The sequence below is a fragment of the Cetorhinus maximus genome, chromosome 28, assembly GCF_964194155.1.
Source record: "Cetorhinus maximus chromosome 28, sCetMax3.hap1.1, whole genome shotgun sequence".
In the NCBI taxonomy this organism is placed as follows: domain Eukaryota; kingdom Metazoa; phylum Chordata; class Chondrichthyes; order Lamniformes; family Cetorhinidae; genus Cetorhinus; species Cetorhinus maximus.
The window spans coordinates 25974020-26118198 of NC_135906.1; the positions used below are offsets into that span (position 1 = coordinate 25974020).

A 144179-nucleotide genomic window follows, 5' to 3' on the forward strand; every position below is an offset into this window, starting at 1 on the left:
TTCAGGCTGCTGATCACAGAGCTCTCTCTGTGTGTACCTTTTGGAAGAAGAAACGTGAGCACGTCTCATCCTGCTCCACGGAGCGGACTCTGGACCGGAAGATGATCTTGGAGGCCTCCGAGGCAAAGAATGAGGTTTGCTGGCTCTTCACCTCTTGGAGTTCCTCCTTGACATCGACCCCCATCGACTGTAGCTGCAGCAGATTCTGCATGTTTTTCTGGAGTCGGGACATTTCCCTCTGTTCCTTTCTAGCTTTCTGGGTGACTTTGAGGATGAAAAACCTCTTGATGGTTTCCTTGATCGCTTCCCACCAGTGTGTCAGGGACTCAAAGAGGGGTTTCACGGTTCTCCAACCTTTGTGATCCCTCTTGTGCTCCTCAATGTTCTCTGGGGTCAGCAGTTGGATCTGACGGCTAGGGCAGTTTAAAGTCACATCCAAAAGATGTTGCCTCCGAAAGTGCAGCACTCCCTCGGCACTGCACTGGAAAGTCAGCCTGAGTTTTATGCCAAGTCTCTGGAGTGGGACAGCCACATGGGCGAGGTGGAGGAAGGTAACCATTTAGTACTCTGCCCCATCAGGAGTCTGCAGGAGAAAGCTGGGTGGGGGTGGGAGGAGGAGTGGTTTGAACAAAGGGACTCTAACATGGACGCAATGGGCTGTGAATTTCCTACATTAAAACAGTGACTACACTTTAAAAGTATTTAAAGCATTGGCTGTAAAATGTTTTGTGATGCCCTAAAGTCTTAAAGGCTGCTATATAAATGCAAACCTCTCTTGCACTTGCATTTCGGTTGCCTCTCAACATCAAAGATAGATTAGCTTGAAATACCCTTTTGGACAAAAAAAAAATTCCACAAGGAGGCCGATTTTCAAGCTCTCTGGTACACCCAACCCTCTGTGGATCTCCACCTTGACGTGGTGGAGAGGCTTGTACACTCCCAACGATCCCCTGAGTGATGCCGTTGGGAACTCCTTGCAGCATGGTCGGTGGGGGGGGGAGGGGTGGGAGGTGCCAGACAAGATGCAACCCAAAAAAGTTCTCAATGACAGAACAGGCGAAGGAAAACTGTACGCCTCACCAGCTGCCAGGGCAGAAGAGAGTGGCACCGGCAAGATGTGGTTTGACACTGAAATCTGACCACCATCTCATCAAGATTGTGTGGACAATGATCGGGTCCCCCCCCCGCCCCACAACCAAGGTCCCCATGTTGAACAAAGTTGAACAAAGCCACACGCAGGCTTCTACCAGGATCCATATGCCAAGTCCTGTGGCGATGGAGAATTGGCGACAGGGCTGTGATCCTGGGAGTCCCTAGGCCAGAATCTGCACACAGGCAACAAATGCATGAAGCCCGTCGGACACCTGTGTTGGGACAGAGCTATCTTTGGGTAGCAGCATTGCCTATACCTATGGGATGCCAGCGGAGTTGTATCATTGGTGGCCCGATGCTTTTGGAATATTGGAGAGATTGTAGAGGATCAGGGCCTCGTCTCATATCCTCTGGACCTGTTAACAATAGGCCATGAGGCTCAATCCTTCTATAGCACCCAAACCACTGCATCAAGCCTTTTCCCCCTCACTGTCCTTATAAACAAAAGTCTTTTTCTTGACATCAGGCAAGAAATACAAAGCTCACGTGCCTAGAATACTAGTACCACCAGATCCAAAGGAGCAACTGAGAATCTTGGCCCTCCTCCTGTGAAAAACAGGAGACCAGATATTAATAGATTTAGCCTCTGGTTAATTTTTTAAAAAAAAAATTCGTTCTTGGGATGTGGCAAGGCCGGCATTTGTTGCCCATCCCTAATGACCCTTGAACTGAGCAGCTTGCTAGGCCGTTTCAGAGGGGCAGTTAAGAGCCAACCACATGGCTGGAGTCCACATGCAGGCCAGACCAGGTAAGGATGGCAGATTTTCCTGCCCTAAAGCATGTTGGTGAACCAGATGGGTTTTTATGGCTGTCCAGAATTTTCGAGATGGTTATTTCTTTCCGGATTTATTCATCAGTTGAAATTTAAAACTCCCCCCAGCTGCCGTGGTGGGATTTGAACTCATGTTTCTGCAGCATGAGTCCAGGCCTCTGGATTGCTGGCCCAGTAACATTACCACTTTGTTCCTGTTCCCAAGAGGATGCTTAATTCTTTTCCAAACGATTCCCCTCCCGCCTGCCCCTCGCCCGTTGACACTCCGTCCACACAGACCAGCGTGTCATCGCGGGAGTCCAGCGAGGCTTATTTTTTTGGGTAGGCTCAATGCAGTGGGTGTGGTCCAGTTTAGGCAAGTCCGGAAGATTTAGGGTTGGGTGCCCCAAACCCCCTCAACGCTCCAACAGCGTCAATCCAACAATGATACAACTGTGCTGGCATTCCATAAGTATAATGGAGATCCTTCCGCTGGCTCTGGTGCTTGTCCGTGTCTGGTTTAATGTGTTCAAGTTCTTTTTCTGCACATTTTGTGGCACTGCAGAGTGCTATTTGTTTCCTCACCCGGATATAATCTTAGTGGCTTTTTGTGCAAACCTACGTACTGTATAATCCTTTAATTTCACTGTAATTTTAATTCAGTTGACTTTGCGGTTTTGAAACATGTATGTAATTAAACTCTCAGCTAACTTTTAAAATGTGTTTAATAGGGTAATTGTATCCCTTAACGACAAAATGAAACACCAGTGAAAATGTTAAAGCTGTGGAGCCCCGCAATTTGGTTTAATTCTAAAGTACTTCTCAAAATAAATTGAACTTGAGAAGTATCTGTCTCCAGCTCCCTTCAATTAGTAAGCCATGGCTTTCTACAGTCTCTTCAGGAACCATCAAGGCATAGCTAGGATTACTGGCTTCTGCCCACTTGACTGACGCATAAGTTTCCTAGTCAGGCCTCTATCCCGATGGCTCACTTGGTCAGCACTGTTTGATGTGAGGCTGAACCACGTTGCTCATGAGGACCCCAAGGTTTCATCCCCAGGGCACTGGGGTTAACCTGGCCTCAGTTAGGAGCAGGAGAGGGGGCTAAACCAATTTATCTGGGAAACCTGGGATGACTGAAGGAGAAAGGATTATCCGGGGCTGGGGCTATCCAATGGTATCCACCAGAATGTGTTCAAGCGTGAGTGTCAGATGAAGATGTAACGTCTTCCACCGTTACTGTTCCTATGCGCTCCTGGCCAGTCTCCCCCATTGCATCCTCTGTAAACTTGAGGCCATCCAAAACTCTGCTGCCCATGTCTTAAAGAAGCCCCATTTCCTTCTCACCCACTGTGTTCACTGAGTCATACTGGCTCCCAGTCAAGCAACGTCTTGATTTTAAAACTCTCATCCTTGTTTTCAAATCCCTCCATGGCCTCGTCCTTGCGTCCCCCCCCGCCAATTCCTGTAATCTCTTCCAGCCCCTACAACCTTCCAGAGTAACGAAAGCAAAATGCTGGAGACCTGGAATAAAAACCCAAAGTGCTGGAAAAGCTCAGCAAGTCTGGCAGCATCTGTGCAGATAGAGTCAATAGTTAACGTTTCGAGTCCAACGTGACTCTTTTGAAACTGAAAAGAGATAGGAAACCTCCCGAGATATCTGTGCTCCCCTATTTCTGGCCTTTTGAGCATCCTCAACTTTAATCGCTCCGCAATTAGTGGCCATGTCTTCAGCTGCCAAGATCCTAAGCTCTGGAATTTCCACCCTCCACCCAAATCTCTCTGACTCCCTTCTTTTCTCTCTTCCAGTAAGACACTCTATAAAGCCTACCCCTTTGAATGGTCATCTGCCCTAACATCACCTTATGTGGCTCGCTGTCAAATTTTGTTTGATAACACTCCTGTGAAGGGCCTTGGGCTGTTTTATTATTTTAACGGCGCTTTGTAAATAAACTTCATTGTTGTTGTCGAAAATGCCGCTGTACTCACTGTCTCGGTCCGTGTGTGACCAGTGATTGTTTGGAGCAAATCATTGCAGCACTCCCACGACACATTAGTGTCAGGAGCTGAAGACGACAATTCGACCAGTGACAATCTCACCTTTACAACAACAACAGCTTTACTTTGTGTGGTGCCTTCAACACAGTGAGACATTCCCATGGCGCTCCAAAGGAGCATCATTGAACAAGGTTTGTCACTGAGCCACATCAGCACAAGGTGAACAAAAGCTTGGTCAAAGAGGTCATTTTTACGAGTGGCTTAAAGGAGAGCGAGAGAGAGAGTTAGGAGGTAAGATTTAGGAAGGGAATTCCAGAGCTCAGGGCCCAGGCAGCTGGATACACGGTTTCAGCCATAGCACACCAAGGGGCTAGAGGCTGAATAAAACCCCTCAGGCTGTCTGTTTGATGGGTCATGAATCTTGTAAAAATTAAATGGTAATTTTAAATTTAGTGAGTAACAGACAATATTGGAGGAAACTGATTTGTTTCGCACCTTCTGTAATTTGAGCCCCGCAATTTGGTTTAATTCTAAAGTACTTCTCAAAATAAATTGAACTTGAGAAGTATCTGTCTCCAGCTCCCTTCAATTAGTAAGCCATGGCTTTCTACAGTCTCTTCAGGAACTATCAAGGCATAGCTAGGATTACTGGCTTCTGCCCACTTGACTGACACGTAAGTTTCCTAGTCAGGCCTCTGTCCCAAAGGCTCACTTGGTCAGCACTGTTTGATGTGAAGCTGAAGCACGTTGCTCATGAGGACCCCAAGGTTTCAACCCCAGGGCACTGGGGTTAACCTGATCTCAGTTAGGAGCAGGGGTTGGGTTGGGGGGGTGGGGGGTGGGGTGGGGTTGGGTGGTAGGAGGGTGGGGTTGGGGTGGGGTGGGGTTGGGTGGTGAGAGTGAGGTGGGGTTGGGTGGTGGGAGTGGGGTGGGGTTGGGTGGTGGGGGGTGGGGTGGGGTTGGGTGGTGGGAGTGGGGTGGGGTTGGGTGGTGGGGGGAGTAGGGTGGGGGTTGGGTGGTGGGAGTGGGGTGGGGTTGGGTGGTGGGGGGTGGGGTTGTGTGGTGGGGGGTGGGGTGGGGTTGGGTGGTGGGGTGGGGTTGGGTGGTGGGAGTGGGGTGGGGTTGGGTGGTGGGGGGTGGGGTGGGGCTGGGTGGTGGGGGGTGGGGTGGGGTTGGGTGGTGGGGTGGGGTTGGGTGGTGGGGTGGGGTTGGGTGGGGTGGGGTTGGGGGGTGGAGTGGGGTTGGGTGGTGGGAGTGGGGTGGGGTTGGGGGGTGGGGGGTGGGGTGGGGTTGGGTGGTGGGAGTGGGGTGGGGTTGGGTGGTGGGGAGGAGGTAGGGTGGGGGTTGGTTTGAGGGGTGGGGGTGGGATGGGGCAGTGGGGTGGGGGTTGTGACGGTGGGATGGGGGGTGCATTGGGGGGTGGGGTGGGGGTGTGGGCTGCTGATAGGGTAGGAATGAGGTGAGGCTGTGGTTTAAATATTGAAGCCTGTATTTCTGATGATGAAAATTCATCCAAGGCTTCAGGACCAACGTTCTCTCTAATTATATTTTGTAATGCGTGGCCGATTCGTTTAAGTGTGTGGGCCTGTTAAATATTTTTGCATGGCCGTGCATGTGCTGTCACTTAAAGGGACTGATTTGTGTGCAGCCTGTTCAGAGACTTTAGGTATGAGGCTCTCCTGAGCAGCTCAGAGGGAGCATGGGTCAGTCCTCAATATCTCCATGAATCACAGAGATATCAGTGAACATGGACATCTATTCTAAAATAAAAACGGAAAATGCTGGAAAAACTCAGCAGGTCTGGCAGCATCTGTGGAGAGAGAAGCAGAGTTAACATTTTGAGTCCAATGTGAAGAGTCCAATATGTTGGAGGAGGGAGGAATGTTGGCCAGGACACTGCAAAAATGCTTTGCATCTCATCCAAATAATGCTGTGTCCTTCAACACCCACCTCAACTTAGGTCCTGTGGAATTTTATCGAGCAATTCCAGCTTGAGATTCGCACTGCAATGTCAACTTGGGATAATGCATTTGAGCCTTAGAGTGGGACTGGGAATCCGGAACTGTGTGACCCCCAAGACAGCAAGACAAGAGCGCGTGTATGCATGTCAGCTGTAGCTCTGTTGGTAGCGCTCTCGCCTTTGAATCAGAAGTTCATGGGTTCAAATCCCACTCTGAGGGCTCAAGTGTATAATGTAGGATCTCACTCCAGTGCAACACCATTGGAAGTTCTACCTTTCCGATGTTGAGTTGAGGTCATATCTGCTGTCTCAGGTGGATATAAAAGATCCCACGCCACCATTTTTGAAGACCATGAGAGTTCTCCCGGTCAGCATTTATCCCTCAATCAACATCGCTGAAACAACTTACCTGGCCATTATCACATTGCTGTTTGTGGGAGCTTGCTGTGCACAAATCGGCTGCTGCATTTCCTACATTATAATAGTGACTGCACTTCAGACGATTTTCATTGGGTGTAAAGCACTTGGGGATGTCCTGTGGTTGTGAAGGTGCAATATAAACTCAAATCTTTCTTTATCCTTTTTGTGAATGTATTTGGGTTTTTCCATGTCCATTGTTACAGAGTTCTGTTGTCGCAGAGCCTCCTTTCCCTCACAGACAGTAGTTCTTGAACAGCCCAAGTTCTGAGTGCCTTGAAAGTCACATGACACACAGCAAGGCCACATAGTACACCTTTCAACCTGCCACCTCTTTCCAGGCCTATTTCTTTTGTACTTCCCCCAGCTGGCAGAGGCAAGACCCCTCCCACTCCAGGTGCAATTTTCTTTGAAGGGGAGGCTTCTAAAGGAGCCATACTCTTCCCATTGGATCATCAGCCTCCAGCTAACATACCAGCCCGCAATCACCCTGCTACCATCTACGACCTATAATCTCCCAATACACTGCACACAGGATTGTTATTTTATGGGGTCACCCATTTAAGACAGAGGGTCGTGCGTCTTTGGAAATCTCTTCCTCAAAAGGTGGCGGAAGCAGGGTATTTGAATATCTTTAAAGCAGAGCTAGATAGATTCTTGATTAACAAGGGGGTGAAAGGTTATCGGGGGGGTAGGCAGGAATGTGGGGTTGGGGTTACAATCAGAGCAGCCATGATCTTATTGAATGGCGGAGCAGGCTCGAGGGGCCGAGTGGCCTAATCCTGCTCCTAATTCGTATGTATGTATGTATGTAGGAAGCCAAGACAAAGCATAGAATTCCAGTGAAACAGGATTAAAGGAGGGGGAAAATAGGATGTGCAGACGTCGTTTGGTCTCCATTTTTAAAGTCATATGTTGTCTTTTATTTTAATACCTCAATTATAAATCCATATACCCACATTTACAATGGAAATGGTTATGTAAACTTTTCACACTGTGATTACACTCGCCAGGCAGTGATGGACTTGCTGTGTCTCCAGTGACAGGAAGGGTGCAATAAATGTGCAAGCAGTTTACATGAATATTTCCCATGTAAATGTGGGTCTAGGAACCAGTCAGAAGATTGACAGTAAGCGCATGCAAACGTAAGTTTTTTTTTTGTGTACAGCAAGTAAAATGCAAATGTGGGAACCCTGAACCTTGCCTGTTGGAGCCTCATTTATTTTCTCTACGAAACAAATTGGCGCCTCTGAATTTTCATTTTTTTTCATGCACGTTTTGTTCCTCGTGCCAACTATTTGCTGAGAGATTTGAGCTGGAAGTAATTGGCCTGTGGTCTTCTAAATTAGCATCAACTGTGCTTTAAAAACCAATTAGATATTTTCATCAAATTTCCAAACCGAGTTTGCAGCCAAGCTTTCAAGAAATGAGAAAGAAGCTTGGGGTTGGGAGTGGTGGGGGTAGGTGGGTGGGTGGTGGAGGGGGGGAGAAGTATCAAGCAGAGGTTAACCTGTCTGGCAATGGGGTCTTTGTACTCACGCCAGGTCTTTGAGCCAATTTAGACTCTCTCTCTCTCTCTACAGCCTCCACACCCAACCCCTCACCCACCCCCCCCAACCATTACCCATTCTAATCTAATTATCTTTTATTAAGGATTTGAAGGCCTTTGATTTTAAATGGGCTTTTTCCTGTCACTTGTGCTTGCTTGGAAAGATTAAAGCCTCACTCGGTTTCTCGTGTCAAAGATCACTGCTGTGGTCAGGGACTGGTGGAGGCACAAGGCAAAGGTAATGAATGGAGAGAACAATGAGGGACGTGCAGGATCAAAGGTAGAATCCTGTGACGTGTGATGGGATTGGATTAAGACTTGGGAATTACCAGCCTGAAAAGCGGAGGGGGTGGGGTGGGGTGGGGAGGGTGGATTTCTACCCCCCCCACCCCCCCGCTGAGGTACAGGAGTCGGAATGAGTAAAATATTTTTAAGTTTTGTACCTGTCATTGAACTAACAGACAAACATATCAGCTCAGGAGAGGGGAGTGAGGCTTGCTTGAAATCTTGTACCAACCAGCGATCTTATACACTGCCGCATTTTGCTGATGTGTTCTGGTAACCCCCTGCCACCCACTCTGGTCGCTGCAGGTGGGGTCATGGGCCTGTCTCGCTGGGTGACAAGATTCACCAATGAGAGGCAGCTCCCCATTGGTATCATGTTCCTTTTAACTCGTATCCAGATCTGTGGTGACCCAGGGCCCCTGCTGGACCGCACTTTAACATTAGCAACAACATCCAGAGCTAAAGGCTAAAGGAGTGAACCTGACACACAATCTGGAATGGAGTCTTATTAGGTGGTTGGCGTTTCCTTCAAGCGCGCACCTTCTGGCACCTTCTGACAACCGACTATAAGCCTCGGACACACAGGTTTTCCTTTGGATATCAGCCTACGAGGTCGAGAATGCTCGGCAGGTCTGCACCTCCTAAAACCACCCTCCCACAACATCGGTCATTCATGTGCACATGTACATAGGAGCAGGAGTAGGCCATTTGGCCCCTCAAGCTTGCTATGCCATTTAACTATATCATGCCTGATCTTCTACCTCGATGCCATCCTCTCATACTATCCCCGCAACCCTTAATGTCATTGGTATCTAGAAATCTATCGAGCTCTGCTTTGAGCACGCTCAATGACTGAGCCTCCACAGCCCCCTGGGGTACAGAATTCCAAAGATTCACCACCCTCTGAGTGAAGAAATCCCTCCTCACCTCAGCCCTAAGTGCCCTACCTCTTATTCTAAGACTATGCCCTCTGGTTCCGGACCACAACCCTCCCTCCCCTCCCGGCAAACGGGAAACATCCTTCCTGCATCCTCCTTGTCGAGCCATGGAAGAGTTTGGTACACATCAAAGAGGCCACCTCTCATTCTTCTAAACTCCAGGGAATACGGTCCCAGTCTCCTCAAAATCCTGCCATCCCAGGGATTGCACTCCCTCTATGACCAGTACACCCTTCCTTAGGTAAAGTGACCAAAACTGCACACAATACTCCAGGTACGACACAAACACAACTATAATTAGAGTTTTCTGGCACCACTTTTTTCTGATACCTACATGTGTAAGACTGTTCTGTCTGTATAAAGCCGGGTATTCAGTGAAACCTCTCGCTTTTAGCTGGTTGTCGGTCATTCTTTGATACAGCAGATGACAACAACAACTTGCATTTATATAGCACCTTTAACATAGTAAAAGGTCCAAAGGCGCTTTACCAGACAAATTGACACCACGTATATAGAGATGACCAAACATTTGGTCAAAGGGGTATGTTTTAAGGAGCAACTTTGATAGGTGGAGAGTTTTAGGGAGAGAATTCCAGAGATTAGGGTCGAGAGAGCTGAAGGCACAACTGCCAATGGTGGGGCAATCAAAAAAAAAAAGTCAGGGACGTTCATGAGGTCAGAATTGGAGGAACTGAGGTATCTGCATCCCTTCAGTGAATAGAAGCAGCAATAGGCCCTTGAGCCTTCTCTGCTATTCAATACGATAATGGCTGACGATCTACCTCAGACCCACCTTCCTGCAGTACCCCCACATCCCTTGATTCCCTTAGAATCCAAAAACTTTAATCTCTGTCTTGAGTGTACTCAATAACTGAGTATTCAAAGCCCTTTGCGTTCCAAGGAGTCACAACCCTCTCAGTGATGAAAGTTCTCCTCACGTCAGACCTGAATGGCCGACTCCTTATTCTGAGTGTAACCCCTTAATTTTAGACTCTGCAGCCAGGGGAAACATCCTCCCAGTGTCTACTCGGTTAGGCCCCTTGAGAATTTTATATGTCTTGATAAGATTACCTCTCACTCTTTGAAACTCTAGGTAATATCCCTCCAAAGCCAACTGCTCGTCGTAGGTCAATCCCCTGATCCCAGGACCCAGCCTAGTAAACCTTCATTACACTCCCTTTAAGGCAAGTGTGTCGTTCCTTAGTGAGATCAAAACTGTACACACTACTCCAGGTGTAGTCTCACCAAGGCCTGATACAATTTCAAATAAGACTCCTTCACTCATATTCCAACCCCTGTTTAATAAAGGCTAATTTACATTAGCTTTCCGAAACGTTTGTACCTGGTGCGCAATTCGCGTACAAGGACACTCAAGACCCTCTGAATCCCAGCGTTCCCAAATCTCTCACTATTTGAAAAATATCCTGCTTTTCTGTTTTTCCACAAGAGCGGATCACTTCACACTCCTCCACATTATCTTCCATCTGCCACTTACTTAACTTGCCTGTATCCCTTTACCGTCTCTTGATGTCCTTTCATAGATTACATTCACACTTGTCTTCATGAACAAACTTGGCTACATTACTCTTGGTCCACTCACTGGGATTACTACCCCTCTCCTTTCCCTCATTTTTCTTCGTTCTCTTTTATCACTCATTTCAGTGATGGACGTCCAACTCTCTAACCTCTCCATCAGTGATACTAGAAGAATGAGCATGCTGCTGACCTGCTTTTTACTCACACGTACTTTATTCCCCCTCGTTCGCCTAGCTGTTCTTGTCAGTTCTGTAGGACAGTCCTTGCTTGGTTCCACTCTCACCATTACAGGAATGGCCAGAGCGTCTGAAACATTAACTTCTCTTTTCACCTCTACACTGTCATCCCCAAAGCCCCCCGATGACTTATTGTTGACTCCCTTCCTGTCCTTGGTCGGGGACGTAGTGTAGTAGTAATGTTGCTGGTCCTCCAATCTAGAGAATGATCTAATGCTCTGGGGACGTGGCTTGAAGCCCCACAATGACTGTTTGTGGAATTTAAATTACATTGATTATTAAATCTGGAAACAGTGACCATGAAGCTATCATTTTTTTGTTGTAAAAACTCGTCTGGTTCATGAACGTCCTTGAGGGAAGGAACTGGCCTGGCCTACTTGTGACTCCACACTCCACCGCAATGTGGTTGACTCTTAAATGCCCCCTTGAGATGGGCAACAAATGCTGGCCTTGCCAGCAATGCCACATCCCATAAAAGAAGGAGAAAAAATCTTGGTCTATAGGACCATCCACAGACATGGCACCAGATGTAAGTCAGGGACACCCAGCTTTATCTCTCCACCGCCTCGCTCCATCGTGTGTGTGTGTGTGTGTGTGTGTGTGAGTGTGTGTGAGCGTGTGAGTGTGTGAGCGCAGGCATGTGTGAGAGAGTGTGTGTGTGTGTGAGCATGTGAGCGTGTGAGTGTGTGAGCGCAGGCATGTGTGAGAGCATGTGTGTGTGCGTGTGTGTGAGCGTGGGTGTGTGTGAGAGCGCAGGCGTGTGTGCGTGTGTGTGTGTGTGTGAGCGCGGGCGTGTGTGTGTGTATGTGTGTGAGCGCGGGCGTGTGTGTGTGTATGTGTGTGAGCGCGGGCGTGTGTGAGAGCGCAGGCGTGTGTGTGTGTGTGTGTGTGTGTGTATGTGTGTGAGCGCGGGCGTGTGTGTGTGTGTGTGTGTGTGAGCGCGGGCGTGTGTGTGTGTATGTGTGTGAGCGCGGGCGTGTGTGAGAGCGCAGGCGTGTGTGTGTGTGTGTGTGTGTGTGTGTATGTGTGTGAGCGCGGGCGTGTGTGTGTGTGTATGTGTGTGAGCGCGGGCGTGTGTGTGTGTGTATGTGTGTGAGCGCAGGCATGTGTGTGTGTGTGTGTGTGTGAGCGCGGGCGTGTGTGTGTGTATGTGTGTGAGCGCGGGCGTGTGTGAGAGTGCAGGCGTGTGTGTGTGTGTGTGTGTGTGTGAGCGCGGGCGTGTGTGAGAGCGCGGGCGTGTGTGTGTGTGTGTGTGAGCGCAGGCGTGTGTGAGAGCGCGGGCGTGTGTGTGTGTGTGTGAGAGCGCGGGCGTGTGTGTGTGTGTGTGTGTGTGTGTGTGAGCGCGGGCGTGTGTGAGAGCGCGGGCGTTTGTGTGTGTGTGTGTGTGTGTGAGCGCAGGCGTGTGTGAGAGCGCGGGCGTGTGTGTGTGTGTGTGTGAGCGTGGGTGTGTGTGAGAGCGCGGGCGTGTGTGTGTATATGTGTGTCACGCTGCTTGTCTGAAAATGGGGGAGGTGGTGACATAGTGGTATTGTCACTGGGCTGGTATTCCAGAGACCCAGGGTAATGCTCTGGGTTCCAATCCCCCCATGGCAGATGGTGAAATTTTAATTCAATGAAAATCTGGAATTAAATGTCTGATGCTGACCATGAAACCATTGTCGATTATTGTAAAAACTGACCCAGTAATGTCCTTTAGGGAAGGAAATCTCCCTTCCTTGCCTGGTCTGGCCCGACTCCAGACCCAGAGCAACGTGGTTAACTCTTAACTACCCCCTGAACAAGGGCAGTTAGGGATGGGCAGTAAATGGTGGCCTAGCCATGAACAAATAAAAAAAACAAAACAATTTCTTACACCTGCTATACATTGCAAAGACTGAAACCATTATATCAACCATCAACTCTAAAACTGCCAACTCAACCCCACTTCCTGGACATTGCCTTAAGTCAAACACAACTTTTGCTATCAGGATAGATTGATAGGGTTTGCCAACTGTGACTGAAGCCGTTCCAGGAGATTTTTTGTTCGAAAATGATAATGGCATTTATTGACCTGTCAGTTCAGCGGGTGCACAACAATGGAATTTCAGAGCTGCAGCACCTATATAGCTCCCTATAGCTGCACTGCTCCGCCTATTATCAGCCTGCCTGGACCTGTGTAAGGAGGCTACATTTACTTTATTGCCTTATAAACATTGACAAGTACTGCATGTTGTATACTGTGGGTGCTCGACTACCCTGGCACTCAGTGAGTAGGTGTATCTGTATCTAGGCTTTCTAAAGCTTTTCGGAAGGCTTGTGGGCCATTTTGGTCAATGTGATTTTTCGAGCCCAGTAGAAGAGCAGGCTGCAGTGCTCCCTCTTACCCCGAGCCCCTGGACTCTCAGCTCGTGTGTCAAAAGCTTTCTAAGCTGCCCACTGGCATGGCAGTAATTTTCAGACAGCTGCCAATCCCTACTTAATGGTTTGCTCCTTTTACCACCTCCTCAGTTCTCCCAGCCTCTCTCTCTCTCTCTCTCTCTCTCCGCTCTCCAGGTTGGTGCTCAGGCAGCGGCAGCGGGAAAACAGGCGGCGCAGCGGACGCCCGTGAGCCTGGAGCGTTTGCGCAGCCGCGCCAGTTTGCAACCTGCCTCGCCGTGTTGCGCCAGCGCGGCAATTATCACCGTTCGGCGTTCACGAGTGGACAGTGGTCAGGGACTGGCTGCCGGCAGCCGGCTCGGACCTTCTCCACGAATTGCAGAATCACAGAAACCTCGTTTCAAAATCCCCACCCCACCCCGGATTGCTTTTAATAACGGCCGGGAGGCTGATGGCAGATCGAGTGGACTCCTGGCTGTTCCAGGAGGGGTCGGCAACTCTTATAATAAAGGAAAAATACTGCGGATGCTGGAAATCTGAAACAAAAACAGAAAATGCTGGAAAAACTCAGCAGGCCTAAGAGCATCCACGGAGAGAGAAAAACAGAGTTAAGGTTTCCAGTCCGCGTGGCTCTGAAGAAGAGTCATACGGACTCGAAACGTTAACTCTGTTTTTCTCTCTCCACAGTTGCTGTCAGGCCTGCTGAGTTCTTCCAGCATTTTCTGTTTTTTGTTGGCAACTCTATAGTTTGGTGAAGCGGGGGCTGTTCTCCTTGGAGAATAGAAAACCGAGAGGTGATTCGACAGAGGCGTTCGAAATCGCGAGGGCTCTTGGCAGAGTTAGACAGGGAGAAACTGTTCCCGCTGGCGGAAGGATGGAGAACCGGAGGGCACCAGTTTAAGGTGACTGGAGAAAGAGGTGACGTGAGGAAAAACCTCGAGTGGCAAAGGTCTGGAATGAACTGCCCGAGAGCGTGGTTGTGGTGGAGGTAGATTCAACCGAGCTTTTCTCAAAAGAGTCGGACTATCCTCTGAAGAGAAAAAGGATTGCAGGGACACGGGAAAAGGTGGTCTCGTGGGATGAGCTCTTACAGAGAGCCGACACAGAAACGATGGGCTGAATGGCCTTCTTCTGTGCTGCAACCATTCTATGATTTCCAAGATTCCTTTTTCCCCCTGTCTTGCCGCTGAAGCACCTTTTTCTACATTAAAGGCACTATATCAGTGCAAGTTGTTGTTGCTTTTACTTGTTAGGTCAGACCAACAATGACGATCCTCATTTTAAGGAACCTGATTACAAATATCAAGCAAATTCCTTTCTCATTGTGTCCAATTTGCGGACCGCTTTAGACTTGAGTCCCTTTGTGAGAAGGGGGCAAAATAAATTAAATCACCGCACATCTTATAGGAAAGGAACTGTGGCCGCAGGTTCAACGTGCCTAAATATTACTTATGTTGTCTGTCGCCTGCGAGTCCAACACCATTTCTGAGGAAGGGTCACCCACCTGAAACATTAACTCTGTTTCTCTCTCCACAGAGTGCTAAGGGGAGACGGTGGGGTAGTGCTGCTGTCACTGGAGCAGTCATCCACACGTTCGGGCTAACCTTCTGGGTTCAAGTCCCACCATGGCAGCTGGTGGAATTTAAATTCAATTAAGAGATCTGGAATATAAAGCTAGTCTAGTAAGGGTGACCATGCCAACTCTCGTTGATTGTTATTAAAAACCTGTCTGGCTCACTAATGCTGCTTAGGAAAGGAAATCTGCCGTCCTTACCTGGTCTGGCCTACATGTGACTCCAGAGCCACAGCAATATGGGTGACTCTTAATGGCCCTAGCAAGTCACTCAGTTCAAGGGCAATTAGGGATGGGCATCAAACATTGGCCTGAACAGCGATGTCCCATGAAAGAATAAATTTTAAAAAAGATTCTGCCACACATCATGAGTATTTTCTGTTTATATTTCCAATTTCCAGAGTTCTTAGTATTTTGCTTTAACCACGTGCATTGTTACATAACTTCCAACATTACAACAGCGACTACGTGTCAAAAGTACTTCATTGGCTGTAAAGCGATTTGGGACATTCAGTGGTTGTGAAAGGTGCTATCCAAATGCAAGTCTGTTTTCTTTATGATGCACTGGCTGAAAGAACGATGGAAGCAAATTCAATGGTCACCTTCGAAAGGGAAATGAATAAATACTTGAAAAGGAAAGATTTGCAGGACTACAGGGAAAGAGGAGGAGGAGCAGTGGGTTACTCTTTCAGAAAGCCAGCACAGCCTCGATGGGCCAAATTTTTTTTATTCATTCCTGGAATATGGGCGTCGCTGGCTATGCCAGAATTTATTGCCCATCCCTAGTTGCCCTCGAGAAGGTGGTGGTGAGCTGCCTTCTTGAACCGCTGCAGTCCATGTGGTGTAGGTACAGCCACAGTGCTGTTAGGGAGGGAGTTCCAGGATTTTGACCCAGTGACAGTGAAGGAACGGCGATATATTTCCAAGTCAGGATGGTGAGAACTTGGAGGGGAACTTCCAGGTGGTGGTGTTCCCATGTGACTCTTGCCCTTGTCCTTCTAGATGGTAGTGGTCCTGGATTTGGAAGGTGCTGTCTAAGGAGCCTCGGTTCCTGCAGCGCATCTTGTAGATGGTACAGACTGCTGCCACTGTGCGTCGTGGTGGAGGGAGTGAATGTTTATGGATGGGATGCCAATCAAGCGGGCTGCTTTGTCCTGGATGGTATCAAGCTTCTTGAGTGTTGTTGGAGCCACCCTCATCACAGCAAGTGGAGAGTATTCCATCCCACTCCTGACCTGTGCCTGGTGGACAGGCTTTGGGGAGTCAGGAGGTGAGTTACTTGCTACAGGATTCCTAGCCTCTGACCTGCTCTTGTAGCCACAGTATTTATATGGCTGGTCCAGTTCAGTTTCTGGTCAATGGTAACTCCCAGGATGTTGATAGTGGGGAATTCAGTGATGGTAATGCCATTGAATATCAAATGGCCGCCTCCTGTGCTGTATCGTTCTATAAATTCTCAAATATTTTCTATAAGTGGGGGACGGGGATATCACAAGTTCAAATTTACCTGGTGTCCATGGCGACTGTGCCAAGCGATTATGTTGTCTGACTTTTAGTTATGACATGATAAAGAAGCTTAATCTGGTGATCAGTCTCCTTAACTACCCTTAAAATGTCCTGACTGGCTAACCTGTAAAACTATATATTTTTTTTAATGTATAATGTATGTAAAAGGGCCCAAAGTACTGCAGTAACCCAGCCTATCAACTTGCAGTTCCCTGGCATGCAGTGATGGGCTGTTATGTGTTGCTATGGGGTCTGCAGCATATTACAGCTAAATATGGCTGTGCTCAAATTTTGAATGGAGTTTTCATTTGGAAACTTGGATTTTTTTTGAAGTGGTTTTCAGAGATGCGATAAAAGCATACTACATTGAAAGCCCATGTAAGGAGAGAGGTCTGTGCATGGTTAATAGTGCCAAATATTGAACTAGATCCAAAGATTAAAGGCCGTTGCTAGCATAGCAAGATGGGAGATTGTAAGCCATACATAAATGGCTGCCAAATGTTTTAATTTGGCATTGTTCAGTGATTGCCATATGTGCATTAACCCAATGTTTTGTGATTAGATTTGCAATATAATCACTTGGGTTAAGCTTATCAGTGGAAAGTCTGCTCATATAAAGATAATATGGATTCGCTGAAATTTGGGACTCTCGACGGTATGTTTCATAAACATGCTCGTTGACTTTTTTTTTCACTTTGAGAAAAGGTGGGGTGGAGGCAGATTTCAATAAAGAAGAAAAGACTGTATGGTAAGCAGTGGAAACTAGTGTTAGAGGTTTTGAGTTGTGAGGCAGGTTTGGGAAACTTGATCTTTTCAGGCCTGAAAAAGAGAAGTCTGCGATCTGCTTGTGTGGGTACGGTAAATGACAGGGAACAGGTTAATCCAGAAATATACTTTAAATTGCAAGGAGTTGGAGGAGGAGAAAGAGATTCAAACTCGTAAAAGGCAAATTAAAGACTGATATTAGGAGCAGTGAACATGTGGAATATGGACTGGCTACAGTGGAGGCTGTCAGGAACCTGGAATCATTTCAGAAATAATTGGGTTTTCCACAATGGAGGGGGATTATAGAACCTTTTTCTGGTTGGACGAACCCAAATGGGCCTTATCTGTAACTAGCTGGTGATCTGGGCAATGGAGAAGATGGTGGTGTGACGGTAGTATCACTGAGCTAGTAATCCAGAGCCCCAGGTTAATGCTCTGGGGAAGCAAGTTCAAATCCCACTGCAGCTGGTGGGATTTATTTTCAATTAATTAAAAAAAATTTGAGTGGAAAAGTCTCAGTCATGGACGACCACGAAACTACCATTGATGGTCGTAAAGACCTGTCTGGTTCACTAATGTCCTTTAAGGAAGGGAATCTGGCCTACGTGTGACTCCAGACCCACAGCAAGGCGCTTGACTCCTAACTGTCCTCAAGGGCAATTAGGGATGGGCAGCAAACACTGCTCTTGCCAGTGGCACGGGCACCCACCTCCCATGAGCAAATAAAGTAGCACCCACGCAAACTGAAATACTTTCTGCGGAAGATGGTGGCGCTTTTAGGGGGCAGGCGAATGAAGGGCTGATTTTGGTACCATCGCTGCGGCCATGGGAGCCTGACTTTGAAGTTAGGGCTTTGTCAGAATGAGGCCCAGGCGGGAAGCAGCCCTTCAGGGGCCTCAGTTAGGGTGCTAAACCTCGCTTGCCACCCATGGAATTGTGGGCAGGCAAAGGGAAGGCCACCTGGGGTATTTAACAGGCCAACCACCGCTGCCCCGCAAACCCTATCTACAAACCCGCTGGCGGGGGGACCGTAATATCCTGCCCCATGACTCTTTGACTGTTACGAGGAAGAGCCTGGTGTCTCCCTGATGTCCTGACCAACCTTGAATGCCCAAACAATATCACTAAAACAGGTTATTTGACTAGGTACCTCATTTCTATTTGGGAGCTTGCTGTGCACAAATTGGCTACTGCATGTGGTGCATTACAACAGTGACTGTACTTCAAAAATGCTTCACAGGTCGCTAAACCCTTTAGGACACCCCAAGGTTGTGAAAGCTGCTATATAAATGCAACTCTCTTTCCTCTATCGCCTGACTAGTTGAATACATTTCATGGCATTTCTTTATAGAGACTGTGAAGAAGATTTGCAATTTGATCCTACTTGGACTGAGCTGTTAGCTGTTCGGTCTATTGTCTATTTATCATAAGCCACTTTACACTGTACAAATCATTTACTTAAATTGTCTTTTTATTCTAGATATGCCTGAATACACTCATGGCACAGGAATATAGGAACATGAGTCGGCCATTTAGATTGTGAAGCCTGTTCTGTTGTGTTATTAGATTATAGTTGATTTCCTCACCTTTGCTCCATATCCCCTCCCTATATCTGTGATCCCCTCCAGCCCCACAACCCTCCAAGGTATCTACGCTCATTTAATTACGGCTTCTTGAGCATCTCTAATTTTAGTCACTCCTCCATTGGTGGTGGTGCATTCAGCCGAGGCCCTAAGCTCCAAAATTTCCTCCCTAAACCTCTCAGCCTCTTTACCTCTCTCTCTCTCTCTTCATCTTTTAAGGTGCTCCTTAGAACCAACCTCTTTGAGAAGCTTTTGGCCATCGGCCCGAATATCACCTTATGTCAAATCTTGACTTATGATCGATGCTCCTGTGAGGTGCCTTGGGACATTTTACCATGCTGCTATAGGGATACAAGTTGATGTTGTATCCCTTGATATGCCAAACAAAACTCTATCAATCTTAGTCTTGAAAATTTCAATTGACCCAGCATCCACACCTATAGTGGGGGAGAGTTCCAAATTTCCATACCCTTTGTGTAAAGAAGCTCTCCCTGATTTCACTCATAAATGCCTCACCTCTGATTTTAAGATTATGCCCCATTGTTCTAGGATTCCCTTGTCAGATCAGAAGCGGTTTCTCCGTATCTATCCCATCTAATCCTTTCGAGTTTCTCAATTGGATCATCCCTTAACCTTCTTTTTTTCCCTTTGTTCTTTCATGGGATGTGGGTGCCACTGGCAAGGCCATCATTTGTTGCCCATCCCTAATTGCCCTGGAACTGAGTGGCTTGCTAGTCCACTTTAGAGGGCAGTTAAGAGTCAACAACATTGCTGTGGGCCTGGAGTCACATGTAGGCCAGACCGGGTAAGATGGCAGATTTCCTTCCCTAAAGGGGCATTGGTGAACCAGATGGGGTTTTGCAACAATTGATGATCATTGTCATGGTCACCATCACTGAGACTAGCCTTATAATTCCATATTTATTAATTGACTTTAAATTCCACCAGCTGCTGTGGTGGGATTTGAACCCATGTATCCAGAGCATTAGCCTGGATCTCTGGAGTAGTGGGCCCACAACATTACCACTACACCCTCTACACGTCTCCCTCTAAACTCAAGGGAACACCAGCCAAGATTAGGCATCTTGTCTTCATAATTTAACTGTTTTAAGCCCTGATGAATCAGCACTCCAAGGCCTGAGAGGTGGTGTCCAGAATGAAACGTACTACTCCAGATGGGATCTGACCAAGGTTCTGTGCAACAGAGGCATTACTTCCTTTCCTTTGTAATCCAGCCCCCTTGAGGTGAAGGCCAACATTCCATTAGCCTTTTTGATTAACGCAGCTACAGTCAATATAGTGGTATGGGTTTTTAGATGTATGGATTGTTAAAGATGTGGGTATTTCCTTGCCATCTGTTGTCAATTGCAGACTGTAGAATGCCTATTTTTGATCTGATGTGCAGTCATTCCTTGGACTCTGTACATACTGGGAAAATATTCCATGTTGTGCAGATCCTAAGGACTCCCTTGTACTTGGTTTCGTTATCTTCTCATGTATATTTGTGCATTTTTGATCCTTATGCTTGTGAAGTGCCTTGGAATACTTTTTTCTATGTTAAAGGGGCTGCACGTATGAAAGTTGTTGTTGGCACGAAGTGGAGTATAATTATGGTGAATGGCAAAATGTCCTCTGGTGGTCCGTTGTACCTCTCTTGTGTGCTTGTAAAGTGAGGTAAGAGTTTTTTTTAAAGTTTTGAAAACGTCTATAATGCTGAAACATTTAAAATGGAATGTCCTGCAGGGAGTAAAACTCTGCCCATGCAAGGGAACGCTCGTGTGCGATTGCCAGATAACTTACTTGCTGCCATCTGTAAATCGCTCCTGTTCCCGTCCAAACAAAGCTTTTATAACCACAGGCTTGAATTCTTGTAGCAAATCCGGGCGGACTGGAATTTAGATGACGACCTGCAAACCTTTGGTCTTCCCATCCGCTTCTGCTGGCAAGGCTCCCATCTTTCCACAAACTTCACCTCATCCAAAACTCTACTGCCCGTATTTAACTCGCACCACATCCTGGTCAGCCATCACCCAGTCTACTCCCCCTGGGCTACATTGGCTCCTGGTCCAGCAATGCCTCAATTTTAAAATTCTCGCGCGTTCAACTCCCTCCCCGGCCACGCCTTGTCTCTGCAACCTCCTCTTCCCCTCCAATAGCTCCGGTATCCCAGGCTTTCATCACCCCAACTTAGACTCTCTAGGCCCTAAACTCTGGAATTTCCTCCATAAACCTCTCCGCCTCTCGATCTCTCTCTCTCTCATTTAAGACACTCCTTAAAAAATGATCTCTTTGACCAAACTTTCGGTCACCTGTCTAACATCTCCTAGTGTGGCTCAGTGCCAAAGTTTGGCTGATAACACACCTGCGAAACACCTTGGGAGTCAGCATGCTGTTTGACCATGTGGGGAAGTGCAGTTAAGCTCAGCTGAAACAGAAGCAGGAAATTTTAACTTTTTTCAGTGTTTTTTCCTGTTTCCCCTCGACAGCAGTTTGCATTTGCCTGATAACTGTAACTTAAAGTAAAAGTCGCAAATGGGCAAGGAGGAAATGGATGCCACGCCAAGAAAGGATTGATTTGCAAGGATAGCTAAAAATGGGGTCAAAGTGGCAAGCACTGGGGAGTTACTATCGGTGAGAGAGGCAGAGGGGTTTAGGAGGAGAGTTCCAAACAGTAAGAGAAAAGTGGCAGTAAGGCAAGACAGGAAGATGGAAGAGGGTACACCAATAACTTACTGGAGCACCTCAGATCAGGAATATCTCGAGCTGCATAAGATATTGGAGGACAATGAGCAGGGAGAGGCACCGAAAACCAGGGGAGGTTACCAAGAGCAGTACTGAAGAGAGAGAGAGAGATTTTTGAGAAGGCATCTGGATAGTTTAGAAACAGTGTAGGAAGAGAGTTCCAAAGTGCAGAGGGGTGGGGATTAACCCAGTGGTGGAACAGGAAAGAAGGGAGGGAGGCACTGTCGTTAGTCTAGAAGGTTTGCGATGGAGAGCTAAGGGTTGCAGTGAGAGAGTGGGGATAGGCTATGGGGAAGTCAGGGGAGGGGTATTAGAAAGGAGAGTGAGGATTTTAAAGTTAAAGTCGCTGTGACGAGGAGCCAATGGAAAATAGTGTTTGATTTCAAAAATACAAATGGCAGAAATCTCCAAAGGAGAGAGATGCTGTAAAGTGGAGTTTGAGAGGGCAGCACTGAGTTTTGTTTATTCTTTCACGGGATGTGCGCATCACTGGCAAGGCCAGCATTTGTTGCCCATCCCTAATTGCCCTTGAAGTGGCTTGCTCGGCCGTTTCAGAGGGCAGCTAAGAGTCAACCACATTGCTGTGGGTCTGGAGTCACATGGAGGCAAGGTAAGGATGGCAGATTTCTTTCCCTAAAGGGGCATTAAGCGAACCAGACAATCAATGATAGTTTCACGGTCACCATTTACTGAGACTAGCTTTATATTCCAGATGTTCCAGCTGCCATGGTGGGACTTGAACCAGTTCCCAGAACATTAGCCTGGGCCCCTGGATTATTAGTCTAGTGACATTATCACTACCCCACAGCACCTACCCCTAAAAGTGAATTGAGGAAATTGAGCCTTGAGATGACAAAGGCGGGAGTGAGAGTTTCAAGGTGGAACTGGGTGGACACCCGACAGAAGTGGAAGGAGGCATGAAAACTAAGGCCTATAAATCTCAAAGTCCAGTAATAAATTAAGGAGAAACTTCTTTACCCAGAGAATGGTGAGATTGTGGGACCCGTTACCACAAGGAGTAGTTACTAACGGCGAGAGAGGCAGAGGGGCTTAGGGAGGGAGTACACCACAGGGACTGCAGCGGTTCAAGAAGGCAGCTCACCGCCGCCTTCTCAAGGGCAATTGGGGATGGGCAACAAATGCTGGCTTAGGGCGAGATTGAGGGGCGGCGGGAGCATGCTCATGTGGACCCATAAACACTGAATGTTGAGCTGAATGGCCTGCTTCTGTGCTGCCCCTTCTGTGATGGCAGACCAGACCTGGAGCTAGGAGCTCGACTCAGGATTGAATGGGATATCAAGAGTTGTCTGGGTGAGAAGACTGGAAGCTGGGATGGAATTGGCAACCGAAGATCAAAGTGAGGTCTCGGCTACAATGCCCTCACAGAGGTTCCACACTGTGATTTGTTTCAATTACCCTGTCAGATCTTTTAGCTTTGCCAGGAGGTGGAAAACGGAGGGTTAATCCTTACATAAAAAGAGAAACGCAAGCGTCTGATGTGATACAACAGTGTGTAATATTGTCTAATTGTTTCTATTGAAGCAAATTCAAACTTGTAGTTTGGGACAAAATGCCTTGAGGATGAAAATTAGCTTATTTTTATGTTTGTGGTCCCATTTTACTCCTTTGTACAATCAATAAATCGTTACATCTGTTTGGCATTCTGTCAATAAAGAACACATGTGGCAGATGGGAGCTCAGTCGAGACCTTACCAGAAAATATTTTAAAAATGCTGTCAAATAACAGACAAAAAAGCAAACATCAAACGTTTACATCGCATCAGTTAGAACATAATGCTGTGAGTCAGTGGGTTAGTGTTTCCCCCCCTGAGCTAGGGAGGGGAAATTCCCAATGCCAAATACCAGTGATCCAGGCTGGAAAATTCATGAATGTGGGCAGCTGAACGCGGACGGGAATGGGTTTGACCTGCCCAACGACCTACAGCCGGTCGATGCTGAGGCTAACGAATGGACAGCGGTCAAGTTGGGAGAAGGGAGCAAAAGGCGCCAGTCGGAACCTGCTGAGATGAGATGGACAGCAAATTGACAATTAAACACTTGGGGGGAAGAAAAAAGACGAGACTGTGCAAGTTGTTTCAGTAAAATGTGCAGGTACGATATATTGTGCAAGGGAGGCAATGGACTTGTGACCGCTTGGCAAATGGCACCGATGAGAAAGCAAAATTGTGGACTGTTTCTCGTTAGGAATTTCTTATCTTAGGATTCCCTGGGTGGTTTTGATCACCTTTAACAGGTGACATGAGTGTCAGCCGCAGCTTAGTGGTTATTGCACTCTCACCTCTTGAGTCGGAGGGCTGTGGGCTAAAGTCCTACCCCAGAGACTTGAGCGCAAAATCTAAGCTGACGCTCCCAGCACTAACACCAGCCCTGTATTTCGGTTGAGATGTTAAATTGTGCATGCGTGTCCATCATGTTTGCCAAAGAATGGGGAGATAAGTAGTTGATGCAGGTGAGGGGAGGGGTCCGGAGAGGGAAGGCGGTTGAGGGGGAGCGGGTAGACGATGGGGTGGGGAAGATGTAGACGATTTAACGTGGGAGATTCCAGTTCCCAATCTGATCTGGGCTGATCATAAAAGTATGGGAACAGAGACTAAGATATTCCCCCCCACCACCGCCGCCCCCCAGAGAGAATTGAATAATTGCAGAGGGAAGCCAGGCTTGCATGGGCAATGTCTGGAGACTGGCCACACGCTCGGGACAATGTCAGCAGCTAATGAACAGGCTTTTCCCCCTTGACCATAATTATCAGGCCAAGAGCAACCACTGTTTCTCACCCCTTGCAACAAATCCAGCTTACAGCAGCTTTAGATTTGAAAGCCTGAAGGCGAGGGAAATGGCAGAAACTGAAAGGGATATTGAGCAGTGAATCGAAGTGTTTTATTTCCTATTTCTGACTCCAGATCCTTGGAGCTTCGCCCAAATATTTAAATGTTCTGTTTTTTGTAATTCTCTCACGTTATTTTCTTGTTTATTTCCTTTTTGTCTGTGCCGGTCCTGCTCTCCTTCACTTGCCTCGTTTTTCCAACACAAGTCATTATGACACCCAATAAAAGCAAATACTTGAAGCATGGGCCCCCAGGCCTCATCTGGTTTAATTCTCATTTTCTCTGGCTCGTTCATGGCTAGTCAGGGTCAAGACTTGTATATTGCATTTATCCATATGGATATTCACTATGATTCAAATTACCTCCCTGAAAGAGGGATAACAAGTCTAGTCCAGAAACACAAATGCAATTTGTGTCTCTTCAAAGGTAGCTTCCTGATTTCAGTTCACACCTTATTCCGGGAGGTATGAGGGATGTCCTTATGTGTATTGTACCATTCTCACCAGCTCTGCTCTTGAACTCTCTCTTAGTGCCTGCTTATTCACACTTCACTCTTTGTTTCCTCTGTGCATTCAAATTCTGGCCATAGTTCCTGTGCTGGCCTGAGTAACCAGGGCCTAGTGTGCTTCAAAAGGCACGACTACACTCCACAAGTGCAGGTGCACAATGTCCTCTTCCCTCCCAATCTTTGCCACCTCCCCCAGTCCTACAACTCCCTCAGGTCTCTGTGTTCCTCCAACTCTGGCCTCTTTTGCATTCCCCCAATCCATTTATTCCATTACTGGTGGCTGTGCCTTCAGCTGCCTGGGCCCTAAGCTCCCAAGCTGTCAAACTGAGATGAGGAGAAGTTATTTCAGGTTGTTCAGTGTCGAACTCTGATAACATTCCTGTGTGGCACCTTGAGACGTTTTACTGCATTAAAGGACTCTATAAGTGCAAGTTAGCTACATTCCATAATGTATAAAACAAAAGGCTTAGGTTATAGGATCTAATAGACGCTGGAAGTATTGGTCTGTTAATCTGCTGACATGATAAGAGAAGCCAGTTGCAATTGTGTAAATGAGAGGAGCTACTCCATGGATTTTTTTTCCTCTGAGTCTCTGAGGTAAAATTGGACTCTCATACAGCTACAGGGACAAGCTCCTGGCTCCAAGTGTAAGAGCAGACCAGCATCTCATGTTGGCCATTGCCAGGAAACAGCTATGAGCTGCAGGAAAGATCCTTTCCCCAGGTTTACTCCTATTCAATGGCCCAAAAGTGTCAATTTGCTTCCTCCAACTGTATCATCATTTGTCAGAGTATGTGGATCCTCATGGGCTGAATTTAAAATGACAGCATCGCACTGACTTCTTAACCATTTATTACAGCCAAAGTTGATGTTGTCTTCAGACCTGAGTACCGGTGTTTGGAAATGGAAATATGAACAGAGTCCCTCCCAAACAGGCCAAATTCATCTGATGGCTTAACTTCTCTTTTCTGTTAAAGAGGATAAAAGCCAGGGGTGTGATGGAATACTCTCCACTTGCCTGGATGAGTAGTGCTCCAACAACATTCAAGAAGCTCGATACCATCCAGGACAAAGCAGACCGCTTGATTGCCACCCCCATTCACCACCTTCAACACTCACTCCTTCCATCGCCGACGCACAGTGTCAGCAGTGTGTGTACTATCTACAAGATGCACTGCAGCAATTCACCAAGGCTCCTTTGACAGCACCTTCCAAACTCGAGTCCTCCACCACCTAGAAGGACCCAGGGCATCAGACGCATGGGAACACCACAACATGCACATTCCCCTGCAAGTCACACACCATCCTGACTTGGAAATATATCGCTGTTCCTTCGCTGTTGCTGGGTCAAAATCCTGGCACGCCCTTCCTAACAGCACTGTGGGTGCTGTTCCTGCACCACATGGACTGCAGCGGTTCAAGAAGGTAGTTCACCATCACCTTCTCGAGGACAATTAGGGGTGGGCAATAAATGCCAGCCTAGCTAGTAATGCCCACATCCCATGACGAATAAATTTTTAAAAATACTGGCATAATGAATAAGGAAGCATCGACAGATGTTGCTTATATGGGCTTTCCAAAAAGCATTTATAACGTTCCACACAAGATGTTATTAGCAAACCTGAGAGTGCACGGAATTGGGGGTGACCTAGTGATATAGGTTTATAATTGCTGGGGAGGGGTGCAAGAGGCAAAACATAAGGATACGGGTTTTGTACTCTGGGTTGATGGATGTGCTATTACCCAGATATGTAGTGGGGCCTCAGCTTTACATATACTAATGTCTTAAGTGAGGCAATAGAGAATTGTATCTCCAAGTTTGCAGTTGATACTAAGAGGCACAGAAGGTTGTGTGGATGACAGGGACTTTAGTCTGAAGTGGATGGGAAGATTGAGTTCAGGGAGGAGTCATCTACTTCGGATCAGAGTGGAAAACTTGTAATATTTTATTAATGACAACAGATTAGGTGGATTTAGGTGACTGCACATAAATCACTAAAAGCTAGTGTACAGGTACAAACAAAGTCAAGAAAAATCTAGTAAAAAGAATACAAAGATGAGGAAATGATGTATCAATATGCAGAGGATTGTTTGCCCCTAGGGTTGCCAACCATGATTAAGTGTATTCCTGGAGGTTTCGCCACATGATTTGCCCCCACACTCCAGCCATTCGTCGGCCAACACATCCATCCTTGTGACACACTGTCTTCCGAAGCCAAATGGAAAGCAAAAAGACTCATTACCCAATTCGTTAATGCTTGACTGTCAGCCAAACAGCCTTTCCCCCGCCCCCCCGTTTTCAATATTTTAATGAGAAATGTTCAAAGAAAACCATTAAAGAAAACAATCTCTTTTATTGTCCCAATGATTTTTCTCCAGGGTTTCACACAGCAGTGCCCTGGAGATTGATCTTCAATTCCTGGAGACTCCAGGCCAATCCTGGAGGGTTGGCAACCTTAGGGTCCCAGAGGAGCATTGCATTCATTTTTGGTAGCAAGGATATAATAGCTTTGGCAAGGAGAACAGTGCAGATTCGACAGGAATAATACCAGCGCTTAAAAGGGTTAAATTATGAGGAGAAGTTGCATAAATTTGGCTTATAATCCCTTGAATTGAGAAGATCGAAGAGCGATCTCAGTGAAGATTTTAAATGATTAAGGGATTCAGTAGGGCCGATACACAAACTATTTCTTGTGGTGGAAGAATACAGAACAAGGTGGGTGGGGGTGGTGGGGAGGCATCATCTTTAAGTCAGAGCTGGGCCATTTAAGAGTGAAATCAGGAAGCACTTTTTGACACATAGGGTAGTGGAGTCTAGAAGTTCCTCCTCCAAAAACTGTGGATGCTGGGCATCAGCCGAAGTCCAAGATTCGGGCTGCTAATTTTTATAAGGTGAAGTATATCAAAGGATGTGGAGGAAAGGTGGGAACGTGGAGTTGAGGGAAAGAACAGCTACAATCCAACAGATTGGCAGAACAGGCGTGAGGGGTTGAATGGCCTCTTCCTGGTCCTATGTTTTTATAGGTGGAAGTATAGACAAGGGCTGTAATTTTGGAATGTATGCGTAACCCAGCAAGCCAGCAGAGTTTTCGTTTCTGACGCCTTTTAAGTTAGTTTTAACGTTTGATGTGGATTGAGGTACTTATTAAAGAGGGATGTGACAACTGGGAACACTCCAGTTCACACCTCGAACAGTCAAACCCACCTGGGTCATGAAAGATTTGGGCATCGACCATGTTATCTTATGCTAAATTACATATGGTAGTAAGCTCGTTTTTATTAAATCAATCAGACTCTTTAAACCGAGTTTCCAGGATTTCAGACTGCACACATTTCCCAAATCACGTGTTAGGCACCCCAGTATCAGTTGCAAACAGTCTAGGCTCAGTTAAAATACAACCAGATACAGAATAATGATCCCTCCACTAAGCTCCAACCTCTGCAGAGCATCTCATGCATCACAAGTACATCATCCTTTTTTTTTGACTTTTCATACCAGCCAGGCTGTGACCTCCACTGTGTGAGATTGCCAGTTAGGAGATTTGTGCTATAGCCCAGAACCTGGATTTAGTATTTAAAAGCGCATGGTACCACAAATGCTCCTGTAACAACAGGAGCAAGTGGAATACCTCTGATGAAAATAAATCGACCAGTTAAATAAATTGAACTGCATCTAGTGTTGACACATGATTTGGGAAATGTGTGCAGTCTGAAATCCTGGAAACTCAGTTGGAGGAGCCTAATTGATTTAATAAAAGCAGGGTTTACCATATATAATTTAGCACAAGATAACATGGTAGATGCCCAATTCTTTCATGAGCCGTGATAAAAGCAAAATACTGCAGATGCTGGAAATTTTAAAAACAAAAAATGCTGGAAAAGCTCAGCAGGCCTAACAGCAGCTGTGGAGAGAAAGACAGAGTTAACGTTTCAAGTCTGTATGACTCTTCTTCAGAAGAGTCTCCTGAAGACTCTTGGTTCTTTCATGAACCAGGAGGGTTTGACTGTCTGAGTTGCAAACTGGAGTGTTCTTTTTCTGCTGCCAGTTTTTCCCAACCCCTTTAAGGTTTTAAAAACAAAAAACTACTGCGGATGCTGGAAATCCAAAACAAAAACAGAATTACCTGGAAAAACTCAGCAGGTCTGGCAGCATCGGTGGAGAAGAAAAGAGTCGACGTTTCGAGTCCTCACGACCCTTCAACAGAACTGAGTATAGTTAGGAGAGGGGTGAAATATAAGCTGGTTTAAGGTGGGGGGCGGGGGAGAGAAGTTGAGGGGGGGAGGGTGGGGGGGGCGGGGTGGGGGGTGGTAACCATAACCCTAACCCTACAACCACCTTAAACCAGCTTATATTTCACCCCTCTCCTAACTATACTCAGCTCTGTTGAAGGGTCGTGAGGACTTGAAACGTCGACTCTTTTCTTCTCCACCGATGCAGCCAGACCTGCTGAGTTTTTCCAGGTAATTCTGTTTTTCCCTTTAAGGTTTTGACTTCTTGGTTCCATGGGCACTGTGTCCTGCCTCTTATTTGTGAGCCTCGACAGCTCACTTTTTTTTTGCAAAAAAAATATACTTTATTCATAAAATATCTGAAAATATCATCAAAATGGCCATGATAAAAAGTGCAATCATATTCAGGTTTTCCACGTAGATCATGAGGTGCTTCAATACAATCAATGAACATTACAGACAGTGCAATTGTATTTAAATTATTGACATAGATCATGTTGCACTCGGTGGAGGTGCTTCAATACAATTGTGATACGTTCAATGTGAAACTTGACTGCTCATTTTGGTGACCAGAGGCCATGAGGCTAAGTCCACAGCTGAGCTCAGTCCTTTCCTCATGGGGATGACCACACCTCAGTGGGGTATCACTGTCTAGTCATGGTAATTGGAAACACGGTCTGGTTTAATTTTCCTTGCCTAGGGGTGGTGAGGCCAGTTGTACATCCCTACTTCCTCCTCAACTCCCATCCCCATCTCGACTGAATCTGGGACTTTTACACAGGATAACTTTTTCTGAATTTGTATGTTCAGTTTCCAAAAGATAACTTTTTTAACTTGGATATTGTACTTTTGCAGTTCTTGTCTGGCAATGATTTAAAAGACCCAAGACTAGACTGTCCCAGACATGAGCATGATTGACTCAGCCTGCAATAATAGACATTATTAATTCTCTTGCAGCTGGGTGGGCGGGGAAGGTCATCGAATGATTGACAACCCGGCGCGCCAATGGGCGGACCGGGCTGGTGATAGGCGTGAGGAGGAGGGGGGTGGGGCGGGGGGGAGCTGGTGATGGACAAGGCGGACGGCCAATCGGGAGCGGGCCTATGGGGGGGGCGGGAGCCCGGCGGGTGATGGACAGGTCGGCCGAGCAATGGGCAGCCGAGAGCCGGCCAATGGGGAGGCGGTGGGTTGGGGGGGGCGGGAGGGCCGCGCGGCGTATAAAAGGGGCGGGCAGGAGCCGGCGTGCGGTCAGTTGTGAGCGAGTCGTCGGCGATGGCGGATGGTGGAGCGGAGCCGCCGGCCAAGCGGCTGTGCCTGGGCGACTGCGGGGCGACGGCGAGAGCGGCCCAGACAAAGCCCGGCCACGGCAGGCTCCACAAGCCCGACACCCTGCTGGACATCAGCGCCAAGAAAGTGGCGGAGAAATGGCCCTTCGAGCAGGTGAGAGAGGCAGAGAAAGGGGGGGGGGGGTGAAATTAAAAATAAATTGCCTCAGTAAACAAGGGGTGGGGAGAGAGGGGCTGAAAACAATAGGCAATAAACCCTGAGCTGTCAGAACCAGTTCAGATCCGCCACCACAAACATTCCAGCCTCAACTTTCACATCAAAAATACTCATTTCACTCAATTTTCCACCTCACTCAATCCCCTTCCCCACACACACACATTTAATTTTTTTTAATTCCCCCAATTTAAAAAAAATCATCTCCCAATTGTCTTTCCCCATATATAATTTTACATTTGCTATTCAGATCAGTCCAGTTTTTAAATGTTTCATTTGTTTTCTTTTTTTAAAAAAAAATCAACTCTTATTGTTGTCCAGCTACTTTTTTTTTTAAAATTCCTTTTTTGTCTCTTTATTCTCACCCCCACCTCTCACCCTCAACACTGTCAACTGAGAGGGGTGGGGGGGGTGGGTTTCCTTTTCAGATTAATCATGAAAATGATAAGAGGAAGTTTTTTTTTTGGTGTGGGAAGGGTTTTATATATATATATATATATATATAGACCAAGAGGATGGAATATAAAATTTTCCTCGCCTTTTTTTAATTGAAAGTTGAGGCATTAACTTGTGGGAGAGGGGATGTGAGGGGTGGCTTAAAATTCAGTACGGTGGACTGGGGAGGGGAAGGAAAAATTAAGAAATTTGTGTTTAATTAGGTGGGGGTGGAATGATGTCTTGTGAGTTAAAGGGCTTGTTTAAAGTCTGTCTTGAAGTTCAGAGTGGTCTTTAAAAAAAAAAATTGAATAATTTCCGAAGTGAGTCTTTTTTTCCTTTTTTGTTTTGGTCTATTCCTCTTGCTGTGTTAGAATGACACCCACAATTGATTCCTGCAGTAGAAGTCGTCACGTTTCTGGGTGTAATTTGCAGTTAATTTTAGTGTCAGTAGTGAGAGACTTTGGTGTCCTGCTCCAGATTTGCGTTTTTTGTGGTCCAGCCGGTAACAGTAATAACTGGTTTTGTTAAGTTATTTGCCAGTAAGTTGGTACGGAAGAGTTCTGTGACCTGCTCTAATTGGCTTCGATATTTGTTTTGTAAAGTTGGCTTAATGTGCACAATGCTATTTCTAAACAATGAAGGGCATAACTTCAGTGAAAGGGAAGGGCTTTCTGCTGGCTGTCCTGAAACAGATAAAATATTCTAATGAATTGACACACAGAATTGATCCTGTGTTGCCAGTCTTTTTACAAGGTTGTTTACATGGAACGAGAATGTAGCCAGTTGAGGCTTCTTTGAGAACGTGGCCTTTTGTTTTTACATAGTTTCTGATGCTGAATGTGAGAATTGATTTCTGTAGCGTATGATCTGAAGTGTGTTTGTGTGTGCGCACGGAGTTTTTACGTTTTGGTTTGACGGTTTTTATTCTTTCATGGGATGTGGGCGTCTCTGGCAAGGCCAGCATTTGTTTGCCATCCCTCATTGCCCTTGAACTGAGCGGATTGCTTGGCCATTTCAAAGGGCAGCTAAGAGTCAACCACATTGTGGGCCTGGAGTCATATGGCCAGACCAAGCAAGGATGGCGGATTCTTCTCTGAACCAGATCGGTTTTTATGACAAGCGACAACCTCGTGGTCACCATTACTGAGACTAGCTGTTTTGAAAATATGCTCCGGATGGGATTTTATTAATCGAATTTAAATTCCACCAGCTGCTGTGGTGGGATTTGAACCTGCTACCCCCAGAGCATTAGCCTGGGCCTCTGGATTACTAGCCCAGTGACATTACCACTATGCCCACCATCTTCCCCCTTTGCTGTCTGACCCTCCAGATTTATCTATGGAAAGTTGTATTGCTGCCACAAGAACCATCCAGAAGATGTGTGTTAGTAAGGATGAGGGAACTTCAATGTCTTTTTTTTGTTTTGCATTTCCATCTGACTTTTTAAAAATATATCTACCACCTTTTTTTTTGTGACTGAGGGATAGCGACCCCAGTGAGGAAGTTATGTCTGAAACGTGGCCAAGATAGCCACAATTCAGACTTGTGCTTGTTGCTCCAGTCTCTTTACCAGCACCATTCGCAGAAGTTTGAGTCTATGCAGTTGCTTTCCTTTTTTTTTAGAAAAGAAAAAAGCACTACGGGAAGAGAGAAAGAAATTGAGGCTGTGTGAAATGGTTTTTAATTTGAGCATAATTCAGTCTTTCACCTTGGCCCAGAAATTGGGCAATATCAGTCTTCAAACGGCCTGTTTGCACGGTATAGGTCCTGGATGACCTCTGGATTTTTTTGTTGGGGTGTTGTCGCACACTTCATAAAAACTCTGATTAAATTCACAATTCTGCCCTGCCCAGTTGTACTTGTGAAATCTTTGATCAGTCCGACTGTGGACTATATTGTGTATACATTGCGATTTTTAACCTGGCCTTCTGATTGGAAAAGGTTCATGTGTAGAACTTCTTGGCTGAAGTTGACTTGCCTCATGGATTTGAGTTACTGGCTACTCTTGAACTGTACTAACAGTTTCTTGGTTGTTTTTGATCTCCGTTTTTAAATTTGTGAAATTTTCCAAATTGTCAATTCTATAAAGGGTTTGTATTGATTACGAAGTCTGGTTATGAGTGGGTGTGGAAATATATGTATATTTTTTAAAAGTACCATCAGACATTCCCCTCCCCTTTACCTCCTCCCTCCCCGGACATAGCAATCCTACAGTCGTTGGTCTGACGTAATTTTGTCTCAAGGCACTTGGAAGCTGTAGCAACTACCAGAACACCATAACAAAGCCTTTCCACTTCAAAGTAGAAATCTCCAAGCAAAACAGCGTGGTTTGTGGTTTCTTGCAGTGTCACTATCAATATGCCATTTGCAGAATAACAGATGTCAAATAGGGAGGTTAAAGTCTGTGACCATCAAAGGGTGCTTATAAAATCATAAATGATGCTTAAGCGCTCGTCATCTGAACGCGTCTACAGCCTTGAACTCCCTTTTACTGTATGTTATTTTGCATGCTCAGGTCTCTTGATCCTGGCTGACCTGCCTCAAGCTTAAAGCTTGAGGGCTTCCAAAACTCTACCCATGCCATAGCTCTCAAGTCCCATTTACCCATTACCCTCGTGCTTGCTGACCCACATTGTATCTCGGTTAAGCAAAGCCTAGATTTTAAAATGCTTCCAAATCTCTCCCTCCCTGAACTCTTTTACCTTCTTTCAGAATCTCCTTAAAGTTTAGCTCTTTGAAGCTTTTGGCCATCTGCCCTAATGTTCTCTTGTGACTCTCAAATTTTGTTTTATAATGCTTCTGCAAAGTGGGATGTTACTGTACATTAAAGGTGCTATATAAGTGCAAGATGTTGATGAAAGACTTGCCATTTGGGTTTTTAAACAAAGTGTAAAGGCTGTAAACTTTAAGACCAGTAGTAACGTAAACTGTTTTCCTTCAGGATCTTGGTGCAAGGGGTAGATGTGGGGGAAATAAATCTTCTTGCAACTGTAGAAGGTGACCTAACACAATTTAGATTTTATTCCCACTCAAAAGTGGGAGATTTTTGAGCTCCAGTGCTGGGACCTATCACTGGTAACAGTGATGGTGGGGAAGCAATTTGAGGCAACAAATTGAGAACCTTGTATGAGTGCATGGGTTTAACTGTGGTGTTTCTTGGTGCGTTGGCGCCACTCCACCACATAAGACTGTTGCTGATGTTGTACCAGTGCCCAGTGCTCTCGTATCAAATTCCTGAATCGAGGCCTTAATTTGTGCAGAATAAATGGGCTAACATTTCTCATTAAAGTGTTGGCGAGAGAAATTCCAATGAGTGCAGAAAGTGCTTGTAGGTTAACATCACTGATTTCCAGGTGCAAATGTTGGCACTGGAGTGATCTAGTTTTCCCAATGCCTAATTTGATTCTGGTGGAAATTCAGTTAGTTCACTGTCCTCTGCTTTTGGCAACTATTTTAGATAGCCAGTAACCTAGTCAGCTGGTGAAGTATTCACTTCATGTCGTTTTAAGGAAATCTGTGGTTGTTTATGTAGCATTGGAGGCTGCGTTCAAAGCTTGCACCTGAACTGCCAACAAATGAAGGGAAAAAGCTGTGGCACTTCAACTCATGGTTAGGGTGGAGTCCATGTTGGAATAAATTATACACGATCTGTGAAAAGAGTGGACTTGATGGGCTAACGGCGTTTTCTTGTGTGTTTTCCAAATAGCTTTGATTAGCCCTTCTCATGAGTTAGGGTGGTGGTTTTATATAAGCAAGCTACAGAAGTAGAGTTGAGGTGGAGGGGATTGGATTGGAAAGGGGAAAGTGTCTGATTTTTACAGACTCAAATTGCTGCCCATCTCTGTAATGGGGCCCCGGGGTCACTCTGCACTACCACTGGCAAAGCCTGTGCAAAATTAATAGTCGTCATCAATGGTTACCTATCCGTTCCTAAAGGAAACCCTTAAAGGGTTTGCTGTCCTGGATATGACAATTCTTTCCAACAGTTGATTGAAAGCTGGGAAAAAGGATATTGCCTAGTTTAGCTTTAGAGTCTAAATCATTCAACTGATTACTTCTGAAAACCAGGATACATTTTGTAATTACTTGGCTCCCATGCTATTGTCTCAAGATCTTGCAACAGTTATTGTACTATTCCCCGAAGAGACATTCAGACTTGAAATGTTAACCCTGTTTCTCTCTCCGCAGATGCTGCCAGACCTGTTTGAGTTTTTCCAGCATTTTCTGTTTTTATATCAGGCTTTCAGCGTCCACAGCATTTTGCGTTTATATTATATTGCACTATTCTATACTGACATGACACTGTCCTGTTGAATTTTTGTTTCCTTTATTCTGTCTGCATTTTATTTTTAGGTAGAGGAGAGATTTTCTCGAATTCCGGAGCCAGTTCAGCGGAGGATTATTTTCTGGTCCTTCCCCAGAAACGAGCGAGAGATCTGCATGTACTCCTCACTCAGCTATCAGTGTCAGGAAGGGGAGAAGGATGGTGAAGTTCCCTTCAACAAAGGGCTAAGATTATTGGAGACTGGAGCCATAGATCGGGTACTACAAGTAGGTGAGTATGCTGAGGTGATCCATAGGCAGGAATTGCTGAGTGCACTTAATCTGAGAAAAGTTAATCCAATCTGTAACGTACACAGTGTGCCATCATGTCATTTCTGATGGCACATCTGCTTGGTTAAGATGTTATCACCGTGAGATGGTCACACACTCAGTTTTCTTGCCTGTGCACTGGAAGAACAGGAAGGTAGAAATGTCCCCGAGGATGCTTGGAGAAAGCTTTATTTCCTCATGCTTGCTTGTAGGAGGAATGATTTGGGCCCACTGAGACCTGTATCTGTGAAAGGCACTTAATGGTATGCAAAACAAAAAGCATGGGAGGGGTGGGGGGGGGATCTTTGCTTGTAATCACTGCTCTGATTGAAAATTTTTGTCCTGTTGTTGTTCAGACTTTAGTTTGAAAAGCAGTTGTCATTTGTGAGCAGTAGTTAATAAGTTCTCCCCTACCAGTCTGGCAAAATATGAGTAGCAGTTAACATCATCTCTTGTTATATAATGGACTTCCTTTTGTAATGCTAGTCTAGTCCCAAGACAGTGGAAATGCTGCATTTTCCCACAATAGTGAAGTCATAATAAAGAATTAACTTCACATGGCTTGGGGCACAACCTTCAAGTTTTAAAAAAAAAACCTCAGTTAATTTGGGGGTGGGGGGGGGTTGGTGCTCCATGTCATGTGCTCAGTTAAGCTAAACACAAGATCGACACAGCTTCCAGGTTGCGTTCTCTTTGTTCTCCATAGCCTTTTCTGCTTCGTTAGCTGGGCTGCCTGTAGAAGTTACAGTCACCCCCTCCATGTTGCCCATGCCTCAGAGTTGCAGTCTCGCTCCTTCAGTCATACGGGGGTGGGTTCAAATTCCAGTCCAAGGGCTGTAGCACAAAAATCTAGGCTGACACTCTGGTGCAGTACTGAGAGTGCTGGACTGTTGGACATGCAGTCTTTCAGGTGAACCTTTAACCTGAGGCCCTGCCTGCTCCCTCGAGTGGGTGTAAAGGATCCCGTGGCATTATCTTGAAGAGGAGCAGGGGAAGTTCTTTCCTGGTTTTCTGGCTGTTAAATTTTTTTAAAGATGATCTGGCTATAATGTTGCTGTTTGTCAGAAATTGTGTGGATATTGACTGTCAAATATCCCACATTACAACAGTGACTACACCTTCAGGAAAAAAGTACCTCCTAGGTTGCCCCAAAGAGTTTTACAGACCGAGATTGTGAACATACAAGTTTTACTGTCTCTTGCTGGGAATGTGGGGGGTGGGGAGGCACTGTTGTTGGTGTGAGATATCAGCCAGGGTTTTTGCAGCTGATTACAGTTGTGACCCTGGCAAGTGTGGGGGGTATGGATGGGATGTTGAGCCTGGTTGCGATTTCCTTGAAGGTCAAATTGCCAGGAGGGCATCCTCCATTGGCACTTAATCAAGATGCACTGATGCCTGTGGATCGTAGCCTGGTTGAATTGGTGGCTTAAAGTTGTTGGTGGGGTGGGGGTTGGAAAAGAGGGATGTATGGAATTCCTCAAATTTCACAGTGACTTCCTTCATTGTAAACCTTTTCCGCCCCTCCCATTTGGTGCCAAGGGTTTCTATCCTTTCCCTTGCATGTTATATCAGAACCATGTCTAGGAAGTTCTGTAGTGTTTTTAATTGAGTTTTAGTTTCTCGCCTGGCTTGTGCAGAAATGCACTTTTTTTAATAGAGCTTGCATAACAGGTGAACCTTTTGCACAGTTCTGAAAGCTGATTAGACGATGAGTCAGTAATCCAGTTTCCCTTTGTGTGGCAACAGAGCACCAGTGACTTCTGTCTCTGTGCTGAGATGTTGGCCTCTGGGCTTCCCTAAACTTTGTTTGGGGTGTGTAATTATGTATAATTCATATCAGAGGTCCCTGAGAAACCATTGGCAGGTGTCTGTTTCTAGATTGTTTAACAAGCTTATTTTTGCACTTCCAAGGTCATTCAACTGAACCGATCCAGCAGTGCATAAGAAGGAATAATTCTGGCAAATGTGAACAAATGTTGCATTTGCAGTAAAGTTTAGGATGTACCCAAGGGCCTCTGATAATGACCTGAATCATAAAAGTAGAATTTGAGTTGTTTGCAAAGCTGCCTGAGCACCAGTGACTGTTGCAACCTTGACGTGCAAGTCAGCTGTTTTGTACATAAATTCTGCTGTGTTTGTGTAGTGTGGCTTTCTCATTTAGCAGCTGCTTGTTTAAGGTGCTTCTAAATTCCGTTTAAATAGTTGATGCTCTGTGTATTGATCACACACTCCTACATTGTCCCTTTCTTGCCCGCTGCGTGGGTCTTTTTGCCTTTGAATCCTTTTACCTGGTGAAGTGTGTTGTACAATTTGGTTTTACTTAGCTCCCAGGGCAAGCCATCAAACATTTTGGGGTTTACTGGTTCCCAAAGACATTGACCACCCTGTGTTTGGCATAGGAAGAGTTGTGCCTGATTATTCATTTGTGCGTCAGTCGCTCACTGGCAGGAGTTCTTGGATGTGAGGGGGAGAAAAATCCAAATGCTGGAAGTTGGAAATAAACCTAGAAAAGGTTGGAAGTTCCCTACAGGCTGGTCAGAATCTGAAGACAGACTCATGTTTCAAATCTCATCTATCTGGATCCGCAGTGATTTCTGACGTTTGATGTTGTATCTCTGAATGTCTGTGCTGACCAGCTGTACGGTGTGGAGAAAATTTAAAATTCAAAACCACTGAATGGGCTGCAGTTTTCAGAAATCATTCCCTCTTGTGAATTTGGTGCTCCCAAGCCCTGACAGACCAGCCCTTGAAGAGAGGCCAACTCCATGTATGCACTTGCTTATTGGTGCTGTTTAAATGCTCTTGGGCTGCAGGTTTTTGAAGGGCTGTTTCTGACGGGCTTAACTCACTGCTGGTAAATCAGAGATATCAGAGCATGCAAATGACTGGGTGCATGGATTTAAACTTCTGCAGTCCCTCGGGCTGCATTCAGCACAGCGATATGGAGGCAGAAGCTTTGGCACGCTGCTTTATACCGACTTCACTGTCATGGATGAAGAGTGTTTGTTCCAGCATCTGATGTGTTTGTTACTGTAACATTTGATACCGAATAATTTAATTCCAGTTTTACAGGTGTGTGCGGAGGTTTGCCAATTGTAAGCAAAATCTAATTAATGCACTTCAGATGTTTGAATACAGGGGTAACTGATATCTGCTGGTATGTTGTAACTCAGTGAGAGGAAGAGCTCTTATGAATGCTCCCATAATCATTGAATGTTTTTTCATACAGAAGGAAGCCATTTGGGCCATTGTGCTTCTGTTGGCTCTTATGAGGTCCCTATACCCCTTCAAATTTTCCTTTTTTTCTTTCGCCCAAAAGTTTATTTCCCCTTTGAAAGCTATTATGGATTCTGTTTTCACCACTGGTTTCAGGGAATTCTGTCCCTCCAACCCTTCAGTGTGACTTAAAAATTTATGCACTCATACTGAGTCTTACCAGGGCAACTAATTTTTCCCTGATTTTACATGATGCATGCATTTAAGGCTGCCTTTTCAAACTGAGAAACCCAGGTTGAGGCCTGTCGCAGGACAACATTTGGGACAGATGTCAGGCTTCGGTTCTTAAGACAAACATCATTGTAGGAGGAAAGACCTGTTATCTGACCCCTTTGAAATATGTGTTACTTCTGATGACCAGGGCACTAAAACAGCTGCCTGGCAGGATGAACTACTGTGATCTCTCTGCATCTGAGGTTCCTTCAAGTGCCTGAAGCAGGCTTTTCACTTAATGGCTCTGATCTTCTGGCAGTGAGTTACTGAAGTGCATGTCAAAGATGTACAGGTTGGCTGATCTGTCGGAATACCTGTACAAGGCCAGCAGCGCTCCTTTGGGAATGGAAGCAGCTTGATGATATACTTAAGGATATGAGAGAGCTCCTGGAAAAGGACTGAATTGGAGAAAATGGTATATGGAGTTTTGATTCCAGTATGTAGGAGGATGAGGATGTTGGATGATATACTGGTGCATTGTGACAGAGGGAAGAGAAGGAAATATCCTGATACTGAGATAATAGATGAAAAGCAGCAAGTTATTCAAAACTTGAGTTGAGAAAGCAAAGTATGCATTTGCTGGGAACACTCAGGTGTCCCTGAAGAGAGGGAGAGATAGTCTTTTAGACTATGACCTTGCATCAGAATATCTATGTATTGTCAAGTTAATGTTTCTCTTCTTGGAATTGACTGGTATGGCTGCTGACGAATTGTTATAAAGAGTTTGTATCTTGAGTACTCTCGTACACTGGTGCAACTTTAGTTTGAGTAGTTTGTTAGTATCTTTTTTAATGCAAGAAGAATGTCTGAAGATTGCATTAATGTTATGTCTTCAGACACCCAGTGAAGATCTATCTTGCATAATAGTGCCTTGGCAGGCTAATTTAATGCAAGGGGGTGAAAGACTGGCCAGTTTGAAGGGATCATTGTGTGAACTGTGTACTAACGAACAGACATTAGCAGAGCAGCTCTGATGCGTACTCAGCACGTAATAATGCTGCAGTCGTTTGCAGTTCAGGCCATGGGCAAAGCCAGAGAGGAAATTTTATTCCACCCTCCTGGCAGTGCTGATGCATGTCTGGACATGGTTTTGCAAGTGCTGACTGCCCTTCAGCATTTTGTCTAAGTGATTGCTCCTGTATTTGAATCTTGAAGTCAGAGCCAGGTCTGGTCCTGTACTCTCCACTCACAAGCACACATTTCAGCAAGTTGTTGGAGTGAACTCAGATCCAGGCTGATTTTTGGCATCCCCCCGCCCCCCCAAACCCCAGTACTCTTGATGCCCCTCATTACCTGACTCTGGCACTAGTTCTATAACACTTGTCTGGCAGTGACTATTTAACTTGGGGTCTACCTGGGGTTCTTGCTGGCCTGTGGCATGAAGTGTTTCTGCATTGCTAATTTCCTCCTTCCTGAAATGACCTCTACATTGTGGTCAACTTTTCAGCCTTCAGTCAGGTGCCAGTTATGTTTGGGCTGAGCAATGTAATTTGGAGACCCAGTTTGCTGAATCATATCTGTGGTAAATTGTACAAAGACCAACTTGACCTCCATTCTGGAGAGGCTCTAAAGTCACAGTGTACCCACATATTCACCAGGGTGATGCCAGGGATGGAGTGACCCTTGAACTATTACTGCTGGAGTAAAGAAGGTCAAAAAGATTTAATGAAGTTTTTTAACATTGAGGGTTTTGGTAATGAATAGGGGGGAAAAATCTTCACCTTTTGTGGCAAAGAATCATTAATTTCAAGTTCAGTGAGGCTACAAGAAATGTTTTTCTGCAGCAAGTTATTTGAGCATGGGATGCTTTGTCAGAGTGGTTGAACGGAGGCCATTGGAAATTTTAGAATCATAGGATGCACAGAAAGCCATTCACCCTGTCATGAATGTGCCAATGGTCTTCAAGAACAAGAGGAAATTAATAAATATTTGAAGCAGATGAAAATATAGGGCCATGGGATCGAGATCATGGTACTGAGATTTGTTTGGGATTGCTCCAGTGAAGAACTGGAAGAGACAATCTTTGTGGTTTTTCAGCTGTCGACATTTGGTAGGCCTATATTTCTTTGGGTCTGTGTATTTCCATGAAAATCTGGGCATTTGGTTTCTCTGATTGCTGGAGCCGACTGTACTTGAATTGATGCTCTTAACCTGGCAGTGTGCTCTTGGCCTGTGTATTGGGCCTTCAAGTCTGTTGTGGGTATAAAGGAGCCAGATAGAGCAGTGCCAGCTGAATCTAGCAAGTTCTTGCCAGTTAGTGGGTGCTGGCCTTCCAGGACCTGAATTAAAACAAGACCAACATTAAAAGCCTTCGGCACAGCGGGCAGTCTGTTTGCCAATGGAACCATCAAGAAAAATGTATTTATTATTCAGTCAGTTGAAGTAATCTTCAATCCTTCCAACACAAACCAAACTGAAGTGTATGGTTTAGGAACAGCATTAGTGCTTTTAGACCATCACTGATCTACCTCCAGTTTGTTTACTCATTGCTCCATATCCCTTTGTAACCTTGCCCAACAAAAATAAATTGATTTCAGTCTTGAGCATTTTCAATTGACCAACTCCCCCCCCACCCCTCCCCAGCTTTTTGAGGAGTTCCAGACGCCTACCCTTTCCCATTTCACTCCTAAATGGCCCCGCTCTAAGTTTATAATGTCCTATCTGAATTCTTGTATTGAAGGAAATTGTTTCCTTCATATTTACCTTTTTATTGAGCCTTGTTATAAAATGTATAAAATGCCAAGATTTAGATCACCCCTCAGCCTTCTAAACTCAAGGGGATACTAGCCTAGTTTATGCAACCAATGGTTATATTTTAACCCATTAAGCAGTATAGTATAATGCTGGTGAATTTGCATTGTACCCTCTATCTGTTAAAGGTGCAATGTGCCAAAGCTGAACATTGTACTTCAAGGGGGGCCTGAGAAAGCCTCTCTACAAATGAAGAATAACATAATTCCCTTTTTATTTCAGTTCCTTGATGTGGGGTGGAAGTGAAGGAGTTCTTGTAGATCTTTTTTTCCCTCTCTGTAAAAGTTTTAAAGAGCATGCTTTGAAATGCAGCTATGCCATTTGTTTCACCACCTCCTTGTAGCAAATTCCATATTTAACCCCTCTCTGGGTAAAGGAAGTTTCTCCTGAATTCCTGATTGGATTGTTAGTGACTGTCTTGTATTTAATGCCTCTCGTTCTGGCGCCTCCCACAAGCAGAAAGGTCGTTCCTATATCTACCCTATCTAGCCTCTTCATAATTTTAAAGACCTTTTATCAGTTCACTCCTTGACCCTCTTTTCAGGGGGGTGGGGGGGGAGGGAAGCCCCAAATCTGTACACGGACAGCAATTAGATGAATGTTTCAGCAGTCGTTGAGGGATGAATATTGACCAGGGCTCTGGGAGGGCTTTGCTTACATTTCAATTGGATCTTTTCAGGTGCCCGGAATGGCAAATGAGTCCTTAGCTAAATGCCTCTTCCAAAAGATAGTGCCTCTGGCACTTGCAGTGTTCCCTCAGCACTGAAGAGATAATGCTCGAGTCCTCAAGTGATGTTTGTGCTCTGACCTGCTAACTAAGGCTAGCTGACAGTGAAGTTGTGTCTGCTCGCCCAGACCTGACATTTAATTTTTCTGATCCTTGAGGTGCAGGAATATCCGGTTCCAGTTTGAAACTGGACAACTGTTGGTATCAGTGTGCAATTAGAATTTGCCATGCTTTTTAAAAATAAACATTTTAAAGTTGCATTAATCCACTTTTTATTAAAAGTTGCACTTTTTTTTTAAAGCAATTTTGTCTGTTATGAAGTTCCCTTTCAGCTGGGATTCAGTTCTGTAATTTCTTGGAATGTAGCAGTTTGCATTTCTAAACCTTTTTTATGCAGAAAGCTGTCCCAAATCACTTCTGGGTTGAGCTAAAGAAGGTGGCATTAGCGGGGATGATGGCTTGGTCAGAGGTGGGTTTTAAGGAGAGTTGTACAGGAGTTAAGGGAGACAGTGGTTTTTTAAAAAGATGTTCAAGCGTAAAGCCTCTAGCTCAAGGCACAGTCGTTAGTGGGAAGTGAGGGGGGTGGGGTGGGTAGCTGGTGGCTGCTTAAGAAGTTAAAATTGGGCAAGTATAGTTCTGGTAGGAGGGAGTTGTAGGGCTGGAGGAGATGAGATAGGGAGAAAAATTTGTCCAGGAAACAACGCAATTACTCATGGCTCCTGCAGTTCCTGTTTGCTAAAATTGGAATTTCCAATCAGCAATTGGCACAGGAAAAACGCAATCACACCAGTAGATGTTTTATTTTTATACAGCTTAAAGAAACCAAGGGTGGGAAATGGAACATTTTCTAAGATGCTAAATACTGCATTGCCCCAGCTTAAATTGTTTTAACCTTCATTCTTTAAGGCCACTGTGTATTGGTTAAAGAACATGCTTTGTCCTAGAATTGTGAACAGCATTTTTCTCCTCTAACAAAAGATTTTGGATCTCTGTCTTCCACTGTAGCATAAAAGATATCTTCCCCACCCCCCTGCCTCCCCTGCCCCAACCCATTCCTTAAAGTGCTAAAGGAAGTAACCATTGGGTTTGGGAACACCACAGTTAACGATGTTAATGCAGCCTTGAACCAAAGCTGTTGTTTGAACGAACATTTTCAACCTTTGTTCCAAGTGTCTTGTCGTAATCCCTGGCTGTGATTGATCACTTCACTCTTTGAGACTGATAATTTCACATGTCTGTAGATCAAAAAGTGGTGATTCGCACATGTGAAGTTGAGACAATGGTCTCCTGTGGGATTCAGCAAAAGGATGTATTTGAGCTCCAGCAGGAGTTGCATTCCTAGAGGGAGGAGGAAGATGACAAAATCTAAAGCTAATAAAAGTGAGATCCAGGTGTGTTTTACTTCGTATTGGGAACTATCATAACTCACTCCTGCCTATAATGCACATGAGCTATGATATTTTCACATGTGTCAAGGTGAAATTGCTCACTGTCGCATTCAATTTTAAGTGCAAGCTATATATTACTACTAATTTATTTGCTGTGTTCTTCTGTGACATTGCAATTTTTTCTCTCCGTTTCCTTGCCCCTATTAAAGGTAGTTTTGAAACTCTTGAGTTCAGTTCCACTTGCGATTGAACCCTGTGTCTCTCACTTTGGTACTGTGTTGCCACCAGTGTTGATGTTTTGTACAGTGTGAAATCGCTGTCTCTGGCAGAAGATGGATAATGGGGGGGGGGGGGAAAGAGTCCCCTGGCTCCATTACCTCTCTTTCAGTGCTACTTTGAATCTGCTCTTTAGATGGCCCGCTGGAACTCCTTTCAGAGTTGTGACTATTAGCATTGCTGGGTATTTCTCTCTTGGCAAGCCTAGTGTGTAAACATTGTCATCTTGGTGAAGGAATTTTTAAAGACAGCGTTCATTCGCTTTTGTGTTTCATTTGGCATCGCTGTTTTCTTGTGCCCTGGAATGAGTTCAGGTGTTGTAGAGGGTCCTTTTGAAAGGGAAACAGATATAGAGATGCCTTCACAAGGGCCTGGATATCATCTAAATTACAATCAAACTCCTTACTATTAATACATTCTCCAAGAAAAAGCCTGTAAATGGAGGGGTCTGTATACTCAACTCAGTTTTATGTAGCTTTAATGGGGCAATTTCTGTAATTTGCAGTATCAACAGGTGGCCTCAACTTGGCGGCATGACGAGACCCCCCAGATACAAGTGAAATGATGCCTCTTAAACTAAGCTAAGGGAAGTTGCTGGGGATCCCCCTTGTGCTTCAGGCTTTTTACATTACCCGATCAATTGCTTTGCACAGAATGTACCTGCCGTGTTACGAAGAAAGATGACCACAAATCCTAGCCCCGTGTATAAAAAATGATGTTCCAGATTTGGATCAAGCTCAGTCATGTATTTCCTGTTGAATCATGGGATATGCAGTGGAGGAGGAACAGAAACTAGAAAATCTAACTGGGCCAGATGTGGAGTGACCTTCAGACATTTAGATTCTTCCAAACTCTGCAGTAGAACACTTTCCAGAGGAATGCCTCTCCTTTGTACTTCAGTTAAAGCTTCTTTTTGAACTTGACTTCCACTTCTTACTCATTTGGGTCTGTTCTACCTATTTTCTGTCACATGTGGAAAGCCTTAGTGCAGAAAGCAGGGTCCTTTCGATCACTGGATACAGCTCCGACTCTGTATGTGGCTCCCATTGCAGCTTGGGAGCACAGACCCGTTTGTCAAGCAGGGGTTTGGTAGATCTGCCAGGTTGTTCCATTGGTAATCACGTAGCTACATTTGTTCTGCTGGAATATTGTTCCTGTTTTGTGTCTTAAACTATAGATAGTTGCTTTCCTTCCTGTAGCTGACAATGTCCTTTAAGTTTTGTAGAGACACATCCGCAGACCCTTTTTTGTATCTTCACAGGCTGTCTCTTGCCCCCAATTTGGGAAGACTCTACACTACACTGGTGTGGTCAGTAGTACTCTTGTACGACAAAATCTGTTGATCCGTCTCAATTTTAATTGTGCCCGTATCCACAGGCATCTAGATTTGCACTGCCATTTGTGTGAAATGTGGCCCTAACTTTCATTCCTGAGCAGCCTAACTCTGATTTTTCAGTTGTCTTTTCTTCTTTGTTTATGGAATAATCCTCCTCAATTTAAAATACTTCACTGATCATATCAACCATCTTATAAACTCAGGAATATAGGCCAAGTTTATGCTATCTATCCTGATAATTTAGCTCTTAATGCACTGATCATTCTGCACAATGCACTCCCGCCTGTATCTTTTTAGTGCATCAAAATATAATGCAGTACTTCAGATGTGGTTTGCGAAGGTTTGATATCGCTGAAGTATCACTTCCTCATTTTTCAATTCTTCTAACCCCTCCTTGAGAAAACAACTGACATTTTGCATTAGAAGTCTTGATTGTTTTGTCTCCTGTGCACAAGTTTTTAGTGACTTGAATAGATGGACACCTATGTCGCATTGCTCCTAGATTTTCACCATTTATGAAAAATCTTCTAGCTTATTTCGGAAGTCCTTGCACTCGCTCTGCCCTCTCCCCCTGCATTGAACTCCATTGGTCATGATTGTGTGGGTGGGCAAAATCTATCCATGTCCCTTTGTAATCTCCTGTTCCCATCTACACAACCTGTGGTGCTTCCTAACATTGTGTGCAAGCTTTCATATCCAAGTCTCTCTCTCCCTTCGGAATATGAACAGTTGATGCCCAATGTAGCTCAGAGGGGAAAACAATTGTCACATGCTGCCAGTTGGAGAATACATCCTTTGTTTATCTTTTGTTTCCTACCTCCTAACCAATTACTGATGTGTGTCACTTGATTGCCTCCAAATCCATATGCCCCTAACTTTGGTAACCTCTTGTGCAGAAGTTTAGCAAATGCCTACCGAAAGACCATAAACACTCCCATAACAACCTCCTTTTTATCCGCTTTTATCTGCAAAAATAAAATCTGATTATTTGGGCGTGAGCTTGCCCTTCACAAATCCATGTGGGCTCCCTCTTTCAAAAGCTAATAATTGTCCAAGTCCTGAGTCACTCTGAATTACAAGTTTAGTAACTTCCCCAAAATTGCTGAAAAGATACATGCTATCGAAGATTTTTGTCTTGCATTCATCAGGACAGACACAAGAATGCCAAGTTTCAAAGGGAAAAACAATTTATACTGCATGATAAAAGGAGTGTTGATTGATTGGCAAGTTGGTCCTGGTCAAGCTGTTGCCATGGCAAATGCCCCAGGGAGCTAATGTTCCTCCTACCCCCATACCTTTTATTTATTTAAAAAAGGTGCAATTTCTGAACGTGTTCCTTTGCCGACAGATGACTGGTCCCTGCATTTGAACATATGTAGCTTCCAGCAAGTGTAAATGAGCCATATTGCGAGCCCAACTTAAATTGTTAGTGTAACTCTTTGCACATCTGGGATTGTTCAGCAGTGCTGCCCAATCACTGAATCACATCTAACATTAAGCATTATGTTCTAAGCTTTGGTAGCACTTAACACTGAACAATCCCAAGTGTTAAGAATTACACTAACAATCAATTTAAACTTACAGTAGGGCTCACAATGTAGCTCAGTTAATGCTTGCTAGAATCTACGCATTCATATGCAGGGACCTGCCCTCTGCAAGTAAAAGGAATATGTCCAGACATTGCACCTTTTTTGAATAACCAAAAACATGGCGGACAGTAGCTCCCTGTGAAGTTGCCATCTTGACCAGTCAGCTGACTTGCCAACCAATCCGCACCCCTTTCCCATGCAGTATGAATTTTTGTTCCCTTGGAACTTTGGCATTCTTGCGTCTGACCTGATGAGTGCAAGATGAAAATCTTTGACAGCATGTCCCTTCCCTCCCATACCCCACTCCCCGAGCCCTCGCAGTACTCAAGCTCTGCTACAAAGTGACTATTCCCCACAATTGTTGTACTTCGGGTTCCTCCCTCCCTCAAATAATGGAGTTAGTTTTTGCAGTTTTCTTATGGCAGAGGAGTGCTTGCCATTGTCCCTCTGAGCTTTTATTTCATATTTGTTCTCTCTTCTCAAATCCCTGGTGTCTCAGCCCTGATGGAGAGTTCATGTATGCAGCCCACTGACACCACTGGGATTGATCAACTTAAACTAAACGTTGGACTAGTTGCCTGTGTGTTTCAGTACCAGGTCTTGGGCTATACCGCCTCTACCTTTTTGGAAGCCAAAGCTTGATATTAAATTCTGAAATCTGTTCTTTGCAGTAACTTTGATTTCATGGTATTTTGTGGGTGAGCACACAGAGCAGTTTTGCCACAGCAAGTTGAAGATGTGCTCAATTGCCATGTTTGATCTGTATTTTTCAACCTTTTAAGCTTGTTTTCAGAGTGGTTTAATGATAACTTATTTAAATTTTATCCCAGGGAATATTTAGCAACTGGTACATGAATAGTTCAGGAAGTTTCAGTCTTTCTGCAGGTTTCTGTGACCCTCCCCTCTGACTCACTCCTTCACTTGAGTTATTGGTGAGCTATGCAACCAGGGAAATGGCAATAAGTTAGATTAGAGCCTGCCATTGTTCCAGCGACTTTGAACTAAGTGCATCTCACAGCTGCAGGTACTCTGACAAGGAACTACGTTTCATGTAATTTGATAAGTTTGTGTTTTGTAAATACTTGAGTAACCTACAAAGTTTCCACTTCTCACAGATTAGATATATGCCTTGCCTTAGTCACCCCTCCATTTACTGTCCCCTCAGAGGACAGTTGGTTTATGACCTTATATCCCACCTTGCACTGTGTTCTACTACAGAGCCAAATGAGTCCCTGGTATAGATCTGATAGATCTGACCTTTTAAGTGTCACCATCCGACCAGTGTGTGTTCTGAATTCTGTGAATTTCATATCCCCACGCACTTCTGATTGATTTTAAATGGGCCCTACGGAGACTGGAGTCAACTTCTGCTATTCTAAACTCCTCACCATCTCCATGACTGGCAGGATGTTAATATGACATGCTGATGCCTGTAGAACTGGATATTTAATGCCCTGCTCTCTCATGTGCCACACTAATACTAAACCTGTAACATAGTTTTTCTCCATCTGTTGAAATAGCCTTCTCCATGGTAACTGCTGTTGCTTTTAAAGCTGATGTACCTGAAGAGCAAAGTGTGGACTACACTCAAGACTGGAAGGCTGTCAATGAACAACTTTGAATTTTTTTTAACCATGGCCTGGCAGCTATCAAGGTCACTTCTCTTATTTCCTTCTAAGGTGCTATCCCACAAATAACCATCTTTACCACACTTCTTGAATCCAATGTCAAATTTTCTTGCTTTTAGTTTGTACTCGTGACTTCTGGATTGCTGGCTTTGTGGCATAACCACTAAATGCTGCAGACTGGTAGTTATGTTTTTTGAGTTTGTAAATGCCCTGGTCATGAGATGTTGTATAAAATCATCAATGTACTTGCTGTAGTGACTGTTTACATAATATTGCATTTAGTTTTGCATGCTGTAAATGTTAGGATTTTTCTTTGTATATTCAAAGCCAGATTTTGAACCTGATGAAAGAAATTGGTTATTCTCATGGCCAGGTAGCTAACTGCACTGAGGTCTGTTACTGTACCAAAATCAGAAGGCCCCCGGCACAGTCTGGGTATGATGCTAAGTTTTTAAAAAAAAATCTCTGGGGTACCGTTTGAGGTGGACAGCAGTTGGCCTGACTATCCCAGGAAAGGAGAAACTCATCAGCATTTGTGCCCTACCCCTGATGATTTAATATCCATTGATTCATGTTGGAAGTGTGTATCTGAGGAGCCTAGACTGGGCTGTGAAACTCGCAGGACTGACTAACCCACTGATGCTCTGCTCTCTCAAACAATTATTCCAGGGGCCCACAAAGGCCCAGTAACTCATTTCTTCTATTTGCACTTACGCACTGGTTTATCCTGTTTAACTTGCAGGGGCTTGGAGGATTGTAAGGGCTGTTCTTTGTTTCCTTACTGGTTGATTAAATCAAAAGTCAAGCTCCGTTGGATTGAGCAATTTAAAGTTCGTGCAGATTAATGGAGGCATTCATTTTGATTTTCAGTGGCTGAAGAGGCTCTAGTGGTATGTACCTGAACTGCTTGTGAAGACAAATGCTTGGGCGCTGCAGGTCTACTTGTGTAGGGTGCTGACAGCTGCTTTCATGCTGCGAACAGTATCATGGCATGGATCACTGCTTTCAAGAGATCAGGGGTAAGGGGAGAATAGTAAGGAGGAAAGGGCTGGAATGCATGTTTGAGCTGTGTGTACTTTGTGGTTGAGTACTGAAATGCCAATAAGACCCCAATCCCTGCTCATGACTGAAAACATTGCAAATGTCTCTCTCTAAAACAAACTCTTCGTGCAAAAGGCTGTCATATCAGATATCTTGTCATTTGTGTCAGACTTGTGAAACAAGCGACAGTGTTGTGCAGCAGGAATGGTTGCATTCTTGTAGTGCACTGTGTGGTAAAGGACAGGATTATGAAGCAAACACTTGATGAAAATGGAGAGCTTGATGTTCTTGTTGCTGAAATTTAAGTAGTAAGCCTGCATTTTGAAAGATTGTAAGTTATGATTGAGGTTGTTAGAATCCAGTGTTTAATTAAAATTTTAACAAAGGTAATTAAAAAGAATTCAAAGTGCACAGGTTAGTTGGTTTCAACTCTAACCTAATGTTCATCCCCCATTCCCTTTGCCCCGTCATTTGATTGCCTTGTCTTCAATTGCCTAAGCCTTAAGCTTGGAATTCCATTTTATACCTCTTCATCCCTCTCCATTCCTTAACCTACTTAGAACTACTAAATATCTCAATTTTTGTCTTCAGTACTCTTTGGAGCACTTTTTCTGTAATCATATCTGTACAGTATGATTACATTATAGTTCTGCTTCATCATGTGGTCCAAAAGGTGGTTATAATTGCTAGTTTTAATTTTACATGATAGCCACAGGTATCCCTTATTGATTATAATGTAGTCATGGTGTTCAAATGAAGTTCATCCTTCTATCAACTGTCATTGATTGTCATTAAAAACCCATCTGGTTCACAAATTTCCTTTTGGGGAAGGAATCTGCTGGTCCAGTCACAGCAATGTGGTTGATTCTTAACTGTCCACTGAAATGGCCTAGCAAACAACTTAGTTCAAGGGCAATTAGGGATGGGTAACAAATGCTGGCCTTGTCAGTGACACCCAAATTCCCATGAGAGTAACCTAGATCTTTGACCAAGATTTTGGCCATCTGCCCCAGTATCTCCTTAAATGAGTTGGTGTCAAATTTTGCTTTATAACGTTCTTGGGAAGAACCTTGGGAGGTTTTATTACATTAAAAGTGCTATATAAATACAAGTTGTTCAGGGAAAATCAAAAGCTATGATATTAACTCTTTATTTGCATAGTCTTGTGCAGTAATGCGAACAGGATGCTTTGTGTATGGTATCATCCTGCACTGTAATTTGCATTGCATTCCCTTGTTTATGCAGCTGGCTCTTCAGTTGTGTGGAATTCTAGGAACAAGGAACATTGAGTTGGCACAAATAATAACTTATTGCAAGAGCTTTCTTTAGTTAACAGATCAACTATTGCACCAGCTAAATATCCTACTCTAGAATAGACTCTCTAAGTGTTCATATTGAATAGGACTTGTACTTAGGTGCCTATGCATCACATTGTAGTGCTGTGATGCAGCAAGATTAGAATTCAGCAAAACATGATAGTTGACATATTTTTCCCTGCTATGTTTATCTGAACAGATATTATTGTTGGCAATTCTTTTTAAACTATCTAGATGTTTGAGTTGGGTTATATCTGGTAAGAGCATGGTAGCACTGGTGGTGGTTGCAGGTTGCTTCTTGCTGTCAGCAGTGCAAGGTGATGGAGAGGATCATATAAAAATCACACCGTGACGTCAAAGCGTGTTGGCTCTGCACAATTTCTCCATGGACTGGGGAGAGGTGACTCTATACAGGGCAAGGCAATTGGAAGGACCAGCTGTCGCCTAGTGCTCTTGCTCTGCATTAAGCATCTGATCGCAGAGGAGGTTCCAGAGATTAATTTTAGTGAAACTATGGGGGAAGAATTGGACCAGACTGTTTTGTCCTGCAACATACAGCAGGGGAGTCAACACTTGACGAAAAGAAGAGACATTTTAAATTCCATTTGTTGGGTTTTTAAAATCATTGCTTATACTCTATGGGCAATTTGGTGTTTCTTCTGCATTACTGAACTTGCCTGCTTTTCAAAAAAAAAAGGAAAGATGTAATAGTGAATAATTTTAAATAAGGTTGAGGATAGTTACACTGAATTGTCCTAAAACCAGTGGAGTAACCTGTTCCTTGCCCTGCGGGGGGGAAAAAAAATCTTACAATTGTCATGCTTCGACCCACTTTCCTGATGAATGTGCCCTAATAACATTGTGAAGCTACAATGACTCTTCAGCATGGTTGCCTTTGCTTTAAATCCACTTGTTCGAAACTTGGTGGTTGATAGTGAGCAGATGCATGTGAGATAGCGGCATTCTAAACCGCACCTGACTGTGCATCCTGCCAACATAAAGCCCTTAACAATCCAGTGTTGCCAAAGGAATACTGGTCCACAGTGGAGAGGAAAACGGCAGCCCCTATTGCTTATGCCATTTGAGTACATGGTAGTGGTGCATATATTTGGTAGCTGTGCTTTGTTTGACTTGATTCCTATATTACAACAGTGATTACACATAGAGTATTTAATTGGCTGTAAGGTTCTTTGAGATGTCCACTGGTCATGAAAAGCTTTAACGCAAGTAGTCTTTTTTGATTGGTTTAGTGTTCAGGTTGCAGTGATGCAAGTCTAGTGATGGCCCCGTTTCTCATCTCTCCCTCAACTCCCTTCCATCAAGTTTTCTCATCGATGTGATGAAGACTGCTGTTCGCAGCCCAGGATTGCATGTAACTCAAAAGCTGTGTTAACTTTGCAACCCCATGTAAACTGAGCAGTGGGATTTGACTTGTTTGTTTGTTTAGCTGGGCCTGTTGGGGATGAAGGTTTTAATTGTTTATAGAGGGCACTGTGGGTCTGGCAGTCCTGTTTGTTCCATAATTGCTGACTGCTTTGACAGCAAATGTTTGGAATTGGCCCAGATTAGCTTTATTTACTATGAAACTGTTCACAACCTCTTAAGTCTCAGATCCTTAGTCTTTTTGTAAATTGGATTAGTTTCTTTTTAAAGTTAGTGAATTAAATGTAATCTCATCTCCCCTCCACCAAGTAAAATTTATGAACTAGGCACTTTTGCTTTTGGCTCACTGCATGTGGATAAACTCATTGCTGATGTTTCTGATGCCTTGGTAGCACTTGTGAAGCTTGATTGGTGGTCCAAAACTGGCATCACTTGTCAGGAGACTGGGGATTTCCAGCAAGCCATAAAAGCTAATGTGTATTGTACCTTCATGCCTATTCTCTGAATATATTCTGGGGAGACAGGAGCGTGAAGTATGTTAATGTGTTTTTTTTTATATATAAAGATCCAATTTTCTGGTACTACTTAACTTTGGTCCGATGTGCAGATAGAGGCAGGACAATTTGCCAGAGTGGATATTGCTCACAACTGACATAATCCTTTTCTTGAGTGGGGTTGGGCAGAGGAGGTGTGACCTCTGGGAGAGGAATAATTGCTAGCAAGTATAGCATGGGGCAGGATGATCCAGAGCTGAAAACAGAATTTGTGTTTAAACATCCACTATTGTCGAACAGAACTTGCACTGACACCCATCCCTAATTTTTCCTGTGCTGCTTCTGCAGTTCAGGTCCAATGAATGACTGACTGATGCAAAGCTTCGAGCCCCTCTAATCCTCACCTTCCAACTACTGATTTAAGTATTGTTCAAATATTGCTTTGTCTTTACCCGGATCCTGATCTCTCCAAAGCAGTGGCTTTGAAGTTTCAAATGCTTGTGTGAGGTGAAAAATGAGAACCCGGGACTTGTTTATAGTTAATGCAAGGGAATATCATCAGATTGAGGAACTAGTTATTCTAATCTGGAAACTTTGAGTGCCAAATTTTACAGCTTGAAGTGTATTTTCACTTTATCTGTTTTTTGTATCCAAGATGCCAGGGAATGAGCACTTTTCCTCTTCTCGCCTCCATTCCTCAATCCACTCATTTAATTTCTGCTGTGCAGCTGGATTGGTGCAAGATTGATTTGTTGGACAAATGAGGAGAAATTTCTTCGCATAGAGGGTTGTGGATTTTTGGAATTGTGTGCCAGAGGGCTTTGAGTATATTCAAGGTTGAGATTGAAGTTTGGATGTGAAGCAAATCGAGCAATGGGGTGGGAAAGTGGAGTTGAAGTAGACGATCAGCCATGCTTGTGCTGAATGGTGGAGCAAGCTTAAAAGGCTGTTCCTGCTCCTATTGATTTTTGTTATGAAATTTTGTTTTCTCCCTTTTTCTTAAGGCACCAATTTTGTTTGGGGGAATTGAGCTCCTTCATTTTGCCCAAGAAACTTTTTTCTCCCAGTATGAACAAACACTTTTCATGTTAGTATGGTGTGCTGGTAGGAATTGATCACTACCAGTGCAAACTGAGACACATTCCATAACTCCACTATTTGGATTGAATTTTCCTGCATCCCAGCAACAAATCAACTATGCTGATGTTGCTTGCTCCAGGCTCTTACCAATGAAATCCAACCAGCCCTAGTCTAATGCTGGTAAGTGAGTATGTGCAGAGGTTGGGGCACCTAAACAAAGCAGCCAAGGTGTCCCAAGTGTCATAAGCAGCCCTATTACTCTGTGGGAAGCATTACAGCCAAGTTTGATGCCCACAGAGCTACACTTTCCACCAAGAGTTCCTGGATAGAAAACCAGGTACTTGGTTGACTTTTTAATTCTTCCTCCACTTCCTTGGGTGAGGATGGGAACAAAAGCTGCACCTTTTATAGTATGCAATGAAGCTGTACTGCATTTGTCAGAGGTGTTCACATGGCTTTGGTGGTCCTGTGTAGTCTTGACCATAGGTTATTATGTAAATGCTTAAAGGATCCCTGAATCATATAATGTAGGATTTTGTGCATTTTTTTTTTGGAGTGGCCTATATGTAGGATTCAATAGTGAAAACTCAGTAAACCTTCTAATGCAGTAGATTTCTACTATGCGCTGGATATAAACTTTATATAAACAAGGCAAATTTCAATCCAAGGCCCAAGAATGAGGATTACTTGTGCTTTGAAACTTTGGGTTCTTGTACATTTGACATGCCTGGATTACTTGCCATTTTGCACGCTCATTCAAGTTTCAGAACTCCAGTCTATAATGGCAAATGTTTTTGGCGGGTTTGAAGTGTGACATCTGTAGTGATGTGGTAATTCTACAATGTTTTTTGAATGAACTTCCATTTTAGGTAATGCCATATTGCTTCCTTCGCCCGGCACAAAGCCTAACAAATCAGTGAGTTACTTTTGAAGTGCAATCCCTGCATGAATGAATGCTAATTGCAAACGAACATATACAGAATCTTGTTTTGGGTTCTGTCAATTCCAGGAGGAATGTTGGCCAGGCCAGTGGGAGAGTTCTGTCCCTCTTTGTTCCATGGGATTTTTATGTCCACAAGACCACCTGTTTCACATCTCCATCTGATGAATAGCAACTTGTGTGACTTTTCTTAAATGCTTTTGACCATGAGAATATCTGCAGAACCTGAATAGTTTTTGGCAGCTCCTCACCCATGTTTAGGCACTCAACTTCTCCTGTTAGTGTTTCTTAGGACCTCATGCTATGCAATTTCTTGGTGTTGGAGGGAGTATAGTGTACATTGACCAGCATGAGACCTGGAATCCGAGGGTTAAATTGAGGAGAGATTGCATAAACTAAGGTTGTATTCTCCAGAATTTTGAAGATTCAAGGGTGATTTCTTCAATGTTTTGAAGATATTAAGCAGAGCAGATAAGGTAGATGGACAGAAACTATTTCCACTAGTTGGGAGTCTAGGACAACTGGACATAGTCTGAAGATTAGAGCCAGACCTTTCAGGAATGAAATTAGGAAGCATTTCTGCATGTAGAGAGTGATAGAAGCTTGCAATTCTCTTCCTGAAACAGCACTTGATGCTAGATCAGTTGTTAATTTCAAACATGACATTGATGGATATTTGTTGGCCAAAGATGTTGAGGGATATGGGGTAAAGACAGATATACAGCATGTAGGTCATAGATTAGCAGTGATCTCATTTGAATGGCAGAACAGGCTCAAGGGGGCTAAACTGCCTCCTGCTGCTCCTATGTTTCTTAAATCCCCCCCCCCGCCCCAATTCTCCTGCAATGGGCACTCTTCTAAAACCCAAGCATTGCCTTATGAGCCTCCTCATTCATTCATTCTCCCCCACCCCCACCAATCTGATCATTCGTCCTCCATTATGGATGCTGATCCTAGCTTCTCTATTTTTAAAAAAGGGATTGGTTCTTGCCAAATGTGATTTGCCTGTCCTAGATATTTAAAGCATATGCTGCACTGCAACAGAAAGCAAATGTCTGTTTTCCTGCAGAAATATTCAGGAGTTTGCTTTCATTCAGTATTATCTGTATGAATGAATAACTGCAATATGGTCGTGTCCGTATTGTAAAAAAAGCAAACCATTCTGTCTAAATGCCACAGAGCAAATTTAATCTGTAATGTAAAAAGGAGTATGCAATCGCTTCACTGTTTTTGGGCCTCACCACATCAAGTTGTTGGAACTGCAGCACATTCCTGGATTACTTAGCTGTTTTCAGTCAATTTTCAGAGCCTTTATTCTCCCTATTATTGTGAGCATAATTCTGTGATTCATCAATCTCTCCTTTCCTGCATGAAAGCACCCAGTGTCTGTTCATCCCTGTGGAATCCAAGGGAGACTCAATGGCCTTGAACAATTAATGCAATATTGTGGTAAAATTGATTTATTTTTACAAAGTTGCTTAAACACCAGGCAATGTTGAGTCCAGCTATGAAAATACATTCTTAGGAGAAGCTCTGATATCTAAGGCTTTGCAGATATGTGAAATTATTTACACATACTGGTCTTTATGAAGGTAGTATTGAGGCCTTTCTTTCTCTCTAACCCTTCAAATTCTAGGTATGGTTTTACTCTGCTACATTCCCTCTTTATAAAATGGAATTGTAGAAATCGAACCATAACTTGTAGCTTTTTATTAACAGAAATAGCAATGCTTTACCATTTTCAAATGTTAAGCTAGCTCCCACTGCCCTGAAGTTGCAACAGACTGTGCCATGTCGCTTGAATTTGCTATTAAAATTTTTCCTTTCCCCCTCCCAACACCCAAAATCCATTGTTCAGACCTTGAAGTGTTTTAACAACTAATTAAAACTGTTAATGAAATGCAGTATTCAAATCGCATTGAAGAGGCACGCACATTTGATAGTGAAATTTTTCATTTGGAAGTGAAAATACTATCCTGTCAGTCTGTCAGCGAAAGCATTATCAGTTTTAACCTTCTGGCGTTCTGCATCAACACTGCAGACCCATTCTGCTCATTTTGCAATGTGTTCAATATAAACGCAATCAACTGTCATGCTGAGTTCAGTTTTAAGAATAAATTAATTAAAATAAAAATGCAGCCTTGTCCCACCTAGCACTGTGCCATTTTAAAAGTGCATCAACCAGGTCTTGGAAGTGTGACTTGTGTGCCCACCTTATGCATTTATGCCCATATGCAGCCAGTTAAGCTGTAAAGTTGCTGTGCGGGTGAGCCTCTGCTTGTATGTGTGCAGACTGACCATTTACCATTATGATGCTACTGCAGGTAACTTGCTCTTAGCCTCAGACTAATGCTATGGTGTATTTTTAAAAAGGTAAATGTGTGTTTAGCCTGTTGGCTATGTGAGGTATAGAATCAGCATAAATCGAACTGTCTCCCTAATCAAATAGATGAAGAATTTGTTTTGATTCAATACCTTTAGTTCTTACTTCTTCCCCACAATTATTTTCATGCTCGAGCCAAGCATGACCCCTTAGTTCTTATCTGTCCACTCAATAAAAATCTTTACAGTCTTCTACAAAAATGCCACTAGTTTTAATTTTGAATGAAATTGAATGGATGAGCAATGCCGTTTGCAATGTGAATTTTATTAATTGAGCAACTGAACAATAAACCCTAGTAAATGCTATTTTCATTTCTAGCTGGTGCTAAGTAAACCTGTATCATGTGATAGATTTCTTTTCTTTCATTGGATGTGGATGTCACTGACAACCCTTTATTTGCCAAACCCTAATTGCCTTTGAGAAGCTGATGCTCAGTCGCTTCTTTGAACTGCAACAGTCATGGGTACAGCCTACCACAGGTAGGGAGTTTAGGATTTTGACCAATGACATTGAAGGACAGTGATTTCTAATCAGAATGATGTGTGACTTGGGAGACTTGGAGCTGGTTGTGTTCCTGTGCACCTGCTGCCCTTGTCCTTCTAGATGGTAACAAAGGCAGGTTTGAGCTATGCTGTTGAAGACACCTTGACAGGTTGCAGTAATACATCTTAATGATAGTACACACTGGCTGCAGTGTGCTGGTAGAGGAAGTGAATGTTTTAAGGTGGTAGATGTCATAGCAGCCAAATGGGCTGCTTTGTCCTGGATGGTGCTGAGCTTGATGTGTAACTGAAGCTGAATTCGTCCAGGCAAGTGGAGAGTATTCCATCACAGTCCTGACTTACGCCTCTCATAGATGCTGGCAAGACCTTGGTCAGGAGGCAAGTCACGTTGCACAACATTCTCAATCTCTGACCCCTTAACCAGGCACAGTATTTATGTGGCTGTTCCAGTTTTGAGTTGGTGATCGCTAGGATGTTACTGGGAAACTTTATGCTATTGATTGTCATGGGGAGATGGCCATTGTCTAGTAATTGTGTGGCATGAGTGTTGCTTGCCACTTATCAGCCCAAGCCTGAATCTTGTCCAGGTTTTGCTGCATATGGCATGGACTGCTTCAGTATTTGAGGAGTTGTGGATGGAACTGAAAACTCTGCAATCATCCCACTTCTGACCTCAAGTTGGAGGGATGGTCATTGAAGCAGCTGAAGGGTCTAGAACACTGCCCTGAGGAATTCCTGCAGTGACCACAACCATTTTCCATTGTGCTAGGCATGACTCCAACCAGTGGAGAGTTTTTTCCATTAACTTAAAATTTGCTAGGATTCCTTGAGACCACATTCTGTCAAATCAATGGTTGTCACTCATCTCCTGGAATTTAGCTCTTCTGGCCACATTTGGACCAAGACTGTAATGAGGTCTGAAGCTGGGTAGTCCTGAGGACCCCAGACTGAGTGTCAGTGACCAGGCAATTGCTGAGAGTGCTGCTTGAAAGCACTGTCTGACACTTTCCATCACCTTGCTGCTGACCTGTAGAGTTGACTGATGGGGTGAGAATTGGTTGGATTGGATTTGTCCTGCTTTTGGTGGACGTGACATACCTGCACAATTTTCCGCTTTGCCAGTTAGATGTCAGTATAGCTGTGCTGGAACAGCTTGGCTAGGCATACAGCTAGCTCTGGCACACATGGTAAGCACTCCAACCGGGAGATTGCCAAGGCCCTTAACCTTTCGCTGTCCAGTGCGCTTGGCCATTTCTTTATCACACTGAAGCAAATCAAGTTGGCTGACAACTGTGAAGCTGGGGACCTCTAGAAGGGGCTAAGATGGATAATCCACTTGATGCTTCCATCTGAAGATGGCTGCAAATGCTTCAGACTTGTTCTTTGCACTCTTAGTGGCTGCGCCAACATTGCAGTTGGGGATTTTGATGAAGCCACCTCCTCCTGATAGTTGTTTAACTGCCCAATGCCATTCATGACTGGTTGTAGAAGGACGGCAGAGTTTTGACATGCCAACTAGATGCAGGGACTCTGGGTTTGAGACCTTCTGATTGATGACCAACAATTCAAATTTAGTGTATATGTTTTTCATAATCTTGTCTCAACAATTTACAGCAGTGACTACAATTCATTGGCTGTAATATTGTGAGCAATTTTGGGCCCCGTTTCTCAGGAAGGATGTGCTGGCCCTGGAGAGGGTCCAGAGGAGGTTCACGAGAACGATCCCAGGAATGAAAGGCTTAACATATGAGGAACGTTTGAGGACTCTGGGTCTATACTCGATGGAGTTTAGAAGGATGAGGGGGGATCTGATTGAAACTTACAGAATACTGAAAGGCCTGGATAGAGTGGACGTGGGGAAGATGTTTCCATTAATAGGAGAGACTAGGACCCGAGGGCACAGCCTCAGAGTAAAGGGAAGACCTTTTAGAACAGAGATGAGGAGAAACTTCTTTAGCCAGAGAGTGGTGAATCTATGGAATTCATTGCCGCAGAAGGCTGTGGACGCCAGGTCATTGAGTGTATTTAAGACCGAGATAAATAGGTTCTTGACTGGTAAGGGGATCAAAGGTTACGGGGAGAAGGCGGGAGAATGGGGTTGAGAAACTTCTCCGCCATTCAATCATGGCTGATCAGACTCGATGGGCCGAATGGCCTAATTTCTGCTCCTATGCCTTATGGTCTTATGGTAATGTAGGAAATGTGCCAGCTAAGTTTGCACAGTAAAGTCCCTTAAACAGCAGTGTGATGCCTATCTGTTCTTTCATCTGATATTGGTTGAAGGATATATAGGCCAAGGCTCCCCTGCTCAGGTAAATCATAGCCTAGGGTCTTTTACATCCACTTTTTTTAAAGGGCAGGTGGGACCCTATTTTTAAATTTCTTTTTTGAAAGACAACCCCACCAACAATGCAGCATTCCCTTGGTACTGCACTGAAGAGATGGCATAACTTTTGTGTTCAAGTGTCTGGAATTAGACTTGAACCCATGACCTTAATCAGAAGCAAGAGCGTACCAACTGAGCTACAGCTGACACCCAGAGGCAGAAGGCAAGCTTGAAGAGATTGCAGTTGGCTGTACACAGCAGGCTAGTTTATACTTGACAGACAAGTTAATGCTTCAGGTGGGACCCATTATACACCAAGCTATATTTTATATTGGTCTGGTACTGCTTGTTCCAGATGCCTTGTGTCTTGTAACTCAACGTTTTATAAAGGTAGATATACCTCTACTGTATTTTCTTAAGGTCTAATTTGTGTTTTATTTTTAAAAAAAAAACTCTTCCTGGCAGTTGGACTTGGCAAACCTGACAAGTTTACTTAACAGTTGAGAGATTTGTGCATAAGAACCAGTGCCACAAAGACTAAATGCTTGAACTTACACAGAATATACAACACGGAAATAGGCCAACTGGCCCAACCACTGCATGCCAGCATTTAGGCTCGACATGAGCCTCCTCCTATCCTTCCTCATCTCACCCTATCAAGGGTAACACTCTATCCCTTTCCCTCTCATATGCTTATCTAGCTTCCCTTTAAATGCATCTATAATATTCACCTTGCCTACTCCCCCCTTTTTTTTTTGAAGAGAAATATTTCAAAAAAAAAAGAGGAAATTCTGCGGAACTACTGCATTGATGTGCGGTAGTTAATTTTAGAAGTTATTTTTTTAAAACCATTTTCTGTCTGCTGTTTTCCTCACTTCCACTGCGTTCCACATGAGCTGCACTGGGGACTCCTGCACTGTCTGGGGAAAACTGGTTCCCAGAAATATAGCAGTTGGCTGTTTGCTGCAGGGTCTGCATTGTGTTGGGATGAGCTCCAGTTAAGCCTCATCCAGTTTCATGAGGTGCAAGCCATAAACATGAAACTGGATGAGGATTAAACTGTAGGGATGAGCTCCAGTTTTGATGCCATTTAAAAAAACTGAATTACCTGAGAATTGTTGACTCTATCTGAATTGAGACCCTGGGATCTAGAAAACAAACCAAAAATGGTTACACCGTGGATTAAAACTGAATGCAAATACAAATGGTGTTTACATTGATAGGTTTCCAGCTCCCATACAGTTTTGAATGTCTCCATGGGCAATACTTATGAACTGAGCTGCTGACTGTTCAATTATACACCGTACTAGTGAGCAACAGGACTGCATAGAGTACCTGTTTTCAATTTTATTTTTTCCAACTTAAGTTGCAAAAGTTTGTTCTTTAGCACCTCTCTGCCGTGCTCTCCTGCAAAATACACCAGTACTTGGTTAAAATTTTACTGTCTTCCACCTCCCCCCACCCCAACCCCTGAAGGACATTTTTATTCACCTTGGGGTGACCTGTTATTTTTAACACTTGAATGTGTTGTTTGTAGCTTCAGTGCTGAAAACACAGCTACTATAGTGAGTGTTACAGAATGTGTGCTACAGCAGTGAATATTTAGAGACTTGTAGCAAGCAAGATAGCCCAGAATAGTGCAGGAATTGCTTGGGGCCTTGGAGCACAAGTACCACAGAAGTTGGTTTGGCAGTGGCTGTCAGACTTGAGCTATTGCACCGTGCACGCCAGCGCATGCTTGGGCTCAGAAGAATGGGATTAAACCAGCTACTACAATGGACAATGCACTCAGCTCTTTAAAGATGCAGTTATCAAAGGGGCTTGATTACGCTTCAAGCTGCTTTGATGGGACGCTTTGCAAATGTGCACCTAGCATTGGGTGTTTCTGTGGGAGTGGACTCAGCAGACAATGGGAGCAAGAAACAGTCGCATGCTCGTGTGAAGGATAATGTTTCGCAGCATGTGTTCTTTTTAGCTGGGGGTACGATTCAGATGGAGAGGCACACGTATGAGGTTTCAATTTGAACCCCCTGTGTTCGTATCACTGTGTGATAACTGTATTAATGCGTAGCCGTATGGAGACAGAATTAGCATTTTGGAAGGTCATCAGCTGATACCTCAGTTTCCTGTTCTGAACAGGCAACAGACAAGCCAATTGAAAAGGAGGAAATTAAAGCCAGCCAGATGGAGAGATGGGTGCTTTCTCTGACATTCATTCTCATTCTCTCTCTCTCTCTCTCTTTCTTTCTCTCTTTTTTTCTCTCTTTCTTTCTCTCTTTTTTTCTCTCTCTCTCTTTCTCTCTCTCTTTCTTTCTCTCTCTCTTTCTTTCTCTCTCTCTTTCTTTCTCTCTCTCTTTCTTTCTCTCTCTCTCTTTCTTTCTTTCTCTCTCTCTCTTTCTTTCTATCTCTCTCTCTTTCTCTCTCTCTCTCTTTCTTTCTCTCTCTCTCTTTCTTTCTCTCTCTCTTTTTTTCTCTTTCTTTCTCTCTCTCTCTCTTTCTTTCTCTCTCTCTCTCTTTCTCTCTCGTAGCTTGCTGACTGCTTATGGCTTCAAATTTTTTTAATGGACAATATCAGCTTTATTAATCTAGCTGAGTACAATTAAAATATCAGCCAGAACAGCTAAACAGTGATAAGATCCCAGCTGCTTGCACTTCCAAAAGTGCAAGGCCCATTTATATATTTAAACATTAGGAATTTTTTTTTTATTAGTGTTTGTAATTGCTGCTCTGTCAACAGCAAAAAAAATTCAGAGCTCATTTTGAAGCTTGGTGTTGTGCTTGACCATAGTTCTGTTTTGTGGATTTTCATAGGTGGTGGATTCTCAAGCTAGTCTTCGCTGAGCAGTGGTAACAAGGTATTTCTTGTTCCCCCTCAATCTCTCCCCTGCCCCCCCCCAAGCTTAGGATTTGCAGAGCTCTGAGCTAGATACTGTCATCCCTTTCAGGGAAAGAATGGGGTTAATGGATGTCCAAGAGGACAAGGGTTTTTTTTTTAAAAAGGTGAGACCGTTGCTTTCGTTAACTAATAGTTGCTATTGAGCCAGGGACTGGAGGGGCCCCAAGTGCATCTAACTTTTCCAGCTGCATTAAGCTCATTTTCAACCAAACCAATAGTGATGGTACCCAAATTAGCCTCATTGTTCCCATTCTTCAGAAAATCAACTACTGCTGGAAAGCTTTGAGTGTTGATATCTGGTGAGGGCAGAATTAGTGTCATTGGCTCCTCAGGTTGAATAGCCAGACTTGCTATCCAGCTTAAATGTAAGAATGGTCTGTTTGGTGAGGTAGAGTGACCTCCAGGAGCGCTAATCAAACGTGATCTGATGCCCTCTGGGGGCAGGGATGCTATTTAAAAGCAGGCATGGGAATGAGCTTTGAAAAATTCTGCTCTTTCAAGAAAATTGTACTGCTTCTAACTTCAGTGATCCACTGCCAACCCTTTGATGGCAAGTGAGTGATCAGCAAAGTGAGCGCACAACTGTAGGTAGCAAAAAAAAAGTCCCAAAGGAGGTGAACTCCTCTGTTCTCGTAATATCAGTATGTTGGAAAAGCTTCTCTCTCACTAGTTGAGCATGTGTCTTTTACTGTGTCTTGGCATAAAGCAGATATGAAAGAGCTGCAGATCTTTTCAAGTTGTAAAATGAAAGCAGTTTCAAAGATGTTGCGTGCTGTATTAATTTGCGCATGAGAGTGGAGGAAACCAGTCCTGGAGCTGAAGGCAGACATTTAATTTTATGGGGTATGCTCAGCAGCCATTTCACAGCTGACTGAACAAGTTGTTTCTGAAACTCTGATTATGCAGGTGATCATAGCCATTTTGCACACCATAAAAGCCCATTGACCTCAAATGAAAGCATTGATCCATTACTGCGGGCTTCGTTCTCTACATGATGGCAACCTTCTGCTGCTCTTAGCTGTTGAAGATTTGGAATTGTTGTTTGACAATATAGGGCATTGCAGTTTTCACTTTGGTTTCCCTTCCAATACCTCAATCTGAGGTCAGTTGTATGCTGTCTGAGATTAGCCAATTTGCAATAGATTAAGGATTGACCTCATCACCTCTCCAATCCATTTAAAAAAAATGTTTTACTGGGAGTTTTTTGTCGCCTGATGTAGTTGCTTCCTGGACAGAGTATTGGGGCCTTGCAATGGTTTTACCATGTACTTAGTTAATGACTGACGCTATATGTATATGTCTGTTATTCAGAATTGAAGAAAACACTAACCCAATCATGGGTTTAATTGAAATGTGATGCTCCACTTGTTTGGGGCCATTAAATGGCTTTATGTAACAGATAAAAATCCTTTCTGCCATGCTTGATTAAGTACTATATTTTCTCCTTCAACTAAGGGAAACTCAAAGGAAATGCCTACCGCTTGTCACCTTGCATGGAGTGGTGAAGGTTTAAAGGGCTATTGTTTTAACAGATTCAGCCCACTTGTCTCTGGAGTCCCCCTTGTGTTGTGCTGAGGTCCCCCAAATCCTAGAGTTTCAATACCCGGGTGGAATAGTGTGCCTGCTTATATTGGGAGGTTGACCCATTGGCTGTCACCACCAGACCATGTTAAATCCCGTTCCTTGCTATAACTTCTGCCTCTCCCGCCAAACATTCTGCACTCCTGAGAGCGCATTGCAAGCTGCAAACATCATTGCGTCTCAGTAGTTGCAGCAGATCTATTTTGGAAAAAAAATGCCAGTGGCACTCAAATGGAGATATTTTGAGCCTTGTAAGCAGTAGGTCTCCACTTTCAATGAGCAGTTGTTGAAGAATTTTCAGCGTACTACGACCAGAACTCTCCCCATGTTTCGTCTTGGTGCCTGTCTGTGTGGTGTGCTGTTTATTGTCCTTTCTAAGATTGTGGGGATGAAAGTGTCATTGCGCTCTCTGTGTTATAAAGTTTCAGAGTAATTTGATTGATCGAACTAGCAGCACACGCTGAGGTGTTGAGCTCCAGTAAATCCCAACAAAGAAATCCCAACTCTGGCAGAGAAAAAAAACACTTTTCTCCAGAGAGAAACGGATGTCATTTCATATGACTTGCAACAGTGACATGCCTTTTTGTTCTAAAGGCTGTTATGGCTCCTTGGGGAGCAATTTGGATTTCTCGAGTTCCTCGGAGAACACGACTGCGTGCAAGGACATGCAGTGGGGATGTGCTAACTAATCCAGTTCTTCACGATGCTACAGTATTCTTAGGCTCCTATTGATGAATATATGATAACTGTGCTATTCATGCAGTTTGGCTATCCACTGGCCAGCAATAGTAAACATATGGGTTAGTGTGGCTAACTAACTGCTTTTGCTAATGGATTAAGTTAATATTTTTCCTTCTTGCTGGGCAATACATTTTGACAGATTTTTGCTTTGCTACTTAACACCATGCAAACGTTTTATTTTTATTTGTGATAGATCCAGTGCTAGCTTATTTCAAGAGTAAAAGACACTGCCCTCCATTGTGAGTAAAATACTTGGTTCCCAGTGAGAATCTGCTCGGGAAAACCCCGGTTTGATATGCGCTGAATTAGCTTGTCTCAGCCAGGTCTGTATTGGGCGCTCAACAATTGCTGAGTTGTCGTTTGGTCGTACAGAACTTGAGTATTGTTGAAAAAAGAAAGTTGTAAAAGCTTTTTGTCTTGCACTCATCAGGACACTTCAAGAATACCAATAAGGGGAAACCAACAATTTATACTGGCATGAGAAGGGTGCTGATTGGCAAATGGACCCTGGTAGAGGTGTTGCCATGGAGAATGCACCAGTGGTGGTGACCAACAGTTAACTGCCAAGCTTAGTTTGAAATTAAAACCAGGCAGCTTGACCCTGATTGGTTAAGGCATTGCCCTGAGGAACGAATCAGCAAATGGTTGTCACTTATTTTGTTCAGCTGAAACAGGTGCAATGTGTGTGTACATGTACACAAATCTCTGAATCGCAAGAGGCCAAGACTGAAGGCATTCGAACACTTTTCTGCTCTTTGCAAGTTGTAGTGCTTGGCTTACACAGTCACCTGTATAAAGCACTAGTTCATATTGATCCTGGTGGCACTAGGACAATTATCCAGCAATATGCAAGTCCCTTTATTTTAATCCTGGTTGTCTGACTTTTGGAAATCTGGAAATCGAGTAAGCTGCTTCCTGATGTTTGTCATTAAAACCCACTTTCTGTAGACCCAGGTTAAACTGTTTCAGGCTCTCTAACATAAACATACGAGGGAAGTAAATTGGTGCATTGCACTAGAGCTTGCTGAATCTATCCATGGCTGCCCAGTGACTGATCTTGATTTGTAAAAGATACCTGATCTTTAGTGTTATTGCTTTTGTACCACCCCACCCCCACCCCAGCCCTCTATCTTGCTAATGCTTACATAGTGATAACCATGAAGCATCATGGTTGCACACTCGCAATCTGACGCTCGCTGCAACATGCTCGCTCTCAAATTCCAAATAAACTGCTGACCACCTGACTTCACTTGTTCTCATTATCTGATAGTACCTGAGGAGAGAGAACAGTTAATTATATCACTCTCTCCTCTAAATTTGCCATCATCCCCGCCCCCCCACAATCTCTCTTTTTAAAAAAAAATTGACACCTCTGACTTTGCAACCTTATCTGCAACCATTATTAAATGTGCTGTGACCTTCCAGATCCATCCCTATATTTCCTGCAACTCCATGTTTGAAAGCCTGCAACCTGCCCCTGCCACAGTTCAGAAACAACAGCTCTTGACAGTCACAAATAACAACATCCTATAACACTGCTAAAGGCAAACTACTCCCTTGTCATTCTTCTTGACCTGTCTGCAGCCTTTGAGAAGGTTGACTGCAACAGCCTCCTCCCAACATCACTGTTGTCCAGCTGGGTGGACCTGTGGTCACCTGGTTCCATTCTAATATATTTAGTCATAGCTGGAGTGGTTTCCCCTCCTGCTCCATACTGTTGCTTCTGGTATTCTCCATGGATCTATCCTTGGCCCCCTCCTGTTCTTATCTACATGCAACCCCTTGCTCCATCTGTGGCAGTTTTCTCGTTTGCTAACTTCATGCAGTTCTCTCACCAACACCCTCCTCTCAATGCCTGCACAGTCACTCGTCAGACTACTTGTCCAACATCGAGTATTTGATGAACAGAAGTTTCCTCCAGTTAAGTGTAGGGAAGACTGAAACAATCATCTTTGATCTGTATCACAAACTCTGCTTTCCAACCACCAACTCTCGCCCTATCTTGCTGGCAATTGTCTAAGGCTGAGCCAGACTGTTGGCAACCTTGGTGCCATATTTGACCCTGAGATGAGCTCTCAACTACATCTGCACTGCCACAAAGATGACAAATTTCACCTCCATAATATTGCCTGACTCTGCCCATGCCTCAGCTCATTTACCACTGAAACTTCATGCATTCATTACCTCTAGACTTGACTATTCCAATACACTCCCTGGCTGGCCTCCCACCTTCTACTGTCCACAAACTGAAGTGCACCGTGATGCTTCTTGTTTCATCACTTTGGGTTTTGAGTTAGTTGAAAAGAGGCAGTGAGCAAAGATCCTGACCCCAAGATTAGCATTGGCTAACCAATAAGCAATAGATTATGGGTTCAAGCCCCACTTGATCTTAAACTGACATTTAAGTGCAGCACTATGGGAATGTTGCACTGTTGCTGTCATTGTCATTTAGAAGTCATGTTAAATTGAGGCTCCAGTCTGCTCCTTTGGAAAGATGTAAAGGGATTTCTAACATGGGAAGGAGTTCTCCTGGTATCTTGAAGATTAATCTCAACTTCCACAACAGATTATCTGGCCATCTATCACATAATGGTACCTTGCTGTGCAAATGTGTTTTCCCCCAAGTGCCGACATTACAACTGTAACAGCAGAAGTGCTTTGACTGTTTGTAAAGCACTTTAAGGATGTCTTGTGGGCAGGAATGATATTTAAATGCGTTCATCTGCTATGAGAGCTGCTCGCAAATATTGACACTTAGCTTGCCTTCTGAAAGATGGGGAAAGCCACCTCAAGGAGAGCGGTTCTCATTAATACATAATGTTCTAAGTAGACTGTAATCAAATAGAAATCTGAACTTGCAGCTTCAATTTGAAAAACCTTGAATGAGAAGGAAGATGTAACGTTGCAAGCAAAGTGCAAATAGATTCCACTGGATTGTAAATGAAAACTTTGAGAAAGATGGGCATTGTAGGGAGAAGGGAGGGGATGGGGATAGAGTTTCAGTATTGCAATTGGCAGGTAGCTCATATACAATATATGGCAGGGGGAGGTGAAATGACTGACTGCTTACTATCTGCAGTGTGGGCTGAACATAGTTATAGCACTGTGCTCTTAAGTAGCTGTGAATGCAACATTTACTGTTAATGGTTTAAAATTAGCTGACAGCATCAGGAAAGCATTCACAGCAAAGTCTCATTTATATCTCTTCGAACAAAGTATGGCTAATAGAAGCCTAACAATTGTTGGCAAGGTGTTAACCATTGATGCATTGTATTAATTTGAATTTCCATAGTAATTAAAACTCGTTATTGCAGACTTCTGCGCAAAGTAACAGGAGTTTTGACCTCCTTTCTGAATTTGATTGGAACAGCTGAGGCCAAGGAACGTTAATAAATTTTTGAAAACTTTTTTTTGTAAGAGTGAGTTGAGTGTCTATTTCCTATATTTAAGAAGTGAATGTTGTGTTGGATTGTAAGCTTGTGTCCTGAATTTGTATGTAGGTAAGGTTACACATGTTTATCCATAATTCAGTCCACTGGCAACTGCTGAGGGATCGAATGCTGCTTTGTACCTTTTTTGCCTTTGGGCAGAGTTGAGACAGCTGATTGATTGCTCCTCAGGGAGAGGGGAAACTCCTCACCCCACCACTGCAGTCAGTGCAACTCCATAGACGTCCACTAAACTAAGGACCAGTGTCATCTGTCTGCCATCGATTCATTTATTAAAACTAATTAAGGAAAGATGAGCTTCCAGCAGAGCCTGGGGACAGGCTTGTTCCTCCTGGGGAATTAGAATGATGGAGGTGCGATGCGGTATCATGAGCTTCGCAGCTGAGAGCATCAATTACCTTCTCAACAAGAGAGGCCTTTGTGAAAATGGCTATTTTTTTTCATTCCCCTTCCTCATTCTCCTGGAACAAGTTATTGGTGTGAAGTCATCTTGAGGGGTAGCAATTTCATTGCGATGCCATCGTTAATTCTTAAGGTCGTTAGCAATGTCTGCAGCCTGAGCTGGATTTGGCATTGCTTTCTGATGTCACCCAGTTCCGCCATCTCTATGGAGAGAGCTGAAGGTGACACATAACCGTGCACAAAACGTTTTACTCCATTATAACAGAAATAAGTACACGTCTTAAAAATAGCTGCAAACTGGAGGATTTGTTTTTTGTTTGTGTTTTTTTTTGCTTAGGCTGTTTTGTCTTCTAAAATAAAGATTGTGATAAGGTTCTTTTAATTTGATTCGTCAGATTTTATGAACCTTGGAATCATTCCAGAGGCTTTTTGCTCACATGCATATGCCCAACTTGAGAATGGGAATGAGTTGAGCATTGCTTGCGGTTGTGCTTTTTCAACTGTATATCTGGGAGTCAGTTCAAATTAAGTTGCAGCAAAGCCACCACCTTTTTTTTGCAATTTCTATTTTTAATTCAAGCTGAGCTTCATTTACGCTTTTTTTTTAACCCCAGCCTTTCCAGAGCACCTCATTTATTTGTAATTTCCTGATGGTTGGCTGATTTTTAACATAAGCTCCAGTTGCAGCATGAATGTGGTCAGGCTGTGACTCCCATTGACTGGTGGCTCTGCTGCTACTGAAGTATTGTAGTTTTGAAATTTCAGTTTCACAATGTAGCTTGTCTGCCATATGCAAAACGTATTTTTGAGCTGCTGGATTCACAGGAAACTGCATCTAAATCAGCCTTTTAAGAAACCCTGTCCACATTTCATTTTTTTTTTAAATATTCTATTCTGGGTGGAGTTTTCACTTTTTGTTAGCTTTTGGGCAATTTTTGGCCAGGATTCACGTAGCTAGAGTAAAGCTTCTGAAGTACTGTCCCAAGGAGTTTCGCTGACCAACCTCCCATTTTTTTTTCCATGGTGACATTTATGATTCTTCCAGTTTTGTACTTGGCTGTTCTTTAAGACATTCTGACTTATTTTCCGATATCTGCCTCCTGTCTTCTTCAGCTTGGTGGTAGAGTGCAAATATTATTTTTGTGTCCCAATCTGTTGTCGGAATAAGGTTGCTTGGTTTCGGAACACGTGCTGTGGGGCTATGCTCATAGATACTGGCCTCCAAACTCCCTCATGTCACTTTGAATTAAAATAGAATTGTTAAGACTGTGTTCCCAAATTGTAGGCACTTTCTGTGCTGTGTTCTCGTGAACTTGCTCCAAATTCTTTTCTCTCCAAGCCAGGAAAGAAGGGAGACTTTGTCTAGTTGGGTTGGGCTTGAGCCAAGCCTAAACCTCATTTCGTCTCTTGGTGCTTGGCAGGCTATTTTGACCACAGGGGCCACGGGGACATCACAATCCAGCCAAGTTCCTGTCCTTGTACCCCTACTTTCTTGTGCATATTTTAGTGGGAGTTGTTGGATAACTTGGTTTCCCCTTTCTCCACCTCCACCCCCACCACTTTCCAAAAGGGATGCTGCAACCAACCGAGGGGTTCCAATTACTGCCCTCTAACTAAGGAGTTAAGTGGAATCTAAACATGGAGCCTTGAGTTCTGTACAGCCACCTGCTCTTGAATACTGCTTTTAGTCCTATCCTCCAGATAGTGGAACTCAGCAAATGCTTAATGAATCTTAACTTTCCAGTGGGCAAAGATTTAAAGAGTTCTTAAATTTTTTTTTTTGTTCACACAGGGTTTCATTTGAGTGGAACAGTGACTGAGCTAGCCAGCCAGGGTGAACCTGAGAAAATGTACAAAGTCGCTATCAGCTTTGACCGCTGCAAGATTACCTCTGTGACATGTGGTTGTGGTAACAAGGACATCTTCTACTGTGGCCACGTAGTGGCCCTCTCTCTGTACCGTATCCGCAAAGCTCAGCAGGTGGAGCTGCGCCTCCCCATCTCTGAAACGTTATCACAAATGAACCGGGATCAGCTGCAGAAGTTTGTCCAGTACCTCATTACGGCTCATCACACAGAGGTGCTTCCGACCGCTCAGAAACTGGCTGACGAAATTCTGTCATCGTGCTCGGAAATTAATCAAGTGCACGGTAAGAAGCGGGGCTGAGTACGCTGGTGGGTTTGTACAGCCTATAAGTTCACTCTGAAAGAGTTTTGAGGCTTGCGTTCTGTGCTCAATCTTTGTAGAAGTGTTAGCTCTGAACAGAGTTTAATTTCTTGTTTTTATGTGCACACTGCATTCCATTTCGCAAAGTTTTAAAACTCGATCATCATCTCTCATTTAGTAGTTTCCTGCTGTTTGTTCTTAGTCCCACTTGTAAGCCAGGCTATGTTTTTTTAAACCAATCCATGTGCTCATGAAAATGAAGATTTTGGTGTTGGGGAGTGGGGCAAAATCACTTTCACGGGATTACATAAGTTATGTAGGCCATTCAGCCCAACCAGTGAATGCTGGTGTTCATGCTCCACTCTAATCTTCTCCCACCTTTCCTCCTCTATAAATCTATCATCGTAACGCTCTATTCCCTTTTACCTCATGCTTGTTCAGCTTCCCCTTAAAGTCACCTTGTTTTATTCTTTCATGAGATGTGGGCATCGCAGACTAAGCCAGCATTTAATGCCTATCCCTAATTGCCCATGAGGTGGTGGCGAGCTGTCACCTTGAACTGCTGCAGTCAGTGTGTTGCAGGAACACCCACAATGTTAGGAAAGAAGTTCCAGGATTTTGACAGTGAAGGAATGGCGATATATTTCCAAGTCAGGATGGTGTGTGGCTTGGAGGGGAACTTGCAAGCAAACAGATTTGTGTAGACCATAAATACCAGAATGGGCTGAATGGTCTGCTGTTTCTGTGCTGCAATGACATTGTGTTTATACACCACCTTTAACATAATAGAATGTTCGAAGGCTGTTCTCAAACTTTATCAAAGGAGATATTAGGTCAGTGGTCAGAGGTACATTTAAGGAGCTTCTTAAAGGAGGCAAGAGAGGTGGAGAGGTTTAGGGAGGGAATTCCAGAGCTTGGCACCTGGGCAGCTAAAGGCATGACCACTGATGGTGGAGCGGTGAGAATTGGAGTGCAGAGTTCTTGCTGGATTGTCGGATAGAGAAGGTTACAGAGATGAGGGGTGAGGCCATGAAGGGACTTGAAAACCAAGATTAGAATATTACAAAGTTTGAGGAGTTGCTGGACCAGGAGCCAGTGTAAGTTGATGAGCACAGGGTGGTGGGTGAACGGTGCTTGATGTGAGTTAGGATACAGACAACAAGTTTTTGAAGGAGCTCCTGTTTACGAAGCTAGAATGCGGAAGGGTTAACAGGAGAGTATTAGAATAGTCAAGTCTAGAGTTCAAGGCATGGATGTGGTTTTCCAGCAGCAGATGAGCTGAGTCATGGGCAAAGTGATGTTGCAGGGGTACAAGTTGATTAAATGGATATGTGGTCGGGAGATCATCTCGGTCAAATGCAACACTAAGGTTGTGAGTTGTGTGCTAAAACTTGAGACAGTTGATGGAGAGGGATGGACTTGGCAGCAAGGGAATGCTTTTTGTGATGGACTGACAATGGCTTTGGTTCTTCCTATGTTTTTAATAGTGCCATGTATGTACTATTAATTAAATTGGATTTTAGAGTTGAATTTCCAAAAGCGTTGGAAAAGCCAAAAGGACTTGTATGTTGAATTAGTTTTGAAATGTAATGACTGTGTGGTTGTGTGCCAGGTGATTTCGAGCAGTAACATTTTGCAGAGAGATGAATAACTACTTGTTTGTTTTGTGGTATTGGTTAAGGGAGGAATGTTGACCAGGACACTGGGAGAATCTACCTACTCTTTTGAGTATTCTCATGGTAATTTTAGCACCTACCTAGAAAGTAATCAGTTTAATGTCTTGTACAGGAGGATTGCACCTCAACCCCCCACCCCCACCCCAGCATTCTTTTAGTATTGAGTCTAGGTTTTAAATTTATTTTTATTTTAAATGGTGAGCTGTTGCATTTAATGCAGCAAATACCTGCTCCATCTAAACTATTTCTGTTCCAATAGCAAACCACTACCTGCTCATTCCCTGCTCTCAACTCTTTTGAGTACATTCACAGTTCTTGGTTTTTTCCGGGAGTGGGACATGAACCCACAACCTTCTGATTCAAAGGCGAGGGTGCTATGAACTGAGCCACAGCTGACAAGTGTTCCAATCATTGATTGCCTGATATTTATCACATACAGTAGTGAATCTGCAGCTAGACTTCAGAGGGCAGACATTTAAAAATTCTCATCAAATTTATGAAAAATATAGTTTACGTTGTGTAGTAAATTGAGATCATATGGGACATTTGGCAAAGCTGCTGCTTTTGTTATCAGGATATACTACTCGGGATGGCCAAGTTGCCCTTGGGGCAGGTTTTGGGCAATAACATGCCTTGCTGATAAATTCTGTGCCTTGGACAGCCGAAAGGATAGGCATTGCCGAGTCTGCTCAGTACATCTTTCTAGTACAGTCTAGCAAGATCTTTGCAGTTCAGTATGTCCTTCTGCCAAGGGGGCTTGCTGTACCCTGTACTTGTGGCATCTTATTTTTACCCATTCAAAATGGGAATGGCTGGTGATTTCATTCCCTGTAATTGTAAAGGACAATAATTGTGATTTAAGATGTGCCTAACAAACCATAAAAAGACCGTTCATATTTTTGTTGTCAATCCATTCTGCTATTGCTTTGGCCCTGATGGGTGTTGAAAGTGCTAAAATGTTGCTCTGCATTACAGTCTACAAAGCAGATGGTGAGTACAGGGTAGATTCGTATCTGTTTCTGCACAGCAGAATGCAGGGGAATATGAGGTCGGATGATTCCATAAAATGTTTTGGCACTGTTTCTTTTCACATTGTTTTCTTTTTGCCAAGCGTTTTGATGCTGATTCAAACAGAACCATAGCAGGCAGCTTACTGTTAAAATGTGATGTCTGACATGTGTTCCACCCAAGCCGAGGAATGTGTTCGCTGTCGGTTGTAAATAACTCCACACACCGACCTATCACTGATATTTCCCTCCAGTAACTATTCCTCATGTGTAGGTCCACACAATGAGTATTAGTAGACTTTGTTTGTCCAGAGAGGTGGCCATTATTAAAACCTGATTATTGTCTGACATCCATATAAGCACACTTCCCAGCAAGAATCAGCGAATGTTGATTTAGGAGCAAGAACCATAGTTAATATTGATTTTATTTTTATTTATTCATGGGCCGTCCATGAGAAGTTGATGGTGAGCCTCCTTGAATTGCTCCAGTCCTTGAATGTGTACACTCAGTGCTGTCAGATCGAAGTTCCAGGACTTTGACCTAGTGACAATGAAGGAGCAGCAATTAGGTTTCCAACTCAGCATGGTGTGACTTGAGGAACTTCCATGTGTTGGTGTTCCCATATGCCATAGGCCCTTGTTCTTCTAGTCTCTACTGGAAGGATCTACTGAGCAGACTTGACAATACTCATCCTTTCAGCTGGCTAAGGCACAGAATTTATCAGCAAGACATGTTATTGCCCAGAACCTGTTCAAAGGGCAACTTAGACATTCTGAAATAGTGGCAGACGTCATGGGTTTTGCTGTCAAAGGAGCCTTGGTGAGTTGCTGCAGTGCATCTTGTAGATGGTGGGAGTGAATTTTTAAGGTGATTGATGAGCTACTTTGTTCTGGATGGTGTCAGGCTTCTTGTGTTGTTGGATCTGCACTTATCCAAGCAAGTGGAGAATATTCCATCACACTCCTGACTTGTACAGTCTTTGGGGAGTCAGAAGGCTGGCTGGTCCAGTTAACTTTCTGGTCGGTGATGACTCCCAAGATTTCGTGGAGGAACTGTGATGATCCCCGTCTGTTCTTGTTCCTGTGATCTGTCACAGTGCCCCACTCCTGCTCTAATTTTAGTGTATCGTTCCCATTATCCTAATGATTTCTTGATTTTTATTAGAGGTATGTGTGGCTATGTAACTGACTGTTTAGGCTCCATGTTAGTTTTTAAACTGGTGGTGTAAGAATAGAGATTCCACTACATTTTAAAGCATGGGTGTATTCTTTGGATATGCACTGAACCCAGCCCTTCGTTCTAAATTTAAAATGCTGCCAGAAGCTGCGAAAGATGTTTCAACTCATTGCTAAGACTCGACACTGCAGGCATGAGGCAGAATGCTAATCATTGTTAAAACTTTCTGAATATTTAATAAACAAATAAGCTTTTCACTGTATGTAACCTTTAAGCAAATTCTTAACTGTCTTAATTTAGGCAAAGTTTTCCCAAGTCCCAGTTGTGCTCCTTTCTGTGCCCTCTATTTTCTGGCACTGGATATGAAACCCATATTTAATGACTTCATTGCAGAGTTGGTGTTGAAAGAGGCTATTCACTTACATTCTAGCCTGCAGCTGGATATAGCGTCTCAAATAAAACAATGCTGTATTGCATTGTTGATATCACCTGAGGCTAGGCCCTGACCTTTTTTATAAGCAGAGTCCGGCAGTGCAACCATCTCATTCAGATCAGCTTTGTACTGCAGCACCTCCTGAATTTGTACCAGTGAAGTGCATCCTGCTCCAGTTGCCTGAATTTGCCTAGTTCCAGTTTTTGTTCCAGTGGGGCATAATACCAGGTTTACAGCCAGTTTGTGTTGAAGGCTTGAAGTCAACAATTGGTATGGTTCAGCTTTGGAAGTCTCACCTGCCTTGCGTATAATACAATTCCACCCTGTGCCAATGTGTAATCATTTCTGCAGAGGCCAAGTTGCATTTTAAAATTCTTTCCACACTGTGTTACAGGTGCTCCTGATCCCACAGCAGGTGCAAGTATAGATGATGAGAACTGCTGGCATCTAGATGAAGAACAGGTACAGGAGCAGGTGAAAGTGCTGCTGTCAATCAGTGGATACTATGGAGCTAGCAAGCAACTACACTCCATGTTTGCTAAGGTACACATCCTCAGTCAGCTTCACTACAAACTAAAACCCTATAATTGCGGGGCGTTGGGCTGCTCTTTATTGCCAGTTTTCCCCAAAGTGATATCCTTTGTAAGCATCTATTTCTACCGGATTAAATTCTTCCCAGTGCTTTCAACAGACATCCATTGTCTGGGTCTGTGATGATCACCCCTCATCATTTGTCATTGCTGAGCCGTCTCCTCACTTGGGCAGTTTTCCTCCCGACTGTTTTTCAGTAATAGCAATGGTTGGGGTGAAAGGAGGAGTGTTGGAAGCGATGGATGTACCTTGTGTGCATACAGTGTTCTCTGGAATATAAGCGGCCACAAGTAGATTCATGACTTGTCGTATACTTTGTCCCAGGATCGCATTGATTGCGTGCATTTTTAAAACAAATGTTCTCTAGGTGGTGACTCATGCTCTGGTACAGTTCCATGTGCAGACTACCCTCCTGGCAATTTCAGTGTGACCATTTTGTATTGCTGACAATAGACAGTGAATGACAGGCTGTCAGCCTGATCCAATCCTTGCTGATTATCCACATACACACTCCATTAGGAATTGCTGGGAGCAGAACTCTCTGAAACTCTTCCTAGCCTTTGTTGCTAAGGATAATTGTAATGACTCTACTCTGATGAGATCAGCTAATTTAACCAACTGGAGATACAACCTGGGACCTTTCCCCAGCTCCACACTTGCCAGCTTAAGGTGCTGCATGCATGTTTAATTCACCCCCGTGGCGATCTATTATTTTAATACCAAACAGTTAATTGCCTCTGCTTATTATTGTGGCTTGTGGTGGAAGCTTTTGTAGCATAGCTATTAAATTTACATGGTTTCTGCAATTTCTTTCCTCGCATGACAGGTGCGGGAGATGCTCAGGATGCGGGACTCCAACGGGGCTCGTATGTTGACTCTAATGACTGAGCAGTTTATGGAAGACCCACGGCTCTCACTATGGAGACAACAGGGGACAGGAATGACTGATAAATGCCGGGAGCTGTGGGATGAGTTAGGTAACGGCTGCCTAGTGTGCTTTGCATTAAACCGACTTTAGACAGCTCATTTTGGTTATAAACCTGAGTTGGCCCCTATAGCCTGGCTTCATTTATCTTTTACTCTGGTTCATTTTTGCAGCTGCATTTTTGTGCTTGGGGGATATCTGTGGCTGAGTGAAATCTTCTTTATTATTGGACTGATAGGAGGTGGAGTGGGATTATTTTGAGTACATTATGTTCATATAGCTTTTAACTTTGGGCTGTCGTTAGGTTTTTTTTTATTTGCTTTTTTTTCCCAATTTTTTTTGGCTTGATCTGCTCAGTATTTTGGCACTAACCTGCAAATGAAAACAGAAAATGTTGGGAATACACAAGCAGGTCCAGCAGCATCTGTGGAGAGACAAACTGAGTTAATGGGGAAAATTTTAACATGGGGCAAGCACGCGGAGCTGGCTACAATTGGGAGGGTTAAATAGGAAAAAAATTTCAGTGTCAGGATACTGGCTTCAGTACTGCAGACTTCCAGGTTTTACTGAGGCAGGACAAGGGTTGGGCAGCCAACCTGCCCCCAGGAGGTGGATTGGCAGTTTATTTGTTAATGAGGCAGGAAGCCTCTGATTTGGCCTGCTTTGCAAATTTTTCTGTAGCCAGCTGGGTTTCCCTTGCCTCTGGATGAGGACAGCTTAGGGGAGCAGGTCAGTACCTGTATGGCACTCCTTATGGGCTAGGTGGTGCAGTGACATGTCTTCCTGTGCGCGAAGCACCCCATGTTCGCACTACCCATGTCTCCAGCGTTCAAACCCGCCCAGTCCAATGGCTTGCTGTATGGTGTGCCCAACCCTACTGGAAGCCAAGCCTGTCAGTCAGATTGACTTCCAGGTAAGGAACCTTGTTCACATATAAATTATATTTAGCACCTTTCATAGCCCAAAGTGCTTCCTGGCCATTGAATGACTGACTGTTGAAGTGTACTCACTGCGGTAGAGGGCACCAAGAGAACTCCCCACTTCTCTAAAAGTGCTCTGGGTTTTTCATCTTGACCCAAAGTTAGTGGTATTGCCCACAAAGACCCACAACTTACTACATTGTATGTCCTCACTACTGTACTGAAGTGGTGTCTAGATTGTGCTCTGGCCTTGTGGCAGGGATTGACCCCACAACCTTCGCATACAGATGCAAGAATGTTCTCAACTGACAATTATATGCTGCATCTCCCACATCTGTTTAGGATGATCCCTGGCGTCTTGTATTAATACACGGTTATGGTTAAAGGCAAAGGTCTGATTTATTAATACTGTGCAACTGAAAGAACACTAATAGATTTGTCAAACACTATTTCCCTTTCACAAAGCCATGTAGATGCTGGCAGATTACATTATTATTTTCTAAGTGTTCTGCTACTGTCTCCTTAATAATGGATTCTAGCATTTTCCCAATGACTGATGTTAGACTAACAGGCCTGCAGTTTCCTGCTTTCTGCCTGCCTCCTTTCTTGAATACTGGTGTTACATTTGTGGTTTTTCAACGGCTGAGACCTTTTGAGAATGTTTGGAATTTTGGAAGATTACAACCAATGTTCCTACTATCTCTGTAACCACTTTAAGACCCAAGGATGTAAGCCATGAGGTTCAGGGGACCAGGCATTGATGAACACGATGGGGTAAATAGTGCTACTCTTTCACACATTGAAGAGATCAATAATTGCAGGAAGTTTAGAATAAAATTCTGTACCCAGAAATATTTAGAATGCAAAGCCTTGAACTGTTGAGGCAGAGTCTAATTTATTTTAAACTATTAATTGCTTAAGAAAAAGGAATGTTAAAGTGTATGGGCTATGAACAATAGTTTTGCGCTAAACATATTGGTATAGACTTGATGAGCCAAATGGCCCATTTATTTGTTATAAGACCCTTTGATATCCAGTATTAACATGAAGCGTTCGGTTTATCTTGTGTCCATGCCAAACTCCTTCTGCATTGCACCAACAATATGGCTTAATTTCAACCTTGAAAGTACATTTGCTGTATCAGTGAGATTTTCCACTCCCAGCAGAGCATCCTTGCCTTTTTGATCGAGGCTCTTCAAGTGCCAGTTTGTGTTAAATTCGGCAGGGTGGGGGGTTCTTTATGCTGCCCACCCACCTTTACAAAGTCAAGAATCAAGCAGCTTTAATTCTAATTTTATGTAGCAGCCAGCAAGGCCACTTCTTCTTAGGTGAGAACACAGTTGGAGTCTGAGTTGTAAATAAGTATACAGATTACCATTTTTGGGTGAATAATGTTCGTGGTGCCAGGCTTGCATTTACAATCTGACTGGAAGCTAATCTTTATAGATAGATGGGTTCTATCCTACAGAGACCCACTGTGTACACATAAGGCTAGCTCCTCACTTTAACGCATGGCTTGCAAATCCAAGCCTTCTAAAATTTAGTTTCCCAAGAAACCTTTTTCAGAAAAGCCCAATCACCACCTTTTGAAATGACAGATTTTGCAGTTTCAACCTGACAAAAGGAGTTGACCTACAGTTCTGTATATGTAATCAAAGCTGTAGGGGAATCAGACCAGACACACTTAATTGGACACCTGTGAAATGGACTAGTCGTTTTCTAGTTTTTGATCTGAACTGTTCAGTTCACTGGTGTATAGACAGTTTCACTATTGAGACCATTGCAACAGGCATTAAAGAGGCAAAGTGGAATGCTGGAAATCCAGGAGAAAATTCTGTTCTGGTGGAGGTTCTTATTTGAAGTCGTGTATCTCGGCAGATTTGACCTGTGTGTTTTCTGTTCCTGAGATGGAAGTTTTAACACTAACACACAAGGGTTGTCCTGATGGCTCTGTTGATTTAAAGCAGTGAGGCCTTGACTCTTTAGCTTAACAAAACCTGGATATTTGGGTGAACCTGAGAAGCAGGAGCCTGTATTACAATTATCCTCAATACTCTTGAGTTTGGAGTTGGGAAACATATTTAGCCCAGGTTCCCACTGACTTGACGGACGGGCCGACTATCTAGTGATTCCCTGTTGGAGTTGCATGTGTGCAGAAGCCAGCTGAAAAATTGATCTGGTTCAAGCTTGATGCCTGTTGTAGTCAAATAGATGGCTACTTTGAAAACTGTATTTCAGTAATGAGTCAATGCACTGAAGGGTTTGGTGTGGAGGGGAGATCTAAAGTAAATGAAGTGAAGTGTTTTTAAAGTCATTTGGCAGTATTTTTGTTTTACAGTTACAGATAATTTTAAAAAATCCCATCAAACTTTAGTTTAATTTTCTGTTTCACTCCTGGCTATTGAAGCAAATTTTGTCCCTTTTGATCCATTGCTTTTGAATGTCTCCTGGCACTGTTTGATATTGAGGGAGGAGGTGGGTGGGAGTATGTGTCAGGCTTGAGGAGATTTAACCGTACCATCCTGACGTGCAATTACAACTCTGCTCCCCTCTTCTCCACGCCCCATATGGAAATGCCTGTCTTCTGCTTGCCAGCTCTACCCTGACAGCACAGGAGATTGGGAAACAAGACTTGGTTTTCCTGCCTGTCTGTCGCTTCATTACTTTAATTTCTCAATTCTGGAACACACATTCTTGCTATCCAAAGTGTTGTTTTCAAACTGCAGCCAGTTTGAATTCCTTTTAACCTGGCACACTTGCTTTACATGTGATTCTTTCTCCCCAGTTCTATTTTTCTCAACTTAAAACATTCACAGTCTGTCTCTTATGTTTCCAGTGGCCCAATCAGAATAAAGTAATCCTTTCTATGATGGTAGATGCAGCTGACAAAGCTAATTAGGTTAAAGTTTCTTCACTGACTCTTCTATGATAAATTCATCTTTGTGTAAATGGGTGCAAATGTTTCACTTAGTACCATTCCACAAAAAGCACATTACAACTAACAATGAAATGTGGAGTTGCATGAAAAAGACTTGATTGCAACAGATAAAGTACTCGTGAATGTAGTTGTTGCTATAATGTAGGAAAATCACCAGCCAATTTATACTCAGCAAGTCCTGACAACAGCAATGAGATGATTAGCAACCAAAACAGAAACTGAAATACCTGCAAAAACTCAGCAGGTCTGGCAGCATCGGCGGAGAGGAGTACAGTTGACGTTTCGAGTCCTCATGACCCTTTGTTTTGGATTTCCAGCATCTGCAGTTTTTTGTTTTTATCTCAATGAGATGATTAGTCTTTTTTTTTGATGTTGGTTGAGGGGTAAATTTCTGCCAGAAACTGGGCAGACCTCCTCTTGTTCCAAATAGTACTATTGGATCTTTTACGTCCACCCAAGAAATAGCAGAAGGGGCATGACCTTGGTTTAAAGCTTCTTCCAAAAGATGGCACCATTAGTGCAGCACTCTCTTTTATTTTCAGTTTTGAACTGGAGAGTCAGCCTAAATTGTGTTCAGGTAGGTCCACAGAATAGTTCCATGCCGCTTCATTGTTTTACAGATGACCTATGTGTCTTGTCTGTAAGGTGAATAATGAGGCAGATGTTCAGTGGGCTTCATGTAACTGCATCTGAAGCTTAATTTAAATTGACTTCTCAAGATGGTACATTTTATGAAGTCATTGTACCCATTAAGAGTGCATTCACATATTTTAAGGTAATTGCTCATCTATTTTACACTCTTCCCATGTATAGCTGTGCGAAATCACAGCCTGCCCTGTCTGTCTGATACTTGCAGGAGGAATGTATTGTCATATTCGGCCACCTTGTGCTAAAAGCAGTAAGGGGTCTGAGGCAATTTGTTTGGTTTTGGGGCTGAGTTGAGGTTGAATGATTGGTAGAGGCATTGAACCCCAAAAACTATCCAATGAATGGGCTGCTGTGCTGAAGGGGCAATTTGAGTGGGGATCCAAGGATTAGCCTGATAATTCCCCTCAGCGTATGTTGAGGGTTGGAAGGGGGAATTTGAACAACAGTGCAGAAAGAAACAGTAAAAATTTGAAATGAAAACTAAATTCTGGAAACACTAAGTGGGTCAAAGTGTCTGTGGTAGTGAGAGAGAGAAAAACTGAGTTAATGTTTGACACTGATGGCCTTTCATCAAAACTAGAAGATGATAGAAATGAACCTAACTTTGTCCTCATCAATTCAGATTGTCCGTATAAATCAAAGTTAACTTAAAATTAAAAGTCACATCATGGTTTTGAAAACCAATTCAATCTCTAAATGGTGCTACAAAGGGAGTGCTAGTGATTCAGTTTTATTACTGTAACAAATTAAAATATCTGGCTGAAGCATCCTCAATTTGCCGCAGCTACCATGCCAGTGAAGAATCCTGATAAATGAGTGTTACTGCCGAGTGATGCTAGGGGGGAAATTGTGACGAAATGTACTAGTCATGCAGCAAGTATTAGCCTTGTTGTCAGCTTTTGCACTGACAGTGGCAGATTGAGCAACTAAGATCTGTTTTGTTTTTTATTACCTTTTTCAAAGTGCATGTCATGTGAAAGTGTATTTGTGGTTAGTGATTGCTAGCCCAGTTGTTGCTTTGAATTTTTTTTGATGTCACAAACAGCTGAGGAAACCAGCCAGCTACGTTTATAGGAAGCCACAGACTCCCCTGAGGCATGCACGGTGTACCCACCCTATTGTTTATACAGCAACACCAAAGTGGCTCAGGTTTATTTTGGTCACGTTTTTATTTTAATCACCAGCTTCTCCCTCTCCCTCAGGTGCTCTCTGGGTGTGTGTAGTACTGAACCCTCACTGCAAACAGGAGGAGAAAGCTGGCTGGCTTGAGCTGCTCAGGAAGTGGAACAACATGGATGTCTGCCCACAAGAAGATGGTAACTATGGCAATCATGTCAACGAAACCCCTAGCATTACTGCTGGTATACAACACAACTCAAATCGAAACCCAGGTATTTAACATGTTGTTTTGTTGGAACTTTCCAAAAGCAACAAAAATGCTGTAACAAATATTTGTCACAGTTTCCTATCCACCCTTGTATAAACTTTGTAACAATGTTAAGTGGAAAAACAGTCTGTGTGCATGTGTCCCCCTTAACAACAGGGTGTTGCGAAGAGTTGTGGTGATGTGTTCCTGACTCCAATTCATTTAGTTATGGTTTCACAGATGGCAAATATCTCTCACTGCCCTCACTGCTGTGATCATTCTTGGTGTTTAAGGGATCTATTTGACCAAGAGGATACTTGCCTCTAAGTTTGATCAACACAAATGTTTTCCAAGCAAGGGTTGACATTTAGGAACAAGAACCCTTTTCCCTTCACTCCTTTCTTCCCTGTCCCTTCACCCCAAGGCCTGGCACATCTGAGCAGTATTTGCTGCTATCTAGATTAGTTAATAAGTCATCAGTTGCTGGAGACCTTTTTGAAGGTGAGGTGAAAAAGCAGTGTCCTGGACTGAGTGACTCTTGTAGTGGCAGTGCCCTTGCCTTCTCTTTGCCCCCAGGGCTCTAAACTCATTATATGTTAAACTAAGTACTGACTGGGCTTCCTGACTCCTCGAGGTGAGCAGATAAGCTGGTTCTTCAAGGTAGTTCCAAGTGTGTCTCCGTGCAGAGCAACTTGACTTCTCTGTGGTCAACAGGCTTATCTGCACTTGGGACCTTTTGGTAACAGGAGTTGGAGAGTTGACATGAACCCACCAAATTGGAACTTGAATTATGTTCCACTCCCCTACCCGATGTTGACCTCATTATTAGCGACGATGGTTCATTCCTAGGCATTTACTTATCAGTAAAGCTAATGGGACACTTGGGGTATATTTATAATATGTAAAATTGTAAGTTAAAGCATGTGAAGTCAAATGGTGTGGCTACTTTTGTATAAATTGCAGATTTGGATTAGCTGGTAGGGAGGGATGGTGGTATAGTGGTAATGTCACTGCACTAGTAATCCAGAGGCCCAGGTTAATGTTCTGGGGACAAGGGTTTAAATCCCACCACACCAGCTGGTGGAATTTGAATTCAAGTAATCTGGAATTGAAAAGCTAGCCTCTGTAATGGTGATTGAAGCCATTGTTGATTGTCATAAAACCCATTTGGTTCACTAATGTCCTTTAGGGAAGGTAATGTGCTGTCCTTACCTGATCTGGCCTACATGTGACTCCAGACCCACAGCAATGTGGTTGACTCTTAACTGCCTTCTGAAATGGTTTGGCAAACCACTCAGTTTAAGGGCAATTAGGGATGGGTAACAAATGCTGGCCTTGCCAGTGACACCCACATCCTGTGAACAAGTATAAAATTATATCTGCATTGTAATGAGATTGTGACAGTAACCCAGAACGATTGATTGATTGATTCTAGGCCTTTGATGGTTACGCTTCTGAAGAGTTTCAGTTAACAACTTGGATTAGCTGATTAGGGATGATGTGTTACTGGACATTAGATGAAAGATACTCAACTCCTGATCATCAGCAAAGTGATGGAAGGTGTTGTCATCAGTGGTATCAAGCAGCTCTTACTCAGCAATAACTTCCTTCGCCCCATGACATTCAATGGCATACTACCATCGCTGAATCCCCCATTATCAACATCCTGGGGGCTACCATTTCACCAGAAACTGAACTGGACTAGCTATATAAATACTGTGGCTACAAAAGCCTGTCCACCATCTACAAGGCACAAGTCAGGAGTGTGATGAAATACCATCCTGACTTGGAATTATATCACTGTTGCTAGGCCAAAACCCTGAGCTCACTTCACTCCCTGACAGCACTGTGGATGTCCCTAATATGGACTGCAGTGGTTCAGGAAGGCAGCTCGCCACCCCCACCTTGAGGGCAATAAGGGATGGGCAGTAAATGCTGGCTTGGGCAGTAAATGCTGGCTTAGCCAGCAATGCCCACATTTGTGAATGAATAAAGGTATAAATGGGGTTTAAGCAAAAAAAAGCTTGAGACAGTGAACATAATAGTGCCAAATTCACAAGCCTTTGAAATTGATTTCCCTGTAGAATAGTGCAGCTGTGGGAACAGGCTTTGAGAGAAGATACTTGATTTGGGGGTCTGCTGACCTTTTTCAAAGGGAACAGGGTTTGTTGAGGCGGGTTTGAGGGCTATTGATTTTGCGACAGTAGGGGAGCTTAGTAGTAGGATCAACTGGTTTGATGTGAGAGTTGAGTGGCATAAAATAGTCCATAATGGCCCTTTCTCCTTCTTTACATTCTGAACAGTTGAGTTGAATATTCAGTTTGTTTCGAATCTGAGATCGAGTAATCTTTTCATGTTTTCTTTGGATGCTTGAACTTTTGGGGCTGGGGATATTGTCACATCAGAAAGTTCATAGCATCAAAAAAAACTCTTTAAAAGTTCAGTCACTGGTGGTCTTGGGGTTTTAAATATGATCTGTAGTTCAAAATGTTTGAACTTTGTAACTTCTTGCATTTATTCATGGTTGTATTTTTTGGACTTCAAAGTAACTGAATGTATTGCAGTAGATGGCTTAGATTGCTAATACAGTAAAAATGCAGTTAGTTCTGCTCTGTCGAAACTAACTTGATTGATACTGTGGAACTATTTCCAGTAAAGACGGCTTTGTGAGTTGACAGTGCTGCTGCTGCTGTTCAGATTTGCAACCCTCCCAACCTCAATTGCCAGACAGGTTTGGAACGCAAAGTGCAGTATGTCACAGGCAGGTCTGTACAGGCCATCTGCCTGAGGACTGCATGGCCAGCATGTGGAGACACGTGGAGCGCTCTGGTCACAGCAGACCAGAGCTTCATGACCACTGGCTGCCATGTCCAAAGGCCACGGCCAGCCTCCTGCGATTGAGAGGGAGAGCACCCTGAAGAGTGGACGACTGATACTGTGCTGCAACCGTTAAGGGGCAGGATAAGTTATAGTTGCATTTGTGTGCGTGTGTATATGTGAATCACACAGGGGAGTGGCACTGCACAAGTTGGTGCCTACCAAATTGCACAGGCTAGATTTGTAATCTTGCGAATTCCATTCGGAGCAAGACATTCCTGTTTGGAGGGGCAGAAATTGGTGAGCAGACATGGCAACTGCTTAGAAAGCAGATCTTGAGTAGTGTGTAGATTAGTCTAGTCTATTTCCTAAGCAAATGGGATGATGGCTGACCCCCCCCCCCCCACCCACCCACCCACCCACCCACCAAAAATCAACAAGGGACCAGTTTTATTTTCTGAAACACTCTCCCTTTTTCTTGAAGATGCAGCACCATGAGTGCAGCTTGGATGTTGGCCACTGTCTTCCCCATACCCCTCTCTCTATTTGCCCCAAGTGTGCATCACCCTATGTGACTCTGGGCAGTAAGCACAAGGTTATTTTAAAGCTCAGCATGAGAGGGAGTGGTGCCCTGTATTTGCAGTGCTGCAAACAGCAGCAGATGGCGTGCAGTCCTGCTCCAGACAAGCATCCACACTCGAGGATTCAGTGGATAGTTGTCAGCAGTAGAAAACCTTGGACTGTTTATTTTCAATGTTGTGTTCCCAGGTCCTGGGGCACTAAGGACAATCGTGGCAGCCCAACCATTCTCACCTGAGATCAATGAATTTAGAACAGACTTGGGATCAAAGCTGCAATACGTAAGTGGAAGCTAGTTATGGACATTGGGAAGAAGGGAGCAGCAGGATATGCTGGTAGTCTGAGATGAACTATGGTGAGAGATGGATGTATGGATCACAAACACCAAGATAGACCAACTGGGCTAAATGGTCTGTTTCTGTTTGATTCTAGACTGTGTGGCTTAGTGCTACATTAGATGGAATGTTGGAGAAAGGGAGACAGAGACCAATTCAAATTTTATTTTTATTAATAAAGCATAAAGCATCCTGGGTTTTAACAATAGGGGCATAGAAGGAAGTTATGTTAAACCTGTGTAAAATGCTGGTTTTGCCTCCTCTGGAGTATTGCATCCAGTTCTGGGCACCACACTTCAGGAAGGATGTGAAGGCATTAGAATGGTTCCGGGGTGAGGAACTTCAGTTACGTGGGTAGATTGGAAAAATTGAGGTGGTTCTTAGAAGGTTGAGAGGAGATTTGATAGAGGTGTTCAAAATCATGAAGGTTCTGGACAAGGTAGATAAGAGAAACTGTTCCCATTGGTGTAAAGCTCAAGAACCAGCGAGCACAGATTTAAGGTAATTGGCAAAAGAAGCAATGACATCATGAGTAAAATCTTTCACGCAGCGGGTGGTTAGGATCTGGAATGTGCTGCCCGAGTGTGGTGGAGGCAGGGCCAATTGAGGTTCTGAAAAGGCAATTGGATCATTGTGAAAAGAGAATTTGCAGGGCTACTGGGGGAAAAGGCAGGGTGTGGTGAATTGCTCTTTCAGAGGGCCAGCACAGACATGACAGGCCGAATGGCAGCCTGTGCTGGAACCATTGAATCTGTAATAAAATCCCAATTTTGAATTTGCATAACTAGACAAAATTTGGAATGGCTGACCTTCGAACCTATTGTCTTGTCTATGGAGTTAATTCTGTGTGTGTGTTGTTTTGCGCTGAGGTTGAGCAAAATTGCAGAACAATGAAACAGTATTTCTTAACTCTAGCAGGATCCCGGAGAACCGTTTTTGTGCGTGCAATAGAAGCCTGTGGTCTGGACTGGAAGGACTGTCACCTTCGAAAAATTATCAGTAGTGACAACTACACAAACCAGTGGAGGGATGGAGACCGGTCACTCTTCGACTCACAGGGGCGGCCCCTCTGGCTCGGTAGGTAGAAGATTTTTGTGGTATAAGAGCGTAGAATTGCATTTTCTTCCATCTCCAGGGACATGGTAATGTTCTGTGTCAAATACCACATTGGACTTCAGTGTCAGAATTGTACCAAAAAAGATACGCAACAACAACTATTGCTTTTATTTACATAGCCCCTTCGAAATAGTATGGCCAGACGCACATCATAGGAACATAATGAAGCAAAATTAAATACCCAAGCTAATAAGGATATTGGGGCAGCTGTCTAAAAGCTTGGTCAAAGGGGTAGGTTTCAGACAGTGACTTGAAAGAAAGAGGTTTGGGAGGGAATTCCAGAGCTTGGGGCCTAGGCAGCTAAAGGCACCGCCACCAGTAGTGGAGCAATTATCAGGAATGCACAACAGGCTAGAATTTACAGAGATCTCGGAGAGGTTGACCGGGTGGAGGAGGTTACAGAGATGGGGAGAAGTGAATTTTTAAAATTTTGAGACATTACTTGGGACTTGATGCGTGTTAGGAAATGGGCCGCAGAGCTTTGGATGACCTCAAGTTTGCCTCGGGTACAATGTGGGAGACTGGAATAATCAAGTCCAGAAGTAACTCGGATATCAACATCTAAACCTGCACTTCACTCAGCAAATGACTTTAACACAGGAGTCAAATAACTAGGATTTATTTGATCCTGCTAGAAAGAATAAGGCAAGCTACTTGTCTTACCACTAAACGAGATTAATTTTTTCCTGGAGAATGTCTGTTGTCCTAAACAAAATATAATTTGGTATTTATAAGAATGTGGGTGATAGTGTTCTTGGTAACTTGTATATTACAGGGCAGTTTCCTGAGACTTGTTTCCTTGATTGCTTTTTGTCCTCTTGTAATTAACTGTTTCCTATACAGTCTATTCTCTCTCCCCTGCCCCAAATATCTACCAGACTGTCACAGTTGGTAGTTGACCCTTAAGCAAAATAAGACAACTGCGATTGCACACAGATCCTGAGTACATGTTATTTATATTGATTGCCTTAGTACACATCATAAGCAACTGAATCATATTAGACGGTCTGACTACCATTTCTTTTTATATATACATTGAGGCAAAATTGTCAAGCACTTGCAGCAAAAGTTCAATATCTAGCTTGCCAAACAAAATCATTGAATTTAATGTAAAGTTATTACAGCGTGCGTTTTTTGATTGTTGCTACTCCTCCTGCCTGCACCACCATGTCCCCTGCTCACAGACGAGTGCTGTCACTGCTTGATTACCAGGAAGTACATAATAGCAGCCTGGTGAAGATTGCCTGCCACCAAGGGGTGCCTGGCCACTGCAGCTCACTGGCCTTCATTGTGCCCAGAGCTGAGCACAACAGAGTACAAGGTTGGCAGGGAGTGGTGTGGCCTTAACCTGCCTTCCACCTTCTGGTGGTGCACACTTTAGCTCAGTCAGGTGCAATCATTGCTTCTTCTTCCTCAATATATATATATATATATATATATCTCCACTTTGTTTACACGAGCATGTTGAGAACAGATGTTTTGGCTATGGGAGACTTTCCAGATCCCAGCTTGAAATCTATATTCAGAAGTGGCTGTGGGAAACTTGCATTACTTGCTGAAACTTTAATTTATTTTTTGTGTCAAATGCTTTATGCTGCAGCTTTTTTAGCTTTTCCTTTTATTCTCTTAACCTTCCTTGCGTATAAATGTAAATAGAAATTTGGCTTTTTGTGAAAGTAAATTGAAGCAGCCCACCATCTAAAGGGAAATAACTTTTTGAAATAATTGATTTTATATCCACTGCTGAAAGTTCTCTAATTTTTATAGAGCATGTCCCCACTGCTTGTGCCAGAGTGGATGCACTGAGATCGCACGGGTACCCACGGGAAGCTCTTCGTTTGGCTATCGCTATTGTCAATACTCTCCGATTGCAGAAAAGGCGGCATTTGGAAACGTACAAGCAGCAAAAGAAGGGTAATGGTTGTGAGCTACTTGTTGGAGGGGAGGGATGGACTGCAGCTCTCCATAGTGGTAGAAAGCTTGCCATGATCCATGGGCAGCTGAAAAATTGTCAAGCAGATTTTGTGTTTTGGCTTTGATCTTGGTGACTCTTTAAACCAATACCAATCTATGTAGCAGGAAAAGTTTCTAGTTTCCTGCTTGACAGTTTACCAAACTCACCTGTACCATGTTCCTGGTTGACTTGAGTCTTCTAATTTCCTTTGAAAGTATACAGAATTGCTTTAAAGCAATTGCCTGCTTAATTGTCACCCCTTCCACAAACATTCAGTCCCTCCACCACTGACAGTGGCAGCAGTGTACACCATCTACAAGATGCACTGCAGAAACTCACAAAGGCCCCTCATACAGCACCTTCCAAACCCATGACCGCTAACATCTAGAAGGAGAAGGGCAGCCGATACATGGGAACACCACCACCTGGAATTTCCCCTCCAAAGCCACTCACCATCCTGACTTGGAAATATATCGCCATTCCTTCACTGTTGCTGGGTCAAAATGCTGGCGCTCTCCCTAACAGCACTGTGGATGTACCTATACCACATGGACTGCAGTGGTTCAAGGTGGCTCACCACCACCTAAAGGGCAATTAGGGATGGGCAATAAATGCTGGCCTGGCCAGTGACGCCCACTTCCCATAAATGAATTTAAAAAATAAGTACTTTGGGATGTTTGAGAGATACAGTAAGGTGCTTTATAAACAGAAATTTTCTTTTTTTTAAAAAAAAATCCTCAGGTTAGTGTTGTATGAATAAGTTTGGTAATGTAATTTGCATTTAATAAGCATCAGAGATTCAGGTCCTGAGGCTCCATGGCAGGGATAAGGATGAATTTTATCATGTCTTGTTTTTCAGAGTTGTTACAAAAAGGGGCAACAACCATTTCAAATCAGGAAGGTTGGGTCGGACATCCTCTGGATCCTATTGGGTGTTTGTGCAGGACCTTGCTCGAAGCTTGTAAAATGGAGGATGAGAGCTCCATTTTGTTCACTGGTAAATGCTCCAATTGTTTCCTTTCAGGGAATTTGATTAAGGGTGTGGCTTTAGTTCTGTTCAGTTACTTGCCGGTAGCCAAAGTGGCAGTTGTGATGCTATGCTTGGTCCTGGCTGTGTTGTAGGGAGGAGGAGAGCTGGTGTTGGAGGAAACCGGACTCTGCGCTCCTGCTCATGACAGAACTATGCTGGAAACTGTGCACGGTGGACAAGGATGACACTGTGTCTGGCTGTGGTGACTTTCACAGCCCAGTCAGCACACATCCTCCAGGACATAAGAGCAAAATACTGCGAGAGCTCGAAGTCTGAAATATGAAACCAAAAATGCCAGAGATACTCAGCAGGTCATGTAGCATCAGAACTTGAGCCCTCTGAAGGGGTCGTCAGCCTGGAACATTAACTCTTGTTAATCCTCCAAGTTTCTATGTGTAGATTGACCACCTAGATGGAATGGCTGGAATTGATCCACTAGGTAAAATTCAGAGATGGAGATTATGTGGGTCGTGATGCTCAAAAATAAATGTTGCTCTTGAAGAAAATGGCTTTTGTAGCTCCTCCCAACATATGAATGCTGTGAAAGACCTACAGAATGAAGGATGGGCGTTAGTGTATTAGAGATCAAAACGGAATAGTGAAGTTCTGAGTTAAGATTATCCAAGTCTTATGGATAATCTGGCAAATGATATGAATTCATTTGACCAAGCTGATTTCATGTTGCCAGGTGCTTCTGGGTGGAGGTTAATGCAACAAATGCCAAGCTGAAGTAGTGCTTGGTATGAAAATTCTAGACATTCAATGAATAGTGACTGTACAGAATGTCACTGCTGAGTATTGGATCACTGTATTAGGGTGGTCACATAATTACCACTGTAGCCAGTATACCAGATTTTACAAGGACGGTGCCTTTGGGAATGATCCAGTGTAATCCAATCCTGATTACCCTTTTAGTAACCATTCCATTCAATGAGAAGGACTTTAGTTCATCACTGTGAATTTCTGTTGCACAGTTTAGTGATACTTGTAACAGAAATGATTTGGGAACCTGTATTGCTATTTTTCTCTAAATGGTTCCTGTTCCTTCTGTGATTTTGATGTGATGAAAGCCTTGTAACATAGCTATGTACCCCACAACCCTAATCTTTGTATTGTGCAGCTCAAAAATGCTTTTAACAGCAGCTGATTAGAATTCATTGAACAGGAGGAAATGCAATGGGTGTAAGCAAAGTATTGATTCGCAAATAGAGTTGACTTGTCTTCTGAAATATTTTTTGTTTAAAAACCCAGATAAGTCAACATGATGTAATTGATGTTTCTGTTCTACTTGAACATTTTCAGTAGGGAAAGCCCAAAACAGCCTCTCCTGTGAACTCCGTTGATGCTCTTTAATACTAAGTGTTAAATCTTGAAATGTCTCAAGCGATGAATCATTCTCTGGGTCACTGATTAATGGTGACTGAATGAGTTGGTGTGTTTTCTTTTTTTGGCTCCATGGGATTCTATGATTCTAACCAGTGTTGGGGATTCCATTAATTTTTCTGTGAAAACCACAAGCCCTTAATCGTGACAATTGTCAGTGCTTGCATCATTCTGTATACATTTCTCCCCTTTGCTTTCCCTGTCCAACAACATACTTTCTGATTTTTTTTTTCTCTTCTTTGTTTTTAAAACACCCACCTGTAAATTGGCTCATTGGACGTTTTGGTTATTTTCAGATTCAATAAATGATATTCGGAAGCCAGTCTATCAGCACTTTCCAATTCCTGGCAGCAGCAACACAGGAGAGTCCTACTATGCTCTTGCACTTGAGGTGGCACTAATAGGATTAGGGCAGCAGAGGTTAATGCCAGAAGGGCTCTATGCCCAGGACAAGGTCTGTCGAAATGAAGAACAGCTTATATCAATGCTGTCTCAAATGGAATTTGATGAGCGGCTAGTTCAAGTTTTGCGTAAGCAAGCACTCTTATTACTGGAAGGTAAATTATTTTTTAAATTGTAAGAAATAAATGTTTTTATTTGTTAAGCTCTCTCTCTCACTCTGTCCTGTGCCCTTTGCGAAGGTTTTGAATCCTTGCTAAGCTAGTTTCAAGAGTGTTGCCCTTCAGTACCTCACTTGCTAACCTGTTCTGCATGAATGCGCCTAGGCAGTGTGAGCAGTCTATTTGCCCGCAGATGGATGCGGAATGAGACCCCCGCTAAGCCCAGTGGCCTACGAATAGTGATGAAGATGAAGAACCCTGGCCTGTTTTCCCTGAACTGGAGACACAGGCCACTGTTAGTGCAGCAAACTCGGGAACAGGTTGGAGGCAGAAATTCTGCTCTGTATACAATAGGCTGGTCATTGCCTGAGACAGCTGAGCTGCAAGTGTTAAAAGTGTTTTTTATTAAGAAGTTGTAATAATTGGCTTGTACAAAATGTCCCTGCCCCACATTTAACTGCACTTGGCTTGATTTTTGTGGTCTAGAAATAATCACTTGGGGGTGGGATGGTGGGGTCGGAGAGGAATCTTGGTGGTTCTTTCCTTCCTAAATTGACCTTATGGTTTTTATCTGTTTATTTGCCTCTTCCAGGAGGTTAGCGATGGGTTGGGGAGCAGGTGGTTGTAGGGAATCATGATGTGAAAAGTATCATGACTAGTTCACAAGCTCCATGACTGGCCAAGCTTTTCCAGCCCATTTTTGTGTGCCTGTAGGCGCACACAATTGAGCTCCGCCTTTTGATTTAACTTGTCTTCTGCTCTCATCATCATTGTACATGGCCTGTGGATCCATATTTTCTTTAACCTGGACCAGTTATTAAACACTGAATAGGTGCACCAGCTGCAGCTCATTAAAAAGTAATGTCCTTTCTTTGTCAGATCAAATTTTTTTTTTTTGTCTTTCTTCAGTCGCAACACCTGAATGTTCTTTTTCAGGAACTGTTTCGTAGGAGGTGTTTTATTTTTTCAGAAACTCGCCCTTAACTGGAGATCTAATTCAGTCTTTAAGAAGCTCCTGCAGTTTGCACCCGTAATGCGCTTTTTGCATACTGTAGTATAAAGTGAAGATTTGGATCTCCGAAGCATTTTGCCACCAACTCGGAATGAAGGATTACATTGCATAGAACAACGCGGATCAATGTAATAGGAGAAACAAATTGGTCTCAAAATTTCCATTGCGAAACAAAAAACCCACTGAAGAGTTAACCTTTACTTATTAACCACAGTGACATCGGTGCAGTGCTGAGAGTGTGGTTGTTTGGCAAGATAAAGGTTAAATATACTCTAGCGCTCTCTCTCTTTCTCTCTCTTTTCTCTCTCCCTCTCTCTCTCTTCTCCCTCCCTCTCTCTCTCTTCTCCCTCCCTCTCTCTCTCTTCTCCCTCCCTCTCTCTCTCTTCTCCCTCCCTCTCTCTCTCTTCTCCCTCCCTCTCTCTCTTTTCTCCCTCCCTCTCTCTCTTTTCTCCCTCCCTCTCTCTCTTTTCTCCCTCCCTCTCTCTCTTTTCTCCCTCCCTCTCTCTCTTTTCTCCCTCCCTCTCTCTCTTTTCTCCCTCCCTCTCTCTCTTTTCTCCCTCCCTCTCTCTCTTTTCTCCCTCCCTCTCTCTCTTTTCTCCCTCCCTCTCTCTCTTTTCTCCCTCCCTCTCTCTCTTTTCTCCCTCCCTCTCTCTCTTTTCTCCCTCCCTCTCTCTCTTTTCTCCCTCCCTCTCTCTCTTTTCTCCCTCCCTCTCTCTCTCTCTCTCTCTCTCTCTCTTTTCTCCCTCCCTCTCTCTCTCTCTCTCTCTCTCTTTTCTCCCTCCCTCTCTCTCTCTCTCTCTCTCTCTCTCTCTCTTTTCTCCCTCCCTCTCTCTCTCTCTCTTTTCTCTCTCTCTCTCTCTCTCTCTTTTCTCCCTCCCTCTCTCTCTCTCTCTTTTCTCTCTCTCTCTCTCTCTCTCTCTCTTTTCTCCCTCCCTCTCTCTCTCTCTCTTTTCTCCCTCCCTCTCTCTCTCTCTCTTTTCTCCCTCCCTCTCTCTCTCTCTCTTTTCTCCCTCCCTCTCTCTCTCTCTCTTTTCTCCCTCCCCCTCTCTCTCTCTCTTTTCTCCCTCCCTCTCTCTCTCTCTCTTTTCTCCCTCCCTCTCTCTCTCTCTCTTTTCTCTGTCTCTCTCTCTCTCTCTCTTTTCTCTGTCTCTCTCTCTCTCTCTCTTTTCTCTGTCTCCTGACTTGACCCAATTTATTTAGATTACTTGGGATTAACGTCAATTTTGTAGATATAATCTTGCTTTGACCTCTACTATTTTTTTTTTTTACTGTCTTTGTTGTACAGTGTGCTCACTACATGCTGGTCTAAATTTTAGAACCCTCCATAGTGAAACAGAAACCCAGTATAAGAACCAGTGGCTATGCCTCTCCACTGCAGGAGTTGTAAGGCAGGTCAACTATTGGCTTAGTTTCTGCTGATTGGTCAAGAGAGGAAAAGAGCTCTTGTTGCAAAATGACCCCAAGGGAACCCTGTAAATGGAGATCTATTCCAAGTTTCTAAATTCTTTCAAAGCACCCTGGTGAGATTAGAGGTAGTTAACAGGAAGTTGCCTTTTTCCTTAAAGGCATCTGACCATGGCATTTACTGGACACTGAATGTCATTAGTAGCCAACAGCATGTTATTAAGCACAGACAAACGCATTACTCCTGAAGATGTTGACTCCTATTAATACATCATTTGTAAATGCTGGCAGCCCTCTGTTCTTGGTCTAAACAGCCAAGCCCTGGTAATTGAAGCAGTTAAGTGAGCACATCTGCCCTCATTTGTGTCCGATTTTACACTCCCTGGTTAGGAACATTGAGAAATGGAAGCCTGGGCTTTTCTTATTTCCCCCTCCTCCCCAGCCCAAGAACTAATTATGCCTCCTTGTCACCCTTGGTCAAATTTGCAGGGCCCAGGGAGTGAATCTGTACTTCTCAGTTTTGTGCTGTGGAGCAAGTTATTGGGGAAAAAGCACAGACCAGCATTTTTATTTTTAAATATGAGGATCTGCCTATTCTCAGAATCCTTCTCTTCAGAGGAAATGGACATTAATAATTTGGCTTTTATTTCTTCAGGAGGTCCATTCAGTGGTCTAGGTGAGGTAGTCCATCGAGAAAGTGTTCCCATGCACACTTTTGCAAGATACCTGTTCAAAGCTCTCCTGCTCCATGACCCTGACCTGGCCTACAAAGTATCTTTAAGAGCAATGAGGTAGGTGAAATCCTTGAGGAAAATATTTTTAAACTATATTATACACAATAGTTGTCCACTACATGGGAAGTGTGCTGAGTTTATTTGGCCTTCTAAAAGCACACTTCAGAAAAATGATTGTAAAGCTGATCGAGGATCTCTGTGTAAATGACATTACAAAGGCCTCAACCTAGAAACCAGTGTCCTGATTCATAGTGTACTTGATTTAATGTACATGAAGGTGGAAAACCATTGTCGTATGGGCTTTGTGCATTGAATGAGTGCAATGAATATTTCTTAGAGGTGGGAGAATTTGAACAAAGTACAGGCTTTGTGGCAAGAATTATCTAATCAATACTAATGAAACACAAGTCTGTCTTTCTTAGCTAATGCAGATCGAGTTTTTTTTAAATAAAAACAGATCTCGGTGCATTCAGTTGCCCATTGCAAGGGTGTGTTGCTCTTAAAGAGCAGGAAATATGCAGTATGTATATTGGTCAATGAGTCACCTCTGAAGCAGGAGGCATTGCTGTGTCGCTCTCGGTGTTTTGACAGCTGCAGTTTTGATGTGACATTTCAGAGACCAGTGAGTGGTATGTTTAAGGGGGCCTTGCATGACGCCATTTGACACGCATTGCCATGAGCCTGTGCTGTCACATTAAAATAACGTGGGCTGGAAGTTGGTGGCTGATGAGATGAGGAAAACGTCTCTAACGGGGTGTCACTCGTCTGTTGCTTATCTTTGTGTGGGTTCCCTTCCTCGGCTGCCTGAGCAACTTCAGTATTTCTATGACTTAACGGTACTAACCACAGACCTAGCTAATTAGTCCAAGAGGCTTCCCTCTAAACCACATTTTTCCAGAGAGCTGCCACAAGTATATTTTCCACTTATCGGTGCTCTGGTCCCGAGTGAAAGCTTTCTGGGTTACATAAAATATATTGCACAGAAACAGGCCATATGGCCAACGAGTCCATGCTGGCTTTTGTGCTCCACTGGAGACTCCTCCCATCCTGCTCATTTAACTATCCATTTAACTCTCTAATCCCTTCTCCCTCATGTTCTTAACCAGCTTCTCCTTAAATGCACCTATGCTATTTGCTCCAACTACTCCCTATGATAGCAAGTTCCACGTTCTTTGCATCCTCTGGGCAAAGAAGCTTCTCCTGAATTCCCCATTGGTTTTATCAGTGACTATCTTAAATTTATGGGCCGAAGTTTTGCTCTTCCTACAGTGGAAATGCACTCTGCATCTACCTCTATCAAAATCTTTAATTTTGAAGACGTCTAAAGTAGGTCACCCCTAAGCTTTCCCTTTTTCAAGGGAACAAAGGCCTAGTCTATTCACCCTTTCCTTATGGTATAATCATACTTGTACAACTACTTTTTTCACCCTTTACAGTACCCCCATATCCATTTTTACAACATTGTGACAAGTACTGTACCCAGTACTCCTTTTAACTGGATTTAAATGCTCTTGGTAAGATGGTGGTGACTCAGTTTAATTACCTGTCTTAAAGTGAAGATAGGTAGGAGTGGAGAACAGTACTAATCTCTCTTTTAAAAATTCTTAGAAGAATATTGGCAGGATGAAAATTTCTGCTCGTCTTAACTGCAGTTTGAGACTTGTTGACAATTTGAACACTAGCTTCTGACTCCCGAGTAGCACCACTGAGCTATAGCTAACCCTCGCCTTGGAGTCATAGCATTGTGGGTTCAAGGGCCCACTTCTTTGGCGGGGGGAGCACCCCATCACCCCCAAAGAGTCTTGAATGCTTGACCTACCTGACGCCGCAGTGCAGCACTGAGGGAGTGCAGTATTGTCGGGAGTGCAGTATTGTCAGAAGTGCTGTCTTTTGGGTGGACATAAAAGGCCCCATTTGAGGGAGAAGAAGGGTGTTCTTCCCAGTATTGTGTCTAACGTTAATTGCTCAACCAACATCACTAGAACAGGTTATCTGGGCATTATCACATTGCTGTTTGTGGGTACTTGTGTGTAAATTGGGTTGCTGTGTTTCCTATATTATGATAGTGGCTACGTTTTAAAAGTACTTAATTGGCTATAAAAGTGCTTTGGAAATCCCAAGGTCGCTAAAGGTTCTATATAAACGCAGTCTGTCTTCAAGTTATTCCAGGACACCAGTGGTCAGTTTACAATTGACTTGTGTTTTCTTAGGTCTGGGGATTGGAAAAGAATTAGAAAATAGTTTGAGAGTTCCTGCTCTCTCTTAACAGTGGTCCTTGCTGGGCTGTGTGCTGATAGGGTATGGTTGCCATTAATTGCAATGCCCCCATGGGCCATGGCCTTTTATATTCTTTCACCGGATGTGGGTGTTGCTGGCTGGGCCAGCATTTAATTCCCTTGAGAAGATGGTGGTGAGCGGCCACTACTCAGTGCCTTTTTGCAGGGGAAAGGTGCTGATTGTTGAAAGGACAGCATTTGTGGAACTTTGTGAATCGGTGGCATGGGAAGGGAGGAGTGCAAAATGAGAATTTGGAAAAAAAAAACCTCTTGTCCCTGTCATTGGAGATGGCGGAAAAAGTTGTGTTCCTGAATCTCTGCTGTCTCATGTGGCAATTAGGTGGTGATTAGGAGCAGTCCTTGCGTTCTTGCAGAGAGCGGCAATGCTCCCTAGATTATCACCATTGGAATCGGAGGGGTGGAAGGGAGAATGCAAGGCTGACTGCGGAATCGCAGCTATTAAATCTGTTTTAGCACAGTGCACTGGCTGCACTGCATGTATATGGCGGATGGTGGCGTATTAAACTCGTCACATTCTCAAGTAGGAAGTGAGTGGGGATCACAGGAACAGGATTGTGTCCTCAAGCTTGTTCCATCCAATGTTTATATACTTCAACTTCTATTTACCTGCTTTTGCTCTATCTCTTGATAACCCTGCCTAACATAAAATCTATCAGCTCTGGCTTTTGAAGACTAAAATGGCTCCCATCATCCACGGTGGTGTGGGGTAGTGAGATCTAGATTTTTACTAGCCTTTTGTGTAGAGTGCTTCCTGCAATTTCCTATTGCAGTCCATTAGGAACCATTGTTTCGACGTTGCGTCTTGTGTTCAGAATGGTTGCCCCTTCATTCACTTTTTTTTGCTCTCCTTCCAGGCTGCCAGTGCTGGAATCTATGGCGCCAGCAGGTGACGGCTCTCACCCGCACCTTGTAGCACTCGTGGATCCAAGCCGCTACCCACGCTGGTTCATCCTCGGGCACCTTGAAACTCAACAGTGTGAGCTGGCATCCACCATGTTAACGGCTGCGAAAGGTAACACCGGGCACTCATCGGCTCAAAACACAGTAATACATTGCAAGTTCCCTGTCCCTGTGTTAGTATTTTATTTTGGTTTGGGCACTATTGTTGTGAATTGCAGTTGCTGGGAGCAAAAAAAAAAGTATAATCCACACTCCCATAACAGCAAATTCAACTAGTGATGGTGAAATCCTTTTGTTTGCAGTATGATTTTGAGAAGGTTAAAGAGAAACTTCAAGTGCTGGAAATGCAAAACGAAGGTTGAGATGGTTGGAAATTTTGGGTAAGGAGTCAGCATCCAAAACAGGAAGGTGTCTTTTGTCCAACAGTTTTGAGGTAGAGACAGGGTAGATGGGAATGTGGAGTTGAGCTCACAATCAGATCAGCCATTATCTTATTGGACAGCGGAGCAGCTTGGGGGACTGAATGGCCTTCTCCTGCCTCTAATTCATTGCTGAAGAATTAGCCTACCTTTGGATACTGACTGCTCTGTGTACTTCTGGGGGGCTTTTTTTTGATTTGAAGAACAGACCCCCTTTTAAAGTCCGATTTTTTTTTTTAATGTGAATTTTATTGCAAAACATAGGCGCACTCCTCCCAAGCTGGCCCTTCTCACTCCACAAGCTAACTTCCCACAACTGAATTCCTATAGTCACCTAAGTCTGTTGAATTCCAACTGATAGATGTAACAATACAGGAATGTAGTTCTTGCTGCCAGAACTGTTGGCTTATTTGTAATGGAGCCATTTTGGACCCAGAAGCGTGTGGGCGGAACCACCTGCTCATGTTTCCACTGTTTGCAAACTGCAGAGAAAACATTAATGGTGCCACCAAGAGGCAACTGGTTATCACTGCACAGAAATAATTCTGACTTAACTTTTAAAAGCAGTGACCACGTTGGGGGGGGCGGTAAAAAACGTGTGGAGGGCCTTTTGCAGCTGGAATTAAATAATTTGCTTCAACTTGAACACTTCTAGGAAAGGTAACTAATAGTTTTACCAACACTGCATTTTAACAAAAATAACACTTAAAGTAATACAAGGCTAAATTGAATGCATTGTTCTGAATATACCAGTTGCCATTTTTGTCAACTCGTTTCTTGACCAACTGAGCTGCACTTTTTCAGGATTATACATTTTTTTAAAAAAGCCAAGCTAACAACTTAGCATGAATTACTTTAACAATACCCACAGTTATAACTTAGTTAATAGCAATAGGAAGAAAAGAAAATCAGCAGCTTGGCAATGCGGTGCTTAAGAAGGATACGAAGGGTAAGCTGGGTGGAGAAGGTGACGATGAAGTAGTAGGCCAGAAGAACAAGAGAACTCTTGAGTGATATCAAAAGAAGACAAATGCAGTTCTTCGGACATGTTGTCCGTGCAGGAAGGTTGGGGCCTAATCTCCACCGGAAGGATGAATGGAAGAAAAGCAAGAGGCCGACAGGGAAGGAAGCAGCTAGACAACATTAAAGACTAGTTTAACCAGAACTCCCAACAGCAAGGGCATCTGTTGTTGCTATGATTGGCAAGTTTGGAGGACCAGGGTCGCCTACACCACTCGGCCCGGCACTTACACAATGACAAATAGGAACAGCTAAACTAGATTTCCCGATACAGTTGGGTAACCCTGGTAGCTGTGCAATCGTTTGTAGAAATTCATTTCGGACTCTTGAAGTTCTGCAATCCCCTTCCTCATGTATCAATTCCTCTTCCCAATGTTTCTCAACCAAGCGTTCTACCCTAAGATCCCTGTTTTTACTGGACTTGCTTTCAAAACACAGTTTCTGAAACTCATGGTTTCCTGAGAAATGAGCTTATGAAAACGTCAGCTGTGATGTGTTCTGCTTCCACTTCAGTTTCTACCACTTTCATCTTCTCTCTTGAAAGCCTAAATATAAAATGGGAAATGAGTTGCTTCTGTGATTTTTTTTTTTTTTGGTTTTAAACAGGCACTTTCAAGTCCCTGTTATGGAGTTGTTTAGTCTTCCAGCATTGTTTGCTTTCTGCATGATCTTCAGCTTTTATTTCCAAGGCGAACCTGGGGCAGTTATGACATTTTATGTTAAATAGTTCTTGGGGAAAGCTAGCTCTTTGTCTTTAGAACCACCATCTTCTTGCACCTTGCAGTTTTTATTATATTCAGGAGGGCAGGTGGCAAGTTGTTCTGGGATTCTTCCAAATGCCTCCCACCACCTCACCCAAACTATACAATTTCAAGATGCAAGGATTGGAGCAACAGTTGATTTTTTTCCTCCCTCTGGAGGAATATCTCTGTACACATCAAAGGAGTGTGGCTGTGAATCTGTGCCTTCATATTATTGTTTATGCACCTGGCTTCTGATGATTCCAGAATAGCTTGGTGCAGATGGAGGCCATTCAGCCCATGGTACTTCGACTGGCTCCATGGTTCCTTTCCTCCTAACACTTGTTTATTTTTAATATTTCTCTTTCTAAAGCACTAAGCGCACTAATTCCATTATGGATTCTATTCCACCACTACTGCTATTAGGGAATTCCTTGTGGCAATCCATTTAAAAATATTTAACTCTCCTCACATCTCCCTTTTTTAATTATTTTTTTTAACGTTTAATTAATTTGACTAAAAATAAAAAGTGGTGATGTTTTCCCCAATGTGTTTTTTTTTAAATCAAGATACCTCAGGAATGCAGTACCAGTTTTGAGTCTTGAATCTTTTGTCCTTAGGAGACACTTGGTTCCTTACCACGGTTCCTATCAGGTCATTATGTATGAAAAATGTTATACACAAAACATGAAGCTCAGCATGATTAATGAGCCATAGGCTACAGTTCAAACCCCTGCCTGCTTTTAAGTGTTCATTTTTTTTTTGTCTCCTGGATTGATCAATTAATGCTCCCTCTTGTTGCAGGAGACCCAAAGTGGCTGCGAGTGGTTTTGGAATCCATTCAACAGAACATTCATTCTCCATCGCTCATATACAAGCTAGCACAAGATGCTTGCAAAACAGCTACGCCACCAAACTGTGCACCCGACATTACACTCCTTAATGTATCCCTGGAGCTAGGACTACAGGTGGGCCTGTTTTAGTGTTGTCATGGTATCTGTGACAGTTCTTCACGGTCAATTTGGCCTTTTTGAAATTTTGCCTTTTTCATGTTCACGTCTGCAGAATTTCATGGAGAATGTTGGAATTTACACAGTAATTGAAATTATCCTAACAACAGCTTGAATTTTATAAAGCACCATTACTGCAGAAAAATGTTTCCAGGCGCTTCACAGGAGCATTAGTCAAAGCGCAATGGGCACTAAACCACATGAGGATAGATTAGGAGTGACCAAAAGTTTGGCCAGATTCTATGGAGCATCTTAAAGGATGAGAGGTGGAGAGGTTTAGGGAAAGCTTGGGTCCTAGACTAGTTGAAGGCACTGTTGCCTACGGTGGAGCAGTTAAAATCGGGGATACTCGAGAGGCTGGAATTGGAGGAGCGCAGAGGTCTTGAGCTGTGGGACTGGAGGAGATTAGAGATGAGAAAGGAGAGGCCATGGGAGGATTTGGGAAACAAGGCTGCGAATTTTAAAACCATGGCGTTGCCAGACTAGGAGTCCAGGTAGCTCAGTGAGCATGGGGTGATGGGCGAATGGGACTTGGGCTAGGGGTAGGAGAGTCTTGGATGAACCCAAGTTGGTTGCAAGGTGGGAAGCCAGTCAGGAAAGCGTTAGAATAGTAGAGTCTGGAGATGAACTACAGTCTAAACATCTTTTTTTAACTCCTAGCATCTCCTGTCATTTTTACTGAGGAAAGGATTCTGCATCGTGTATAAAGCTATAAAAATAGATAAGACTTAATTTAATTTGAAGGGGCTGGGGAGAAACTGAGACTTCTGCTGCAGTCAGGTCAATCTCCTGTAGCTGCCTGTGATTGATGATTGACTGCATTTGCCCACAGCTAGTGTCCTGCTCTAATCCTGTCGTCTCAATAAGAGAAGAGTTTTTGAAACCATGCTTGCAGCACTAGCTTGGAGCTTGCACAATCTGAGTTGCTTCAAGTGTGGTTGATAATTTCCAAACTTCAACTCATGCCCTCTTGTAGATGTTTTTACTTCGAGAACCTCCCAAACATTGTGTAGGGCAGCACTGAGGTCAAATGAGTTGGAGTGAATTTGAAACCTATTGAGGAATTGAGGAGCTTTGTGCATTTCAGACCTGCAGATTTTGGGAGGTGGGTTACGGGAGGGTGTGTGCAGGGTGGTGAAATCTTGTGCTGTTTCAGAATAAGCTCAAAGATATGACTTGTTAAAATCTGCTCACCTGCCCTTGCACCTGGCAAGATATTGTAAACGTTTCCTGGAACACTTCCATGCTGCGCGCCCTTTCCCGAGTGAGCTTGGAGAAATAACTTTGTTGTGCAGCAGTTTGCTAGGGAAATTGGCATGAGCTGTCTGTCAACTTGGTCATTGGGCAGTTTGTATGCCATGCTCCCTCTTCCCTGGAATTTTTAATGTTGCGGTGGTTGGGGTACGGTTTGGTGTACAGCCCCGTTTTTCAGCTCGTTCTGCTGAAAGTCGGACCTCCTCTCAGTAGGTGAGCCTGTGTCTCAGTGTTGGAGGCAGAGACCATCGTGCTGTGCTCTGTAACGAGGCTTTCCCGGCCACGGTCATGAACAGGCTGGCATTGTGCTATGAAATTGAATGAAGCTCCCGAAGTTCTATTTTTCTTTAAAAAAAGAGGTCTGTTTTTACTTTTACATTATCAGAACTTGCATTAATGCCCCTTAGTTGTAGCTTGACTGTGGATGTACTTCCCACCTACAGGTGATGAGAATGACGCTGTCTACCATGAACTGGCGTCGTCGTGAGATGGTCCGTTGGCTGGTGAGCTGTGCTACAGAAGTTGGTAAGTAACAAGTGTGCAATTTTATTTATTCTTGCATGGGCTGTGGGTGTTCCTGGCAAGGCCAGCATTTGTTACTCATGCCTAATTGCCCTTGAACTGCATGGCTTGCATTTCTGAGGGCAGTTAAGAGTCAACCACCAGGTAAAAAGCATCATGTGCTATCTACCAGATCCTGGAAACACTTACTCCCTCACTCTGGGCTACTGTTTCATAGCTAATGCTTGTTTTCTAGTACAGTACTCAAATGGCCATTTGTGTGACCTTGATGCTTATGGCCTTGCAATTCAACTAATGTGCACTTGATGGATAAGACTGGTTCCTTCTTGCCTGGCATCCAGCACCAGCCTTGAGCAAAGGGCCTTCGCTCGCTCTCGCGCGCGATTTATATATAACCAAGGAATATTGTAATTAATTCTGATACTGGCCCAACTGAGGTCAACCAGATTTAACCTTGGGCCTTCTTGTTATTCCTCCAAGAGATGCTACCTCTGAACCAGTGATAGCCATGGCATACTCACCTCTGAGCAAGTGTGTAGTCGGTCCAAGTGACACTGCAGAAATTAGAGCACAAAACCCAGATTGATACCTGAACTATTGTGTTCTCATTACCTATGGAAAGATAAACTTGCCATAAAGGATGTGCAAGGAAAGTCCACTAAACTAAATCCTGGGATGGAGGGGTTGTCTTGTGAGGAAAGATTAAATAAACTAGGCCTTTAATCCCCTGGATTTCAGAAGATGAGGGGTCATCTCATTCAAACATATAAAATTCTTACAGGGTTCGGCAGGGTAGATGGAGGAAGAATGTTTCCCTTGGGTTGGGGGGGCGGGCGCACCTCGAACCAGGGGACAGAGTCTCAGAATAAGGGGCAGGCCATTTAGGACTGAGGAATTTCTTCACTCAGAGGGTGGTGAATCTTCAGAATTCTGTGCCCTGGAGGACTGTGGAGGCTCAGTCATTGAGTATGTTCAAACTGAGATCAATACATTTCTACGTATTGCAAACATCAAGGGGTATGGGGATAGTGCAGGGAAATGGTGTTGAAGATCAGCCATGATATTGAATGGTGGAGTGGGCTCTCAGGGCTGAATGGCCTACTCCTCCTGTTTCTTATGTTGATTTTCCAGTGCAGTTCTTGAGATGGCCTTTCAGATGGAATTTTAAACCATTCTGAACCTCTTTTTGGTAGATGTAAACTTTGCAGCCACCATTATCCCACAGCTAACACCTAAAACCTGGTAACAGCTAACACCTGGTCTTTTATTTCAATGCTATCTTTGGGACCTTGAGTGCAAAATTGGCTGGCCTGATTCCTACATTACAACAGTGACTACACTTCAGAAGTACTTCATTTGACTGTAAGAGCATCAGGATGTCCCTGAGGTTGTGAATGGCACTATATATAGATGCAAACTCTTTTTATTTGTGGAGCCTGCCAATATTTTAGCAGAAATCCTAAACCGTACTCGCCAGCAGTGCTTATTAAGGAATCTGTCTCGTATCTTTTCAGGTGTCTGTGCCTTGATGAATATAATGCAGAATTGGTATTCTCTCTTCACTCCAACTGAAGCGACTACAATCGTAGCTGCCACAGTAACATCTCATGCCACTGTTTTGCGCTTGAACATGGACTATACCCAACGCGAGGAGCTGGATAGTTGTGCCCGGACACTTGCACTCCAGTGTACAATGAAGGACCCTCAGAATTGCGCACTGTCAGCTCTAACGCTGTGCGAAAAGAACCACGTAGCCTTTGAAACCGCGTACCAGATTGTCCTGGACTCTGCCTCCACGGGGATGAGCTACTCTCACTTATTCACCATCGCTCGATACATGGAGCACAGAGGCTTCCCGATTCGGGCCTACAAAATGGCCAGCCTTGCCCTCTCCCACCTCAACGTCGCCTACAATCAGGACACGCACACGGCCATCAACGACGTCCTGTGGGCCTGCTCCCTGAGCCACTCGCTGGGCAAGAATGAGCTGGCCGCGATAGTGCCGCTGGTCATCAAGAGCGTGCAGTGTGCCCCCGTGCTGTCGGACATCCTGAGGAGGTGGACTATGTCTGCCCCTGGCCTGGCTGGCGTTCCCGGCCGGAGGAATTCTGGGAAGCTCATGTCGACGGAAAAGGCCCCGCTCTGCCAGCTGCTCAACGCGACAATCGACGCTTACATCAGCACCACGCACTCACGCTTGACACACATCAGCCCCCGCCATTACGGCGAGTTCATCGAATTCCTCAGCAAAGCTCGGGAGACCTTCCTGATGGCTCAGGATGGGCACATTCAGTTTACACAGTTTATAGACAACCTCAAACAGACCTACAAGGGCAAGAAAAAGCTCATGATGCTGGTTCGAGAACGCTTTGGCTGAAATTCGGGATTCCGCCTGTCCCAAGTCTTCCTATGTTGCAGTGAAGCCCTTTTTTTTTCTCTCAAAGGCGAGAAAGAGGCACAAACCTACCAAGTCATTCCACATGCGCAGTATTTCCGTGGCTGAAAACAGACGCTTATCAGCTGACCTCCAGGAGCTTGCCCTGGCGTCCAGTCTGCAAATCCACCAAGAGTGGAGCTTAAAATGCCCTCCAGCTTCAGGATTCTTGCCAGGGGCAGGAAGGGGTGCTGGCATTAAGAAACTGGGCCTGCCAGTGTTTAAGGGGGTGGGGTGGGGGGTAGGAATGGTGGTCAGGCTGGCACGCGAATGCTAAACTTCCAGTGAGTGGGTCACCCTGGCTGAAGGCCTCCTGTCATTTCACAGACCTGAGTGTTAGTTGTGTGCTTTGTTGCAGTTACTTGTGAAGCGATTGTATGCTGCTGGGTGCTCTTTTGCAGTACCTGCTTGGAGGCATAATTTTAATGAGGGGGTGGAGGGGTGTGGTTAAATCCATAAATTGAGTGTACTCTCCACTTGGTTGCCTAATGGTTAAAGAATTTATAATGGAGTATTTCAACCCACCTATAATCCAGAAGGCCTAGAGTGGTGGACCCTCATTAGGAAGAGTCCTGTGTAAATCTCACTCTGGTGGGATGTTTATAGACGGGGTTTCAGCCTCCTTCCCCCACTACCGCCCGCCCGAAGCAGAATCCCCTTTCTTGGGAGTGCATTGCAATGGCCAGTGATAGGAAAGGGGGCAATTTCATACTGGCACAATAGGAGGGTGCCCTTACAAAGTTGAGTGTCAGGAAGAGCACCCTTTGCTCTGCATCTCTGTCTCTGTCTCTCTCTCCTCTCTTTTCTCTCGAATGTGATGCTGACACAGTGCCAAAAATAGAACTGTTCCATTCCCAAGCACAGCTTAGATTTCACTCTCTTAATTAACAGTATTTTTATATTTCAATTTTCTCAAAATTCAATCCATTTAGGATTTTTGTTCAAATAGTTGTTTTTCTGTCTAACTTTAACATTTACAAATGAGCTGTCGTAAACCCTCCATGTGCCGTAAGGTTTGGATTGTGTTTGGGTTCTCTAAATGGGGACACCACTGAGCAAACCTTCCCTTCCCCGAAGCCTTCTAACCACCGTTTTCCCAAAATAAAGGAACTTGTACATCCTAAACCCCTAAAGTAGGGTTGAAATGCTGCCATTCTATTGCAAAATGCTGTTAACAGAAGAGACATACAGGGCTGTGAAAGGTGTACCAACTTCAGGTGGTTAAAGGATTCTGTTTGTTTTTTTTTGTAGTAGTAGTAGTTTCCCTGTACCTCTCTTCAGAAAATGTGCAGAGCAGTCTTAATTGAAGCTCCTTGTAGATTTTAGCTCCTTGCAATGAGCTTGTCAAAAGGAATAGTCTCTTTCAAGAATTAAATAAAAAGTGTGTGATAGTTGGGATGCATGTGGAAGGTACCTTGATATTCTGTTCCCTAGGGCCTGAGACAGCATGTGCAGGAAATCGAATTCCCTTCACTTGGTATTCTCTGACCCCATTCGCCCCGGTCTCGAGCCAGCTCAAAACGCACAGACGTCGACCAAAAACTAAAACAAAAAAATCACCCCGGAGACCCCAGCAGATAACCACATTACCTGCTATACCAAAATCTCCTCTTTGACGTATACCTCTTTCCACTGCTGTCTGTATGTGTATGTGTGGGTGTGTGTGTGTGTGTGTGTGCGCGCGCGCGCGCACGTCTCTCCGTCTCTCTTTCTCTCTCTGCGTTTCTCTCTCGCCAACAAACTCCTGCCAAACTTGAATTTTAAAAAAAAAAGGAAGAAAAGAAAAACAATAAGCCATTCTGATCAGGCGCATGTGTTTTTTTTTAAATGTAAACCTGTGTGTGCTGTGACTGAGCCCAATCTCAGGGAAGGAGGAGGAAACATTTTGTAAATAGTATTTTATTTGTCAAATTAATATGAAAGAAAGTTTAAAAGAACCTTTAATTTATGGAATATGTGTAATACAGTACTTGAATTTCTTTTGTGGGCAAAGCAGTGTCATCTTTAAATTTTTTGATGTATTGCACAGCTGTAGGGACAAACTTAAAACAGCTGCTGGTCAGTTTAATTGCTCTTGATTTTTGTACAGTGTATTCCAAATTTTTTGTTAAATATTTATTGAAGTTTGTAAATGGTTTCACTGTTGAGAAATAGACCTATTAAGACGTTGAATTGCCGCATTTGTAGTTTTCTTTCTCGTTCTCCTGTACTGTGGTGTATTGTATTACCCGGAGTCCGAGTTGCTGTGGCAACATGCACTTTTACATGCATTGTAGTCTGGGGCTATGAATGATGATGGTAGAAGCGTCAATTTTCTTCCTATCACGTGGCTGACCAGGAATCTCTCCCGCTCTTGCCACTCTCCACTGGCGTGTGTTGGAAGGATTCACCGTTTGATACGCAATCTGTTTGGCCACACATTATGAACGCACCTTCCTTGGACGTAAGTACTGGAGTGGAAATCGAACCTGGAACTTCTGGCTCAAGACAGGGATGTTACCCTCTGTGCCACAAGACCACCTCCATTCTCTTGTGCTGTACTGGAGTAGCAGTCCAATTCCTAACCTTCATTCCAAAAACAAATGCTGGAAAATTCAGCAGGTCTGACAGCATCTGTGGAGAGACACAGATTTAACGTTTCGAGCCCGTATGACTCTTCAGAGCTAAAGGGAAGTATAAATATGGTGAAATATATACTGTTTAAGGGGGGGTGGGACAGATGAAGCTGGATAGAAGACCAGCGATAGGTGGATGCAAAGGAGAGATTGTAAAAGATGTCATAAACAAAAGGTCACAGGGTTGCTAATAGTGGTGATATTGGCTAAAGGAGGTGCTAATGGTGACGTTAAGAGTGGAAAGCAGAATGTGATAATGGCCGGACCAGGGTGAGCGCTCTGGAAAGTGACAGATGGGTGGGGGGAGGGGACGGTGGTGGGAAAAAGATCGAAAATAGGCTAAAAGCTGGGGATAAAACAATGAATAAAAATGGAAATAAATTTAATAATGAAAATAAGTGGGTAAAAGAAAATAAATATAGAAAAAAGGGGTGTGGATGGAGAGAGAGTGTTCATGGTCTGAAGTTGTTTAACTCAACGTTAAGTCCAGCAGGCCGTAAAGTGCGTAGTCGGAAGATGAGGTGCTGTTCCTCCAGTCTGCGTTGAGCTTCACTGGAACGTTGCAGCAGGCCAAGGATGGACATGTGGGCATGAGAGCAGGGTGGTGTGTTGAAATGGCAAGCGACAGGGAGGTTTGGGTCATGCTTGCAGACAGACCAAAGGTGTTCCGCAAAGCGGTCACCCAGTCTGCGTTTGGTGTCTCCAATGCAGAGGAGACTGCGTTGGGAGCAGCAAACGCAGTAGACCAAATTAAGGGAAGTGACTTGACAGGAGTGTTTGTGCCCTTGGACAGTGAGGAGAGGGGGGAAGTAAAGGGGCAGGTGTTGCACCATCTGTGGCTGCATGGGAAGGTGCCGTGGGAGAGGGTTGAGATGTTGGGGTTGATGGAGGTGTGGACCAGGGTGTCCCAGAGGGAATGGTCCTTATGGAATGCTGACAGAGGGAGCGAAGGGAAGATGTGTTTGGTGGTGGCGTCATGCTGGAAATGGCAGAGGATAATCCTTTGAATGCAGAGGCTGGCGGGGTGAAACGTGAGGGCAAGAGGGACCCTATCATGGTTCTGGGAGGGAGAGGAAGGTGTGAGGGCAGAGGTATGGGAGATGGATCGGACACGGTTGAGGCCCTGTCACCCACTGTGGGTGGAAAACCTCAGTTAAGGAAGAAGGAAGACGTGTCAGAAGAACTGTTTTTGAAAGTGGCATCATCAGAACAGATATGACTGAGGTGAAGAAACTGAAAATGGGTTGGAGTCCTTACAGGAAGCGGGCTGTGAGGAGCTGTAGTCGAGATAGCTGTGGGAGTCAGTGGGCTTGTAATGAATATTGGTGGACAGTCTATCACCAGAAATTGAGACAGAGAGGTCAAGGAAGGGAAGGGGAATGTCGGAGATGGGCCATGTGAAAATGATGGAGGGGTGGAGATTGGAAGCAAAATTGATAAATTTTTCCAGGTCAAGATGAGAGCATGAAGCAGCCATCGATGTACTGAAAGAGTTGTGGGAGGGGACCTGAGTAGGACTGGAACAAGGAATGTTCCACTTACCCCATAAAGAGACAGGCATAACTGGGGCCTGTGCAGGTACCCATAGCCACACCTTTCATTTGGAGGAAGTGAGACAAGTTTAAGAAGAAATTGTTCAGTGAGAGAACAAGTTCAGCCAGACGGAGGAGAGTGGTGGTAGATGGGGATTGTTCGAGCCTCTGAGAAAGAAGTGGAGAACCCTCAGATCATCCTGGTGGGGGATTGAGGTGTAGAGGGATTGGACGTCCATGGTGATGAGGAGACAGTTAGGGCCAGGGAACTGGAAATTGTTGATATGACGTAGGGCATCAGAGGAATCACGGGTGTAGGTGGGAAGAGACCGGACAAGGGGAGAGGGGAGAGAGAACAGAGTCAAGATAGCAAGAAATTAGTTCCGTGGGGCAGGAACAGGCTGACACGATCGGTCTACCGGCACAGTCCTGTTTGTGGGTTTTGGGGAGGAGGTAGAAGTGGGCTGTCTGAGGTTGGAAGCTGTGGAGGGAAGATCTCTAAAGGAGATGAGGTCAGTGACAGTCCTGGAAACAATGGCTTGATGTTCAGCCGAAGGGTCATGGTCCAGGGGTAGGTAGGAGGAAGTGTCTGCGATTTGGTTCTCAGCCTCTGCGAGGTAGAGGTCAGTGCACCAGACAACAACAGCACCACCCTTGTCAGCTGATTTGATAACAAAGTCAGGGTTGGACCTGTGAGAACAGAGTGCGGCAAGTTCAGAAGGAGATAGGTTAGAATGGGTGAGGGGAGCAGAGAAATTGAGATGGCCAATGTCACACCAACAGTTCTCAATGAAAAGATCAAGGGCAGGTAAGAGGCCAGAGGGAGGGGTCCAGGTGGAGGGAGAATATTGGAGGTGGGTGAAAGGATCCGTTGAGTGGAGGGAGGACTCCTGCCCAAAGAAGTGAGCACAGAGACGAAGGCAGCGGAAGAAGAGTTCAGCATCGTGCCGAGCCCGAAATTCATTGAGGTGAGGGTGTAAGGGTATGAAACTGAGTCCTTTGCTGAGCACTGAAAGTTCAGCATCGGAGAGGGGAAGGTCAGGGGGTATGGTGAATACATGACCGGGGCTGGGATTAGAAGATGGGATGGGGTCAGAGAGACAGGCAGGGGTAGAGAGTCCTGGATGGGCGTTGGTGTCAATGAGTTGTTGGAGCTTGCGTTCCTTAGCACCTGAAAGAAAGCGACAAAGTTTCTTGTTAAGGCAAAATTTTGCCTTTATTCTGCTTTGGTACAAAGGGCCTGTTGGTACATCTCAATGTTCCTACCCTCCTGTGCATCCAACTATTTAAACGATTGAACGATTTCACTCCTAAGTCGGTTGTTGGTTTTTGCATGTACTGAAGCACACTACCGATGGTGGTCGTTTTTTAAACTTCCTGATTTGTGGTCCTGTCACTTAATTCAGCAGTGATTGGATTCACCTCTATACCGTCGACTAGTCACTCGTTTGGTGGGGGGGGGGGGTGGGAAAGTTGTCATCCCAAGCTTCTCCATTTTCAGCCGACTGATGCTAGGGATTCCTTGTCGTCGTCTTTCAACCATTTTCAGGGCTTCACTGAGCCAGAAGCTCTGGGTTAGAGTCCCACCCCAGGACTTGATGGCCAAGGAAGGTCTGGCCAAACAGGTTGAGTATCAGCCTGTAAACCCTTCCAGTGCACCTGTGACAGGTGGTAAAACTGGGAGAGCATAAAGAAATATGTTGAATGAGAGGAGATTCAAATATGAGGGCATGCATTGGCTGGTGAACAGAAATACAACTTGAGCAGTGACCATAGTGTGAGTGAGTAATGCTGGTGGATGTTTGGATGACCCTGTGTTTCAGTGGAGGCCAAATTTGCTAGCTGGTGTTTGATATGTTTAGACTGCTGCTTGTTACAAGCAAGTTTAAACTGTAGGGGAAGGAAAAAGCTGAAATGGGTTCCTTTTTTTTTATAGAATACTTAACACTGAGCATCACCAATCCTGATCAGCATTGCAGGCAATCTGGAGAGGTCCACAGCTCCCCTCAACCCTGCTGAAGGCAGCAACAGGCTTTAACACCTCACCTCCCTCTTCTCCCTTTGCTTGCTGTCAGCCGTGGCTCAGTTGTTCGCACGGAGTGGGTCTGCCACGGGTTCAAATCCTGCTCCAGACTCAGAGCACCAAAATCCAGACTGACACTCCCAGTGCAGTACTCAGGGAATGCTTCACTGTCAGAAGTACCATTTTTAAAATTGAGGCGTTAAACTTCTCCGGTGAATGGACCAGATCCTATGGCACTATTTCATTAGAGTAGGGCAGTTCACCTTGGTGTCTTGGCCAATATTTGTAAAATCTCTTTTGGGTTGCAACACTAACTGTGTTGGGGACCCCTAGCGGGAGTCCCAGTCTGCACTTTACATCTTTAGAAAGTCTACCCTGCTCTCTTCAAAGTGGCTATGGAAAGGTTAATACACCTCAGGGGAATTTTAATGTGCTGTTCAACTATTTGGACTCTAAACCTAATCCTGCTCTCATTCGTTGTCCACAAATACCCACTTTCCCAAGAGTTGTTAATTCTCCATCCTCCATCTTACTGCAGTATCTGTTTCCTGGTGCCACTCCATGTAGAGAGTAGTGTGTGAACTGTGCTAACTCTGAACGACCGTCTGAGCCAGGACTCCAGTAATGATTGGAATCGACATTTAAAACTAAGAATCGCTAAGAACAGAAGGTTACTAGCTGCAGCATTGCAATGCCTGTGTAGGGAGGGACTTGGATCAGAATTTACTGAATCCCCAGGCACTCAAATACACCAGCACTTGGTTGAACCCGGTGCCGTGTAACATGTTAGACGCAGCATTCTCAGCTGCTACCTCGTGACAATAACTACATTTTCAATTAATATCCTGGCAAGATGCAAATTAACCACCCATTCCTAATCGTCTTGCGTTTGGCACAACTGGCACAGTTGACCCCCTCAGAGGGCAGTTAAGAGTCAACTACATCGATGTGGAACTGGAGTCACATAGACCAGACTAGGTACGGTTGACTGATTTCCTTCCCTAAAAGGTATTCATGAACCAGTAGTTTAATGACAATGCAATAGCTTCACCGCCGCTTACTGATACCAGCTCTCTTTCTAGTTTTTGTTTAAATTGATCTATAATTTTCAAACTGCTCTCATGGAATTCAAGATGCAGGTAAGAGGTTGAAGTGTTATTTGAATAGAGGGTCATAGAGGTCTACAGCACAGAAAAAGGCCCTTCGGCCCATCGAGTCTGCACCGGTCAAACAAGTGCCTAACTATTCTAATCCCATTTTCCAGCACTAGGCCCATAGGGTGGTGAGTGTAGGTGTCCCTCGTTGATGGGCTCGGTGACCTCTGCTTTAATCTCTGATCCTAAGCTCTTTTTGAAAGAGCATTTTGCTGAGCGAAGTTGTGAGAAGGAGGAAACTGAATGTCTTGTCCGTGAATAGATGGTGTCCAATCCTGTAAGAGCTAAAAATTTTTTTTAAAAACAGGAAATGGGAGGGCGGGGGGGGAAACTCTGCAGGCTAGGCAGCACTTGTGTAAAGAAACAGTTAACACTTCATGCTGATGATCTTTCTTTCATCAGAACTAGGAAAATAGAGACTTGATAGGTTTTAAGCAAGGGATGGGTGGGACAAGGACAACAGGGAAGTCTGATGGGCTGAAGACAGAGGTTGAATGACAAAAGTTAGTCCTTCAGGGCCAAAGCATCTGTGTGAGCTGAATTAGATTTACACCAGTGAAGCCTGCAATGTTTCTGCTGTGATAACCCTCCTCCTCCTCCAGGTACCATGCCTTAAGAGGGTGTTGTTGACCAGGGACTTCCATTCGATTGGTCCATGATTACACTTGGCAAAGTGCTGCTGTGGTTTGCTGTTGCTCTCTGTGGTATGGCTGACCAGGAAACTCCTACTCTTACCACCTGCCATCAGGCATATTGGAATGATTTACAGGCTGATAATCAACCCGTTTGGTCATGTTATGAATGCTCCTTCTGTAGCCATCAGGTCCTGAAGTGGGACTTGAACTCAGCTTCTGGGCCAGAGGTAGGAACTCTATCCACCCCTTTCCTATTTCTACTTAGTTCTGTTGAAGGGTCATGAGGACTCAAAACGTCAACTTTGCTCTTCTCCGCCGATGCTGCCAGACCTGCTGAGTTTTTCCAGGTATTTCTGCTTTTGTGAGGGAACCCTACCACTGCGCCACGAGACCTCTGCTGTCGTGATACCTCGGGCTAAAGATTCATGACAACTTGGATTCAATACAATTGCCTTCTGAAGAAAGGCTATTACTCACTATCTTGAGTATTGTACTAGCTTTGTACTAGTATTGTACTAGTAGTGCTCGTATCTCTGCCTTAGGGAGGTGCATTTGAGTATCATGGTGTGAATGATAGGGGCTTCAGTTTAATGTTTCTAACAGCTTGACTCATGTGGATGTCAGAATCCCAAAGATTTATGTGGATGAGTAGTTGCTATTCTGGCCAGCATTTCTCCCCCAACTATTCACTGAGCATCTTGTTGTTCTTCGTCGAATCTTGCTGTAGACTAAATGACTGCGTTGTTTTGACATAAACCACTACACATCAAAAAAAAAAGTTGCATAGGACTTTTAAGTGGTTGGAGATATTGCAGCTTGTGTTTTGCCTTTAATATAGGTATGATTGTCCCAAGTGCTGCATAGAAGATGCCATCAGACAAATATGGATTCTGTGACAAAGGAAGGGTGACTAAAAGCTTGGTCAGAGGCATTGTTTAAAGAGAATCTTGAGAGAATGGGGGGGGGGGGTGGTGGAGAGAGAGAAGAGTGAGAAATTCAAGGACGAAATTCCACAGTTGAACAAGATGAACACTAACATCGGGATAAGGGATGCATGAGAGGCCAGAGTTGGAGGTGCACCGAGACACGTTATAGGGCTTGAGTGGTTATAGTGCTGGGAAGGAATGAGACGTTGGAGGGAATCAACCACTGACAAGCATTTTGCATTCAAAGCTTTGAGGGATTTGGAGCTAAAGGTAGGATGAAGAGGATTTTATTTATTCATTTGTCAGATACGGGTGTTGCTGGCAAGGCCAACATTTGCCCTTGAGAAAGGGTGATGGGACCAGGACCAGGTGAGCATATGGGCAACAGCATTTTCATTGCGCTAAAGTTTATGGATGGTGAGGAAAGAGAGAACATGTAGTGGGTACATCTGCAGGTGACTAAAGCATGGATAAAGCAGGAATCTCAATCCTCCAACACTCTGCTGCCCATCACACTCCCTCACTGGCCTGCATTGATACCCTGTTCCATAACAAATAGTCCATTGCAAATCTCTTTCCCCACTCTGGAAAGTGCAATTAAAATGAGCAGCTGGTTTCTTTTGTTTCGATGTTTGTTTTATTTTTGTGGGCACAGACATGAGCTGAGTGGCCTTTTCTGTACTGTAACTTTTCTATGACACTCTACCTGTGGTGTAGAACTCTACCACAAGGAGCAGTTGAGATGAATATCATTGGTGCATTTAAGGGGAAGCACATGTGGGAGAAGGAATGAAGGATGTGCTGACGGGCTCAAAGGAGGCTCATGGGGAGCATTAAACACCACCACTGATGTGAGACCAGCAGTTTCTTTGCTCTGCATTCCGCGTGCAATCTCCTGCAACCTTGTTCCTCTGACATTCTCCTGTTTGTATGATTCTCCTGTGCATCTCTCCCTTCTCCACGTCACCTGCCTCAGCCCTACACTTTGGAGTTGCCTCACCCCGAAGTCCCCTTATGTATCTACTTCCATCCAATGATGCCCTCCCACCCCCTGCTCTTTTTAATACAACACTTCGATGACTGAAGCCTCTGTTGATCCTCCTGACCTTTTCTTCCACCAAGGCTAGGTAACTATCACCTTTCAGAAATTGTGACATGAGGTCCTCGATGGTGTCAATAATTGCGGAGGGTTCGCATGCTCGCGTCTTTTGAGGGTCCCCTGCGAACCCAAGAACTGAGGACATGTCGCAGGGGATTCTAACTGTTGCGAATGAAAAATGCCACCAGAGGGCGATGGAATCAAGGGAGTAACTTTCAAAACAGAAATCTTTCTGCTATCACCGCATGGCCCCAGAATCAAGCTCGGACCCTCTGTTCCTGCATTCTGCTGCAGTCATCTATCCCGCTTCCTTAAAAAATTTAAAGACCTGTTCCATGGCCTTAGGCAGGCATGGCAACCGGACCATCTCATAAAGCAGTAGACACACTCTTTAAAAATCGAGACTTGGCATTAAAAATCACGAGCTGCTATTTAAAGATGTATAGGTTGAGGGTTCATTAAACTCATTTTTGTTGCTTATTTAACCCCTGGTTGATCAGGACTGTATACAAAAACTACATTTCTGCATCCGAAAATGCTTGAGATTTTTTTTTTAAAACTTATCTTACTTAAGTGTTAAAAGAATGATTCAACCAGTCACCACTGGCTGAAACAGCTCTCTCCTTATAAAACCACATGTCCTGGTCTAATCCATTTAAAAAAAAAAAGAATTGCATTGATATAGCGCTTTTCATGACCGCCGGGTCTCTCAAAGTGCTTTACGGTCATTAAAGCCCAGCCTGGCAACACCCTCCTAGGTCCCCTCTGCCCCTTCTCCAGTGCAATCAGTTTTTCCTATCATGTCATGACCAGAACTGTAGTCGGTGCTCAAGATGTGGTCTAAATAGTTTTGTACGCAGCTCTTGCATAACCTCCCGCTCTTATGTTCCATTGGCCTCAGCTAATGAAGCATGCCATGGGCCTTCTTAACCGCCTTATTGACCTTCCTTGCTATTTTTTTTCAAGGACACGGGGACTCCTACCCCCAAGGTCTCACCATTCCCCTACCCTATTCTGTAGTCTCCTGTTTACTGTGTGTTCCCTTGCCTCGGTGGACCTCCCAGAATGTGTAGCCCCACACTTCTCAGCCCTGAATTCCATTTCCCACTCTGCTGCCTAATGGCCATGATCATCTATACCTTCCTGCAGTCTAAAAGCTTTCCTCCTCCACTCTCAACTACACGTCCAATTTTTGTACCGCCTGCAGTTTTTTTAATGCCACCCACGTTTGAGTTTAAATCCTGACTGGGCCCTTTGCTTTCTGTAGTTTATATCAGAGCCCTGCGGATGGCCTTCCAGTCACACAAATACCCACCAGCCATTCCCCTTCGCTCCCTGCCGCTTAGTCGATTTGGATGCGATTTGTATCTCTCCCTTGAAGCCCGGGGACGTTTAGCCTTTTTTTTGACAGGCCTGCTATGTGAGATTTCATCAAGAGCCTTACTAAAATCCATGCAGGCCCCATCCCCCCCAAAACTGCCTTCATCCCACATCTCTCCACCTCAAAAAAAAAAAATGCAGTCTAGTTAGTCAGAGATGACCTTCCCTTAACAAACCTGCACCTTTCCAAATGAGCAACACTGGATTGTCGGCCTTGATTTTCATGCTCAAGTCTCGGAGTGGATTTTGAAGCGATGATGACTCAGCTGAGAATACCCCGAACAGAACCACAGCTGACAGCGCGTTCAGCTACAGCAGAGTAACTACCGACTATTACAGTTAGTGGCAGTTAAGTTAGTAGGCTGACACTCCATTGTAGTACTGAGGGAGTGCCGCACTGTCAGAGGTGCCTTTTGAATGGGATATGAAACCCAGACCTCGCCTGCTCTCTCGGGTGCAAGCTCAGGATCCATGGCGCTATTTTGGAGAAGATCAAGGGAGGTCTCCTCTGTGTCCTGGCAATTATTTATCTCTCAGTCAACACCATTAATAAACCAAATGATCTGGTTGTTATGTCCGAGTGTTTTGTGGGAGCTTGCTGAGTGCAAATTGGCTGCCACGTTTCCTACATTATTACACCAAGTATTTCATTGGCTGTAAAGTGTTTTTTTGATGAGCCGAAGCCTTTTCCTTAAGTTTCCCCTGTACAAATAAACGTGGAGAATGAAGAGCTTAATCTATTTCTGGTTGGGTAAGAGCAAAATATTGCAGATGCTGGAAATCTGAAATGAAAAACAAAAGTGTTGGACAAGCTCAGCAGGTCTGACAGCATCTGTGGAGAGAGAGAGAGAGAGAGAGAAACAGGGTTAACTGTTTCCAGTCCAATGTGACCTGTTCAGGACTGAAAAGAGGGAGAAATGCGCAGCTACCCCACCCACATTTCTACCTCTCCTCGATTCTGAAGAAGAATCCTAGTGGACTCGAAACGTTAACTCCGTTTCTCTCTCTCTCTCTCTCCACAGATACTGCCAGACCCGCTGAGCTTTTCCAGCACTGCTTGTTTCTGTTTTTGGTAGGCATTGGTTGACGAGGGAGGTGCTGACAAGGGCATCAGAATCAGTTTTTGCTGCTCTTTTTCAGTCACGAATGGTGACATGGGATGTTTAACCGTCGCCTGGAGGGAGAGGAAAATAAATAAAAGGGGAATAAAAGGTTCTGCTTGTGGGGAGACCCTCTCTAGTGCAGGGGGCGGGGTCCACAGGCTTGTGAATTTTAAAGAGGCGCACATGAGCAGCTGGGGCTACACCACCTCCCGTTTTGCCTCCCTCCCTCCCCACAGCGAGAGCAGGAATCCCCGATGTTGCGAGGGAATGTTGGCCGGAATCCAGACCCTGCCTGCACACCACCCACGTAGCTCCATCGAAAGCTAGTGTCTCCCAGAGGCCGTCTGAAACACAGGGTAAACGGCACGGCCGTGACACAGTCCCTTGAGCGAAGGCGCAGGGGACTGCAATTAGCAAAATTTGTTTTGAATGATATGACATCTTTGCGTTTAGTTCTCTTGATCACTGGGGGTGGTGGTGGGGTGGAGAAAGGGAGCTGCAGCTGTTCAAACACATAAGCATGAGCAAGCGAAGCAGTTTCAGTAATGAGAGTGTAGGCAGTGGGAGGGCTCTGTTCCCTCATCGATGTAGTCCCAAGTCTGCTCTTGTACGTTACCCCCTTGCACTAAAGTCACGGTTTTAAAAAAATATATATATCGTTGTTTTTCTAAAGGAAAATTGCTGAAATGATACCGATTTCCCCTGTGCCTCTGAACTGAGTGCGTGACATTGAAGCTTGACTGTTTACCCAGTCAGCAACTTCAGCAGCTCCTGGATTGAGAGCAGAACCTACTTGGATTTGTCTCTGCACTCTTTCCCCAACCCCACCCCCCAACACCTCATTCTCTGTTTCCTCCCCCCACCCTCTCCACCAGCCCAACCCCCAGCCCCAGCCCAATCTCGGGGGCATCAAGATCCCTAAATCCTAGCCCTGGATGAAGTCGGTCAATTGGATCTGAAACTTATCCAGTCTCTTCAGCTGCTGTATCTTCCTCAGGCGCTCTGTAACCTCACCACACCCACTTTATTTACGCTGCGCATTTCAATATTGGGGATTTTTTAAAAACATGATCTGTTTTGACATCTCAACCGTAGCATTACGGAAAACCTCTGGAATTCCCTTGGGAATGTGCCGAGGCACCAGAATTTTGGGTCACGGTTTTCCATTGGACCAGATCATTCTGAGCTGGGCTGTAGTTCTGCTTGTGGGCATCTACTGGTGGCACTCGGTCTGCCAACAGACTCTCCGATGACCCTTGGCACACGTGATAACCCGAACATTTTACTGTCAGGTGCAGGGAGAGCGCTCTCTGGACATGTCTGGGCAACCGCTCTGTACGCTAAGACTTGCTGTCCAAAGCTCTCTGCCGTAGTTTGTAGAAGGTTGAAACAAAAACAAAAACAGCTGGAAAAACTCAGCAGGTCTGGCAGCATCTGCGGAGAGGAACACAGTTAACATTTCGAGTCCGTATGACTCTTCAACAGAACTAAGTAAAAATAGAAAAGAGGTGAAATATAAGCTGGTTTAAGGTGGGGTGAGGACAGGTAGAGCTGGATAGAGGGCCAGTGATAGGTGGAGATAACCAAAAGATGTCATAGACAAAAGGACAAAGAGATGTTGAAGGTGGTGATATTATCTAAGGAATGTGCTAATTAAGGGTAGAAAGCAGGACGAGCAAGGTACAGATAGCCCTGGTGGGGGTGGGGTGGGGGTAAGGGATTGAAATAGGCTAAAAGGTAGAGATAAAACAATGGATGGAAATACATTTAAAAATAATGGAAATAGGTGGGAAAAGAAAAACATATATAAATTATTGGAAAAAGGGGGATCGGAAAGGGGGTGGGGATGAAGGAGAGAGTTCATGATCTAAGGTTGTTGAACTCAATATTCAGCCCGGAAGGCTGTAAAGTGCCTAGTCAGAAGATGAGGTGCTGTTCCTCCAATTTGCGTTGAGCTTCACTGGAACAATGCAGCAGGCCAAGGACAGACATGTGGGCACGAGAGCAGGGTGGAGTGTTGAAATGGCAAGCGACAGGGAGGTCTGGGTAATGCTTGTGGAAGGCTGAGCTAGTGCAGCTGATCCAGATCTCCTTGTCAATGGAGGCCTTTTGAGAGAGGTGAATGCTAAAGGTGTGGGAAGATCTCAACACATTACAAAATTTCTCCTTCAACATATATATATATATTTTTTTTTTCTTTATTCTTTCATGGGATGTGGGCATCACTGGTGAGGCCAACATTTGTTGCCCATCCCTAATTGCCCTTGAATTGAGTGGCTTGCTAGGGGCCATTGTGGGTCTGAAGTTGCATGTTGGTCAGACCGGGTAAGGATGTCAGTGAACCAGATGGATTTTTACAACAATCAATGGTAGTCGGCATGGCCACCATTCCCGAGACTAACTTCCAATTCCAGATTTATTAATTGAATTTAAATTGAGATTTGAACCCGTGTCCCCAGCAGAATAGCCTGGGCCTCTTGATTACCAGTCCAGTGACATTACCATTATTATGCCACCATCTCCTCAAAATGGGAGGTGAAATATTTGGCTGACCAGGTTTTGCTTAGGCCACATTCAAGCACAGGCCCTGAGTTTCTTGGATGCAGAATTGAAGGGACCAAGAGTGGCTCATAAATCTGGTGCAGGGTGGGCGACAATACTGCAGTCGTCGGCAAACTGGAGGTAATGTATATCTCTAGTGGTGAGTTTAATTTTGGCACGGAGGTGACTGAGGTTAAAGGTTTTTCCTTCCGGATATTATTTAATACTGACACCAGAGGGCAGTTGACCTTTGAAGAGTTGAATAGTCACCGCCGGATACTGCAGTGAGACCTGAACAGTGACACATAATCAGCAATGTCCCTACTGCATCCTCCAGCTTCAATGGGAGGGGCCATCAAACCAAAGCTCAGTGTCCATCCCTGAAGCCAGCTACTAAAGAGTTCAGACCAAACTCCTGCAATGTCATCTTTGGACTGGTCACTGAGTCCCCATGGTTAAAAATCATCTCCCCCGCTAGGTCCTGTCATCTCGCTTCTCAAATGGTCAGTTTTCCAGGGGAGGACAAAGTAAACACTTCAAAGACTCTCTGAAGCCCTCCTTGAAGGGTGGCAGCATTGACATTGACTGGGAGGAGCTCGGCTACCGATCATTCAAAATGGCGACCACTTGTCCGTCAAGCTGCGTCGCGTTTTGTGTCGCAACGTCTCAACGATGAGGCAGCGTGGCGGCAAATCCTGCACCCCGGATCCCGCTGCCTCATATAGCAGGGCAGGATATCCTACCCTGTGTGCCCAAAGGGTCTGAGGGTGAGGAATCGGCCTGTTTCAGTCACATGAAAGCCCGAGCCAGAAACTCGCGGCTCTGAATGAACGTCATCCTCGAATCAAGGTAGCAGCGATCATGTGTGGGATACTTTGTGTGTGATGTCTCGCCCTCAGGTGCCATAATACCCAATGATAGCTTCAGCACAAATAGCTCTTTTTAATACCTTAAGACAGGTGCTGTAAGTACATTCACCATGATACTTAGCAACTACAGTGAGAGTGAAATTGGCTGTATCAATAGCTGACTTTAACTATAAGGCCTGAGATAATGGCTTGTATCAGCCAAGTGGATTTGGTTTCTGGTTTGTCGTAAAGTTTTCTTGGTTCCTGTGGTGAACAGCTCTGACTAATCAACGTTGCAGTTCCTTGGTTGCCAGCAAACCCATGACTGGTCATTCTTGCATGAGTCTAGACAGTCAATGATAAGTAAGCAAACCCAGTCTTGTACTCACTTAACATCCATTGACAGCTACATCAAGATATCAGGGTTCTATAGATACTGGTCAGGAGAAGGCACTTGCCTTCTTCTCCTACCATCTCTCGTAGGATTGTCAACTTTGACCATATTACTGGAGATTTAATCACAAAATGTTATCATTTATTGTGAGGGGAATTGATTACAAGAGTAGGGAGGTTATGCTTCAGTTATGCAGGGCATTGGTGAGACCACATCTGGAGTATTGTGTACAGTGCTGGGTCTCCATATTTATAGAAAGATGTGAATACATTGGAAGCAGTTCAGAGAAGGTTTACCAGACTAATACCAGGAATAAGTGGGTTGTCTTATGAGGAAAGGCTGGACAGACTAGGCTTGTATACACTGGAGTTTAGAAGAGTAAGAGGTGACTTGATTGAAACCTTTAAGATCCTGAGGGGACTTGACAGGGTGGATGTGGAGAGGATGTTTCCTCCTGTGAAAGAACCTAGAACTAGGGGTCACTGTTTAAAAATAAAGAGTCACTCATTTAAGGCAGGGATGAGGAGAATTTTTTTCTCTCAGAGGGTCAAGAGTCTTTGGAACTTTCTTCCTCAAAAGGTGGTGGAAGCAGAGTCTTTGAACATTTTAAAGCAGAGCTAGATAGATTCTTGATTAACAAGGGGGTGAAAGGTTATCGGGGGTAGGCGGGAATGTGGGGTTGAGGTTACAATCAGATCAGCCACGATATTATCAAATGGTGGAGCAGGCTCGAGGGGCTGAATGGCCTACTCCTGCCTTTAGTTCATACATATGACCTCCCTCCCACATTCCCATCAGTGGTCCGTTCTCCAGGCCCACAGTCAATTGGAAAGGGGACAGACTCTGTTACCCAATTGGATTAATCTTGACTGTTATTGTAAATGGGAGCAAAGCTGTTTCACTATCTGTATAATTCATAAATGAAAGTATCCGAACAGATTTTGTTTAACGTGCTTTTTTCCCACATGCATCGCTCGCGGCAGCGTCCGGTGGAGATTATTCTGCAATTCCTGGAGCCTCCAGGACAATCCTGGAGGGTTGGCAACTCTACCAGAATACCCAATTACCTTTAGCTAAAAATGGAAGCCCCAGTGTCCTCATGACTATAGCTGGTTGCATCTTAGTAAATCTCTCCTGGTCTTGACATTCTTCCTATAGCAGGCAGAATATGTATAGGGACCAAAGCAAGCCGAAATTGGAGATGTTGGTTGTTGGATTTTTCCTCCTCTTGGCTTCTGATGGAAGCTTCTCTGAATTTATTGCAGGGAAGAGTGATTCCATTCCACCACTCCCGTCCCTGTGCACGCACCCAGTTACCAACTGAGTGAAAAATGTCTTTCAGACCACTTGACAAAGTGCCTTTTAATAAACTGAGCGAGCTACACACTGCAGCTGGGAGGAGTGTCTAGTCCTTCAGCTAACAAGTGAAAAAGTGAGCGGGGTTCCAGCCACTGGAATGTTAGCCGGAGGCACATGTTGAAAGACGCACGTGGATTTTGGGTGAGGACAGGATGTTTTTGGTCGTGGTGACTCCTGAAGTTGCACCGCCCCGGGAACCATCCCCAAGGAAGCGCTCTCACCTGCCTCTTCTAATTTATTCTTTTGTGGGATGTAGGTGTCACCGGCAAGGTCAGCATTTGTTGCCCATCCCTAATTGCCCTTGAGAAGATGAGCCAACTTCTTGGATACAACTGAGTGTCTCGCTGGGCCATTACAGAGGGCAGTTAAAAGTCAACCACATTGCTGTGGGTCTGGAGTCACATGTAGGCCAGACCAGGTAAGGATGGCAGGTTTCCTTCCCTAAAAAAACATTAGCAAACCAGATGGGTTTTTACGAGAATTGATAGTTTTATGGTTACCGTTACTGAGACTTTCGATTACAGATTTTTATTAAGTGAATTTAAATTCCCAGAACGTTAGCCTGGACCCCTGGATTACTCATCCAAAGACATTGCCACCATCTGTGGCCCAGAAAGAATTTTCAAAACTTTATTCTTGGGGTATGGGCATCGATAGCAAGGACACATTTATGGCCTGTCCCTCTGTGCTGAGCGAAGGGGGTATAAGCGTTCACTTGGGTATTTATACCATGGGTGGCTTACCAGACCATTCCAGAGAGCATTAAGAGTTATCTACTTACTGTGGAACTGGAGGTGTATGTGGAGCAGATCTGAGCGAGGTGGTGAGTTCCCTTTTCCTGAAGGGCACGAGTGATTCGGTTTGGCTTTTGATGATAATCTGGCATCAATCATAGTCAGTTTTGTGGGCACCTGCCCACAAATTGCAAGCCAGGCTGAATTGAATACTACAATTAGTGCTTTCGAATGAAGAGAAATAGAGAAGGGGAATTCTTCAGATCCTTGATAAGAGAACGTGAGTATTGCTGAAAAGAGAGACATGTTGCCGAAGCTTTTCATCTTGCACTCATCAGGACAAACACAAGAATGCCAAATTTCAAACGATCACAACAATTTATACTGCAGGGGAAAAGGGTGCTGATTGGTTGGCAAGTTGACTCTGGCCGAGGCGTTGTATCATTTGAAATTTGGCATTCTTGCGTTTGTCCTGATGAGTGCCAGATGAAAAGATTTGGCAACACGTCTCTCTTTTCGGCAATCTTTAGATCCTTTAGACCCAGGCATGAGAACTGGACCATCTTTAACGAACAGGAGTTAGGGAGCTCTCCCCAGTGTCCTGGCCAAAATTTATCACCTCAACCAACATTGCTTTTAAAAAAAAAAACTGGTCATTATCACATTGCTGTTTCTGCTGCACACAAATTAGCTGCCACTTTTCCCACTTTACAGTTGTGACTGCTTAGGGTAGAGATAAGACGGTCTCACAGGATGGTCAAACAGGCTCTTGGGGTTGAATGACCTACTTCTGTTCCCTCTTTCTCTTGACGTCATTGGTGGCAAAGTACTTTGGGACGGTCCTGAGGTGGTGAAATGCAGTGTAGAAATGCAAGTCCTTTCAAATGTTCAGGTTGGCCCGTGTCTGTGGAAGCTAAGATGCACAGGAATTCAACCAAGCTAATTGTCAGGTTTCGCATTTCAACTATGGTTCAAAACTGCGCCATTAACACATAGCTGAGGCAGGAGATCGAAATAAGAATAACCTGCTCAGATTTAACGGATGTGAACTGATTGAAAGCACTGAAGCTGCCTTTTTGCCTCTTTGCATAAGGACTTGATGAACAAGCTATTACAGGATGGAGGGTTGGGGAAAGGAATTTGACCTCACACCTGCGATGACCAGTATTTTCTTTGCAAACTGCAAACCACTACTTCCACCCCAAATAACCTCGGGTTGTTAGCCTGAGGTGCACTAGACGGTGTGCTGGGTTACAGATGTGGCCTTTTGTTTTAGGGACTTGGAATCGATCTTTATGGTAACGCAAGTTTCCTGTCTCTCTTAAAGTTAACAGAAGAGAATATTAGGCAGCTGATTCATTGTTGCCCAGTCTGTGTTACCACCCAAGACCAATATCAACCGTATTTGGTCAGATCAAGAAGCCTGGAGTGAGCTGTGAGCAACTACTTGTTAATTGATTCTTGTGTAGGATCCACATTGCGTCTCTGAACTTGTTAACTGATGGCTGCTAACCCATAGGCCTTTTACAGCCATACATTCTTAGGGCTATTTGTCCCATTGTGCTTCTACCAAATTTCTGAAAGAACTATCTGCTTAGTCCCTGGTGGATCCGGGTGACTAATTTAGTTGGGCTAATGGATCCGGGTTGTATGTTTGTTTCGGGGTGACCGAGTTGGTACCAAATACAGAGCAGGCCAGCAGACAGCTCTTACGTAGAACACATTCTATTTATTTACAAAGGAACTCAACAGCTACACTTGTGTATTTACAACTCAAACCCTGTTCCTACATGACAGACTCTTACTTTAGACTACTGACTACAGACTACTAAGGTAGCCCGTGCTACTCTGTCATTAGATAATAAGATCATGTGATCTTCTATTATAACATTCTTCTTAAACGTATATTATACATCACATCAAATTACCACAATAGCCCTGCATACAAATCCTACTTCATGTACTTAACCCTTGTGCTTTAAAGACATTTTTAAAATTCATTCAAGGGATTTGGGCTTTGCTGGTGAGACCAGCATTTATTGCCCATCCCTAATTGCCCTTGAGAAGGTGGTGGTGAGCTGCCTTCTTGAACCGCTGCAGTCCCTGTGGTGTAGGTACACCCACAGCGCTGTTAGGGAGGGGGTTCCAGGATTTTGACCCAATGACAGTGAAGGAACGGCGATATATTTCCAAGTCAGGATGGTGAGTGGCTTGGAGGGGAACTTCCAGGTGGTGGTGTTCCCATGTGCCTGCTGGCCTTGTCCTTCTAGGTAGAGGTCATGGGTTTGGAAGGTGTTGTCGAAGGAGCCTTGGTGAGTTGCTGCAGTACATCTTATAAATGGTACACTCTGCTGCCACTGTGCGCTGGTGGTGGAGGGAGTGAATGTTTGCGGATGGGGTGTCAATCAAGCAGGGCTGCTTTGTCCTGGATGGTGTCGAGCTTCTCAAGTGTTGTTGCACTGATCCAGGCAAGTGAAGGGTATTCTATCACACTCCTGACTTATGCTTTGTAGATGGTGTTTTAATGAGAGTCCAAGTTTCTCCATTAGTATTTCTGTCATCCTGGGTACCATCTCAGTAAAACCCTTTCACACTCTCTCAATGGCTGTGATGTCCTTCCTAAACAACAGTATGCAATCTGCACACAATATTATATCGGTGACCCCGACCAATGATTGGCTTAAGTTCAGCATTAACTCTTTGCTTTTGTACTCTATACCTTTGTTCGCACAGTCTTTTTTTGAACAGCTTAATCAACATGTATCCCACAGTCAACAGTTTGTATATCTGAAATCTGCTCTTTAACTCCTTTTTAAACGTTATGGGCTGGAAAATATTCTACGAATGTTCCACGGTATCTTCAGCATTCAATGTCCCGAATTCAGTTCCATTTCAGGGAATGAGATTTTATGACTGGTTATATCTGATGAGGAAATAGAAAGAAAATATGCTGGGGTCCATCAGGTCACTTCTCTGCTTATTTAAATACTGAGATTGGGGTTTCTACGGAGAAGCACTCCTTAGTTTGCTCTTTTTAATATTAAAATTGGCCAGGATGATGGAATAGCATCATCCATGAATAGCTTCAGTGTGGATATTATTGATTCAATCACTTAGAGGCAATGGCACAGATTGCACATCATAGAAACAGGTCATTCAGCCCAACAAGCCCGTGCTGATTTTTATGCCATTCTCCTCCCACCCTGCTTCATCTCAGCTGATCAACATTGCCTTCCATTCCTTTCTCCCTCGTGTAGTTAACTGGCTCCTCTTAAATGTATCTATAGTCATGTCCCTTTAGGGAAGGAAATCTGTCATCCTTACCTGGTCTGGCCTACCTGTGACTCCAGACCCACATCAATGTGGTTAATGTTGTACGGTGTTGGTTACAGTTCGGTAGGCCTAAAGAAGTCTTTGTAGTCTTACATAGGTTAACTGTAAGCCTTTATTGACTCTTAACTATTTACAAATTTACAGTAAAGGGTGTAAGCTTGGAGCTGACTCCTTGCTACACTGTTCTGTCCAACACTCGGCTGATCTTGGATGTGGGTCATGTGCTCTCTTACATCACTGTATGGGCGGTACTGTACTCAGTCCCACGTTAATCCTACATGTGTGCCAGACCCAGTTGACTCTTAACTGCCCTCTGAAATGGTCTAGTGAGCCACTCAGTTCAAGGGCAATTAGGGATGGGCAACAAATGCCAGCGATGCCCACATCCCATGAAAAGAATGAAGAAAATACTGTTCTCCTCCCCAATACCCCTCGTGGTAATGAGTTCCACATTCCAACCACTCTCTAGGTAAAGAGGTTTCTCCTTCATTCGGGATTGGGTTTACTAGTGACTATCTTTTATATTTATGGCTCCTTGTTATGGTTTCGCCCAATACTGGAATCATCTTCTCACCATCTTACCTGTGGGGGAATGTGAGCTGAGGGCAGCTGAGGCTGTACAATGCTATATATCTCTTTTCATCCTTTTCTTAATTGGGCAGTTGAATTGGTAGTTTGGCACGGTTGTGGGTAAGAACCACTGACTCTTTTGCCCTGCTGTAACTGGGTGATCATTAAAGCGCTTGACGAGCACAACAGCTGAGAAGGTGTGGTGGGAAGCTAGTAGAGAGGTCGCTTTAACAAATGCCTCTGACAAATCCAACAGCCACTCTGCATGAACCATATCCTAGAAACAGCTATGAGACAATGGACAAGACAATTCATATTTGATAGTCTGAAACAAAAACAGAAAATGCTGGGAAAACTCCATCAGCACCTCCTTTAGCCAGTACCACTACCATTAACACCCCTTTGTCCTTCAGTTCATAACATCTTTGCCAATCTCTCCTTTGCCTCCACCTATCACTGGCCTTCTAACCAGTTTCACCTGCTCCACCCCTCTTCAACGGTATAAATTTAATCACATTTTTACTTCTCTTTAGCTCTGAAGAGGAGTCACACGGACTCAAAATGTTAACCCTGTTTCTCTCTCCACAGGTGCTGTTAAACCTGCTGAGCCTTTCCATCATTTCCTGTTTTTGTTTCAGGATTTCCAGCATCCGCAGTATGTTGCTTTGATCGTATTTGGTAGTGTTGCTTGAATGAATGAGAAGTGTTGGTCAGGACAGGGGGAAAACTCCCTTCTTGCCCTTAGTGTCAGGGACACTTTGGCATCCACCTGGACAGGCGGACAGGACCTCTGTTTACAGGCAGCACCTCCAGTACTACAGTACAATCAGCTTTAAGTCTTGTAGCAAGGCTCAGACCCAAATTTTGACCTAGTGCTAGAGTGCTAATGAATGAGAGACGTTGGCACACAATAGATTTTCACCAGGACATGAGGGGAAAATGACCCCTCACCTAAAACCCATACATTCACTCAGCTTTGTGATGTTGGTTTCCAGGTCACTGTTCTCAAGAGTAGCTCTAGACACACCCCAATCAGATAACAGCTAGCTGAGGCAGCATGTTCAAAAGGCTCTGCTCCCGAAAGGGAAAACAGTGTCGCCGGGCTGGTATAAAGCAGGAGGCCAAATGTATTTTGGGACTAATTGAAGCCAGTTGACCCTGGTTAATTGGCAGCTGCCCTCCGCCCAGTTGAAAGGCAGTTGGCACTGGCTGCTGGCTCATGGCTGCTTTCCGGTTGGTGGCAGTTATCCCCGGTTGGGCCTTATGAGCTGTCTATGTGCGAATGATAGTGAACCCCTCCCAACCCACGTGCCGAAATTCTGGGCTTCACCACCACATTGATGCGCGTGCAATTGTGAAAAAAGCCGTGAGGAAAGACACTGGCAGAGCCAGGTTTCAAATTTATTGGGGAAAGATTGAATTAACGCTACATAAATGCTGTAATACGTGGATAGCATTGCCCCTGACACCCTCGAGATCCCAGGCTGCCCCCTCAGATACATGCAAAATCCTATTAAAAGAGGAGCAGGGGAGTTCCCCCCGGTGTCCTGGCCAATGTTTATCCCTCAACCAACATCGTTTGAGCAGACCATCTGGTCATTGCACTTTGTGGGATCTTGCTGTGTGCAAATGGGCCGCTGAGTTTCCTACATTACAGCTGTGACTACAGTTCAAAAAGCATTTCATTGGCCATGAAGTGCGTTGGGATGTTCTAAGGTCATGAAGGGTGCTATGTAAATGCGAATTCTTTTTTTTTAGATAGACCATTATGTGACAACCCAAGGAGCCATGGTTAGTGTTGTTGCCTTAGCTCCCCTAATAAAAGTTTTCTTTGTTACTCCACACAGTTTCCTCTGTAAGAGTTGGGGACTTATCTCCCTGTCTCCCCCCAGCCACGTTGTAATACATCTGACACTTGAGTTGGTTGCTCTGTGTGTTACACTTCCACAATGACTGCCCCCTTCAGCCAGCTGGTACAATAGTGGCCACATTTTTTAATCAGCACCCCCCTCCCCATTCCCCCAACAATTTGTCTTGTATTGAAGTCACCATCGATCTTGACTTGCGAGTAACTAGAACAGCATTCGAGATGGGATTACGGGATAATTTCACCGCCTGAGCGAGTTGAAGCTGTTTGTGCATGTACAAGGTCCCCGAGTGAGAGCTAATGACGGGTCACTGCTGGACCGAGCATGCATGTGGCCATTCAATCAGCCTGAGGGGACTGAGCAGGGGACTAACTCTGAGAGCTCAGCTTATGCCACTCTCTGTCCCTGTAATTGGAGACTCGCCCTCCGAGGGGTTGCTGACTCTCAGCTGCATCCTGTCTCCCTTTGAGGGTGTTTCTTCTGCAAAGCCACTTCCTTCCCAACGCACACCCCCTCTCGCCCCGAAACCTCAGTTTGTGGAGATTTGAGGACATGATTGTCGGGCAGTTGCAATTCTTAAAATTTCGGCTGACATGTAAATGCCGCAGTATCCTGCAGAGTCAGTGAAACTATTTACTGCGTAATAATCAGTGCTATTATGGGCACATGTATGAACACATCTGGAACATGGGGCTATTTTATTCCCTACTGTGGTAGTATAGGGTCATCCCCTCTGATGGGGGAGATGGTGGCGAAGTGAATAATGTCACTGGGCTACTAAACCAGAGGCCCAGGCTCAGTTAATAAATCCAGAACATATAGTGATGGTGACCATGACAACTATCAAGGATTGTTGTAAAAAGCCCATGTCCCCAGGAGATTAGCCTGGGCCTTTGGATTACTAGTCCAGTGACATTACCACCACACCAGCACCATCCCCATCCCTGTACGCTCTGCACTGACGTGCAAGGTTAAGCATCCGGCAAGGCTTTCCCGAGTGTGGGAAGGCTGAACTAAGAGTAAAGGTTAGAAAAACCTGCAGCCTTCAGCTTTGAAAAGCGCTGAAGCAGAGACAGAGTCAATCGATGACACACAAGACAAGCTGTTAAAATTTTTAATGTTTCCGTCTATAAAATGGTGGAAATAGTATCCCTCAATAACTCAGCTTGCCAACACTCCCCAATTTCCCTTGGCGTGTCACAGTATCTTTATAGTGCAGAAGGAGGCCATTCGGCCCATCGAGTCTGCACTGGCTCTCTGAAAGAGCGTTCTACCTAGCCACACTCTCCTGCTTTATCCCCATAACCCTGCACATTCGCTCTTTTCAGGTAGTAATCCAATTCCCTCTTGAATACCTCGATCGAACCTGCCTCCACCACCCTCTCAGGAAGTTCATTCCAAGCTCCAACCACCCTCTGGGTGAAAAAATGTTTCCTCGCATCACTTTTACTCTTTTTGCCAACCATTTTGAATCTGTGCCCGCTAGTTCTTGATATTCTCTTGAGAGGGTGCAGTTTCTCACTATTTACCCTGTCCATGCCCTTCAGGATCTTGAATACCTCTATCAAGTCACCTCTCAGCCTTCTTTTCTCCAAGGAAAAGAGTCCCGACCTCTCCAATCTACCCTCATAGCTACAGTTCTTCATCCCGGGAATCATTCTTGTGAATCTCTTCTCTACTCTCTCCAAAGCCTTCACATCCTTCCTCAAGTGTGGTGCTCAGAACTGGACGCAATACTCCAGATGAGGCCTAATTAGTGTTTTCCAAAAATTGGAGAGTAATCTCCAGGACACTCTCTCTCTCCAGGTACCATGTCCTACAAGGGCTTTGGCAACAATGGAATTCCATGATATTGGTCCATGGCATCCTTGGCAATGTCCTGCAGTGGTTGGCTATTGCTTTTTGTAGGTCCTGGCTGATCAAGAGACTCTCCCACTCTTACCTCCTGCCATACATGTAGCAGAAGGATTTACTAGTTGATAATCAACCTGTTTGGCTGCGTAACAAACACACCTTCCTTGGCCATCAAGTCTTGCAGTGGGACTCAAACCCAGAGCTTCTGGCTCAGAGGTAGGGACACTACCCACTCCACCACAAGACCCTTCACTCTGCAGCACCTGGGAGCTGGGAGCAAAACCCAGGAGCAACACCAGAGGGAAGTTTAAAACGAAAATTCTTTCAATGCCTTTGCTTATTCAATAAACAGATGTTGGAGATGGGAAAGGGATGGATGTGCGGCCAATAGCCAAGAATCATCCAATTGGTGGAAATGAAGGATCTGTTGTTTTCTGATTGGCCGTGAGAAGGCGGGGCACCGTAATTGACATGCCAGATGACCAGTGGCAGGAGTTTGGGGGCGGGGCAGTTGGACGAAGGTGCTTATGTGGCGACCATCTCCAGGAATTCATCAGTAGGGTTACCAACTCTGGCTGGATGTCCGATCTCCAGATGTGGTGCATGAAGACTCGTTTCCAGAAGGTTCATTTCTCCGATTACACGTTTGAATTACCGCTTAAGCTTTAGACCCTTTCCAATGGTTGATCTGGGCCCCTCAGCTGATGCTTCATCTCATTGATGTTTGTGGGGTCTCACTGAATGTAAAACTGTTACTTCATTTATCCACATAACAGCAGTGACTGTCCCTCAATTAATTTACCCCCATGTGAAATACTTCGGGACCCCTCGAGAGGTGTCGTGAAAAAGCAGCTTCTGATCAGTGGGACAGGTCTGATGGGCTCAATGGCCTCCTGCTGTTCTTATGTTCCTTTGTATTGAGGATGGATGAGGAAATAATAACATTATGTTGGGTAAGGGTGGTTGTGGGCGTCAGCTGTGGCCCAGTGGGTATTACTCTTGCCCCTGTGCCCTGAAGCTCATGGTTTCAAGTCCCACCCCACAAGTCTGAGCTGGTGTTTTGTGCATGGCGGAGGGAGGGCTGCACTGTTGGAGGCATTGTCTTTTGGCTGAGAGGTTAAACCGAGGTCCCACCTGCCCCCTCAGGTGGATGTAAAAGGCAGCCTGTCAAAGAAGAGCAGGGAAAATCTCCCCTGCGTCCTGACCAATGGTTTTCCCCCAATCACCATCACAGAAACAGATTAACTGGTCATATTCACATTGCTGTTTGTGGTGATATAAGAAGGGCTCGTCACCCTGTTATCAGCTTTACTATGGCTATTATAATGTTTAGTGGCAGGGCATTGTCCCATACGCACAGTGCATGTTAATAGCACCATGGGGTAAGGGGTTTGGGAAGGAAGGCAGTATCTAGTCCCAACGACCAGGGCTGTGAGCTGGGATTAATGGACCAACTGCTCATTTTTCTGGAAAAACTCAGCAAGTCTGGCAGCATCGGCGGAGAAGAAATCAGTCAACGTTTCGAGCCCTCATGGCCCTTCAGCAGAACTGAAGCATAGTTTCAACAAGGGAGAAATATAAATTGGTTTAAGGTGGGTGGGGGGGAAGAGACACATAGAGGGTGTGGTGTGAGCAGATAATCAAAAGATGTCAGAGACAAAAGGGTCAAAGAGGTGTTGAAGGTGGTGGTCTTTGTCTGAGAAAAGTGCTAATTAAGAATGCAAGACAGGATATTCAAAGTACAGCTCTAGTGGGGGTGGGGTGGAAAGACTAAAGGTTTTAGTTTTAGATTTAAAAATAATGGAAATAGGTGGGGAAAGAAGAATCTATATAAATTATTGAAAAAAAAGGCGGGTGGGGGGGGGAAAGAAACGGGGTGGGGATGGGGGGAGGGGGAGTTTAAGATCTAAAGTTGTTGAATTCAATATTCAGCCCAGAAGGCTGTAAAGTGCCTAGTCGGAAGATGAGGTGCTGTTCCTCCAGTTTGCGTTGGGCTTCACTGGAACAATGCAGCAAGCCAAGGACAGACATGTGGGCAAGAGAACAGGGTGGAGTGTTAAAATGGCAAGCGACAGGGAGGTTTGGGTCTTTCTTGCGGACAGACCGCAGGTGTTCCGCAAAACGGTCGCCCAGTTTGCGTTTGGTCTCTCCAATGTAGAGGAGACCGCATTGGGAGCAACGAATGCAGTAGACTAAGTTAGGGGAAATGCAAGTGAAATGCTGCTTCACTTGAAAGGAGTGTTTGGGCCCTTGGACGGTGAGGAGAGAGGAAGTGAAGGGGCAGGTGTTGCATCTTCTGCGTGGGCATGGGGAGGTGCCATAAGTGGGGGTTGAGGAGTAGGGGGTGATGGAGGAGTGGACCAGGGTGTCCCGGAGGGAACGATCCCTACGGAATGCTGTCAAGGGGGGTGAAGGGAAGATGTGTTTGGTGGTGGCATCATGCTGGAGTTGGCGGAAATGGCGGAGGATGATCCTTTGAATGCGGAGGCTGGTGGGGTGATAAGTGAGGACAAGGGGGACCCTATCATGTTTCTGGGAAGGAGGAGAAGGCGTGAGGGAGGATGCGCGGGATATGGGCCGGACACGGTTGAGGGCCCTGTCAACGACCGTGGATGGAAAACCTCGGTTAAGGAAGAAGGAGGACATGTCCGAGGAGCTGTTTTTGAAGGTAGCGTCATCAGAACAGATGCGACGGAGGCGAAGGAACTGAGAGAATGGGATGGAGTCTTTACAGGAAGCGGGGTGTGAGGAGCTGTAGTCGAGGTAGCTGTGGGAGTCGGTAGGCTTGTAATGGATATTGGTGGACAGTCTATCATCAGAAATTGAGACAGAGAGGTCAAGGAAGGGAAGAGAAGTGTCAGAGATGGACCATGTGAAGATGATGGAGGGGTGGAGATTGGAAGCAAAATTAATAAGTTTTTCCAGGTCCCGACGAGAGCATGAAGCAGCACCGAAGTAATCATCGATGTACCGGAGAAAGAGTTGTGGGAGGGGGCCGAAGTAGGACTGGAACAAGGAATGTTCCACATACCCCATAAAGAGACAGGCATAGCTGGGGCCCATGCGGGTACCCATAGCCACACCTTTTATTTGGAGGAAGTGAGAGGAGTTAAAGGAGAAATTGTTCAGTGTGAGAACAAGTTCAGCCAGACGGAGGAGAGTAGTGGTGGATGGGGATTGTTGGGGCCTCTGTTCAAAGAAGAAGCTAAGGGCCCTCAGACCATCCTGGTGGGGGATGGAGGTGTAGAGGGATTGGACATCCATGTCCAACACTCCACCCTGTTCTCTTGCCCACATGTCTGTCCTTGGCTTGCTGCATTGTTCCAGTGAAGCCCAACGCAAACTGGAGGAACAGCACCTCATCTTCCGACTAGGCACTTTACAGCCTTCTGGGCTGAATATTGAATTCAACAACTTTAGATCTTAAACTCCCCCTCCCCCCATCCCCACCCCGTTTCTTTCCCCCCCCCACCCGCCTTTTTTTTCAATAATTTATATAGATTCTTCTTTCCCCACCTATTTCCATTATTTTTAAATCTAAAACTAAAACCTTTAGTCTTTCCACCCCACCCCCACTAGAGCTGTACTTTGAATATCCTGTCTTGCATTCTTAATTAGCACTTTTCTCAGACAAAGACCACCACCTTCAACACCTCTTTGACCCTTTTGTCTCTGACATCTTTTGATTATCTGCTCACACCACACCCTCAATGTGTCTCTTCCCCCCCACCCACCTTAAACCAATTTATATTTCTCCCTTGTTGAAACTATGCTTCAGTTCTGCTGAAGGGCCATGAGGGCTCGAAACGTTGACTGATTTCTTCTCCGCCGATGCTGCCAGACTTGCTGAGTTTTTCCAGGTAATTCTGTTTTTATTTTGTTTTGGATTTCCAGCATCCGCAGTAGCTTTTAGCTTTTTGTTTTTGCTCATTTTTCTAGCCCATCAAGGTCAAATGTTCATCTGTAAGCTTTTGCAATGTTTGTTGCTCACTGTGGGTGTTCAGTGGGTGCTATCGATGGATGATATGGTGGCTTTTTAAAGTGTCCTTTTATTTCTGGGGCTGGAGTGGAGTGGGTGGGGGAGGTGGAATGAGTGGACAGGGTGTTGTGTAGTGCGAGGGGAGGCTTTCTGGCCCATGGGGTCTGCAGTTTCCAACCACGGACAATTCCTGCTCTGATGGAGTTCACAGGATTCTTTTAATCTTCTGAAGGAAGTTTTAACTTTTGGAAAAGCAAATCGAGGAGATGAAGTTCTGTGAAGTCACTCCCTGCCACCCAAGGGTAGTCGAGTACAAAGAAGGCTAATCTCATGTAGCCGACTCCAATAGTCAACCCTGACTTGTTGGACTCTTATCAGTGACTTTCCCATGACTCCCACAGGATTGAAACCCTCTGTGTTCTGTGGAGTGTTTCAATGTTGACATCCGTACTTAAAAGCTTCAGATTTATTCTTAAACCAGGTCTGCTCTTTTATTTTGAATTGATGCTGCTGTAGACGGTGGGCATTGCTGTACAGACAGACATCACTCTCTGTGCTCAAATCCCTGTGTAGCCTCCACCTCCATATCCCGCTAACCTCCTCCAGCCCTACATAACACTGCAGGATATTTGCACTGCTCCAATTCCGGCCCCCTGAGCATTCCTGATTTTAATGGCACCACCATTGGCAGCCATGGCTTCAGCTGCCAAAGATCTAAGCTCTGAAACTCTCTCCCTGAACCTCTCCGCCTCTCTAGCTCTCTCCCTTCCTTTAAGAAGCTCCTTTAAACCCACCTCTTTGAACAAACTTTTGATGCCTGTCCTATATTTCCTTGTGAGACTTGGTGTCCGGGAATTGTGACAACATGTGCTTTTATTGTTGCTTTATGGGTGCTATGTAAATGCAAGTTGTTGCTGGTAACATAATCAAGTGGACAGTCTTCATGTGGAAAGTGAGCATCAGCAATCTGAGCATGATTGTGCCTTCTGCCCTTTTAACCAGACACGCACACGCATGCGCGCGCACACACACACACAGATAGACAGACACACATACACACGGGCACACACACATGCACAGACACAGATATGCACAAACACACACACAGACACACACACGTGCACACACACACACATAGTCAGACAGACACACACACATACAGACATGCAGACACACAGACACACACACACATGCACAGACATGCATACATGGACCCACAAATGTGCACGCACACACAGACGTGCACACACACAGACACGCACATAGGCACACATACATACACACACATACCACTGACAGAGACATAAGCACACATGCCACAGACAGACAGACAGACACACACATAGACAAAGACACACACACACACCCACACAGACACACATACCACTGACAGAGACACAAACACACATGCCACAGACAGACACACACATAGACAAAGACACACACACACACCCACACAGACACACACACCACAGACAGACACACACACACACACTCTCACACAGATACACACACACACACTCTCACAGACACACACACACACACTCTCACACAGACACACACACACACACACACTCTCACACAGACACACACACACACTCTCACACAGACACACACACACACACACTCTCACACAGACACACACACACACACTCTCACACAGACACACACACACACACACACACACACACACTACGACCACCACAACAACTTATCTTTAAATAGCGCTGTTAACATAATGAACCTAAGACGTGTCATAGGAACATTATAAAACAGTTCATCAAAATCCAGCACCTACTGCATGATTGCATGGTTGGACGTGTTTGTGCCTGTGATGAGAAGCCTGGTGCCTGTGCGATAGCCAGCGATGTAAAGCAGGGGTGCGCCGTACCTCCCCAATTCTTCAATCTCCTCTTTTTGCAATGCTTAGGGGAACTAGCTGATACATGATTGCAGGCACCAGTATTCAACCTCCCCAGCCTGTGAGCCTCCTCCAAAGTCACAGAGGCAGTAATCAGAGAGTTTCTGGATACAGATGACTGCCCTCACTGCCAAAATAAGGAAGACATCCAGATTGTTGTAAACAAATTCTTAAGAACTGCCAAAAACACTGGTCTCCAAACCAGTGTCTCCCAAGACTGAGGTTCAGCCAGCACCAGACACATGCTATGAAGCACTGGACATAAGTGTTGATGGCACCAGGCTCACGTTTGTAGAAAGATTCTTATACCTTGGCAGTGTGCACTCTAAGGATGTCGCTGTTGATGAAGATAACCATGAATGTATCCAGAAAGCAAGTTCTGCCAATGGCCGACTCCATGATCGTGTCTGGAAGCAGCATGGCATTGAGATGAAGGCTAATATCAAAACCTGCCAGGCCATTGTCCTGCTGTATAGCGCAGAATCCTGGGTCCACTGATAGTCGCTACATCAAAACTCTGGAACGCTTCCAGAGAACTCGATGACAGGACAAAAATCACAAACAAGGAGGCCCTCCCGTTGTGCTGGGCTCAACAGCATGAAGACCATTCTCCGGAATATTCAACTTGGATGGGCAGGCTACATCTCCTGCACGGACGACTATAGAATCACCAAGCAGATCTTCTATTGGGAACTGTCCCAGGCCAAACAACATCAAGGTGGTCAGTACAACTGATACAAGGACACCTTAAGAAAGAGCCTTGCAAACATCTTCATTGAAGACCACCTCTCTTGGGAAACCACTGCAGCCGACCGGCCCACAAGCACTGAAGTTTTGTTCAGCATTTTTCAAGGACCATCCATGCCAAACGCGTAACATCCAACATGCCCAAAGGAAGGCCAGGGGTGGCACTGCATCAGGGGGGCTCCCCCAGGCGACCCAGGCAATATGACCTGCTGGTTCTGCGGGCGCCCATGTCGATCCCACATCGGACCCTTCAGTCATGAGAGGAACCACAGAAGATGATGAATTCACTTCCAGCGCAGACATATAAAGAGGAGTCCTCCACCATCAAAAAATGCTTGGCACTGAGCCAATTAAGGCGGCATTAGGTCAGATGACCAAACCTTGGTCAAAGAGGTAGCTTTTCAGGAGTGTCCTAAAGGAGGAAAGTGAGGTAGAGAGGCGGAGAGGTGTGGAGAGAGAATCCCAGAGCTTAGGGTCTAGGCAACTGAAGGCACAGCCACCAATGGTGGATCAATTATAATTGGGAGTCTACAAAAGGCCAGAATTGGGGGAGTGCAGATGTCTCGGAGGGTGTGGGGCTGGAGGAGGTTTCAGAGATAGGGAGGGGCGAGGCCATGGAGGGATTTGAAAACAAGGATGAGAATTTTAAAATCCAAGACGTTGCTTGACTGGGACCCAATGTAGGTCAGTGAGCACAGGGGGTGACAGGGGAATGGGGCTGGGTGAGAGTTAAGACACGGGAAGCAGAGTTTTGGGTGACCTCATGTTTACAGAGAGTAGAATGTGGGAGACCAGCCAAGAGTGCACCAGAATAGATGAGCCTAGAGGTAACAAAGTTATGAAAGAGGATTTCAACTGAAATGGGGTGAAGTCGGACGATGTTACAAAGGTGGAAATGGGCGATCTTAGTGATGGTGCAAATATGAGATTAGAAGCTGGAGTTTAGAAGAGTAAACAGTGACTTAATTGAAACCTTTAAGATCCTGTGAGGTCTCTACAGGGTGGAGGTGGAGAGGATGTTTCCTATTGTGGGAGAAGCTAGAACTGGGGGCCACTGTTCAAATATAAGGGGTCGTCCATTTAAAAGAGAGATGAGGCGAAACCTTTTCTGAGGGTTGTGAGCCTTTGGAACTCTCTTCCTGAAAAGGTGGTGGAAGCAGAGTCTTTGAGTATTTTTGAGGCAGATGTGGATAAATTCTTGGTAAGCCAGGAGGTGATAGGTTACCGGGGGTAGGTGGGATGCGGATTTGAGGTTACTATTAGATCATCCATGACCTTATTAAATGGCAAAGCGGGCTTGAGGGGCCGAATGGCCTACCCTTGCTCCTTGTTCATATGTATGTTCGTAAGCTCATCCTGGGCTCAAATGTGAAACCAAGGTTGCAAACAGACTGAGTTAATTAGCCTGTTGTCACAGAGAGGGAGGGGGTCATTGGCTATGCAATGGAGTTTGGAGAGGGGACCAGAAACAATAGCTTCAGTCTTCCAAATGTTTAATTGGAGAAGATTTCTGCCCATTGAGTACTGGATGTCGGATAAGCAGAATGATAACTCAGTGACAAGTGGAGGAGTGGAAGAGAGGTGCTGCTGAGGTAGAGCTGGGGGGGTCGTCAGGGTACATGTGAAAGCTAACGCTGTGCCATCAGAGGATGTTGCAACTGTAGATGAGAAATTGGAGGGGGACGAGGACAGATCCTCAGGGCAAAACCAGACAACAGGTGTCGGAGCAGATAGAGAAACTGCTGCAAGTGATTCTCGGGCCATGAATAGATAGATAAGAATGGAACCAGGTGAGATCAGTCCCACCCAGCTGGGGAAACAGTGGAGAGGTATTGGAGGAGGATGGTGTGGTCAACTGTGTCCAAGGCTGCAGGCAGGCCGAGGAGGTCGGGGAGGGAAAGTTTACATTTGTCACGGTCACACAGGATGTCATTTGTGACTTGGTTAAGAGCCATTTTGGCACTGTGGCGGGGGCCAGTATTTGAGGGAAGGGATTCACACGTGGAGTCCCGGGAAGGATGGGATTGGATTGGAGAGGCGCCAACATGCTCAGCGAGTTTGGACAGGAGGGAAGTTGGAGATGGGACTGTTGTTTGCAAGGACAGCGGTGCCAAGGGTTGTTTTTTTTTTGAGGAGAGGGTTAGTGATGGAAATTTAAAGGAGGAATATTTACACAAACAAATATATTAGCTGATTCTTCCCCCCCCCCACCACCCCCCCACCCATCCCGGCCACGGGTCATTCCCAGATGGAGTGCAGCCCCCTCAGCACAGCATTCAAATCTCAGAGCCTTTTGCTGCCCTTCCCAAATGAGCCATCTGGTGGAGCTGGTGTTCCTGCAAACCCTTCGAAGAATTTAGTCAATCCCATCCCACACACCCATCGCTCTATCTCCAACCTACAGTCTTGTCCCAGCCTTGTTAATCCTTTCGAGACTCCCCTGGGCTGTGGCAAGTATTGCTCCCTCCTCCTCAGTTAATCCACAAACTGAGTGATACCAAACCTAGGTCCTACGGCATATGGCAGTCTAAATTCCTGGACCATTGTGTCATTGTAAAGAGGGAAAGACAGACTTGTCTTTACATTGGACCCTTTCATTCCTCAGAGTGCCCCAAGTGCACCAAAACTTCACCATCGTATTTGGTTTTAAATACGGGGGCAAACCCAGCGGTCAATTGGCACACAGCAAGACCCTGAGAAATCTGAGGGGATCAGAATAGACATCTCCACCCTTTGGAGCTCATCCCTTGAGAAATCAAACCTCCCTTTTATGCACCCAACTGCTTTCCGAGTCTTGTCTTTAACACTCTTGCTGACTTGCATTTTAACAAAGGCGTCCCAATAACAGTTAAAAACGAAGCCAGCTATATGAGGGCTAGCACAGATATGACAAACAGATTAAATAAAGTTTGGAACAGCCCCAAAGAAATGGCACCTAACAATTACCATGGTGAGTCAAGGCTGGGGAATTTGAGTTCACTGAAGTGTACAGTAATTAAATCTGACAAGTATGTCAGATAGTGTATTCTCAATAAGCTGCTCATCAGGTATGCCCAGGGATAGGTAGAATACAGCTCCACAGTCTGGTTTGTTCACTGGGCGAGCTTATAACTTGCAGGATTATGATAGAATGGCAGACTTTGAGCACTAAGCTTCATCAAATTTCCTGTCAAGATTATTAATAGCTGACATTTCTTTTTACAGGACCACAGAGGGAGAGGTATTTCCTGTCCGTTGTTTAGTTGGTTTATCAGCACATAATTTCCTTCTTTTGCCTTCAGTGACTGTGACTGTGACTGCATGGGGGACCCTATTCCCAATGCACATAAACCAGCTCGGGGAACAGTAGTTTGGGCAGCCAGAAGGAATTGCTTACAAAGCCTGGTGATATTCTCCGCACCTACCACCCTACTCCAATTCGTTGGTGTCAGCCCTGGCTTAGTGGGTTGCTCTCTTACTTCTTATTCCTAAAGGTTGTAGGTTCAAACCCCACTCCAGAAAGGAAAGCGCAAAAGCTTGCATTTATATAGCGCCCTTCACAGCCACCAGATGTCTCAAGGGGCTTTGTAGCCAATGAAGTGTTTTCTGAGGTGTAGCCACCGTTGTAATGTATCAAATGCAGCAGCCACCTTGCGCACAGCAAGCTCCCACAAACAGCAATGTGATAATGACCAGATGATCTGTTTCACTGATGCTCGTTGAGGACAATATTGTCCAGGACTCTGGGAAGATCTTTTCCATTCTTCAGATAGTTCTAAGGCTCTTTTACAAGTAGGCAGACAGGCCCTCGGTTTTACATCTCATCTGTCAAACAGCGCCTCTGACAGTGCAGCACACCTTCACTGCCGCACTGGAGCATCAGCCTAGATATTTACGCTTTGATTCCTGAAGTGAGACTTGAACCCACAACCTTCAGACTCAAGAGTGCTACCCACTGATAACAAACATTAGCAGTGAGGATGAGTAATGCATGTGAAGGGTATTGATTTAACGGGAGGGAGAAACCCAGGAGCAAAAGATTCAGCGTAAAGTCTTGACAGTATAGCTATGGTCTGTGTGGGACAAGGAGGAGGAAGAGGAATAGTGGGATCCATTGCTGAGCATTCACCTCTGAGGAAAGGTCTGAGGATAGATAGAATGAAACACTACTTTCTTCATAGGTCCCAGTATGAGGTTTTGGCCAAGGAAGGTGTGTTCATAACGCAGCCAAACAGGCAGAGTATCAACCTGTAAATCCTTCCAACACACACCAATGGTGGATGGTAAGAGCGGGAGAGATTCCTGGTCAGCCATGTGATGGAACGCAAGTTGGAGCCTCTACGGTCACTATCCGTAGCTCCACACTACAACATGCATGTAAAAAGCATATGTTGCAACTTGGACTCCTTGGGAGGCCGGTTGGCTGGATGGCCTCTGTGGGTCAGACTGACACCAACGTGATAGGGTTCGATCCCCGTTTTGGCTGGGGTGGATTCGGGACCTGCTCCCTTGCCCTTGCCTGTGATGGAGGTCACGGTGCTGTGGGTCAGGCAGAGAGCTCAAGAAGAATGAAAAGGACCTTCATGACCTCAGTTGAGCCTGTTTTCACTGCAGGTTTCCTCAGCTTTATGAGTACAGAAAGGAGCAGAGATTCACCTCCATATAAAAATCATCGAGAGCAAAAATAGACTTAACAGGCCAGGTGAAGGATAACAGGACGAACGGCAAAGCAAGCAACTGCTTCTAGATCAGGACTGAAGTCATTTCCTTTCTGTTATTTAATTCAGCGAGTGTGGTTAGTGTGAGCATTTGGTTCCAGTAAAGGTCGGGGAGGTAGTTTCCAGGCTGAAGCTGAATTCTAGGAAGTCAGTGGCTTTTTTGGCATCACACAGTGTGATTTATAATCACCGTTTGGCCCTCTGATTTCATCCTCGGAACTGCGCAGTCATCTCACACGTTGACACAAGTGTGCTGTGCAAACCGGTACCATCGTGCCAGTGTGACCACCAGCCGTTTCCCTCTTGGGTACATTCTGTGG

At 44.6% G+C, this 144179-nt stretch overlaps 1 protein-coding gene across 3 annotated transcripts; it reads left to right on the top strand.

Moving 5' to 3' along the window:
* The first annotated feature begins 30194 nt into the window (after positions 1-30194).
* On the top strand, positions 30195-108719 carry LOC144668942 (zinc finger SWIM domain-containing protein 5-like). 3 transcript variants are annotated; one of them, XM_078531432.1, is made up of 15 exons: positions 30195-30370; positions 35222-35423; positions 70973-71329; positions 76034-76182; positions 77057-77207; positions 82864-83052; positions 87674-87835; positions 89642-89788; positions 90688-90825; positions 92538-92798; positions 95873-96008; positions 99103-99260; positions 102132-102289; positions 104029-104116; positions 105628-108719. In XM_078531432.1, exons 1-15 carry the CDS (start codon positions 30203-30205, stop codon positions 106488-106490), a joined length of 3327 nt encoding a protein of 1108 aa, XP_078387558.1. In that variant the 5' UTR covers positions 30195-30202; the 3' UTR covers positions 106491-108719. The 3 variants fall into 3 exon arrangements, with proteins under 3 accessions (XP_078387558.1, XP_078387559.1, XP_078387560.1); XM_078531433.1 differs by having other exon boundaries at positions 87677-87835; XM_078531434.1 differs by lacking the exon at positions 90688-90825.
* The last annotated feature ends 35460 nt before the right edge of the window (positions 108720-144179 follow it).

Coding starts and splice junctions, on each gene's coding strand:
- LOC144668942 (XM_078531432.1), top strand. CDS start 30,203: ATGGCGGATGGTGGAGCGGAGCCGCCGGCCAAGCGGCTGTGCCTGGGC. Junction 77,208..82,863: donor GGAGCTGTGGGATGAGTTAG/GTAACGGCTGCC, acceptor CCTCTCCCTCAG/GTGCTCTCTGGGTGTGTGTA. Junction 99,261..102,131: donor CATGTTAACGGCTGCGAAAG/GTAACACCGGGC, acceptor CTCTTGTTGCAG/GAGACCCAAAGTGGCTGCGA.